The sequence below is a fragment of the Anomaloglossus baeobatrachus genome, chromosome 5 (assembly GCF_048569485.1).
Source record: "Anomaloglossus baeobatrachus isolate aAnoBae1 chromosome 5, aAnoBae1.hap1, whole genome shotgun sequence".
NCBI classification, from domain to species: domain Eukaryota; kingdom Metazoa; phylum Chordata; class Amphibia; order Anura; family Aromobatidae; genus Anomaloglossus; species Anomaloglossus baeobatrachus.
In genome coordinates this window covers 599,738,900-599,883,078 of record NC_134357.1, presented here as the reverse complement: position 1 = coordinate 599,883,078, position 144,179 = coordinate 599,738,900, and the positions used below count along the sequence as shown (strand labels likewise).

Sequence of the window (144,179 nt, the reverse complement as noted above, 5' to 3'; positions counted from 1 at the left end):
CGGCTTAGCCTGGCTGAATTACGTTGAGTCGTTCAGGCAGAAATTGGCTGTTCACCCTGCGGTCAAGTGGGGTGTAAAGGATGTCGGATTATGGCTGAATTTAATGCTGCCTCAGCGACAGATCCCTCACAAACAGCAAGTGAATGTCAATTCTAAAAAAGGGGTGTGCTTTGCATTCAATGAGTCCTCATGCAGGTGGCAGGGTAACTGTCGCTTTCGCCATGAGTGCTCATTCTGTGGTGGGGCCCACCCCCTGTTTAAATGCTTTAAAAAGCATGGTCAGTCCACGGTACAGCCATCTGGTGTTAGGGACCAGTTTTTCAAAGACTCAGACTCCAGTGAGCCTGGAAAGAATGGTCCCATGGCTAGACCGTTTTCCAGACAGGCCGAAAGCAGCTCTGGTTCATAGTGGGTTTCAGTCAGGTTTGCCTGTACCTTCTTTTGAGGGTATTGGTTGTAATGTGACTAAGAATTTAAAATATGTTGATAGTTATGAAGAAGTGGTCAGGACGCATATTAAAAAGGAGATGTTGTTAGGCAGGGTGGTCCTTTTGAATTTCCTCCATTTACGAATTTTAGAATTTCACCTTTGGGGGTTGTCCCCAAGAAGGAGGTTAATTCTTTTAGGATCATACATCACCTGTCTTATCCAACAGGTAGCTCACTGAATGATGCTATTGACCCTAATGCATCTTCGGTGAGTTACACATCTTTTGATGAGGCTGTGGATTTGCTACGGACGATTGGCCCGGATTGTTTCCTGGCCAAATCAGACATTAAGTCTGCTTTCCGGCTTCTGCCAATTAACCCCTTGGGTTTTAATTCTTTGGGTTTTTGTTTTGAGGGTTCTTTTTATTTTGACAGGTGCCTCCCTTTGGGTTTTTCGTTATCTGTTAAAAATATACTCTATATATTTTTCTTCAAATACGTAAAAGCGCATGAAAGAAAGGACTTCAAAAATGTAAAAAATAAATGTATTTTATCTATTTAAAAATGGTTGCCAGGGTTCAGTTACAGAAAGGAAAAATAATATACTTCATTAGCTTACGGAAAAGAGTTAATTTAGTCCATACTGATCAATAGAAAATCTTCATCCATCTCTCCTTGGATTCTGAATGGCAAGGCAGGGGTGATATACCCTAGGCTGGACAGCATGTGTTCATTTTGCAGCCTGTAAGCATTCTGGCAGTAGGCGACGTGCCGGAGCCGAAGTAGCCCCCTCCATCGTGTGTTATATGACAACTGTTCAGTCCATATAGGGTGTTTCAGTTGAACACAGTTCCATATGACATAATCACTAAAAGCTTCCAGAAGAATATATATATCCTTCCATGTCAGCACTTATGTATATTCAATATGGATATTTTAATATTTATTCCTTATAAGAACTTTATTAATAAACTATGCCCTCCAACATAAACAGAACTGTGAACATATATGTCCTACTATATAATGTTTGATAACTAGATGTATTAATTTTAATGTTTTTACAATTCCCCTTGAAGCAGGTGAATTAACCCCGAAAATTAATTAATACATCATTAAAATAACAAATCTTCTTTCCTTATTTGGCGATAATGGATTAATATCAATAATAATGATGAATAATAATCAATTTGCATTATTCATGTTGTAAGTTCAATAATATAATAATGTGGATTCATGTTATGATAGGCCGTGACTGATTAATCATATAAAAATATATAATTATACTTCGCTAGACCTAAAAAGAAATGCAAAACAAATCCGGTCACCATATGATGTCCTCTGAGATGATGTCTTCTTATCTCCGATGTAATCCGGCATAAACACAGTCTCTTAGAAATAAATCCTTTGATAAAAGATGAATGGTTACCAATTTAATACAGTCCCGTATTGCGTTTATCATCGTTAGATCAAGTCCATAAACTTTATTCTTTATTACAAAGTCCATAGCCAATATTGATAAACCACAGTTCACGAGTGTAGAAGAATAGCATAAGTCTTTGATGTCTGTGCAGTGTAATTTACATTAGTCACCATTATCCTCCGCGCTGCCTGTTGTCAAATCCTGAAATAAAAAAAGAGAGAGAGGGCGCTCCTGTGTGGGATCTTAATGTACCGAGGTATGTACAATGTGAGGTGCACACTCACCTGATAGTGTTGTACGTCAGGTACAACACTGATAGTGGTATTGAAGGGGGATCGCAAGTTCACCGCTCCTTGTCAGCAGGGATCCAGTCCTCCTGACTCCGCAGGACTCTGCTCACACGATCGGGGTTTCCACGTGCAGTGTGCAGCCGCCGGACCGGCGTCTGATAGCAGCTCCTCCTCCGGGTCAGATGGTCCCGTGATCACAGATGCGGTGATTCCCCAGCCCCTGGTGTTAGATTCAAACGGATAGTACGATCCTGGTTCTGGCTGCAGCAGCCCCGTGAGCTCCCATAGGGAGATAAAGATGCAAGGAAAAAAAAATGCACGGTTTCGCTGCGCTGCTCAGAAAGGTAGTGATAAGGTTATTTGGGATGTAGATTTATTAATTATTTACATGCCACTACGCGTTTCGGGGGTACAACCTCCCCCTTCCTCAGGTAGCATCTAGATACATCTAGGGTGAAGAACAGGCAGTTGGGAGTTGCGGGGAGTGTTTTAAGAAGGCTGATTAAATGAGAAGAGTCCCTAAGATGGGAGTCTAGTCGGCCCACATATTTTTGTAAAAATAAATCAATGTAATGTGATAAGTATGGTCTACTTACACACAGTCTATCAAAACATTTTTTGTGTGAACACAATAAGGACAGTGACACCTTTAAAACAGTAATCATTGAAGAAATCATGACAGATAATATGGACAGATACTGGAAGCTAGTGGAGCGGGAATCCTTTTGGATATTTAAACTAGCCACCCTACATCCTGAAGGTCTAAATATAATGACGGAGCGAGTAAAATAGGTCTAAATAAGAGGGCTCAGAATACCATTACAGAAAAAACCTTAATTTGAAAACTCATATTTGAAAATCATTAATTCAATATTTAACCACCCAATCCCCACATTGTTGCATAGGGAATGAACTATTTATACCTCTTTTTTTTCCCTATTTTGGTTTCATTTTCCTCTTTTTCCCCCTTTTTTTTCCCTGTTTTGGTTTCAATTTGTTTTCATTTTCCTCTTTTTTTTTTCTTCCCTCTTTTGGTTTCATTTTTATATATTTTTTTTTGTCTCTTTTTGATATCATTTTTTTATCATTTTTTCTCATTTTTTTCCCTATTTTGGTTTCATTTTCCTCCTTTTTTTTTTTTTTCTTCCCCTCTTTTGGTTTCATATTTTTTTTTTTCTCTTTCCCTCTTTTGGATTCATCTTTCCTTCCTTTTCCAATCCTCCATTTTCCCCCTTTTATATTCTTATACTAACTAATTATAATTTTCTCCATATAATTTTCTCCATATGAATTTACCCTATTTTTAACGTATATTGGTATGTCAGCTCCAGTCAAATAATTTAATTTAGTCTCCGATGGGGAACAACATTTTTATCAAAAGTTCCTTTCCAATTTATTTTTACCTATATAGCTTTTTAATCTTTCCGAAAGAATTTTTTATCCAAAAGTCTTTTTTATGAAAATTCATATGGAAAATCAGTTGGGTCTCTATATTGATTTTATATCATCGCTTTTTTAACTAACAGTAACCTTCCTGTTTTTTAGTCACTCCCCATATTGCCAATATGGCATCACACATGCATTGCACCAAATGGAGGCAAAATACACATTTATTGTCTATTATCAATGTTTTTAATGCACATTTTATTTCATTATGTATTGGTGTTTTTTGTAAACCCGTATATACCATTGTTTTTTTATGAATGCAAAAGATCGGTATCTTCTAGGGGAGAGCCTTCCTAATCAACTAATTGTCTGAATGATCCCACCCCGATGGGGATTCAATCTGATTAAGGGAATAAGGATTCTCTTTTTTTTTTTTTCTCTTCATCCAGTTTGTGTATTTAAGATTTGATTTACCTGCATTTTACTGCTACCTGAGGAAGGGGGAGGTTGTACCCCCGAAACGCGTAGTGGCATGTAAATAATTAATAAATCTACATCCCAAATAACCTTATCACTACCTTTCTGAGCAGCGCAGCGAAACCGTGCATTTTTTTTTTTCCTTGTTGTCAAATCCTGGAACAGATGTTAAGACGTTCTTGGTCAGCACGACAGGGGTTAACTTTAACACGTCATTGCTCTTCTTAGTAACTGTAGTGAGGTCTTAAGGCACAGACCATGTGTCATTGTCCATCCTGGAACCATAGGATCACTGTCTTTCTGAGGTCCAGACGCGGTAAGTATTTTGTATGTTACACAGTCTTATTTGAGACGTTACCTTTTGGACCTTTTTGCAGAATCCCTTTTAACTTTAGAAAAATTATAAAGTCTTTTTATCTTCTGTAATCTTGATTGAAGACTGATTCATTCCCTAATCTAGATACCAAATCTAGCAATGACTATCACTAATAAATGTCACAGCGTATCCTAACTCTAATACTATAATACCATGTCATTATTATTATCGTAGAAGTATTAATATAATTGATACTTAGAATGATAAAATACTGTATAATGGTATAGACAATAGTATTCTCATGTAATAACCTTTTTTGTAATTGGTGTATTACCCTTCCAAACCCATAGGTGTAACCAAAATGTAATATAAAATATGAAATAATATAATGTGTACCTATAACATGTATCATATTATAAATATGAAAGGCAACAATGTAGCTTATTTAGTTAGATAATTTGTAAAATTATAAACCAAAACAAATAACCTTTTAGGAAAGACTGGATGATTCCATCAAAACACAATAATACCCATTATAAATTATTATTGATTAAAAATATAATATAAATATTATTTGTAAATATAGGAAGGTAAACCTTGAATGTACCTCGATCTTCCATCTTTATTACTCTAATTTAATTTATTTAATTTGTCTATTATTTATTAAATAACCTACTATATAAGAAAATGTGTAACTATAAGTAATATTTCATCCTTATTGTGTTAACATATTAATATAAAAATAATGTATTACTAGGAAGTAAACAATTGTATATATTGATGAAAGAAGTATCTTTTCATCCAAAAAAGTGGAACTTTTCCCTTTTAATATGATTCATATTTAATAAAGTAATATTCTTATATTAGATATTACTTAACTAAATATTGAAGTGTTTTCTCAATTGAGATATTTAAAATTTGAAGAAAAAATAAAAATTGTAGAATTAAAATTTTGATTAAAAATGTGAATATTAAATAATTAATATAAAAAATAGGAATAAAAGGAAAAATGAAAATCGGAATAAAAATAAAAATTTAAATAAAAATAGGTGTTATATACATAGGCCTTATGTCTTTAATAATACATAACCTTAATATTACCAGTATCTTATAGGATTTCCATACCGATCATATCAGTAACCTATAAAAATAATTAAGTCATGTAACCTTGCAAATAATACTCTTCTCTTAGTATATAAATGCATTATGATATACTTCAAATATATTTTTTTATTCCCAATTCTTCCTTTGTACTTGAAATATTAATTATTAAAGTATCCTGTAAACACATATATTTATCAAATATAAATGTGTGATTGAGACCAAACCTTTCCCTTTCAATATCATGAAATATGATATTATAAAAATTAATATGTCAAGATTAAATTAAAATTTATGTTGTTTATCTCCAAGACCATATTATAAATATCACTTCCATATTTGAAAAGGAAAATGATTACCAATCTATGTATCAGTAAAAGAAGTGACTAACACAAACCTATATAAAAATCAAAACGTCAAAACCTTATTCTAGAATGTAACTCTTCAGAATAAACCCTTAATAAAGTTCCTAACATCTCTATACTAAAGAAATATGTCTAAGAATAAGATATATTCGGTATAAATTCCTTCATTATGTATACTTATGTACTATAACTTATTTATTCTAATAATATAGATACATATTATAACCTCGAAGTTAAAACAAAAATTCCTTTTTTTTTGGAAGCTTCAAGGACCTCTTATCCAAGTACTTGACATCGGCAGCTGCTCAGACAATCAATCATTCATAGACACATCTATGCACATAAGACTGTCATGGTTCTTTAACATATATCCACATAGAAACTGACAGACACAAATCCCTGTTTTTGATTTTCAATTTCTCTATGCGCATCTCAAAACTTCTTGAAGTATACGAATAAATTTATTACATATACTCCTGAGAAATAGGTACCTTTGATGGTCACATACTGTACATTTGACCATAGAACAATCATTTAGTATTAGCTTTAGTAATTCAAAAGTCACATGCTCTGGTCACGTGCAAAGAACACCATTCCAAAACAGCAAGCCGTTTTACTTCACTCCAAAACCTTTTTTCATTTCTAATAACTCTAAGGAAGATATATATATATATATTCATAAAAGAAACGTTAAAGTAATGGTTCTCTGGCAATTGGTACCTGAGAAAATAATAATTATTATTAATCATGCTTTCGCGATTAACCTTACACAATAAGATATATGTTACCTGATTGAGGACAAGAACAAATGTATAAATAAAAAGTTAATACTTCATCAATCTGCTTTACTGATAAATTCTGAGGAAAATAAAATTATCATATTTATGATAAAAAATGAAACACTTAAAATCAGTTACTTCCTCTTATTATTACATTTTAAATATTATTATTCATATACAGAGATCAAATTATTAATTTATAACATTAAACTATCATTTAACTAAATGAAAATATGACCTTGATTTACTATCACTACTTTTATTATATATATATATATATGCATAGATTCACTGTATATGAATAATCATATTTATCAAATAATGAAATTAATTTACCCAGAAATCCACTTTATTTAGCTGAAGACTAAACCTAAATTTTTCTTCAAAGATTCGATCTATTAGATTCATTTTCAACTTGTAGGAATCTCTGAAATTATTTTGTAACTCAAGTTTTTCTCTTAAATGAGAAAGAATGTCTGTCTCTGAAAGACCACCCAGCTGTCGCTGGCTGTCAAATTCTAATCCGGGGAGAGAATCTGCACAAGACACCTGTTTCTGTCTTTCAAAGCTTTTACTCATCATTTGTCTGAGATCATCAATATCTGACCCTGTGACCAATTCCTTCACTGGAGACAAGGGAAACAAAGGTTTTTCCTGTGGAAAACGATTTTTTAGATGATAATAATTGGGATGGATTGTATGGTTTGTAACATGTATGCATTTTCCTGCGAATTTCATACATCCTGTCACAGAAATATCTGGATCTGGGAGACACTGTTTTTTTACAGAATCTCTCCCTTTTTCGTGTTGGTTTTTCAGAATTAATTAATTTCTGTTTTGATTGACTTTGGTGATTTCTAACAAAATCGATAAATGTCGTACATTCGAATAGGGACTTTTTATTTAATGCCACCGTACAGGCTGTATTATCAAGGAAATTAAATTTCTTGATGAATAAATGGATCATTCCATTCAGTCTGACATTTGGAATGACCGCCCTATACAAACGTTCAAAAACGGACATAAATGAGAACGTACTCTAATTCTGTTCAATTTGTAATTCCTTTAACATCTCATAATCTGGATTCGCTTCATTCCTTGCACAGAAGATGAGATTTTTCAGCCTTATGATATCGTTATCATTTGAACAATCAAATGTCTCATTGTCAGAAGACTTTTTTAATGCCAATTGTCTAAAGAAATGCTGAGGTATCCACATACGGAATAACTGATTCGTCTCACTATTGGTTAAATTTAACTTCTCAACGGAACTTTCAAATATCTCTGAATTTCTGCAAACATGTATTTTAGGATTATATGCGGGAATTAATTTGCATATGTCCAATAGATTCTAAGTTTAATTCCTAACTTAGTCTGTTATATTTTTAGAAACTGATCGTCGCCATTTTCTCTCTGCACGTGTCCTTCTCTGGCTCCTCCCCCTTCTGGCCTCTCTACGTCATTTCCTGCTTCTTTCCCAGTATTCTGAAAGTCACCTTGAATACACAGCACATGTCTGCCGCCATTATCAAGATTCTGATTTGCAAAATTACAGTCTAAATCTGACTTTTCATTTGCAACATTACAGTCAGAATTCACAATATTACTGACTGACATTCCAGGTTCTAAGCAGTCTTTGGATTTCTCTATCACTGACTTTACTGACAATTCAGGTTGTCTATTTCCACCATTTTTACATTTTTCTACAATTAATTTGTGAAATTCATAGACTAAATGACAGACATTTCTGATTTTCTGTTTCTCTCTATTAAAAGACCATGCACATTCTATACGTGAATTCTCAAGTTCACACTCGCCATAAAGGCCTACCCATAACTCTTCCACATTAGAAATATCTGAATAAGTGAATTGAAGTTTACTTTGCTTAACATATGAAGAGATAAAATCCATTTTCTTACCTGAAATGATCAGATGATCTCATGGATGATCCTCTAAGACTTGATTCACCTTGTTCAACACGTCCAATACTTCTTATGGACTGACTTTATCTTTCTTGCTCAAAAATACGTCAAAAGTTAACTTCTGTGGCTTTATAAAGTCTTTAAAGTTCATTTAAAAAAACATTCATGCAACTTGACTTATACGTATTTCCTAGGTTCTGCGTGATTTTATAAATTGTCGATTCCCTGTCACTTTGCAGGAGGCATATGTCTCTGTCTGTCCTCCCTTATGCAAAGTGAAGGAAGAAGCACAAAAATGAAAAAACACGAATGACTGAGCTCGCCAAATGTTAAAAATACTCTTAAATATTTTTCTTCAAATACGTAAAAGCGCATGAAAGAAAGGACTTCAAAAATGTAAAAAATAAATGTATTTTATCTATTTAAAAATGGTTGCCAGGGTTCAGTTACAGAAAGGAAAATAATATACTTCATTAGCTTACGGAAAAGAGTTCATTTAGTCCATACTGATCAATAGAAAATCTTCATCCATCTCTCCTTGGATTCTGAATGGCAAGGCAGGGGTGATATACCCTAGGCTGGACAGCGTGTGTTCATTTTGCAGCCTGTAAGCATTCTGGCAGTAGGCGTCGTGCCGGAGCCGAAGTAGCCCCCTCCATCGTGTGTTATATGACAACTGTTCAGTCCATATAGGGTGTTTCAGTTGAACACAGTTCCATATGACATAATCTCTAAAAGCTTCCAGAAGAATATATATATCCTTCCATGTCAGCACTTATGTATATTCAATATTGATATATTTTAATATTTATTCCTTATAAGAACTTTATTAATAAACTATGCCCTCCAACATAAACAGAACTGTGAACATATATGTCCTACTATAAAATGTTTGATAACTAGATGTATTAATTTTAATGTTTTTACATTATCATGTTATTATTTTGAGTCATTTTCCACATTTTTGCATTGGGCAGTTCAAGATGGGTTTTCTGAGGGGGGTATGTTACACTATTTGTACGATTTTTTATTTGTCGCTAGATCGGGTCGTTGTTTGCAACTATTGAATAAATTCTTGGGTTTGATGGAGTTTTTTGGGGTCCCATTAGCTCATGATAAAACAGTTTTTCCTTGCACAGAGCTCGAGTTTCTAGGGATTGTATTGGATTCACATAAAATGGAATTGAGACTCCCTAGCCAGAAAATTATGAAGTTAAAGGGCTGTATTGCGAGTTTTTTAGTGCAGAAAAAGTGTACTCTGCGAGAGCTCCAATCTCTGCTTGGGAGTTTGAACTTTGCATTAAGAATTTTACCAATGGGGAGAGTGTTTTCAAGGCGTTTGTACGACGCAACTAATGGTGTTAGGTGTTCAGGCTCACATATCAGAATTTCGCAGGAGATGAGGATGGATTTAAAAATTTGGTATGAATTTTTAGAAAGTTTTAACGGAATTAGTTGTGTCCAGCAGGAGTTTATCTTGTCTCAGGATTTACTTTGGTTTAAAGAGGTGTCTAAGGAAGTGGGGTTCGGTACGATTTTTCGTACACATTGGTGCTTTTCTTCATGGCCTTCATCTTGGTTGTCGGAAGGTTTGCTGGAGAAACAGGTGTTATTGGAGCTTTTTACGGTTTTTGTTTCAGTGCATATCTGGGGTAAGGAGCTAGCGAATAGGAGGATTATATTCGTATCACATTGTCAAGGTTTGGTTTTTGCTTTAAACACCTTGGCGGTGAAGTGTAAGTTTTTAGGTGGAGTGTTACATAAATTGGTCCTCTTGTGCTTGAGGTGGAATATTTGGTTAAGGGCTCGTTTTGTGCCAGAGTGCAATAATGCTTCAGTTCTTTACCTCTCTTCTCAGCGGTTAGAGGAATTCAGGAAGAGTGCGAGAGAGATGGATCACCTTCTGACTTCATGCCCGTCCCAGCTATGGGAGGCAATTTTAGATTAGTAGCAGCTTCCATTAAGAATTCTATTGCACCGGTGACATGGAAAGCTTACTCTGCTGCCTGGTTTGCATGGAATCAATTTTGTGGTTCTAGGAATTTGTTTCCCCACAAGTGTGATGTGTCTACAGCACTTGGTTTTTTGAATTTTTATATTGGTTTAGGTTATCGTTATGACTTTTTGTATAAAACGTTTTGTGGAGTATCTTTTTTCTTGAAATTGTATGGTGAGAAATCTCTATTAAGCTTATTTGCGGTTCGGCAGGTGCTAAAGGGCTGTAAAAAAGGTTTTGTTGTGCCTGATCGCCGCAGGCCTATATCCGTGAATCTGTTAGAAAAGTTATGGTTTATGTTGAATGAAGTTTGTTTTAATAATTTTGAGTTATGTTTATTTCGTGCAGCTTTTGTGATTTGTTTCTTCGCAGCACTTAGGATTAGCGAGTTGTTGTCCCATAGTCGGTGCAACACCTCGGGTTTATATAGGAAGGATGTTAATGTATCTGACTCTTGTGCTGTGTTATTTATTAGTAGGTCAAAAATGGACCAAATTGGTAAAGGGTGTTCTGTGAAATTGCGCCCTTTACGGGGTTCATGTATATGCCCCTTCACCAATTTATGTAAATGGCTCACTGTACGGGGGGGATACCCCGGGTTTGCTGTTTTTACATGAAGACGGTTCTCCTGCCAATAAGTTTCAATTTAATGCAATATTAAAAAAATGTATGGTTAAATTACAGCTGGATGGCTCCAACTTTTCATCACACTCTTTTCGGATCGGGGCTGCAACCGAGGCAGCAAGAGCTGGCCTCAAAGGAAAAAGAATTGGTAAAATTGGTAGATGGGCGTCAAAACGTTATCAGTTGTATATATGCCCTAATTTATTATAATTAATTTGTTCTGTTTCTCTCCAATTCTAGGCCCAAAGGTGATTTGGCTTGTAGGTCACTCGTTTATACATTGGGCGCAGAGGAGAGCAGCTAATAGAAGTTAAACAGAGGACTGATCTTTTCAGTATGAACTGATAAATGTTTTTTGGTACGGTATAAGGGGTCTAAAATTTGCTAATTTGGTTGGCACCCTAAAAAGTATGCTGTTGACTCACCCGTATCCTGATCTCATAATTTTACACATTGGAGGGAATGACCTAGGTAAAATAAAGACATTGGACTTGTTATCTAATTGCCGCAGAGATTTTGCGCTAATAAAGAACCTTTTTCCTTATTCAGCACTGATTTTTTTCTGAAATTGTACCGAGACTGGTCTGGAATAGTCAACTTGCATTTTTGGAAAAGAAGGGAATTTTGTTTACTTACCGTAAATTCCTTTTCTTCTAGCTCCAATTGGGAGACCCAGACAATTGGGTGTATAGCTACTGCCTCCGGAGGCCACACAAAGTATTACACTTAAAAGTGTAAGGCCCCTCCCCTTCTGGCTATACACCCTCCCGTGGAATCACGGGCTCCTCAGTTTTAGTGCAAAAGCAAGAAGGAGGAAAGCCAATAACAGGTTTAAAGACAAATTCAATCCGAAGAAACATCGGAGAACTGAAACCATTCAACATGAACAACATGTGTACTCGAAAAAACCAAAAATCCCTAAGAAACAGGGCGGGTGCTGGGTCTCCCAATTGGAGCTAGAAGAAAAGGAATTTACGGTAAGTAAACAAAATTCCCTTCTTCTTTGTCGCTCCTAATTGGGAGACCCAGACAATTGGGACGTCCAAAAGCAGTCCCTGGGTGGGTAAAAGAATACCTCGTGATAGGGCCGTCAAACAGCCCTGTCCTACAGGTGGGCAACCGCCGCCTGAAGGACTTGTCTACCTAAGCTGGCGTCTGCCGAAGCGTAGGTATGCACCTGATAATGCTTGGTAAAGGTGTGCAGACTCGACCAGGTAGCCGCCTGGCACACCTGCTGAGCCGTAGCCTGGTGCCGAAATGCCCAGGACGCACCCACGGCTCTGGTAGAATGGGCCTTCAGCCCTGAAGGAACCGGAAGCCCCGCAGAATGGTAGGTTTCAAGAATTGGTTCCTTGATCCACCGAGCCAGGGTGGATTTGGAAGCTTGCGACCCTTTACGCTGACCAGCGACAAGGACAAAGAGTGCATCCGCGCGGCGTAAGGGCGCCGTGCGGGAAATGTAGATCCTGAGTGCTCTGACCAGATCCAACAAATGCAAACCTTTCTCAAATTGATGAACTGGATGAGGACACAAGGAAGGTAATGTGACCTCCTGATTGAGATGAAAGGGGGATACCACCTTAGGGAGAAACTCAGGAACCGGACGTAGAACCACCTTGTCCTGGTGAAACTCCAGGAAGGGAGATTTGCATGAGAGCGCCGCTAGCTCGGACACTCTTCGAAGAGACGTGACCGCTACTAGAAAAGCCACTTTCTGTGAAAGACGAGAAAGGGAAACATCCTTCATAGGCTCGAAAGGCGGCTTCTGGAGAGCAATTAGAACCTTGTTCAGATCCCAGGGCTCTAACGGCCGCTTGTAAGGAGGGACGATATGACCAACTCCTTGCAGGAACGTGCGCACCTGAGTAAGTCGTGCTAGGCGTTTCTGAAAAAATACAGATAGCGCTGAGACTTGTCCTTTAAGGGAGCTGAGCGACAAACCTTTTTCCAACCCGGATTGCAGGAAGGAAAGAAAAGTAGGCAATGCAAAAGGCCAGGGAGGAACTCCCTGAGCCGCGCACCCAGATAAGAATATCTTCCACGTCCTGTGGTATATCTTGGCGGAGGATGGTTTTCTAGCCTGTCTCATGGTGGTAATAACCTCTCGAGATAATCCTGAAGACGCTAGGATCCAGGACTCAATGGCCACACAGTCAGGTTCAGGGCCGCAGAATTCAGGTGGAAAAACGGCCCTTGAGATAGCAAGTCTGGTCGTTCTGGTGGTGCCCATGGTTGGCCTACCGTGAGGTGCCACAGATCTGGGTACCACGATCTCCTCGGCCAGTCTGGAGCGACGAGGATGGCGCGACGGCAGTCGGCCCTGATCTTGCGCAGCACTCTGGGTAACAATGCCAGAGGTGGGAACACATAAGGTAGCCGGAATTGCGACCAATCTTGAACTAAGGCGTCTGCCGCCAGAGCTCGGTGATCGTGAGACCGTGCCATGAAAGCCGGGACTTTGTTGTTGTACCGTGACGCCATCAGGTCGACGTCCGGCATCCCCCAGCGGCGACAGATCTCCTGGAACACGTCCGGATGAAGGGACCATTCCCCTGCGTCCATACCCTGGCGACTGAGGAAGTCTGCTTCCCAGTTTTCCACGCCTGGGATGTGAACTGCGGATATGGTGGAAGCCGTGTCTTCCACCCACGTTAGAATCCGTCGGACTTCCTGGAAGGCTTGCCGACTGCGTGTGCCACCTTGGTGGTTGATGTATGCTACCGCTGTGGAGTTGTCCGACTGAATTCGGATCTGCATGCCTTCCAGCCACTGCTGGAAGGCTTGTAGGGCAAGATACACTGCTCTGATTTCTAGAACATTGATCTGAAGGGTGGACTCTTGCTGAGTCCACGTACCCTGAGCCCTGTGGTGGAGAAAAACCGCTCCCCACCCTGACAGGCTAGCGTCCGTCGTGACCACCGCCCAGGATGGGGGTAGGAAGGACTTTCCCTTTGACAATGAGGTGGGAAGAAGCCACCACTGAAGAGATTCCTTGGCCGCCTGAGAAAGGGAGACGTTCCTGTCGAGGGACGTCGACCTCCCGTCCCATTGGCGGAGAATGTCCCATTGTAATGGACGCAGATGAAACTGCGCGAAAGGGACTGCCTCCATTGCTGCTACCATCTTCCCTAGGAAGTGCATGAGGCGTCTCAAGGGGTGTGACTGGCCTTGAAGGAGAGATTGCACCCCTGTCTGTAGTGAACGCTGTTTGTCCAGCGGAAGCTTCACTATCGCTGAGAGAGTATGAAACTCCATGCCAAGATATGTTAGCGACTGGGTCGGAGTTAGATTTGACTTTGAAAAGTTGATGATCCACCCGAAACTCTGGAGAGTCTCCAGCGCAACGCTCAGGCTGTGTTGGCATGCCTCTTGAGAGGGTGCCTTGACAAGTAGATCGTCCAAATACGGGATCACAGAGTGACCTTGAGAGTGCAGGACTGCTACTACTGCTGCCATGACCTTGGTGAAGACACGTGGGGCTGTCGCCAGCCCGAAAGGCAGAGCTACGAACTGAAGGTGTTCGTCTCCTATAACAAAGCGTAGAAAACGCTGGTGCTCTGGGGCAATCGGCACGTGGAGATAAGCATCCTTGATGTCTATAGATGCTAGGAAATCTCCCTGGGACATTGAGGCGATGACGGAGCGAAGGGATTCCATTCGGAACCGCCTGGTTTTTACGTGCTTGTTGAGCAGTTTTAGATCCAGAACGGGACGGAATGACCCGTCCTTTTTTGGCACCACAAACAAGTTGGAGTAAAAACCATGACCTTGTTCCAGAAGAGGAACGGGGGTCACCACTCCTTCCGCTTTTAGAGTGGACACCGCTAGCCGCAGAGCATCGGCTCGGTCGGGAGGTGGAGAAGTTCTGAAGAAGCGAGTTGGAGGACGAGAGCTGAACTCTATCCTGTACCCGTGAGACAGAATGTCTCTCACCCAACGGTCTGAGACCTGTGGCAGCCAAATGTCGCCAAAGCGGGAGAGCCTGCCACCGACCGAGGATGCGGAGAGAGGAGGCCGAAAGTCATGAGGAAGCCGCCTTGGTAGCGGGTCTTCCGGCTGTCTTCTTTGGACGTGACTGAGTTCGCCAAGAATCTGAGCTCCTCTGATCCTTTTGAGTCCTTTTGGACGAGGAGAATTGGGACCTGCCTGAGCCTCGAAAGGACCGAAACCCTGACTGTCCTCTCCTCTGTTGGGGTTTATTTTGTCTGGGCTGAGGTAAAGATGAATCTTTACCCTTGGAGTGTTTAATGATTTCATCTAAGCGCTCCCCAAACAGTCGGTCACGAGAAAAAGGCAAACTGGTTAAACACTTTTTGGAAGCAGAATCTGCCTTCCATTCCCTTAACCACAAGGCTCTGCGTAAAACTACGGAATTGGCGGACGCCACTGCCGTACGGCTCGTAGAGTCTAGGACAGCATTAATCGCGTAAGACGCAAATGCAGACATTTGAGAGGTTAAGGGTGCCACCTGCGGAGCAGATGTACGTGTGACCGTGTCAATCTGTGTAAGACCAGCTGAAATAGCTTGGAGTGCCCATACGGCTGCGAATGCTGGAGCAAACGACGCGCCGATAGCTTCATAGATGGATTTCAACCAGAGCTCCATCTGCCTGTCAGTGGCAACTTTAAGTGCCGCCCCATCTTCCACTGCAACTAAGGATCTAGCTGCAAGCCTGGAGATTGGAGGATCCACCTTGGGACACTGGGTCCAGCCCTTGACCACGTCTGGGGGAAAAGGATAACGTGTATCCTTAAGCCGCTTGGAAAAACGCTTATCCGGATAAGCGTGGTGTTTCTGGATTGCCTCTCTAAAGTCAGAGTGGTCCAGAAATACGCTCAATTTACGCTTGGGATACCTGAAATGGAATTTCTCCTGCTGTGAAGCTGTCTCCTCCACCGGAAGAGCAGGGGGAGAAATGTCCAACATTTTATTGATGGACGCTATAAGATCATTCACTATGGCGTCACCATCTGGTGTATCCAAATTGAGAGCAGTCTCAGGATCAGAATCCTGATCAGCTACCTCCGCCTCATCATACAGAGAGTCCTGCTGGGACCCTGACCAGTGTGATGAAGTCGAGGGCCGCTCATAGCGAGCTCGTTTAGGCTGTCTGGGACTGTCGTCCGTGTCAGAGCCATCACCCTGGGATGCAAGAGACACCCCCGGATCCCGGAGCTGTTCCGACTGAGGGGGACCAGGGAGCAATGAGTTAACAGTGTCCATGGCCTGAGGTACTGGTCTAGACTGCAATGTTTCAAGAATTTTAGTCATAGTCACAGACAATCTGTCAGCAAAGACTGCAAACTCCGTCCCTGTCACCTGGACAGTATTTACAGGAGGTTCTGCCTGGGTCACCTCCAGCAGAGGCCCCGGCCGGGCAAGTGCCACAGGGGCCGAGCACTGCACACAGTGGGGGTCAGTGGAACCTGCCGGTAGAACAGCCCCACAAGCGGTACAAGCAGCATAGAAAGCCTGTGCCTTAGCACCTTTGCTTTTTGCGGTCGACATGCTGTTGTGTCCTCTGAGAATCTAGGAGGGTATATAGCAGAGGATCCCCAGCGACCGTACAGTGCAATGTAAAGCTGCAAGCATAAAATACAATATACACTTCGGCACCAGTGGGGGTCAGCCCTTGAGGGCAGCTTACCGCCCGCTGAAAAGCGGGTGTGTGGGCACCAGAATCCCGTGTCTGGGTCTCCCAGTCTCCTCTCTCCAGCTCAGACTGCACACAGGAATGGCTGCCGGCGTCCTGTGAAGAGAGGGATCGTGGGCGTGCCTCAAACAAAGTGCGGGAAACTGGCGTCCCACTGTGCCCAGTGTGAGGGCTGGAGTATGCAAAGCAGACTCCAGCCCTCTGCGCTGACGTTCTATACAGCGTCCCGCCCTTCCCCTGACTGGCAGGCCTGGGGGCGGGAACGAAACGAAACTAGGCCGCAAAAAGCCGGGGACTCGAGTAATAAGCGCGGCCGTGATATATGCACGGCCAGCGCGGAAGTCCCCGGCGCACCACAAGTCCCAGCCGCGCCGCAGCGAAAAAACTGACAACAGCGGCCGCGCGGCAGTTTCAAATACATGTCCCCTCTCAGCAAAGCTGTAGATAGGAATGGCACCAGCGCGCAGCGCTGTTGTCCCCGGCGCACTAACACACCCAGCAATGCTGCAGTGTGCGCGCGGTCTGTACGGGGACACAGAGTACCTTAGCGTAGCAGGGCCCTGTCCCTGACGATACTCCGCTCCATATCCAGCAGATTCCCCAGGGGCTGTGGACGGAGCACGGTCTCTGTGCCTGGAGACCGGTAAATCCCACTTCACCCAGAGCCCTAAGGGGGATGGGGAAGGATGCAGCATGTGGGCTCCAGCCTCTGTACCCGCAATGGGTACCTCAACCTTAACAAACACCGCCGACAAAAGTGGGGTGAGAAGGGAGCATGCTGGGGGCCCTAGTATGGGCCCTCTTTTCTTCCATCCGACATAGTCAGCAGCTGCTGCTGACTAAACAGTGGAGCTATGCGTGTATGTGTGCCTCCTTCGCACAAAGCATGAAAACTGAGGAGCCCGTGATTCCACGGGAGGGTGTATAGCCAGAAGGGGAGGGGCCTTACACTTTTAAGTGTAATACTTTGTGTGGCCTCCGGAGGCAGTAGCTATACACCCAATTGTCTGGGTCTCCCAATTAGGAGCGACAAAGAAAATAAGGAAGCGTATCAATCGTGACATGGCAAAATTTTTTGCTAGTTTGGGCGATTTTTCATATCGCCATAGTGATTTGGAAGGTTTCACGGCTGGCCTATACAGGTCAGATGGGGTACATCTCTCTGACGTTGGTCTGGACATATTTAATGTGGGTATTCAGAATATGATAGAAAAATGGCTGCGGTGTTTGGGGGGGGCCTCATATTGTTAATACTCGGCCGTGTGGGGAAGATCACCCAACTTTGTTGGGTGGATTGTGGATTTGGTATAAGTGGTTAATTTGGAATTTTATGGTTATTTATGAATTTTTATAGTTATTTATTGGTTTTAATTATATGGTGATTTTAATTATAAAGTTACCAATAATAAAACACCACGGCCATTTTTATCCAATTTTCATGTGTCTGAGTATTTATTAATGGTAAGGTAATGGGTTATAGTGAGCCTTATGCTACCATGAAACCTCTTCAATCTGCGCTCAGTAATCCTCGAAGCTCATCTCAGTTCTTTATTCTGTCTCATGTGACAAGGTTGCCTGTTGATCGTGCGGGTTTTGGTATGCATGAGAGGGGTGGCCGATTTGAGAGCAAAGATTGCAGAAGTAGTGTCAGGCTCCATCCACAACTGTGAACACCAGGGGGCATGGACAGTTCACAGCAGAGGCAGCCACAAGTACAGCAGATTGTTGCCAGCTCTGGTCTCCCCGCCCGGTTTCTGCTGTAGTTGCTGTGTATAAAGCTTGTTCTCTGACAACATCAAGTAAAATGGCTGCTCCCAGTGGCTGAAGTAACAAATATAGATGTTACAAAGGTTCATTTTAAATCAGACATTTTTTACATAAAATAAAAACAGAAATAAGTCATACATTTCCTCTAATACTTGTCCTGTATAATCACCAGCAGCGTATAGCCTGGTGATTACATGGTGGCATGGGCCCCCTGACAGTATGTTTATAGGTGTTTCAAGTTTAAGTTGTGGCATTGAGCGGTGCCAAATTCAGTATGGGGAATGAAGGGTTAATTCCCTTCATGTGGTAACACGAGCAGGCTGCTGTGATTGGTCAGCCTGCTGCGTGGTGGTAATGGAAGTTGTTATGATGGGAATTTATGGGGTTAATCTGCCCTCTGTGAGTAAGGCGAGCAGGCTGTGTGATTGGTCAGCCTGCTGCGCGCCAATTTTAAAGTCTGTCATTGGTGGACAGAGGTAAATATGCAGGAGACTTGCCTTTATAAGGAGCCAGCTGTGAGCCAGCTGTGTCAGTTTCCAGCTGTGAAGAAAGAAGAATCCAGATGGAGTCCCTCCTGGAGAAGATGATGGCTCGGGTCGGCGCAGCGGACGGCGAGGAGTGGCTGAAGAGGTGTCTGGCGCCGGTGAACGAAGCCGCCGAAGTGGTCCTGGATCCAGCTTCGGATCTCGCCGGCGTTCCTGCGCGGAGGGAAGAACTTCTGCGGCCCGGAGAAGGAGAAGACGTCCGGAGATCCCTGCGGAAGAAGAGGAAGAAGAGCGACGTCTACTCACCGCCTGCATCCTGTTCTCAGCGGTCCGGCGGAGGGAGGAAGAGGTCGGCATCTGCTCGCGGTCGGCGCGGCGATGGGAGGAAGACGCCGGAGACATCGCGAGAGGCGGGAGTTCCGGCGAGAGGAGGGTCCGGAGCATCGCGAGACCGCCCAAGAAGCCGACGAGATTTGGCCGCGTCATCAGGGCGCGACTCCCAGAAGGCTCGGCGGGCGATTATCCCGGAAGTCGCCGTCGGGAGTTCCGCTCCGGCTGTTGTGGCCGGGTATAGCGGAGATCCTGGGTCGCTCACGGGCCTGTACGCGCCGCCAGCCCCACTGCAAAAGAGCTCAGCTGGGGCTTTGGCGGCGGCGACGCAGGTCTGGAGCTCGACAGAAGAATCCGAAGAGGACGTCGCAGCGAGCGGAGGTCGTCAACCCCAGTACAGCGCGTTGGATGGACCCGGGAGCGGAGGACATGGTGAGAGCCCCCTTGCTGGAGCACCCAATGTTAATTGTGTAAAGGACATGGTCATTAGGACTTTGTCTGAACTGCTTGGGGGCCATGTAGTGCTACCCCAGGCACCTGTTGCTGAAGTTTCTATTCAGGACAGGTTCCCTGGGGTGGCAGAGTCTCATTTAAAGGAAGCACTGACATGTGATGTTTCCCCTTTGGGTTTTCATCTCAGTGCTTCCCTTAAGGAAAAGATTTGGAGACAAGAATATGTTGAGATCTTTTCTCTGTTACCGGTTGCTAGGGAACTGCAGCATAAAGTGGAGAAACCGGATGGAAAACAAGAGGTTGAGTCAGAACGAAAGAAAAATTTTAAATCATTTTATTCATGGTTACAGGCTTTCTCCATTTATGCTGCAGTTCTTGGGGAGAAGTTTCCTAAATTGTGTAGTGGTTTGTTTCAGCACCAAGATTGTATTCTGGAGGCTTATCGTAATTTTGGTGGCTTAGCGTGGCTGAATTACGATGAGTCTTTCAGGCAGAAGTTGGCGGTTCACCCTGCTGTCAGGTGGGGTGTTAAGGATGTCGGGTTATGGCTGAATTTAATGCTGCCTCAGCGACAGAACCCTCACAGACAGCAGGTGAATGTCAATTCAAAAAGGGGGGTGTGCTTTGCATTCAATGAGTCCTCGTGCAAGTGGCAGGGTACCTGTCGCTTTCGCCATGAGTGCTCGTTTTGTGGCGGGGCTCACCCCTTGTTTAAATGTTTTAAAAAGCATGGTCAGTCCACGGTACAGCCATCTGGTGTTAGGGAGCAGTTTTTCAAAGGCTCAGACTCCAGTGAGCCTGGAAGGAATGCTCCCGTGGCTAGACCGTTTTCCAGACAGGCCGAAGGCAGCTCTGGTTCGTAGTGGGTTTCAGGCAGGTTTTCCTGTACCTTCTTTTGAAGGTATAGGTTGTAATGTAACTAGGAATTTACAATCAGTTGATAGCCATAAGGAGGTAGTCAGGGCACATATTGAAAAAGAGCTGTTGTTAGGCAGGGTGTCTGGTCCTTTTGAATTTCCTCCGTTTACAAATTTTAGGATATCACCTTTGGGGGTTGTCCCCAAGAAGGAGGTTAATTCTTTTAGGATCATACATCACCTGTCTTATCCAGCAGGTAGCTCACTGAATGATGCTATTGATACTAATGCATCTTCGGTGAGTTACACATCCTTTGATGAGGCTGTGGATTTGCTACGGAAGTTTGGCCCGGATTGTTTCCTGGCCAAATCTGATATCAAGTCTGCCTTCCGGCTTCTGCCAATTAACCCCTTGGGTTTTAATTCTTTGGGTTTTTTGTTTTGAGGGCTCTTTTTATTTTGACAGGTGCCTCCCTATGGGTTTTTCTTTATCATGTTATTATTTTGAGTCCTTTTCCACGTTTTTGCATTGGTCAGTTCAAGAGGGGTTTCCAGAGGGGGGTATGTTACATTATTTGGACGATTTCCTTTTTGTTGGTAGGTCAGGACGTTGTTTGCAATTGTTAAATAAATTTTTGGGTTTGATGAAGTTTTTTGGGGTGCCGTTAGCTCAGGATAAAACAGTTTTCCCTTGTACGGAGCTTGAGTTTTTAGGGATTGTTCTGGATTCACAAAAAATGGAATTGAGGCTCCCTGGCCAGAAGATTACGAAGTTAAAAGGCTGTATTGCGAGTTTTTTAGTGAAGAAAAAGTGTACCCTGCGAGAGCTCCAATCTCTGCTGGGTGGTTTGAACTTTGCATTAAGAATTCTGCCAATGGGGAGAGTGTTTTCCAGACGTTTGTATGATGCAACTAAGGGTGTTAGGTGTTCAGGTTCACACATTAGAATTTCGTGTGAGATGAGGAAGGATTTAAGAATTTGGTATGAATTTTTAGAAAGTTTCAACGGGATTAGCTGCGTTCAACAGGATTTTATGTTGTCTCAGGATCTCCTTTGGTTTACAGGGGTGTCTAAGGAAGTGGGGTTCGGTACGATTTTTCGTACACACTGGTGCTTTTCTTCATGGCCTTCATCTTGGTTGTCGGAAGGTTTGCTGGAGAAGCAGGTGTTATTGGAGCTTTTTCCGGTTTTTGTTTCAGTGCATATTTGGGGTAAGGAACTAGCGAATAGGAGGATTATACTCATATCGCATTGTCAAGGTTTGGTTTTTGCTTTGAACACCTTGGTGGTGAAGTGTAGGTTTCTGGGTGGTGTGTTGCGCAGATTGGTTCTATTGTGTCTGAAGTGGAATATTTGGTTGAAGGCTCGTTTTGTTTGCTCCTGAGTGCAATAATGCTTCCGTTTTTTACCTCTCTTCTCAGCGGTTAGAGGAATTCAGGAAGAGTTCAGGAAAGATGGATCCCCTTTTGACTGCATGCCCGTCCCAGTTGTGGGAGGCAATTTTGGATTAGTAGCAGATTCCATTAAAAATTCTATTGCACCAGGGACTTGGAAGGCATACTCGGCTGCTTGGTTGGCATGGAATCAATTTTGTGATTCCAGGAATCTGGTTCCCCGCAAGTGTGATGTGTCGACAGCACTTGGTTTTTTGAATTTTTATGTTGGTTTAGGTTATCGTTATAATTTTTTGTATAAAACATTTTGTGGAATTTCTTTTTTCTTAAAATTATATGGTGAGGAGTCTCTATTAAGCTTATTTGTGGTTCGGCAGGCGCTAAAGGGTTGTAAAAAAGGTTGTGTTGTGCCTGATCGCCGCAGGCCTATATCCGTGAATCTCTTAGAAAGATTATGGTTTATGTTGAGTGAAGTTTGTTTTAACAATTTTGAGTTATGTTTATTTCGTGCAGCTTTTGTGCTTTGTTTCTTCGCAGCACTCAGAATTAGTGAGTTGTTGTCCCATAGTCGGTACAACACCTCGGGTTTATATAGAAAGGATGTTTATGTATCTGACTCTTGTGCGGTGTTATTTATTAGTAGGTCCAAAATGGATCAACTTGGTAAAGGGTGTTCTGTGAAGTTGCGTCCTTTATGGGATTCATGTATATGCCCCGTCACCAATTTATGTAAATGGCTTACTGTACGGGGGGATACCCCGGGTTTGTTGTTTTTACATGTAGACGGTTCGCCTGCCACTAAGTTTCAATTTAATGCAATATTAAAAAAATGTATGGTTAAGTTGCAGCTAGATAGCTCCAACTTCTCATCACATTCTTTTCGGATCGGGGCGGCAACCGAGGCAGCAAGAGCTGGCCTCTCGGGAAAAAGAATTGGTAAAATTGGCAGATGGGCGTCAAAACGCTATCAGTTGTATATACGCCCGAATTTATTATAATTAATTTATTCTGTCTCTCTCCAATTCTAGGCCCAATGGTGATTTGGCTTGTAGGCCATTCGTTTATACACTGGGCGCAGAGGAGAGCGGCTTGTAGAAGTTACACAGAAAACTTATCTTTTCAGTATGAACTGATAAATGTTTTTTGGTACGGTATAAGGGGTCTGAAATTTTCTAATTTACTTGGCACCTTAAAAGGTATGCTGTTGACTCATCCGTATCCTGACCTTATAATTTTACACATTGGAGGGAATGACTTGGGTAAAATAAAGACTTTGGACTTGTTATCTAATTTCCGCAGAGATTTTGCGTTATTAAAGAATCTTTTTCCTTATTCAGCATTGATTTTTTCTGAAATTGTTCCGAGACTGGTTTGGAATGGCCAGCTTGCCTTTTTGGAAAAAATAAGGAAACGTGTCAATCGCGACATGGCAAAATTTTTTGTTAGTTTGGGCGACTTCTCATATCGCCATAGTGATCTGGAAGGTTTTACGGTTGGCCTGTACAGGTCTGATGGGGTACATCTCTCTGACGTTGGTCTGGACATTTTTAATGTGGGTATCCAGAATATGATAGAAAAATGGCTGCGGTGTTTGGGGGGGGCCTCGTATTGTTAATACTCGGCCGTTTGGGAAAAAATCGCCCAACTATGTTGGGTGGATTGTGGTTTTATAAGTGGTTAATGGTACTTTATGGTGGTATTTATGGAATTTTATGGTTATTGAATTTCAATAATATGGTGAATTTAATTTATCAAGTTACCAATAATAAAACACCACGGCCATTTTTATCCAAATGTCATGTGTCTGAGTATTTATTCTTTATTAATGGTAAGTTAATTGGTTATAGTGGGCTTTATGCTACCATGTATAATCACCAGCAGCGTATAGCCTGGTGATTACATGGTGGCATGGGCCCCCTGACAGTATGTTTATAGGTGTTTCAAGTTTAAGTTGTGGCATTGAGCGGTGCCAAATTCAGTATGGGGAATGAAGGGTTAATTCCCTTCATGTGGTAACACGAGCAGGCTGCTGTGATTGGTCAGCCTGCTGCGTGGTGGTAATGGAAGTTGTTATGATGGGAATTTATGGGGTTAATCTGCCCTCTGTGAGTAAGGCGAGCAGGCTGTGTGATTGGTCAGCCTGCTGCGCGCCAATTTTAAAGTCTGTCATTGGTGGACAGAGGTAAATATGCAGGAGACTTGCCTTTATAAGGAGCCAGCTGTGAGCCAGCTGTGTCAGTTTCCAGCTGTGAAGAAAGAAGAATCCCCCGCCCGCCCTCCCAGTGTAAAGTCATGGTTTTTAACTGTTTATTATTTTTGTCGTGATGTTTTATTAGTTGGGAAAAAAATCGCCCAACTATGTTGGGTGGATTGTGGTTTTATAAGTGGTTAATGGTACTTTATGGTGGTATTTATGGAATTTTATGGTTATTGAATTTCAATAATATGGTGAATTTAATTTATCAAGTTACCAATAATAAAACACCACGGCCATTTTTATCCAAATGTCATGTGTCTGAGTATTTATTCTTTATTAATGGTAAGTTAATTGGTTATAGTGGGCTTTATGCTACCATGAGTGTAGTCCATACACATTGATACTGATTTAGATTTGGCGATAGACAATGAACGTATGCCCTAATAGAAAATAGCAATGAGCGACCACCATGACATATATTCAATAGGATTTATTGAATAAGACAAGCTACAGGTGACATTCAAGAAACATTCATTAGTTCAGTACAAGTAAATGAATACATTCAATATATGAAGCTTTGGTCAAAAAATATTGAGACGACATTAAAACCTGTGACATACGGCGAACAGTCAAAAAGGAATTGCATAGATGAATTTATAGGACATGTGCCGCAGTGCAGTCATCCATTATTACAGCACATGATGCATATCAGGACCGCCGTCCTATTCGGGCTTCACGATATGTATCAGGACCGCAGTCCTATTCGGGCTTCACGCTTTCCTGGTATGAAGCACTTTTATATTATGGATATTGATGGACCGTCTCGGAACTCAGTCTGTATATAAATTTCCCTCAAGCTTTAGACTTAAAACAAGCATATAATAATACAAGCATGTAATATCAGAGAGCAGACATGAAATCCAAGTCAATTAGTTATCCTCTATAGAAGCCGCTCAGTTTATGGCTAAAGGGCAATTTCTAAGCAGATCAGAACATAATAGAACCTTATACAAATGCTTTTTCTGTAGCTCATCTACAACAAACCTGTCCTCATCTTAAAAAAAAAAAAAAAAATTCTAAATATATATTATATATATATTTATTACAAAAGCCATTTTACACAGTCCATAGATAGATTCTCTGAGAGTGGTGAAACATCTGGCTTTCCAGAAATCACAGCATCGTCAGTAAAGGACCATGTGCCACCATTTTACAAGAGCTGAAGAATCACGGGTTGTGCCTCGCTGACACGTGGACCTCGCAGGACGGCTGCTGTAATCGAATGTAAAGTAGGTGTTAAATGTAGCATTGTTAGCGAGATTTAGCATTTTTTGGACCATATGCTGGGCAGCTCAGGCGTGTGGCCACAATAAAGCAGACCCTCCTTGGATCACCATGTATTCTAATAAAATATTCTACACCTCTAACACTCGGCAAACGCTTCACTATTGATTGTCAATTTTTGCTTAAAACAACTAAGTGCTAGGAAATAAAATATGAAAAAAAGCTTCAAATATTTTTTTTTTTTTTGTTAAAAGAAAAAAATATTTTTTTTCTGTCTTTTCAAGGGCTTTTAATGCATTTTAAGATCGGAGATTAAAGATAAGTCTTAGTAAATCTGAACAGCAGCTTTTAACACAGAATACGCTTCCACTTCACCTCAACCGTGGAAACATTACAACGTAACGGAATTCAATGTCTACTTACAGAACCCTGTGAAGGGGCAGCGATATGCAATATGCTCAGCATACGTCTTGTGTTTCCTTAGACTGAAGCTACAGGTATACAGATATATAGATTCCTGAGTGACAAGTCAATAAGTAAACTCCCAAAATACAAACCATGACTAGCAATATGGTCATCTAGAGGAAGCACAGAGTAAAGAAGCTTATCCCCTAATCCTTTCACATGAAGTATTGTAGGTGCAGTGCCACCTCCATCGTCATCTTCAATGGTTTCCAGCACCACGCCGCTCCTCTTCTGGATCATGTGATCAGACAAGCCAGATCCCACAGGGCTTTGTGTGTGGACCGAAAGCGGCTTTCAGTGGAAACCTATAGAGCCTTGTTCCAAGTCCTATCACCTTACATTAGGAGAAATTACTCCGCACCGGACAGCAGGTCCAGAAAAGATGTGGATCACTCAGAAGAGGGCTGGAGAGATGCTACAAACTGTGACTGGTCAATATATTATGGCACCTACACTTCATCACATCTAGATTTAGAAAGGATTAGTGGATAAGTTATACAGTTATTCTATTAATCTCCAATACGGTAGTAGTACAGAAATGTATTGTCAGATGCGAGAGTTTTGTTTTCCTAAACTGAGTGGTTATCCAATCACAGATGATGGTCTTCACTAGAGATGAGCGGACCCATGGAAGGTTGGTTTGGTGGGTTCAGCCGGACTTTAGATAAACTTTGGTTTGGGACCTGGACTTGACCTAAACCCAAATGGAAGACACTAATTGGGCAGTTTGGGTCTCTGCCCACATGCAGCCAGCCATAAACAGATCACTTCCGGGGAGGGTGGGCAGGGTTTTTCTATATATATTTTTTTTGTTTGGTGCACACTACATCCAATCACGCTGTTGTTACCCCCGGGCAAGCCATTCAAGCACTCCAATTAGCTCGCACTGGGCCGAGCACCGAGCGTACCAGAGCACAGTAATGCTCTTGTGAGTGTTCAGCATACTAGAAGCACCCGCACTCTGTTTTTTTATGTAAAGCCTGTTTGGTACAAACACCGAACCTTGGGTTTGCTCATCTCTAGCCTTCACTGAATGCCGATTTCCATCTGCAAAAATATTCCAAGATAAAAAGATGTAAAAGGGATAAAAAGGAGGCAATAAAACACTTGGCAGTTACAGTCAGCAAGAAGATACACAGCTCCATCTAGTCAACAGACAAATCCTTAGAAGGCTGGTTCGATTTTATTTCAAAACAATCACAGAAGATGCATACCCAACCAAATTAACTAGTGTGCAATATATATCCCTAAAATGTAGCCCTCCTAAAACCAACATGTTATTCCTCCCTCTTAAAAACCAGTGTCAAGAATTGGAGCCATGAAAGTTACCAATTAGTTTCCAGCTATCAGCTTCGATATAGGCAGGAACATGCAAGGTGACCAGATTGTTAGCGGTAGGAACATGGTGACCGGATTGTTAGAGGCAGGAACATGCAAGGTGACCGGATTCTTAGAGGCAGGAACATGCTGACCGGACTGATATAGACAGGAACATGAATCGTGACCATATTGCAGCTGCCTCATTTCTAAGAGCTAGTACAGAAGAAAGTTCAAGAGTTGTCGATAATAATATGGTCACGATTCATGTTCCTGTCTATATCAGTCCGGTCACCATGTTCCTGCCTCTAAGAATGCCGATTTCCATCTGCAAAAATATTCCAAGATAAAAAGATGTAAAAGGGATAAAAAGGAGGCAATAAAACACTTGGCAGTTACAGTCAGCAAGAAGATACACAGCTCTATCTAGTCAACAGACAAATCCTTAGAAGGCTGGTCTGCAGTCTGTGAGGTCAATAGCATCTAGTTTCTATACATATAAAAGTATTTACCTATTAGAAAAAAAATTCCACAGCTTGACAATAAAAGGGGCCAACGTTAAAGCCCAACATACATCTTTTTCTACATATTAAAATCGATGCAGGGAAGAAAGTTTCTGCCATAGGAACATGTGCGCTATCATCCATCTTGTGCAAAGACACATTTGGCACAACCCAAAATTACATTGGGCATTTAAAAAATATTATTCCCGTTACATTAGTTCTATAACTACAGAACTCGAGTGCAATTCATCATACAAACGCACGACCAATTATAAAATGTAATCACAAAATCAAATTTATAAAATGATTATCAGCAAAAGTATAGAAAAGTCTTCAATGGAAAACATTCTCGGTCTTCGATCATTACAGGTGATATTTAATGCCCTGAGATTACTATCCATGGTTTAGTGATCATATTGATATGCCAGTGAACACATCCACATTTCATCATTGTATACGCTTTGCCTTTCTGGTACTGGTCCGGAGTTACATTCAATTCTGTAGGATTCAGAGTAGAAACCTTCTGAAGTCTTAGGCTATTTGTGGCTACTGTGGGACGTAGGTCTGAGAGTGGCCACAATGGATGCGGAGACTAATTGGTCACTACTTTGGCCTCTATCTGGAGAATGAATGGGTTGGGTGGGAACGAGGTCTAGACAAACAAATTTAGCCTGATTCAATATGAACAGACCTTGCCCTGTTGACATTTATTCTTTATGGCCACATTTACTAACGTGCTTGGTGTAAACAGTCATTCAAGAAATTACCAATTCTCCAGATCCCATGGTAAAAATTTGGTGGAGATTAGAAAATAGCCAGACAACTCTTCAAGCAGCTTTGCTCATACAGGAGGAATGGTCTGGCCATGTGAAAATGTAAAGGGGTTTCCACACTATTAGAAAAGGTCATCCTACTGGACCATAAGGCGGTGCAGGAAAACACAAAAGCCTTGACTCCTCTTTGGGACTAGTGCGGTTCCTCCGCTGTACTGTGTATAGAAGTCATTATATCTAGTTATCGACATCTGTTGGGTAGTGTCACGCTGATCAGCTGCAGCCTACACAATCTGTCAGAACAGGAATAAACTGGGCAACCCCTTTAACTAGGCCTGATATTTAATTTAAACAAGACAACATCTTTAAACTAGAGGTTGGTAGGGCTCTTTACATTAGATAGTTGGAAAATCTAATATAATCTGTCAGGTCCAAAAGACTGAAATTCCCACACACTTTAGACTATTGACAGGCGAACCCTCCATATCGACAGGTTTGTCTGGTACCCCCGACATAGACAAAGTTAAGAATGCAGCAGGTCTGACCTTTGGACTACCGATCATTTTTTTCTCTTTAGAGAAGCCACCGCCAAGAATGTCTGGCAGGGTCTCAACTTAAAGAACACAGGCAGAGCGAAAGATTTGGGCGAGACAGCCACCGGCTGAAGGGCAGCCATTGAATGTGAAAGGGGGTGGGGGTCGGCTATGGAAAAGGTCAAAGACCAAATTCTACCTCTGCATTACAGCGGCATACAGTAGCTGATAAGGAGTTTGTGAAGAAGCAATGACTAAAGTTCTAGAGAATAAATATATCCCGTGTCTCAGGACCAGTACAAGATACATGATGATTCATTTACAATAGGTTTACAATTAAGCTTTTTGTGCATATTTATTAGCTACATAACTTCTAAAATGCTGATAATGAAGATCACACCCTTTAATAACCACCACCTGGAGCTTCCCGAAGAGGTTTCACACATGATACAATTAGTATGGTCATCTCCAGCCGTGAGATGAGAACAAAATGAGTGTATGAAAAATAGAACAAATAAGAGACAAAAAGGACAGCAGGACCTGCTGGAAATAATACAAATGCAAAGAAGCAGTGATCTGATCGTTTGCCATGAGCATCTGCCACCGTTGTCTCGTGGCCTCTTTACACCACACCTTCTGGTAAAATAGACCATCAAATTAGTCAATAAAAGGCGCTATATCACCCCGAACATAAAAAGCATATTATATATAAAAAAAATCATGAAAAATAACTACATAGATGGAAGATATTTGCCTGATGCAGCATCTACATCGTGTTTGGACGTCCGAACAGTCAGAACCTGGAGGCCGCCATTGACAATAAATAAAAACAGACCATACATCTGTCTGCTCAGAGGAGGCACAAACAAGATACAAAAATAACCAAAATGGCACTTGGCGTTTCTCTTCCTGGACATTGTGCAGCTTTAGTTGTAACACTGGATGTCGGCTTCTGACAAACAATAACATTATACAGCATTGAATCGGTGGAACAAGCAGATTTTCCTGAGGAAATACATTTTGGATTTTATAAAGAAACCCTTAATGAAAGCGGGAGAAGTGACTAATCCACGAGTACAATGGAGCGCAAAGTGTCTGTCACCACCAATCACAGGGAGGCTTTCATTTCATACTTTGCTCTTTTATAATGACAGCCATGTTGTGATTGATTGCTACGAGCAACATCATAGACAGTGAATGTGGTTAAAGGTGCTATATATATTCCTCGTTCCTCGTACTCCTGTGCAGTGTTTACAATGTCATCAAGCCGAGTCTCCGTATATCTGCACCAATATCAGTGTTCTGCTTGTTCTGGAGTTCTGCTCCATCGTGGGTGCAAAACAACCAAATTAATAGGAGAACCAAATCCCTGACACGTTGGACCCCACTGACTGACCGCAATAGGTTGTAGGGCAATATATAGAGCAGATATGTACAAAGCCATACCAATGCTTACCAAACACTACTACTCTGATAATAGGTTCCTGATAACAGGGAGAACTGTCACAGGGACCAGATTACAGCACTCCTCCTGAGCGAGATCTTGTATTACCTAGATTTTTGATATTTGAGGTTTTATATTCCCAGGAGATGGCTATCCTCTAGATAATTTTCAGGAGCTGCTGCTCAGGTTTTGGACAGAGTAACACTTTACAGACGGAAAGTATGAAGTGGTGTGTGGAGACGACTACTAACCTGTAAGAGGCTTGTTCTTTGACCTGCGTAGGGTACGGCCAGGATGCCAGCTGTGTCAATAGTAGATCATGAGTAATCCACTTTCTATTGATCAATGTCTAATGACATTGTGACATCACATGATCCCCATGTCCAGCCACCGGAAGCTTCTCTCTCTTCATGCATTTGGACCAAATGGCAGGGGCAGCGAAACTTCCTGTTGAGTAACTCATTTGGTCTGAAGGCGTAAAGAGAAAAGCTGGCGGTAACTGGACGTGGGGCTCGTGTGACGTCACAATGTCACGTGAGCCCCGAACCGCAGTTACAGACAATGCTGGAATAGCGCTAGAACGGGCAGGGGCTACAGGGTCATTTATTTCAACGGGAGAAATGAGTGAAATCAGAAGGGGGTGTCCTAGTACTGGACAACCCCCTTTAAAGAGCAGTTGGATGCTCAGTTGGGTGCAATTCGAGCATGCAAGGATAATGGAAGTCAATGAAAGACGCTCGCATTTTTCCAGATTTCCCAGAAAAAAAAGCTTGAGTACCTCATTGACTTCCATTATACTTAGTTCCTGAATAGCGCCCATCCGAGCATCCAACTGCTCGTTGCGGTAATGCTCGCTCTTCATTCGCTAGCTGCTATAATACATCTACTCAGTAGATGACGGCGGAGACACAATCTCAGTAGAAAAAGCCAGCCTGCTGCAAGGAGCAAAAACTGCTGGATTTCAGGGATTTCTCAGACATTAAAATCTCACTTTAAGCAATAGGTTGTACTCGCATTACCGTCCTAAAAAGGGTTAACTTGTCAAATGGATAAAAGTCTTTAATAAATAAAATTCTGACACAAATTCCTAGTTTGTAATAAAACGTATCCGCGTGAATTCTGAGGATTCAGAGATGGATTCCGCGAGTTTGATTCTCAGTTACCGTATTTCTCAGACATTGAGGCGCACTGGATGATCGGACACGTCCAGGGTTAGAGAAGAGAAAAAAAAAAAAACAAGAAAAATATATTTCATAGTAATTCATCTTCCATGATGATGTAATAAGTAAGTAGGAACAGGGCAGGTAACGGATCGGACACACATGGAACATGTGCAGAAGAGGTTTCGGATCAAATACCTGAATCTGGGGTGAAAAATGCTGCAAAAAAATGCTGCAAGAATTAACCTCCAGCAAACGGGGAAGTAATTATGGTTCAAGTCTGAGAGAACACAAAGAAGGTGCTAAGGCCGGAGATTTCAGAATCTCAACCTCTTTTCTGCTATCGGAAGACTTGTTTTTTCCCCCCTGGCAAAAATGCATCGTGTGAACAAGCCCTGATTAGGGTTAGAAAAACAGTCTGCTTTGTAATGCATTAATGGAGTGATAAATAGGAAGGGTAGGGGTTAATGTACCTGCACAATCATTAACTGGGGTCTCTGCTGCAGATAGCCTTCTAGAAAGATCTAGATTCTCTCACGGATACAAAATGAAGTGACCGCTGAATCATGTACTAGACAGATGTAGCAGAGCAGAGTAACAGTGACCTAAGCTCTTCTAAAGCTCGAGCACAGCTCCTACATGGCCCCCGGTCTATGTAGAAGCCCCAAGCGTTTGTCTACAGTGATAGTTACCCTTCAGCTCCACTGACATGAGAGCTGCTATGACGTGGTGGAGAACAGTGGATTTATCTGCTAGGCTGGATTCACTGAGTCTGGCAGGGATGTATTGTACAGCCATCTAGGACCTTCAGTGATCGGTGAAGGAGCTGCCGAGTTCCAGATCACAGAGGACACAGCAGGGAAGGTCCGGAGAGCTGCTATGACACGGTGGAGGAGGAGAACGGAGGAATAGTGGATTTATCTGGTAGACTGGAAGTCAAAGTCTGGCAGGGATGTATTGTATGGCCATCTATGACCTTCAGTGATCGGTGGAGGTGCAGCTGCTGAGTGCTCTCCCAGAGCACAGAGGACACAGCAGGGAAGATCCGGAGAGCGGATATGACATGGTGGAGGAGGAGAATGGAGGAACAGTGGATTCCATATATAGCCTTGATCAGTGGAGGAGCAGCTGCTGAGCACTCTCCCAGATCAGAGGACACAACATGGATGACCGGAAAGCTGCCTCCGGACTACAAGACACAGCCATTTCTCAGAAGTCACAGAAAACTGAGATCTTCATGACTTGATAGAATGCGCACATTGCAAACACATAGGAAGAGGGCTACTGTGTGTGTAATTATATATATATATATATACTGTAGCTGATATTTGGGGATGACATTGTCCCTGGCAGAGTCACTTTGGAGAGACACAGGTGTAATTATTAGTCTTCTCATAGGCTTTCAGCAGAACCCTGTGTATTAGAAGCTGACGAGCGGCTGGAAGCCACAGAACGCTGCAGGTTGTCACAAGCGGAGCCGAAAATCATCTGATCCAACATTCGCGCCTCAATGCATCAGCAAAGAGGTTTCTTTTCTGTTGTGAGCATCAAGGGCAAAATGGATCCATTCTCACTGCCTATAGGAGGATCCTGTAAATGAATACAAAAAATATTCTTAGATTAATGGGCACAAATAACTTCACACCAATGTATGCTCATAATCTGGCAATCCAGATATATTTCTATGTGCATATACAGTCATATGAAAAAGTTTGGGCCCCCATATTAATGTTAACCTTTTTTTCTTTATAACAATTTGGGTTTTTGCTATTTCAGTTTCATATATCTAATAACTGATGAACTGAGTAATATTTCGGGATTGAAATGAGGTTTATTGTACTAACAGAAAATGTGCAATCCGCATTTAAACAAAATTTGACCAGTGCAAAAGTATGGGCACCGCAACATAAAAGTGACATTAATATTTTGTAGATCCTCCTTTTGCAAAAATCACAGCCTCTAGTCGCTTCCTGTAGCTTTTAATGAGTTCCCCGATCCTGGATGAAGATATATTTGACCATTCCTGTTTACAAAACAATTCCAGTTCAGTTAAGTTTGATGGTCGCCGAGCATGGACCGCCGCTTCACATTATCCCACAGATTTTCAATGATATTCAGGTCTGGGGACTGGGATGGCCATTCCAGAACATTGTAATTGTTCCTCTGCATGAATGCCTGAGTAGATTGAGCGGTGTTTTGGATCATTGTCTTGCTGAAATATCCATCCCCTGCGTAACTTCACCTTCGTCACTGATTCTTGCACATTATTGTCAAGAATCTGCTAATACTGAGCTGAATCCATGCAACCCTCAACTTTAACAAGATTCCCGGTGCCGGTATTGGCCACACAGCCCCAAAGCATGATGGAACCTCCACCAAATTTTACTGTGGGTAGAAAGTGCTTTTCTTGGAATGCCGTGTTTTTTTGCCTCCATTCATAACGCCTTTTTGTATGAGCAAACAACGCAATCTTTGTTTCATCAGTCCACAGCACCTTCTTCCAAAATGTAACTGACTTGTCCAAAAGTGCTTTTGCATACCCCAGGCGACTCTGTTTGTAGCGTGCTTGCAGAAACGGCTTCTTTCGCATCACTCTCCCATACAGCTTCTCCTTGTGCAACGTGTGCTGTATTGTTGAGCGATGCACATTGACAACATCTACAGCAAGATGATGCTGCAGGTCTTTGGAGTTGGTCTGTGGATTGTCCTTGACTGTTCTCACCATTCTTCTTCTCTGCCTTTCTGATATTTTTCTTGGCCTGCCACTTCTGGGCTTAACAAGAACTGTACCTGTGTTCTTCCATTTCCTTACTATGTTTCTCACAGTGGAAACTGACAGTTTAAATCTCTGAGACAACTTTTTGTACCTTCCCCTGAACAACTATGCTGAATAATCTTTGTTTTCAGATCATTTGAGAGTTTTTTTGAGGAGCCCATGATGCCACTCTTCATAGGAGATTCAAATAGGAGAGCAACTTGCAAGTGGCCACCTTAAATACCTTTTCTCATGATTGGATACACCTGCCTATGAAGTTCAAAGCTCAATGAGGTTACAAAACCAATTTAGTGCTTTAGTAAGTCAGTAAAAAGTAGTTATGAGTGTTCAAATGAAGAAATTGATAAGGGTGCCCATACTTATGCACCGGTCAAATTTTGTTTAAATTCGGATTGCACATTTTCTGTTAGTACAATAAACCTCATTTCAATCCAGAAATATTCCTCAGTCCATCAGTTATTAGATATATGAAGCTGAAATAGCAAAAACCCAAATTGTTATAAAGAAAAAAGGTTACATTAATAGGGGTGCCCAAACTTTTTCATATGACTGTATTTAGGTATGTGTGTGACACACACACACACACACACACACACACACACACACACACACACCGCAAAGCTTTAATTTGCTCATCAGCTTGTAGTCAGCACTGGGCGTCATTTATCCCTCTACTAAAAAAGCATAGATGAATAATTTAATCCCTTTGGATGTCAAAGTTCCACTAATCAGGAGTTTGGCAGAGAGCGGCTCCTCTGTCAGTCTACGGCAGCACAATCACGTGGCGCTGATTACTAATGGCAATCCTACATCTGCCGGTCCCTATTCCACTAATAGACTTATGGGTGGCAGACATGATTACTGCACCGGTGTATTAGAAATCAGAGGACAGAATATTCGTGTCTCCTGATTGAGGAAAAATATTGATGAAGAAATACCTTTCTGGGAGGAATGAGACTTTGCGGTAGATCTCTGGGGGCTATTCAGGTTTGTATAATCATCACTGTGATCTTCATCTGGGGCTGGAGGGAGCGGCCTGTATAATAAAAACTAACATTAATATCACAGTGTGATGAATACAAAGAGAATCAACCTAACACCAACGAAGCCTACATCAGAACAGATAAGGAAAATGAAAATTACGTCTTCTGTGTGGTTCATAAACCAGGGAAGGAGGAAGAGGACGAGAACGTGGAGGAGGAGCAGGAGGAGGAGGAGGAGGAGGAGGAATATTGGCCTGTACACTGGTATTTTGGCTTCAACAATAAAAAGGTTATTTATTGGACAACACAATATTCTGCAATAATCTACCGCACGCCATCACATTGTCACAGATCTGTGTTCTTTATTTGTGAGCATCTTTACTTTTAGAGGATAAAATCTGTCCATGATCATAAGATCTACGTTGGGTCAGGACACTATGGGTATCACAGCCGGTATGGTGGAAGGTCACCGTGCACGGGAGATTTCTGTCATGAATAGCAAATGACTGCCAGGTGTCGGGCAGAAGTGATCACTTACAAGAAGAGGACACGTACCAAAAATAAAAGGTGAAATAAGAGAACAGTTGTTTGATCTAATTTACCTGTATGGTTTCTCACTCCGGGAACGGTGCTGCTCTTCTCTTGATCGTGGTCTACCATGCTCATGTGAAGTCAACTAAAGCATAAAATAGCTGCTCATCAATATACAAGAGGAGAGACCAAGAAAAGAAGAATCTACAGATAATGCCAATAAGGTGAAGTCCAAAATATTCCACCAGTGCTCAGTCACAACGGGCTGTTACTACATGGTTAAATATGCAGACAAAATGGACTGTAGGATAAAGCAAGGAACACCCCCACGAAGAAACAGTACGCCAAGCGCGCATCGGGATCCACAGACCTCAGGTTATCACTTGCTAAATGTCCTATTCCAGACTTGCTCTGACACTACTTAAGGGCGGTCTACTTTTATGCCTCTTTGGTATTCCTTGCTTTAACCTGCAATCATTTTTTCCTGTATATCTAGTTTCCACTATCTTGACACTATATTTGTGTTTCCTTGTTTAAGACCCTATTAATATTTTTCCATCCATCTTCACAATATTGTTTTCCTGAGCTTGTGTTCATGTGCACAGCAAATGTTTTTTCCTCTATTATGCATCTATGGTCTCTTCTTTGAACATCTGTCACCATCTTGTGAACTCTAAGACTATTCATTTGTATAGATAGATAGATAGATATCTCCTCTTTCTAGACCAATGTACACACACACACACACACACACACACACACACACACACACACACACACACACTCACGCCACCTGCTCATCTGACCTCTTTCTAGACCAACACACACACACACACACACACACCTGATCTGGCCTTTTTCTAGACCACTGTTCCCACATGACCACTGTTCACACATACCTCCCGCTCATATGGCCTCTTTCTAGACCACTGCTCACACATACCTCCCGCTCATCTGGCCTCTTTCTGTCGGACTTTTCTCTTCCTTTGGACTTTTTATACGATTGTTGCTCCTTCTCCATTAGCCACCGTGCCAGTTCCTAGAGGGTTAGAGTACAGAGTTACCATTAGAGGGTCTTCAGTGCAGGAAATTCTATAATATTAGCAGAGAATCCCTGGGACACCTCTGAGTAAGCCCCTGGGGACGTGTTCACATTGGGCAGATAAGCTGTGGATTCTGCATCTGGAATTATTGGAGAAACATCAGCAGCAGCAATTGCGAATTGTTTTAGAAAAGCTTTTGACCACACGTACGCTACAAAAAGAAAATCCGACGTGGAAATAAAACCCACAGTACAGAAAGTCTGAAATCCACTGCAATGGGAGAAATCCAGGGCAAATTCACGCATCATACAAAGCAGATTTGCCATGAATTGGGGCAGAATCTGCAGTAGAAATGTGTTAGGCAAAAAAGGCGCAAAATAATTGCCCATGAATTGAGGAAAACCAAGCGTGAAGCTGCCAAGATGCCATTTGCCACCAGTTTGGCCATATTTCAGAGCTGCAACGCTACTGGAGTATCAAAAAGTACAAGGTGTGCCATACTCCGGGACATGGCCAAGGTAAGGAAGGCTGAAAAACCACCACCTTTGAAAAAGAAACATAAGCTAAAATGTCAAGACTGGGCCAAGAAATATCTGAAGACAGATTTTTCAAAGGTTTTATGGACTGATGAAATGAGAGTGACTCTTGATGGGCCAGATGGATGGGCCAGAGGCTGATCAGTAAAGGGCAGAGAGCTCCTCTCCGACTCAAACACCAGCAAGGTGGAGGTGGGGTACTGGTATGGGCTGGTATCATCAAAGATCAACTTGTGGGACCTTTTTGGGTTGAGGATGGAGTGAAGCTCAACTACCAGACCTACTGCCAGTTTCTGGAAGACAACTTCTTCAAGCAGTGGCACATGAATAAGTCGGTATCGCTCAAGAAAACCATGATGTTCATGCAGGACAATGCTGCATCACATGCATCCAACTACTCTACAGCATGGCTGGCCAGTACAGTTCTAAAAGATGAAAAAATAATGACATGGCCCCCTTGTTCACCTGATCTGAACCCCATAGAGAACTTGTGGTCCCTCACAAAATGTGAGCTCTACAGGGAGGGAAAACAGTCCACCTCTGGGAGCAGTGTCTGGAGGCTGTGGTGGCTGCTGCATGCAATGTTGATCGTAAACAGATCAAGCAAAGACAGAATCTCGGCTGCGGAGTGTCATCATAAAGAAAAGGGGCTATATTGGTCACTAATTTGTTTGGGTTTGTTTTTGTATTTCAAATGTTTATTTCTAAATTTTGTGCAAAAAGGATGGAAAATGGGAGAATGGAACAAAAAACTCAAATTGTATAAATGTAACATGAACTGATCAGTGTCTGTACCAGTGTATAGAAAACAGTGTGTGAAAGGCCATCAGTCAGCGTATGAAGACCAAAGGCAGTCAGTCAGCGTGTGTAGAGGAAAGGCCGTCATTCAGCGTATGAAGACCAAAGGCCGTCATTCAGCGTGTGTAGAGGAAAGGCCGTCAGTCAGCGTGTGTAGATGAAAGGCCGTCATTCAGCGTGTGTAAAGGAAAGGCCGTCAGTCAGCGTGTGTAGAGGAAAGGCCGTCAGTCAGCGTGTGTAGAGGAAAGGCCGTCAGTCGGCGTGTGTAAAGGAAAGGCCGTCAGTCAGCGTGTGTAGGGGAAAGGCCGTCAGTCAGCGTGTGTAGAGGAAAGGCCGTCATTCAGCATGTGTAGAGGAAAGGCCGTCAGTCAGCGTGTGTAGAGGAAAGGCCGTCATTCAGCGTGTGTAGGGGAAAGGCCGACAGTCAGCGTGTGTAGAGGAAAGGCCGGCAGTCAGCGGGTGTAGAGGAAAGGCCGGCAGTCAGCGGGTGTAGAGGAAAGGCCGTCAGTCAGCGTGTGTAGGGGAAAGGCCGTCAGTCAGCGTGTGTAGAGGAAAGGCCGTCAGTCAGCGTGTGTAGAGGAAAGGCCGTCAGTCAGCGTGTGTAGAGGAAAGGCCGTCAGTCAGCGTGTGTAGAGGAAAGGCCGTCAGTCAGCGTGTGTAGAGGAAAGGCCGTCAGTCAGCGTGTGTAGAGGAAAGGCAGTCATTCAGCGTGTGTAGGGGAAAGGCCGTCATTCAGCGTGTGTAGAGGAAAGGCCGTCAGTCAGCGTGTGTAGAGGAAAGGCCGTCATTCAGCGTATGTAGGGGAAAGGCCGTCATTCAGCGTGTGTAGAGGAAAGGCCGTCAGTCAGCGTGTGTAGAGGAAAGGCCGTCAGTCAGCGTGTGTAGAGGAAAGGCCGTCAGTCAGCGTGTGTAGAGGAAAGGCCGTCAGTCAGCGTGTGTAGAGGAAAGGCAGTCATTCAGCGTGTGTAGAGGAAAGGCCGTCATTCAGCGTGTGTAGAGGAAAGGCCGTCAGTCAGCGTGTGTAGAGGAAAGGCCGTCATTCAGCGTGTGTAGAGGAAAGGCCGTCATTCAGCGTGTGTAGAGGAAAGGCCGTCATTCAGCGTGTGTAGGGGAAAGGCCGTCATTCAGCGTGTGTAGGGGAAAGGCCGTCATTCAGCGTGTGTAGGGGAAAGGCCGTCATTCAGCGTGTGTAGGGGAAAGGCCGTCAGTCAGCGTGTGTAGAGGAAAGGCCGTCATTCAGCGTGTGTAGAGGAAAGGCCGTCAGTCAGCGTGTGTAGAGGAAAGGCCGTCAGTCAGCGTGTGTAGAGGAAAGGCCGTCATTCAGCGTGTGTAGAGGAAAGGCCGTCAGTCAGCGCGTGTAGGGGAAAGGCCGTCAGTCAGCGTGTGTAGAGGAAAGGCCGTCAGTCAGCGTGTGTAGAGGAAAGGCCGTCAGTCAGCGTGTGTAGAGGAAAGGCCGTCAGTCAGCGTGTGTAGAGGAAAGGCAGTCATTCAGCGTGTGTAGGGGAAAGGCCGTCATTCAGCGTGTGTAGAGGAAAGGCCGTCAGTCAGCGTGTGTAGAGGAAAGGCCGTCAGTCAGCGTGTGTAGAGGAAAGGCCGTCAGTCAGCGTGTGTAGAGGAAAGGCAGTCATTCAGCGTGTGTAGGGGAAAGGCCGTCATTCAGCGTGTGTAGAGGAAAGGCCGTCAGTCAGCGTGTGTAGAGGAAAGGCCGTTATTCAGCGTGTGTAGAGGAAAGGCCGTCATTCAGCGTGTGTAGAGGAAAGGCCGTCAGTCAGCGTGTGTAGGGGAAAGGCCGTCAGTCAGCATGTGTAGGGGAAAGGCCGTCATTCAGCGTGTGTAGAGGAAAGGCCGTCATTCAGCGTGTGTAGAGGAAAGGCCGTCAGTCAGCGTGTGTAGGGGAAAGGCCGTCAGTCAGCATGTGTAGGGGAAAGGCCGTCAGTCAGCGTGTGTAGAGGAAAGGCCGTCATTCAGCGTGTGTAGAGGAAAGGCCGTCATTCAGCGTGTGTAGAGGAAAGGCCGTCATTCAGCGTGTGTAGAGGAAAGGCCGTCAGTCAGCGTGTGTAGAGGAAAGGCCGTCAGTCAGCGTGTGTAGAGGAAAGGCCGTCAGTCAGCGTGTGTAGAGGAAAGGCCGTCAGTCAGCGTGTGTAGAGGAAAGGCCGTCAGTCAGTGTGTGTAGGCCTCATGGTCTCTTATAGGAGTCCTGCCAGGAAATCCTGCTTTAAATCAAATTCATGTATTTAATCATGGAACTGAACATATATTCGTCCATATGAGGCCATCAGATGGGTTTTCTGTAAATTGGCTTCCACTAATGGAGAAACCATTGTTATTGTGTTCAGCATAAAATAAAGGGATTATGGACGGAATCAAGTGTAACACAACAGCAAATATTATGATATCAGTCCCCACCTCATCTTGTGCCAATTGTGCCGCCCTGTAGTCCTCCGTGCTCACCTAGTGAAAAAAGCGGAAGTCACAAGTTACATTTTAGTGAAGATAGAAGAAAAAGGAAAAAAAAAAAAAAAAAGATTCTCTTCAGGCAGGGAGTCTGAAGTCAAAAAGAGGGTAATTTACAATAATTTCTGTAATCCAATCTTATTGTGCCTAAAATAGATAAATATATATATACACATACAGTATATACACACAGCCAGGCCTCTATATATTATATATATATACACACACACACACATATATATACACACACATATACACACACACACATATATATATATACACACACACATATACACATGCATGCACACATAATATATATATATATATATATATATAATATGTGTGTATGCATGTGTGTATATATATATATATATATATATATATATGGGAGGAGGAGGAGTGAATTACTATGAAATTTTGACCTCCATGCAAAATACATATGAACATATTTGGCACTTTCTGCTTGTTGTATATTATGCATTACTGCCTATTTGTTACTGCTAAGATGGCTTACATTTTATTTAGTTTTTCAGTTTCGCTAGCCAGAACTGTTACTCTCCGCAGGTCCATCACAGGCCTTCATGTGACTTCAGCGCTGCAGCCAGTCAGTGAGTTCTAAGGCTCCCATTGTCTACACCAGGGGCTCTAACTCGGCTGGGTGTATGGGCCGCACACAGAAAAAAAAATAATTTGGGGGGGGGGCACATTCTTTGCAAATCAAAGTGACATTTTTAGCGGTACCATATTTTTTTTATACACCTTTGGATCACTAAGATTTTTGCTTATTATAAAAAAAGTGCACTTTTTTTAAAAAAAAACATTTCTAAAATGGTAAAAAAGTCATGCTTTATTTTGTTTTTTTTTTAATTTACATTTTATCCCCTGTAAGTTAGTTTTACAATTAGCACCATATAGTAATTTTGGCCAACATCTTGTAGTAATGTGCCCATCCTTGTGCCCATTCTGTAGTAATGTGCCTCAACCTGTTACCCATCCTGTAGTAATGTGCCCCATCCTTGTTCCCCATCCTGTAGTATTGTGCCTCATCCTTGTCCCCATCCTGTAGTAATGTGCCCCATCCTTGTCCCCATCCTGTAGTAATGTGCCTCTATTGTTCCCCATCCCGAATCAATTTGCCCATCCTGATCCCCATCCTGTAGTATTGTGCCTCATCCTGTAGTAATGTGCCCCATCCTTGTCCCCATCCTGTAGTATTGTGCCTCATTCTTGTCCCCATCCTGTAGTAATGTGCCCCATCCTTGTCCCCATCCTGTAGTATTGTGCCTCATTCTTGTCCCCATCCTGTAGTAATGTGCCCCATCCTTGTCCCCATCCTGTAGTAATGTGCCCCATCCTTCTTTCCCATCCTGTAGTATTGTGCCTCATCCTTGTCCCCATCCTGTAGTAATGTGCCCCATCCTTGTCCCCATCCTGTAGTAATGTGCCCCATCCTTGTCCCCATCCTGTAGTAATGTGCCCCATCCTTCTTTCCCATCCTGTAGTATTGTGCCTCATCCTTGTCCCCATCCTGTAGTAATGTGCCCCATCCTTGTCCCCATCCTGTAGTAATGTGCCTCTCTTGTTCCCCATCCCGAATCAATTTGCCCATCCTTGTTCCTCATCCTGTAGTATTGTGCCTCATCCTTGTCCCCATCCTGTAGTAATGTGGCCCATTCTTGTCCCCATCCTGTAGTAATGTGCCCCATCCTTGTCCCTATCCTGTAGTAATGTGCCCATCCTGTCCTGTGCTGCAGCACGGAGGGTAACACTGGTCTGTGACAACGTCCCATACAGAAGGGGTGAGGGTGAGGAGCAGATACTGTTTTATTGACTCACAAGTGATCTAAAGATATTAGAAATGCAGTGGCCACTCATCTTCATAGTGTGTGAGGGCAGGGACAGTGCAATCACTTTTTATCTCCCTGGAGCACCCCTTTAACAGTACACAAGGAAATAAATGAAAAAACAAATAAAAAAAAAACAAACCACAAATTAAATGGCTTCCCATTACCCTTATTTCTTCTTCCTGAAGTCTCCTAGCAATCTGAGCGTCCCGTATATCTCGATTTGTAACACCAGATCCAGGTTTTGCTGGAGGGCTCTCTCTGGGTCCTTTTGAGCGATGACCTGCGCCACAGCCAGACGTGATTACAATGCAATACAACAAAAACAGGTACAATATACAGAACATCTAACAAATGCTTTGCCCGATTTACCAGGATGACACCACAGAACATAGGCGGCCAGTAGACAAATCAGCTATTAAGAGAGTGGTTCCAGCGCGGTCAGTTTCTACTTCAATAGATAAAAAGGAACAGACCTCTGCAGTCACCGAGGCTACAGACCTCCAAATAATGGCAGCATGTGGGATGCGTGCAGTCACGATTCCTCTCAAGGCAGCATGCAGGGCACAGTCATAAGTCCTCCGTATTCCAGGTGATAGCGGGAGATCAGAAAACATCATACATGCAATTTTTGTATACTCATGGTCATCTACCAACTAGACTCATCTGGCTTCTCGTTGGCACTTGACCACAAGTATACAACAATCACATACATGTGGCCATGTAGCCACCCACTTTGTCACGATTCCCCAGTATTCCCAGTATGTGCACCACATGCGGTCACAGACTGACTGTAGCCTTTAATCTCAAGCTTGGACCACCTCTTTAATCATCTTAATTTGGTCCAGAAATTGGGGCAAAGCAATTGCTATTCAGTAGAATATAAAACCATGAAAGTCAAAACACATGCAAATCAAGTTTAGCTGATTGATATTTCCTAAGAGTTAAAATCTAGAAATGCCAAGATCGGAAAACTGAATTATAAAGCCCTGAACAAAATCAAATGTGCGCTGATGATTCGTGATATACACAGAGTCTGAACGAGATTGAGAGACATTGATGGGAAAGTGAATATGACTACTGGAAATTGCCACCACCACCACTACCACGTTACCGATACCTGATTCTCGGTAAGGCCGCTCATCTTGTGGAGAGGGGGTCCTGTGCCTCTCACACTCGTGGTCACCCCCAGAACCTCTCTTTGGAACTTTTGTATAAGAACTGTCCTCACGGTCTCTAATACCCGAATGTTTTGTGCTCATGTCGTGACTCTGAGATCTCCCACGTCGTGGCAAATTTTCAAAAGAATCAATATCCTTTGCATTTTCGTAATCAAGATCCCTATGTTTACTGGATCTGGGAGGTGGTGGCCTCTCCGGTTGGTCTTTTTTGGCTGGTGTCTTACTGATAGGATTGTCATGCCTTTGATTTGACCTTGGTTCAGCAGATCGTCCTCGTTTTCTATCATCGTCATAGTAGGAGGGCCTCTCAGAGTCAGGCAAAGCCCTTTCCTTTCGATTTCGCTTAGGCCTTTCATGCCTCTCGTGTCTATCATAGTCAGACAAATATTCTTTACGCCTACCTCTATGGTGGCCTGAGTAAGGGCACAAAGAAACAATTAGGTCAAATTAATCTTCGGACATTACTGTACTTAAAAGTGTAGATTTACTGAGACTTGGATAACCATCCACTAAAACAAGGCATCAAGATAACATGTAAGGGGCATCCAGAATAGACTCCCCGCTGACTATTAAGGTAGTCATAGGATTGTCTGAACTTCAGGCTGTCCTGCCATTGCAAACTGTAAAAAGACCTACAGGGACACATGAAGAAGCAGATCTGACAAACGATGAGTCAACCGGACAGCCAAAAAATGGTCAACTAAAGTCTAATAGTAATTGTAATACTAATAGCTGTCATAGGGGTCTGCTAGTGGGATCAAAAGCGCACCTCACAACCTGCGCACTTGACCCCATCCCATCCCATCCCACCTCCTCCCCAACCTCAACACTATCCTTATTCCCGCCTTAACCCATCTCTTCAACCTAATCTTTAACAACTGGTACCTTCCCTTCTGTCTTTAAACATGCAACAGTCACACCCATCCTAAAGAAACCTTCCCTCGACCCAACCTCTACTACCAGCTACCGCCCCATATCACTACTCCCATTTGCCTCAAAACTCCTGGAACAGCACGTCCATGCTGAACTTTCCTCCCACCTCTCCTCTAACTCGCACTTTGACAACCTACAGTCCGGCTTCCGTCCCCATCATTCCACTGAAACTGCCCTGACTAAAATCACAAATTACTTACTGCTAAAGCTAACAACCACTTCTCTATACTCCTACTTCTAGATCCATCCTCAGCCTTTGACACTGCCGACCACCCCCTCCTACTACAGATCCTGTCTTCTCTTGCTGTCAGATCTCGCCCTCTCTTGGATCTCTTCATACATCTCCAACCGCACTTTTAGCGTCTGCTACTCCCACACAACCTCTTCATCCCTCAAGGCTCTGCATTGGGCCCCTTACTCTTCTCCATCTATACATTTGGCCTGGGACAACTCAAAGTCCCATGGCTTCCAGTACCACCTATATGCCGATGACACTCAGATTTACTTCTCTGGTCCAGATGTCACTTCTCTGCTGTCCAGAATCCCAGAGTGCCTATCGGCTATATTTTACTTCTTTTCCTCTCACTTCCTAAAGCTCAATGTGGCCAAAACTGAACTGATAATCTTTCCTCCATCTCCCCTACACTCTCTACCTGATCTACCTATTACAATAAACAACATCACGCTCTCCCCAGCACCCAAAGTTCAGTGCCTCGGAGTAACCTTTGACTCTGCCTTGTCCTTCATACCACACATCCAATCCCTCACCACCTCCTGCCGTCTTCAACTCAAAAATATTTCCAGAATCCACCCTTTCCTCAATTCTCAATCTACAAAAATGCTAGTGTGTGGCGCGCCCCTGACCTGGTCAGGCACCACTGAGTACTGCGCCCATGCTGGGTCGGTAAAACACAGGTAATCCAGAAGGCTGACCGGGGTGTGGACACACAGGCACATAGTAACCAGGTCTCCCACATTGACCTTTGAAGGGACCCCTGGAGAATGCAGGAGGGGGCGTGGCCTCCATCTCCACTCAAGGGGTGTGGTTGAGAGGCTGGTTGCTAAGTTGCGGAGGCAGGCACAGAGGGGAGGGAGCAGTGAGCAGAGTCAGTTAGTGAAGCTCAGGGAGAGAGAGCAGTCGCAGAGAGTGAACCTGCAGGCTGTCACTAGTCGGACACCGCAGGTGTAGTGGTTGCTGGCGGGGGATAACGGTCACCTTGCAGTGCCGCTCGAAAAAACCACCTGAGGCCGGAGTGCAGAGAGGTGGCCGAGTACGGGGACTGCCAGGTGAACCAGGCCCGCATGGGGTTACAGGTCCCCAGAGCCGGGGCCAATTCAGTTGGCCTGCCAAACCTGCTGGTGAGGGTACTTTATGCCCTCCACCAAACCTACACAGAGTCCGGAGCCACGCAGCAACGAGAGGGCCCATAAGTGAGAAGAGGCAAGCAGCCAGAGTTACTTGGTCCAGGCTGCAAGCAAACGGGCTGAAAAGAGAACAGGCGGAAGCAACTTCCCTGGGTAACCCCGTAAGACTTCAAGTCTGAGTCACCACAAAAACAAGAGGGCTAGGAAGGAGAGTCAGCAGCCACCCCTAAGTCAGCCTGAAGGAGCCTGGTTCCCCTCTTGGAGCATCACAGCATCGCCCGAGTTAACTCACCCCTGCCACCTGAAGTGAGTAAAAACCCTGAAAGACATTGCTGTTTTGTGTGTGAGTTCTTCTGCGACCTGTGGTACTACACACCTACATCGGGCCCTAGGGCCAGCCACACTCTCGGGAGGCCACAACATCTGACTGCAACTAACATCAGCCCCAGGCGTCCCCTAATCTGCAGTTGCGGTCACCCTGACCGCAATTACTGAGAGTGGCGTCATGAATCCCATTAAAATTAACCTACCTGTGACCAGAAGATTCCCAAGCACGTGGAGACCCTGCGGCGTCCGGCATCAGAAGATAATGTGGGGCTCCACAAGTGCATGCTCTCATAATCTCCCGCCTCGACTACTGCAACATCCTCCTCTGTGGTCTCCCTGCTTACACGCTCGCCCCTCGCCAGTCCATCCTTAATTCTGCTGCCCGAATGATCCACCTCTCTCTTCAATACCACCCCGCTTCTCCTCTCTGCAAATCCCTCCATTGGCTTCCAATCTTCCATCGTATCCAATTCAAACTACTAACACTGACCTACAAAGCCATCCATAATCTGTCTCCTCCGTATATCTCTGAACTAATCTCTCGCTACACTCCAAAACGTAATTTCCGGTTCTCCCAAGATCTCCTTCTCTCCTCCTCTCTTATTCGCGCCTCTCGCAACTGACTCCAAGACTTCTCCCGAGCACCCCCAGTCTCCTGGATCTCGCTGGCTCAACACGTCAGACTATCTACTACACTTGCAAACTTCAAGACGGAACTTGAAAACTCATCTGTTCAGAAATGCCTATAATCTACAATGACCTCACTGCCCTATGACCGTGCGGAGCCCGCCGCCCCACCACCGCGCGGAGCCCGCCGCCCCACCACCGCGCAGAGCCCGCCGCCCCACCATCGCGCAGAGTCCACCGCCCCACCACCGCGCGGAGCCCGCCGCCCCACCACCGCGCAGAGCCCGCCGCCCCACCACCGCGCAGAGCCCACCGCCCCATCACCGTGCAGAGCCCACCGCCCCACCACCGTGCGGAGCCCACCGCCCCACCACCGTGCGGAGCCCACCGCCCCACCACCGTGCGGAGCTGCCGCCCCACCACCGTGCGGAGCTGCCGCCCGACCTACACCCCACCTACTGTCTTCTCCCCAAAAATCCTTTAGAATGTAAGTCCACAAGGGCAGGGCCCTCTTCCCTCTGTACAAGTCTGTCTACTGTAACTTGTATATATATTCTGTATGTAACCCCCTTCTCATGTACAGCACCATGGAATCAATGGCGCTCTATAAATAAATAATAATAATTGTTTCTGCAACTCCCCTAGTGCTGATCCCCCTGCCATTCTTCACTCATACACAGCAGTCATACGCTGTACTATGTACATCACGACTCCCATCGCTGAGCAGGGTTGCTATGGCCTGTGATCTCTGCAGCCACTGATTGGAGGCCGGGGTCATGTGAACAAAGACCAGGAGCACTGCAGGAGCATCAGTGCTCGATTTACATGGGTGAGGGGAGTGGTGGTTTTTATCATGCTTAATTACATTAGCAGCTGTTTTTTTATGTTGATCATTTGTTTGCTTGTGCTTTATACAACAATACCCGAGTATAGCAAAATTCACGGTCTCCTATGATTGCCGGGTACTGGATAGCCTTCACAGGAGTATCATAATGAGAGAGACCGAGACAGACAGAGCGGGAGACAGACAGAGCGGGAGACAGACAGAGCGGGAGACAGACAGAGCGGGAGACAGACAGAGCGGGAGACAGACAGAGCGGGAGACAGACAGAGCGGGAGACAGACAGAGCGGGAGACAGACAGAGCGGGAGACAGACAGAGCGGGAGACAGACAGAGCGGGAGACAGACAGAGCGGGAGACAGACAGAGCGGGAGACAGACAGAGCGGGAGACAGACAGAGCGGGAGACAGACAGAGCGGGAGACAGACAGGCTGTGACGGGGTATGCGACAGAGCAGTAAGGGACGCCAGACCTAGGAACAGTCCAAAGGGCTTTATTGGAACCACAAAGATAAAGCACCAAACATAAATATAAATCCTTAAAGTCTGCAAGGAGTCCACAACAAAACAAAAGATCCAGGGGCACCTCCTGGTATTCCGATGACCAAGGAAAATGCAACAGTCCTCAGATGCGTTCCCTAAATCCAGCAGCATGGCAGCTGATCAGTCTGTAACTGTCCATACACCGGCTCTAGGATCCAGCCTCAGCTATTCCCTCCCAGAGGATCAATCTTCTTTCTTCAAGTTTCACACAGACTGACTGAATCTCCCAGGTAAGCAGAGAGTTTACACTAGTTGGACTCTAGGCCCACCTCTCCCTACTCCCAGGGATGGAAGTGCCTCAAGAGGCTACAACCTTGCACTATAGGGGGTGATTACCTACAACAATAGAAATGTACACAGAAGTAGTTCAAATAAGACAATGAACCAAGCTTTAAATAGGAATCTGTACAGCAAGATACACCTCCCCCATATACCACCATCACAACCTGTCCCCCCTTTTTAATAAGTGAGTATGCCACGAGGTCTACACAGATCTCTGGCCATCTCACTTACGTCCATGTTGCTCAGCTGTGGATAGTCTATGGTTGTTCTTGCTGGGACAGTCCATCAGCATTCTGGTGTTGGCTTCCACGCTTGTATTGGATGGAGAAGCTGTAGATAGTCCCTTGTAGAGCAATAGGGTTGGAAGGACAAGCTTCCTTTTGTGTCCTCCTTCACTCAAACTCGGCTTCCTGCACCCACAAATCGGCATTGTATATCTCCCACATCATTGCCTAGGAGAATGTCTGCAGGAAGGCCGCTCATCAAACAGATTATGCATTGTTTTGCCCCAAAGCCATAATCCAGGGTCACACTTGCTCTTGGAATATATCTTTGAGTACCTCCTGCCAGTTCAATGGCAATTCCTGGTCCCTTTTGAATTGCTTCTGGTTGAATTACTCGGGGATCTGAGATGGTGAGAAAAGCCCCAGTGTCACGGAAGCCAACAACTTTTTGGCCATCCAGCACAACCTCCTGTAGATGTTTATGCTGAAGATCATAAGAACGCGTGGCTGTGAATCACACTCCATAGACTCCTGGTAGGGAAGTCAACATATCAGAGTCACTTGGCAAATCATCAGGGCCTGAATCCAGCTCTTCTTCTGCTGAGGGTGTCTGTAGATAATGGACAGGCAAAGGTGGTCTGCAGCTGTTCTGCCTCCGAACACCTGGACAGTGAGCTTGCAGATGACCAGGCTGCCCACATCGATAACATCTGCGCTGCGTCTCACTCCTTCCAGTTTGCCTTCTGGAGAAGGAGGTAGGAGACCTGGGTGACTGATAGGGAGGTGCAGGTGCTGGAGGTGGTTGTCGATTTGGAGGATGACTCCACGGGATAGATGGGCATGGGGCCCGCAGATGCCCGGGATGCCCACAGCTATAACATCTTCGCTCTTCTACTTTCTCTCCACGTCGCATTCCAGAAAATGTGGTAGAAACAACTGGAGGCACATACACATGGGTATCCATATGAGGTGGTGATCTAGGTCGAGGAACATTGGGCACTGAAGAACAAGGAACCTCTGGTGTTGGAGTGCTGGTCATTTTTGCTCCCTCTGCTAGCAGCTTCTTCCACTGCGGCTTGATAGTGAGCACCTCATCAGCTAGAGCAGCAGCTTGTTCCACTGTCTCTGGTCTCCTCTCACGCACCCATTCCCGGATCTCAGTAGGGCACTTGGCATAAAACTGTTCTTTTAGGATGACCTGGAAGAACGTCTCCCAAGTTAAGGCGCCCTCTCCCTCCAGCCAGCGATGGCATACTTGTTTCAGTCTATGGGCATACATTTTGAAAGACACTTCCCCATCACAGGCTAACGTACGGAACTGAGTCCTATAAGTATCTGGGGTCACGGCATAATGTTCCAGAATGGTCTGTTTTATCTCCCCATACTCACAATTCCACTGAGGGTCCATAGCTCTATAGGCTGCGGCAGCTCCACCCTCCAAGAGGCCCACCAGGTGTCTGACCCGCTCTCTTTCTGGGACTTCCATTAATCGGCACTGATGCTCAAAGTTCTGGAAGAAGCCCTCAATGTCACCAGCAGCCTCATTAAACTGCTTGAAGTCTTTGCGGGACACTCTGGGAAGTTCCCTTATGGTGGGTGCTGGGGTTACAGTCTGTCTGGAACCTCTAGCGGCTTCCACAGCAAGCTGCTTATCCAGCAATGCCATCTCCTCCATCCTGCGCTCCTTCTCTTTAGCTCCACGCATGACCTCCATCTTATATTCTATGGTGGTCTCCTCTCCCAGCAAGGCCATCTCCTCCTCGTACCACACAACCCACTGACTTTTTTGGGTATTTACCTCCGGCTGCCGTCTTTCTTCCGTTTGCTGGGAGGATCCTTCCTCAGCGTCATTTTGCGAGCAAACTCCTTCCAACGCCTCAATCAGCTGCTCCTTGGAGAGTCCCTTGTAGCTGACTCCCAGTTCACGGGCCTTTGTTTGTAGGTTCACTGCAGTCCACTTCTTGTACTCGAGGTTCTGGTTCCAGCTGTTGATGGGCCGTTGTCCTCCATTCCTTCTGCTCTGATCCCACCGCTGCCAACCAGTTTGTGACGGGTCTACGACAGAGCAGTAAGGGACGCCAGGCCTAGGAACAATCCAAAGGGCTTTATTGGAACCACAAAGATAAAGCACCAAACAAATATAAATCCTTAAAGTCTGCAAGGAGTCCACAACAAAACAAAAGATCCAGGGGCACCGCCTGGTATTCCGATGCCAGGGAAAATGCAACAGTCCTCAGATGCGTTCCCTAAATCCAGCAGCATGGCAGCTGATCTCCAGTCTGTAACTGTCCATACACTGGCTCTAGGATCCAGCTACAGCTATTCCCTCCCAGAGGATCAATCTTCTTTCTTCAAGTTTCACACAGACTGACTGAATCTCCCAGGTAAGCAGAGAGTTTACACTAGTTGGACTCTAGGCCCACCTCCCCCTACTCCCAGGGATGGAAGTGCCTTAAGAGGCTACAACCTTGCACTATAGGGGGTGATTACCTACAACAATAGAAATGTACACAGAAGTAGTTCAAATAAGACAATGAACCAAGCTTGAAATAGGAATCTGTACAGCAAGATACACCTCCCCCATGTCCCACCATCACACAGGCCGAGAGACAGACAGGCCGAGAGACAGACAGGCCGAGAGACAGACAGGCCGAGAGACAGACAGGCCGAGAGACAGACAGGCCGAGAGACAGACAGGCCGAGAGACAGACAGGCCGAGAGACAGACAGGCCGAGAGACAGACAGGCCGAGAGACAGATAGAGCAAAAGACACAGAAGAGTTTTCAGGCATTGTTATTCCTTTCTGCACAGTGAAGTTTCCTCCAGGTCATTAGTATTTGGTGGCATTGCCCTTACACTGTTTGACTTGGGGGAAACGTTTTGGATCCTTCCAGAAGCTTCTCACAATAGTTGGAGGAATTTGGGCAGATTCCTCCTGACAGAGCTGGTGTAGGTGAACCATGTTTGGAGGTCGCCGCTCGCACCGCCTTATCAGCTTTCCCATACATTTTCTACAGGATTGAGATCAGGGCTTTGTGATGGCCACTCCAAAATATTGACTGTTCTCCTTAAGCTACTTTGTAACCAGTTTGGGTCATTGTCCATTTGGAGGACCCATTTGCACTCAAGATTTAAAGTTCCTGGCTGATGTCTTGAGATGTTCTTCAGTATGGCCACATAATCATCTTTCCTCATGACGCATCTATTTTGTGAAGTGCACCAGTCCCTCCTGCAACAAAACAACCCCCCAACATGATGCTGCCGCCCCCATGTGTCACAGCTGGGATGGTGTTCTTAGTCTTCAAAGCTTCTTCCTTTTTCCTCCAAACGTAATGATAGGGATTATGGCCAAACAGTTTAGTTTTTGTTTCCTCAGACCACAGGACGTGTTCACATATTAATGTCTTTGTTCCTGTTGCATTTACAAACATTAATCTGGCGTTTTTCTGTCTCTTTTGGAGTAATGGCTTCTTCCTGGCAGAGTGGTCTTTTAGCCCATGGTGATGCAGGACTTGTGTCCCTGTGGATAATGACACAATCTTACCAGCTTCCTCCAGCATCTTCACAAGATCTTTTGCTTTTGTTCTTGGGTTGATCTGCACATGTCTGACCAAAGCACAGAACCCATCTCCTTCCTAAGCGGTATGATGGCTGGACATTCCCATCTTATGTGTACTTGCGTATAATTGTTTGTGCAGATGAACGAGGCACCTTCAGGAATCTGGAAATTGCACCCAAGGATGAACCAGACTTGTGCTAGTGTACAATTCTCTTCTGGCATTTGGCAACAACAAATAATTTTGGTTCCTAATTGACTTAAAAATGGGAAAGGTTTATTCTGATTTCAAGTCAGAAAGGGAGAAAAACCTGCAGATGTGTCTATATAGAGAGCGGAGGGAAAAACATGCAGATGTGCCTGTATAGAGAGCGGAGGAAAAAACCTGCAGATGTGTCTGTATAGGGAGCGGAGGGAAAAACCTGCAGATGTGCCTGTATAGAGAGCGGAGGAAAAAACCTGCAGATGTGTCTGTATAGGGAGCGGAGGGAAAAACCTGCAGAGGTGCCTGTATAGAGAGCGGAGGGAAAAACCTGCAGATGTGTCTGTATAGAGAGCGGAGCGAAAAACCTGCAGATGTGTCTGTATAGAGAGCGGAGGGGAAAACCTGCAGATGTGTCTGTAGAGAGAGCGGAAGGAAAAACCTGCAAATGTGTCTGTAGAGAGAGTGGAGGAAAAAAAAACATGCAGATGTGTCTGTATAGAGAGCGGAGGGAAACTTCGTTTGCACTGTGTATGTATTATATAGAATTTTTTCCCCTTTTTTTAACCTTAAACCAGATTTCTGTTTGTCAAATTGTACATTTTCATAGTGTAACATTCATTATAGCTTTTTAGGAAATATTTTATCCTATGTTGAAATACATTACATTTATTCTTGCAGCACTATGAGCTGGTAACTTTCTGCCGGAGCTCTCTCCATTGGTGGGACTTTACACCATTTAGTGCAGACATGCCCCCTATTCTAGGTTATAGGGGGCGACTGATAAACCATCTGGTGTTTTCACAGCATTTTCTAAGCTTGCAATGATTTATTCATACCCTTTTTTGGTTCTTTCCTTAAGTTTTGTTTCCCAGATGGAGATTTTGGTTACTGTGTTTTCCGGCATCTTCCAGGCATCTTTTAACCTTCCTGTTGACTTCTATTGTCTAGTATGGAAAGTCTTCCTAGTAGAAAATGCCTTAAGAATGCACAGGTCACTTCCTTTAATAGCTTGGCGTCTTTGAAAGCCTGAATCACTTAAAAAACAATAGAGCTGTGCTCACACTTTGCCTTTTTTATCACTTTTTTGAGGTTTTGAAAAAAAAACCTTAAAGGAATCCTGATCCTGAAAGTCCATGATAATCCTGAAGTCTCCTGCACACGTTGAGCATTATCTCCTTGCAGATTTGGTGCAGAAGTAAATCTGCGGCATATCAATTCTTTCATTGTTTTTTTGCAGTGTTTTTTTTTTTCACCCATTGACTTTAATGACGTCAGGCAAAAATGCTAACAAACGAAGGTGTAAAATGATTTTGCATAGATTAGATATCTGGCAGGTATATAACTGCACAACTCCCACAACATTTTATAAAATTGCATTGCATGAGGAACGTGTATAACTTGGAGATTGGGAAAATAAATAAATGAAAAAAAACAAACATGTGACCCTCCTGTTTTAGTTAACTAAAACAAAAGGTAAAGCAGACAGCTGGGGGCTGGTATTATCAGGCAGGGAAGGTCCATAGCTATTGAGCCCTTTAAAGCCTAAAAATACAAGACCACAGCCACCCCAGAAGTGGATACTCTTGAGTTGCTCCAATTCTTCGCGCTTTGCCTTGGCTTTTCCCACTTGCCCTGGTGCTTTGGCAACGGCATCATGGTTTTTAGGGTTGATGTCGGCTGTGTAGTGTCCAAAAACACAATGACATTAAGCACTTATGTCTGATATGCCCATTACTAACCCAGTAATAACAAAAAACACAAAATAATACTTTATTGAAAATCACTCCCCACCACCTTGCCTTGTTCAACACATTATTAAACAAAAAAAAAAAAAGAACAACAACATACAAGTCCAGCAAATCCGACGTAGTCCACCGAATTTGATGCAGTACTCGATGAGGTGAAGTCACTCAGTTCAATGGTGTCACCTGAGGTCTGGTTACCTACTATCAGAAGTGGTGGACCATGGAAACTTTCAGTTGTGACCGCAAATAGCGATTATCGGTGATGTCACTCAGGTTGAGTCTCAGTCTCTGCCAGAAGCCCACAGCAGGCGGTCATGTTCTATGCTCATGTCTTCAGAAATGTAGCCAGCTGGGGCACTGTGTAACTGCAACTAGAGATGCAGAGACTGCCGGTGGGCGGGGGAATCAGTGAATATGCATGAAGATAATGAGCAGCCCTGGAAGTACAGAGAGTGGCCTGGAAGCAGAGTTACAGCTGTGCGAAGACCGATAAGTATAATGCGCTTGCTCTAATCCTCCTATCCCTTTTACCACCATTTTTAAAGTGGATGATTTGAGTGCCAATAGACTTATATGGGCACCAGCATCCAGCCAGATATCCAGTATCAATTCCGGCCCCGTACCGGGCTTTTTTAATTATTTTTTAAACCCCGTTGGACCAACTGATCCCGGGTATCAGCTGGTCCGCCCCTCACTATTTATCACCCCTATCCAGTGACTAAAAAAAAATAAATTTACAAGCAGAGGATATACCTACCAGTATTTTAATAAAGGAGTAGAACTTGCAGTTTTGCCTGTCCCAGTGGAATGTCTCAATGTTAATAATTGTTTAACTCCATATCAACATGGATTTATGAAGGATCGCTCCTGTTAAACTAACCTGATCAGCTTCTATGAGGATGTAAGCTCTCACATGGACCGAGGAGAATCATTGGATGTCATTTATCTCCACTTTGGTAAAGCATTTGACACTGTCCCACATAAAAGATTGATAAGTAAAATGAGAAAGCTTGGGCTCGGGGAAAATGTGTGTAGATGGGTAGGTAGCTGGCTTAGTGGTAGAAAACAAAGAGTGGTTATTAATGGTGCATACTCAGATTGGGCCAGGGTTACTAGTGGGGTGCCACAGGGGTCTGTATTGGGCCCCCTACTATTTAATATATTTATTAATGATCTGGTGGATGGCTTACAGAGTAAAATATCAGTATTTGCAGATGATACAAAACTATGTAAGGTAGTTAACACAAAGGAGGACAGTTTGCAACTACAGATGGATTTGAGTAAATTGGAGAATTGGGCTGAAAAATGGCAGCTGAGGTGTAACACAGATAAGTGTAAGGTTATGCACATGGGAAGGAGAAACAGATGCTACGATTACTTACTAAATGGGAAACTGCTGGGGAAATCAGACATGGAAAAAGACTTAGGCATTTAGTCAATAAGAAGCTAAATTGGAGTGCCCAGTGTCAGGCAGCAGCCACCAAAGCAAATAGGGTGATGGGATGCATTAGAAGAGGTCTGGGGGCACGAGATGAAAACATCATTCTCCCTCTGTACAAATCACTCGTCAGACCACACTTGGAGTATTGTGTGCAATTTTGGGCGCCGGTGCTGAAGAAAGACATTACTGAACTTGAAAGGGTTCAGAGGCGGGCTACTAAAATAATAAATGGAGTGGGTGCATTACAATACACGGAAAGATTATCAAAATTAGGTCTATTTACTCTAGAAAAGAGAAGACTTAGGGGAGACCTAATAAACATGTACAAATATATCAGAGGGCCATATAGAGATCTCTCCCATGATCTGTTTGTACTAAGGACTATGACAAGAACAAGGGGGCATTCTCTTCGATTGGAGGAAAGAAAATTCCTACATCAGCATAGAAGAGTGTTCTTCACGGTAAGAGCAGTGAGGCTCTGGAACTCTCTTCCTGAGGAAGTGGTGATGGCCACTCACTGAATGAATTTAAGAGAGGAATGGAGGCTTTTCTTGATAGCAAAAGTATAGAAGGTTATAAATAGCATAATCTTACAGGTAGATAGAAGAGCCACCAAGATTATTAGAGGAATGGGTGGGCTGCAACACCAAGACAGGTTATTAAACTTGGGGTTATTTAGTTTGGAAAAACAAAGGCTTAGGGGGGATCTAATCACAAAGTATAAACATATGAGGGGACAGTACAGAGACCTTTCCAAAGATCTTTTTACACCTAGGCCTGCGACTGGAACACGGGGGCATCCGCTACGTCTTGAGGAAAGAAGGTTTAATCATAATCACAGACGAGGATTCTTTACTGTACGAGCAGTGAGACTATGGAGCTCTCTGCCGCATGATGTTGTAATGAGAGATTCACTACTAACATTAAGCAGAGCCTGGATGCCTTTCCTGAAAAATATAATATTACCAGTTATGTATATTAGATTTTATGACAAGGTGTTGATCCAGGGAACTAGTCTGATTGCCGTATGTGGAGTCAGGAAGGAATTTTTTTTCCCCATTCGAGCTGATTTGGCACATTGGTTTTTTTTTGCCTTCCTCTGGATCAACATGTTAGGCTACGGGTTGAACTAGATGGACTTAGAGTCTCCCTTCAACCTTAAAAACTATGAAACTATGAAAGAGGAGGTGTTATTCGCATATGGCATTGCTGCTTCAATGAAAGAGAGAGACACTGCTCTTAGAAAATACAATTCTTCTTGCAGCTGTGTTTATGGTCCCAAGTCATCGTATTTTGCTGGATGATCAACAGCTTAAAGGAAAATTAGCTCTTACAGCGGTAGCAGTTAAAAGGAGCAGCTATAGGATGGCCAAGAGCAAGAAGACTTGGATCCTGCCAGTGCTACTGCTGCCGTATCTTCAACCTCATCAGATGAGGAGTTGTATCATCCAGTGCTACTGCTGCCATATCTTCAGCCTCATCAGATGAGGAGTTTAATTTTGAAAAGTATTTGGATGACATGGAGCAGCAAAAGCGTTGCCACAGGGAAATTCCACTCCCATAGCAAACAGACTGACCAGATTTCAGCAAAAAATTTCACTTGCTCTCAAGGAAGTAGAGGAGTTCAACCGTTCATCAAATCTGACTGTGTGAGTCAATTCCTTTATAGCCAGAGATAGTTAGAGATGCTACCCGTGTGGTCACCACTTTGCCTCCCACCCAAGTTACTGTAGAGAGGTTGTTCTCTGGCCTTAAAATAATGAGGTCAGATTTGAAGTCGTCTATGAAGGAGGAGTAGATGGAGGCCATACTATTTCTCAGAACAAATTCATAGATGGCACAAACGTTATTCCGTATGGTTGTGTTGAAAACTGCTACAGGAAATTTATCACTTAAACATGAGAAGAGCATGAGGGAGTCAGAGTCAGGGAAATTGAGTCAGTCGGAGGTTTGGTTTACCGACTCCACCGGCCTGGTCACCGGTAATCAATGGCTGGGTCACGTAGAGCGCAGTGTGACCCCTTGTGCTTGCTGGAGTAGTCTACTGAGCATCAGAACGAGGCTCCAATGGCTTTGGATGTCTGATTCCATGGGCTACGTCAGATCTGCTGTGGAATTTTTTTTATGTATTAAATTGGTTAAGAGAAAGTTGGGGTTTTTTTTTCCATGTTTCCATTTGTGGATTACGGAAGATTCGGTGGATTACGGCAGATTCGATGGATTACGCCGGACCAAGTGGGATGGTTTTATTTTTATAAAGTGATGAATGAGAGAAAGTGTTGAGTGTTCATTTCAATTAAGTATTTTTTTGTATTTTTTTTTTTTTTTTATTACTGGGTTAGTAATAGGGATGTCTGATAGACACCTACCCATTACTAGCACCAGAGCTTTTAATCAACTGTGTAGTGTCCAAAAAGAAAGCTGGCATCAACCCTAAATACCATTACCAGATTTCTAAAGCACCAGGGCAAAATCGAGAAGAGCAGAAGGCAAAGTGCCAGAATTGGGGCATATTGCGATCCTCCACTTAGGAGGCAGCTGTGGGCTGGTATTTTGAGGCTTGGAAGAGCGCAATGACCATGGATCTTCCCAGTCTAATCACACCAGCCACCAGCTGTCTGCTTTACCTGTGCTGGCTACCAAAAAAGTAGGGGACCTCATGATGTCTTTTTTTCCATTTCATTAATTATTAGGTTCCCCATCATAGAAGGCTGTACAGTAAGCTGTGAAGGGTGCAATTTTATAAAATGTCAGGGGAAGGGGTTGGGGGGGGGGGGGGTAGGGAAGGTTGTGCAATGATATCGCTGACAGATATCTAACCATCTATCAATATCTCTACGTATCACATATCTAATCTAATCTCCCCATCTATATCAGCTTTGTAAGATTCAAATTGCATTCAGTGCTAAAAACACAGGTGAATGAAGGCATGATTTGGCTTCTGCATTTTTTCTGCCAACAGATTAAGAAATGGTGCAGAAATTTGTGCACAGTCCCCAACAGTCTGAACACATGAATAGCAGCTTGTTTTTCCATAAAAATGAGCAGGAAGTTGTGACTGCATTTTCTGGCAGTTAAAAAAAAAAAATAAATAAATGTGTGTCACAACTCCCCCCTCAATGATCCTGACCAGAAGGATTTCATCGCACAGCGCCGACACTCACAGGAGAGCAGCATTTCTGCTGATGAGAGATGTCATGGTACAGCGCCAACACTCACAGGAGAGCAGCATTTCTGCTGATCAGAGAGATGTCATGGTACAGTGCCAACACTCACAGGAGAGCATCATTTCTGCTGATCAGAGATGTCATGGTACAGCGCCAACACTCACAGGAGAGCAGCATTTCTGCTGATCAGAGAGATGTCATGGTACAGCGCCGACACTCACAGGACAGCAGCATTTCTGCAAAAATTTAAAAATTAACTTTCAAGAATTCCACTAAAAAGTGGTTAAAAAAACCACAGACAAACACATAAAGTAGGTTTGGCCGACGCATAAGGTAACTGCCTGTGTTTGTAACCATAACTTACCTGTATATGTATATATATATATATATATATATATATATATATATATATATATATATATATATATATATATATATATATATATATATATATATATATATATATATATATATATATATATACATATATACACACATATATTATATATATATACATACATACATACATACATATACACACATTACTCTCACCGGGAGCCCTTCAATCATCGGCATAGTAGAATAGCGGCCTCCTTGCTTATTGTCGGGCAATTCCATAATTGGCCTGACTATAAGAGGGGCACTAGAGAGCGCGTCACGTGCTCGGTCTGTCGGGTGGTGGAAAGGGGGCTGTAACGTCCACTTCCTACCCCCCGTTTCGTGACATACAGTATGTTAGAATGCTGCATTTAAGAGCCTACTGGTGGTGGCCGCAGCTTATATGTGGAAAAAAACGGTGATAGGTTCCCTTTAATGCTGTGTATATAGAACATTGTACCTTCATGGTCCGGATAAGAAGCTTCCTCTGGGCTCCGCGGAGGATAATGTTTCTTTTTCCTCTTTTCTTCTCTTTCCTGCAATATTCGTGCAATATCCTAAAAGTGGAAACCGGTCACATTAGCTGGTTTTCCAATATGTGTAAAATACCAATAATCCTGCATCATTAACATTAGCACAGACATCGCCCCAACGGTGATCAGAGCCGAGATTTCATGTTTTGCCATAACGGCAAAAGGGTGAGAATGCGTATGACAGCGCGCGCGCGTACGACAGTGACAGTGTGTGCGACAGTGTGAGTATGAGAGTGTGAGTGTGCGTATTTCTAATATGTAGAAGAAAAGTAAATTGTTGGCCTACAACAACTTTTTATAGGGAACTTAGATAGGACTTTCCCTTGACCCTGGACAGTGACCCAGTGACCTGACACTGTCACGCAATCACCCTTGTGTCTCACTGGTGACTGGGGATGACGACCTGACAGACCGGGCCGCTTGGCTTCTGCATTGCTAGAGGAGACTGTAGCTGTGTAAAGCGTCCATCAGGGTTTGCAGTGTTTTGGACGCTCCGTGTTTTCGCAGCGTTGTGCAGTACAAACCCAGTGGATGGATTTATAGAAATCTCTGTCCCCCTGAGCTTCTTTTCTATGCAGCGTAAATCAACATACGGCGCAGCAGCCGGAGCATGACAATTTATTCTTGTGGAGAGGTGAGCGTTCTCAGTGGGAGAATACAGCGAAAACACGCCATGTCCGTAATCCTTAAAGTAGACACGGACGCTGCAATTATTACAGTTACCGAGGGGCGGCAACCGTCCAGGGGTGGACCCTATGGACCGTGCATCGGACTGCCCCAAAAGGAGCAACCAGCAGTGAACCCCTACACCGGGATTATGAGGTGCTCCAAACGGAAGGCCTAAACGCATGGCAGCTAGGAACCTAAGGGTTATAGCCTAACAATCCTTAAGAGACTATGTTCACGCAGCAATTTTGCAGCAGCTTAGCCTAACCAAAACCTGACCTTGTGGCAGGATGTCTCCTGGGAGTCATCTTCGGTTTTGGTGCGGTTTTTGTGGATTTTTTTTACACTTCTGTGGTGACCAGACGACCAGGAGTTCAAAAGAACCCGAGTTCTGGGCAGGCCGGGATTGACCTGTTTCACACAGTCCCCATAGATGCCCTTTATTAAAATGCTTAAGAATTAGAACAAAATAAAGGCCCATCTGTCTGGCACAAAAAACCCCCAATCATACAGAAAACACCCCACCCCCATTACTAAAGGGGAGCAGCAGAAGTAAAATAGAAGCCACGTGACCTGTGACCACGTTTTCTTTAGGAAGCTTTGTAATGGGGTGTAGAAGGTGGTAAGGAGACCCCCACTGCTGTTAGGTGTTGTATTACAGTGTATTGCATAGTGTGCGTTAGGCTACATTACAGTGTGAGCTCTGCTGTGTGACACATGTATTAAGGCTATATGCATAGGAACAGATAGAGGGTTTGTCAGGGGCAGGAGCAGTAATGTGCAGGTGCTGGCAGCACAGAGCTGGGTACTTCTGGTAACTAAGGGAACAGTGCCCCCTGTTCCAGGTGCGAGTTGGACTGGCCGACTCCTCCCATCCTCTGGACTGTGTGTGGTTGAACCCAGCAGAAAGTGCGGGAAAGAGTCTGAGGAGACAGACTGGAGTGAGGGAGATAGGAGTGGTTGTGGCTCAGACATGGTGTAATCTTGCGGGACGCTGCCTGAGGAGAATCTGCTAAGCACAGAGTGGGAAGATATACGGTGCCAGCCGCGAGACTTCTGCGGGTCGGACTGTGAGAACCCAGACTAGCCAGGCCAGGACCTGTAGGAAGACATCGCCTGAAGGAGCCCAGCCACCAAGTGCCAGAAGAGAAGAAAAAGTTCCCTCTTACCTGGAGAAGTGCGCGCCAACGAACCCTGCTGTCAACAGTGAGACGGTTTCTCACATTACCGTGAGTTAGCATTCGTGCACCTTGGTTAGGGCGTAGCGTAGGCCGCAGTCATTAGAGCGCGGTAGCTGTGTGGCCCCAGTAGTGGTGGTCACTAAAGCTGTAGTGTAGGCCGCAGTCATTAGAGCACGGTAGCCGCGTGGCTCCAGTAGTGGAGGTCAGTAAGGCTGTAGTGTAGGCCGCAGTCATCAGAGCACGGTAGCTGTGTGGCCCCAGTAGTGGTGGTCACTAAAGCTGTAGTGTAGGCCGCAGACATCAGAGCACGGTAGCCGCGTGGCTCCAGTAGTGGAGGTCAGTAAGGCTGTAGTGTAGGCCGCAGTCATCAGAGCACGGTAGCTGTGTGGCCCCAGTAGTGGAGGTCAGTAAGGCTGTAGTGTAGGCCGCAGTCATCAGAGCACGGTAGCCGTGTAGCCCCAGTACTGGAGGTCAGACTGTAGCGTAGTGTAGGCCGCAGTCATTAGAGCGCGGTAGCTGTGTGGCCCCAGTAGTGGAGGTCACTAAAGCTGTAGTGTAGGCCGCAGACATTAGAGCACTGTAGCCGCGTGGCTCCAGTAGTGGAGGTCAGTAAGGCTGTAGTGTAGGCCGCAGTCAGAGCAAGGTAGCCGTGTAGCCCCAGTACTGGAGGTCAGACTGTAGCGTAGTGTAGGCTGCAGTCAGAGCGTGGTAGCAGAGTGGCTCCAGTAATGGAGGTCAGTCAAACTGTAGCGTACTGTACCTAAGTATTTTTGATGTTCTGTACGGTTTCCACTGTTTTGTGATCGTTGAGGCGACAGCAGGCTGAGGGTGAATCAGTGTCGGCGCGAACTATCAAACAACATTTAAATGTAATTATAAGCTATGGAGGGGACCCAGGAGGACCCCACTGCTGACACAAACAGAAAAAAGCTAGACTGCACTTTCACAAAATGTACATCTTGTGGACAGATGAGTCCAAGATGGAGCTTTTTGGTAAACCCATCATTCTACTGTATACCGAATGAGGCTTACAAAGCAAAGAACAGAACCTACAGTCACACATGGTGGAGGTCAGAGATCTTTGGAATTGTTTTGCTGCCTCTGGCACTAGGGGCCATGACAGTGTGCAAGACATCAATGAAATGTGAAGATTACCAAAAGGATTTTGGGTGGCAATGTAGCACTCCGTGTCAGAAAAAGCTTGGGGTGCGTCCTAGGTCATGGGTCTTCCAGCAGGACAATGACCCCAACACGTACATCAAAAACCACCCAGAAATGAATGGAAACAAAGCGCTGGAGAGTTCTGCAGTGGCAGCTACGAGCCCGGATCTAAATCCCATTGACACCTATGGAGAGATCTTAAAATTGCTGTTGAGAGAAGAAACCCTTCAAATATGAGAGACCTGGAACAGTTTGCAAAAGAAAAGTCCAAAATTCCAGTTAAGAGATGCAAGAAGCTTGTGGAGAGTTATAGGAAGCGATTGATTGCAGTCTAACCCCAACACTAAACCCCCTCCTACCCCCAGCTTTACCCAATGGTAGCGAGTTGTAATGGCCGCAGTCTGGTACTCTATATCTGCCTCTATCTGAATGAATGATGGGTGATGGAGCGGTGCAGCTCAGCAAGCGATCACAACCATCCTCCACCGGCTGCACCCCCACCGGATATTTATGACCTATTAAATAGGAAAGTAATGGACAACGTCTAAGCCTGAAACCAGTACCGTTCCTCATGGTCCATAAAATCCGGTAATTTAAATGGAATATTAGGCCCTGTGCGCACTTGCCGGTTTTTGCTGCGGATTTCCTGCGGTTTTGCTGCATGTTTCGCTGCAGAAAATGTTCATAACATCTCTGCAGTGAATCACCAGCAAAACCTATAAGAAAAAAAAAATGCTGTGCGAACTATGCGGATTTTGACAGCTGCATGTTTTGCTGCGGGATTCCCGCAGCAAAAACAATTGCATGTCAATTCTTTTCCGCAGGTCGCTGCGGGATTTCACTCCATTGACTGCAATGTAATCGTGAAATCCCGCAGGGAATAACGCAGGCAGCAAATTCTGTGCGGTTCACTGCGTTTTCCTGCGTTATTCCCTCCAGTATTTCGCGGTTTACCTGCGGTAATGTAAATCGCTGCCTGCGGATTGCAGGGAAGTGATGTCATTATGACAGGAAGAGGAAGCGGAGCAGAGCGTAAACACACACAGACATACACATATAGAATACACACATCACACACAGACATATAGAACACACATAGAAATCAAACGGAAATAGAAAAAAAAAAAAAAAAAAAAAACACGTGGGCTCCGCTGTAATTTTTACCGTCCAGCAGAGGTAAACACACAGCGGCGGTCCGGTATTCTCAGGCTGGGGAGGGCGAGGGACAGGGTTAATGTCCCCCGCCTCCCTCCCACCTCCTGCAGCCGAGAATATCAGCCGCAGCTGCCCCGGGACTGTTGCATGCATTATGCGGCAGTACCGGAGTGTCCCCAGCTCTTCCTGCTGCCGTGATGCAGTGGCGATCCAGGTAATAAGGAGTTAATGGCGGCAGATCGTGGCCATTAAGTCCAGGCAGCGTCTATGAGACAGCTGATATGATCAACCCATAAGTAAAGTGAAAAAACACACACACCAAAAAATCCTTTATTTTAAATAAAACACAAATAAGCCTCGTTCACCCGTTTATTAACCCCCCCGAAACACACCGCACCGGCGTAATCCACGTCCTGCGATGCTTCCATCCAGCCGCGACTGACACAGGCTGAATGCAGCCTCGCAGCGAGACACCAGAGGTAACCACAGGGAATTTCCCACGGCCGGTAATGTGAACTCACATTACCGCTCGGGAGAAATGCAGCGTGTGCTCACAGGGACTGTCTATCTATTCTTCTGTCTATTTCTCTATCTCAGAATGAAATGACTTTTTTTTTTTTTTTTTTCTTCAATGTGCTTTATTGCATTGAATGCAATAAAGCACATGTACCAACCCGCACGTGGCAAAACCGCAGCAATACCGCGGTAAAACCACAGCAAACCGCGGCAACCCGCATGTGGTTTTCGGGTGCGGTTTGCCACGGTTTTTTACCGCGGGTGCGGTAAGCTTTGAATGCCTGCGGAATTTTCTTGAGAAAATTCCATTTTCAAGTGCGCACAGGGCTAAAAACACACATTTTTCTCTGCAAATGTGGAAGAAATATTAGGGGTGCATCTTAAAATTCTGCAGGTGGCTTACACTGCTCGCTTTGGGATGCGGGGGACAGAATGGGGGCAGCGGCGATGCAGCAGGTTCACAGAAGGCAAAAGCAGGGTTGCCTCAGCAAGATGCTGTCAGTGACAGCAGGAGTGGGGCGATGCTGCGGGCCCTGGGCTGGGAGGAGAGGGTTTCCCACTGGTGTGGAGCAATGGAGGCAGGAGCTTCACCTTCCCCGGGTGTCAGGCTATAAGCTCTGGTAAATTCAGGGCTATGCTGTGGGCCCTGGGCTGGGAGGAGAGGGTTTCCCACTGGTGTGGAGCAATGGAGGCAGGAGCTTCACCTTCTCCGGATGTCATGCTATAAGCTCTGGTAAATTCAGGGCTATGCTGTGGGCCCTGGGCTGGGAGGAGAGGGTTTCCCACTGGTGTGGAGCAATGGAGGCAGGAGCTTCACCTTCCCCGTGTGTCATGCTATAACCGCTGGTAAATTCAGGGCTATGCTGCAGGCCCTGGGCTGGGAGGAGAGGGTTTCCCACTGGTGTGGAGCAATGGAGGCAGGAGCTTCACCTTCCCCGGGTGTCATGCTATAACCGCTGGTAAATTCAGGGCGATGCTGAGGGCCCTGGGCTGGGAGAAGAGGGTTTCCCACTGGTGTGGAGCAATGGAGGCAGGAGCTTCACTTTCCCCGGCTGCTAGGCTATAAGCTCTGGTAAATTCAGGGCTATGCTGCGGGCCCTGGGCTGGGAGAAGAGGGTTTCCCACTGGTGTGGAGCAATGGAGGCAGGAGCTTCACCTTCCCCGGGTGTCATGCTATAACCGCTGGTAAATTCAGGGCGATGCTGAGGGCCCTGGGCTGGGAGGAGAGGGTTTCCCACTGGTGTGGAGCAATGGAGGCAGGAGCTTCACCTTCCCCGGGTGTCATGCTATAACCGCTGGTAAATTCACGGCTATGCTGAGGGCCCTGGGCTGGGAGAAGAGGGTTTCCCACTGGTGTGGAGCAATGGAGGCAGGAGCTTCACCTTCCCCAGGTGTCATGCTATAACCGCTGGTAAATTCAGGGCTATGCTGCGGGCCCTGGGCTGGGAGGGGAGGGTTTCCCACTGGTGTGGAGCAATGGAGGCAGGAGCTTCACCTTCCCCGGGTGTCATGCTATAACCGCTGGTAAATTCAGGGCGATGCTGAGGGCCCTGGGCTGGGAGAAGAGGGTTTCCCACTGGTGTGGAGCAATGGAGGCAGGAGCTTCACTTTCCCCGGCTGTTAGGCTATAAGCTCTGGTAAATTCAGGGCTATGCTGCGGGCCCTGGGCTGGGAGAAGAGGGTTTCCCACTGGTGCAGAGCAATGCAGACAGGAGCTTCACCTTCCCCGGGTGTCATGCTATAACCGCTGGTAAATTCAGGGCTATGCTGAGGGCCCTGGGCTGGGAGAAGAGGGTTTCCCACTGGTGTGGAGCAATGGAGGCAGGAGCTTCACCTTCCCCGGGTGTCATGCTATAAGCTCTGGTAAATTCAGGGCTATGCTGAGGGCCCTGGGCCGGCAGAAGAGGGTTTCCCACTAGTGCAGAGCAATGGAGGCAGGAGCTTCACCTTCCCCGGGTGTCATGCTATAAGCTCTGGTACATTCAGGGCTATGCTGAGGGCTCTGGGCCGGTAGAAGAGGGTTTCATACTAGTGCAGAGCAATGGAGCCAGGAGCTTCACCTTCCCCGGGTGTCAGGCTATAAGCTCTGGTACATTCAGGGCTATGCTGAGGGCCCTGGGCTCCATGCCCGTAATCTCACCTACCTCTTGGCACCAAGATCAGTGACAGTAAATGACTGAAGATTTTTACCATCACTGACAGATTCTTTTTGGATTAATATCTGCTTCACAAGCCGGCGTGCGTCACGGAATTTACAGGAGCTTACAGCAGAAAACTGGGGACAATGGAGCAATAAAAGTAACATATCCTGAAAGAGCTGCCCAACAGCCCCAATTCAGGATACCATCAGTATGGTACTAAAATGATAATAATCCACTGCAGAGACGGCTGTCAACGCGGCCATGCAGGAGTGGTCATTGTGCAACAGCAGTCATGTCTGGACAGGTTGGGATAATGATGGGAGCTGCAGAACGACACAAGTTGTGCAAACCTGCTGTCATCCAAGTGTTGCACAAGCTGTGGCCTCCACGAGCAGATCTGCACTGTAAGGCTGCGTGCCCACCATCAGGGGTCACAGCGTTATGGGCGCAGCGTGTGGTTTCCCAAGCTGCAGCATGTCAACTTATTGCTGTGGTGCCGCAAGTGTTCTCCTCAGGGAGAACGTCGAGAAAGATGGCAGCGCCCTGAACCCTGATCACGAGGACATGTATGCAGGACGCAGCATGTCCGGATCGTGGGGACGTCGTGTAACACTGCATCAGCAGATCTCCCCAATAACAGGGTCAGCAATAAGATCTCCCCAAATACAGGAACAACAATAAGATCCCCCCAATAACAGGGTCAACAATAAGATCTCCCCAATAACCGGGTCAGCAATAAGATCTCCCCAAATACAGGAACAATAAGATCCCCCCAATAACCGGGTCAGCAATAAGATCCCCCCAATAACAGGGTCAGCAATAAGATCCCCCCCAATAACAGGGTCAGCAATAAGATCCCCCCAATAACAGGGTCAGCAATAAGATCTCCCCAATAACAGGGTCAGCAATAAGAAGATCTCCCCAATTACAGGATCAACAATAAGATCTCCCCAATAACAGGGTCAGCAATAATATCCCCCCAATAACAGGGTCGGCAATAAGATCGCCCCCAATAACCGGGTCAGCAATAAGATCTCCCCAATAACAGGGTCAGCAATAAGATCTCCCCAATAACAGGGTCGGCAATAAGATCCCCCCAATAACAGGGTCAGCAATAAGATCTCCCCAATAACAGGGTCAGCAATAAGATCCCCCCCAATAACAGGGTCAGCAATAAGATCTCCCCAATAACAGGGTCAGCAATAAGATCTCCCCAATAACAGGGTCATTACAGGTTTAAAAAGTTAGATTTGCTTAGAAAAAAAAAAAAAAGACGTCGCAGAGGAGAATATATATATGCACAGCGTGACTGGGGTATAGGGCATAGGGGTGCAATGTTAGCCCGCCTTCACGTGGTGCACCCTGGGTAACGCTAGAGGACTAACAATCTTGATGACCAAACAATCAAATTTTACCTACATTTCCTGGTCACTATATCTTACATCATACCTGATAATCAACAGAGGAACAAAGGAACAACTTTGACAATGCCTAAAAAATATAATGGTATTGTCACAAATGTCACTCCTCAAATGAAAGATCTTGGACCCATGGTGAATATCTGCCAAATTAAAGGGAACCTGTCATCAGAAATTTAGCTTTAAACCTAAAGGATTCCTGCGATGCAATCACAGCGCCGCCCATAATCTCGTGCATGAGACCACGTCACCAGCGGTCCTCGCGTGCACGGGACCTCGGGTGCAGTGGGCGGCGTCCTGAGATATGAAATGGAGCAATGGGGGACGGCGTCAATCTGCAGGAGGGACCGCAACGGACGCCAGAGAGCCGGCCCCCATGGAGAATTTACAAGAATGGCAGACAAAAAGGTACAGCTTTATAAAGTGTTTAATTTGGTTTCAAAGGGGGCACAAAAAGTACAGGAACCTTGCTAGAATGCAGCCCAGGAGCTGCAGAGGGGGAAACTTTTAGGTTTAAAGCTAAATTTCTGATGACAGGTTCCCTTTAATATTGAAGGTTTCAGCCGCCTAAAATGTGTTTTCCTCCACAAGTTCCTCACTGATAACAAAATAGATGTACTTGTTCTTCAGGAAACGCATGTTGAAAATGAAGATCAACTCCTAGTTCGTGGCTCCATCTATGGCTTTGATCTAATTGGTGCTACATATGAGTCTCATTACGGTGTAGCCACATATGTGAAAGGTAACAGTGAAAACGCAATGCTTGTATCTACATCTGTTGAAAATGACATCCATGAAGTTGTAAGCAAAGTTGGCGATCTCACAATTGTTAATATTTACAAGCCTCCTGCAATATAATGGTCATTCATGTTCACCCACACCCTACTGTACACATAGGAGATTTTAATAGCCACCACGAGCTTTGGCAAAATGCTAGCAACAATGACAACGGCGAGCATCTGGTAAACTGGTCTGAAGCGCATAATATATTCCTCGTTTTTGATGCAAAGGACTTTCCAACTTTCCAGTCAGCAGCCTGGCAGAGAGGATACAATCCTGACTTATGTTTTGTCTCACGCAATAGAAACAATCAACCTTTGTCTACATCTCGATGTGTTGTCAAACATTTCCCTCGTAGCCAGCATCGCCCTGTCATCATCACCATTGGAGTATCTATTCCTCTTGTAACGTCGTATCCACGTCCTCGATGGAACCTTGCCAAAGCCAACTGGAAGAAGTTTGCAGATCACCTTGATAAGTGTATCGGCTGGATACCTCCAATCAGTAAAAACTATGAACGGTTTTGTAAAGCAGTTATTACAGCTGCAAAGAAATCAATACCACGTGGCTTTCGCAAAGAATAGATCCCAGGATGGTCTGATGAATGTGAACAACTGTACAGACAATTTCTTGAGAGCAAAGATGGTGAAATCGGTGAGGAATTGTTGAAGAAACTGAATGCAGCACGTTGTATTAAATGGATGGAAACAATTGAGAATTTGGACTTTAAAAGGTCCAGTAGAAAAGTATGGTCTCTTAAGAAAACTAGAAGGAAATCGTAAAGTAAAAGAGAAGACGAATGCTATAACTTCAGATCAAATTGCAGCACACATCGTGAACATCTCAAGAAGCCCAAAAGACCGAGCTCACACCATAGAAGTTAAAAAGAAGTTTAAGCTACTAAAATCATCAGTGGCACCATCTGAAGAATACTCACGTGCTTTTACAACCTGTGACATTGATATTGCCCTTGCTGAAACTAAAATTAACAAAGCTCCCCGCTCTGATGGGATCCATCCTGAATTTCTCAAAAACTGTGGACCTTATGTGAAAAAATGGATGGCAAAGTTCTTCTCCGATATTAAGGAGAATGCTCAAGTCCCTAGTAAATTAAAACATGGAATAATAATTGCATTGTTAAAACCTGGGAAGCCTGAAGTAATCCATCAAGCTATAGACCCATTGCCTTGTTGAGTTGCTTAGATAAGCTCTTAGAACGCTTAATATATAACAAGAACACTTTAAAGATTTTCGACTCAATACCTATAGAGCAAGCCGGCTTCAGACCTGCTCGAAACTGTAGTGACCAAGTCTTAGCTTTGACAACTCTCATTGAAGCTGAATTCCAGAAGAACAAGAAAGTGTCAGTGGCGTTTATCGATCTCTCCGCCGCATATGATACTGTGTGGAGGGAAGGACTTTTATATACATTTCTGAAGGTGATTCCATGTAAGAAAATGATGTACCTCTTGAACAATATGATTGCAAATCGAACTTTTCATCTTATTATGGACGATTCAACCAGTTGTAAGAAATCTTTAAACAATGGACTGGCCCAGGGATCAGTGCTGGCACCTCTCCTGTTTGCCCTGTACCTAGCTGATATGCCTAAGACAGTGTCACGGAAAATTCGATATGCCGATGACTGGGCACTTGCTATGGTAATTAAAAACAATGGAGGAAGTAGAGGATGTTCTTACAAAAGATCTTCGTGTAATGGGAAAGTACTTCCGACAATGGAGATTAAAGCCCAACCCATCAAAAACGGAAGTTTGTTGCTTTCATTTACACTATGCAAGTGCCAAGACTGAACTTAAAGTACAATTTGAAGGCCAATCTGTTAAACACAATTTCAATCCTAAGTACTTAGGTGTAACCCTTGATAGGATTTAAAAGTTAGACTTCTATCTGGTTAAATTGGCGCAGAAACTGAAAGCAAGTAATAATATTATTCAGAAACTTTGTGGATTCTCCTGGGGTTCGGCAACATCTGTTCTGAGAACATCTACTCTTGCCCTGGTGTCCTCTGCTGCAGAATACTGGGCTCCAGCATGGTCATCTACTCTTGCCCTGGTGTCCTCTGCTGCAGAATACTGGGCTCCAGCATGGTCATCTACTCTTGCCCTGGTGTCCTCTGCTGCAGAATACTGGGCTCCAGCATGGTTATCTACTCTTGCCCTGGTGTACTCTGCTGCAGAATACTGGGCTCCAGCATGGTTATCTACTCTTGCCTTGGTGTCCTCTGCTGCAGAATACTGGGCTCCAGCATGGTCATCTACTCTTGCCCTGGTGTCCTCTGCTGCAGAATACTGGGCTCCAGCATGGTTATCTACTCTTGCCCTGGTGTACTCTGCTGCAGAATACTGGGCTCCAGCATGGTTATCTACTCTTGCCCTGGTGTACTCTGCTGCAGAATACTGGGCTCCAGCATGGTCATCTCCTCTTGCCCTGGTGTACTCTGCTGCAGAATACTGGGCTCCAGCATGGTTATCTACTCTTGCCTTGGTGTACTCTGCTGCAGAATACTGTGCTCCAGCATGGTCATCTACTCTTGCCCTGGTGTCCTCTGCTGCAGAATACTGGGCTCCAGCATGGTCATCTACTCTTGCCCTGGTGTCCTCTGCTGCAGAATACTGGGCTCCAGTATGGTCATCTACTCTTGCCCTGGTGTACTCTGCTGCAGAATACTGGGCTCCAGCATGGTTATCTACTCTTGCCCTGGTGTCCTCTGCTGCAGAATACTGGGCTCCAGCATGGTCATCTACTCTTGCCCTGGTGTCCTCTGCTGCAGAATACTGGGCTCCAGCATGGTCATCTCCTCTTGCCCTGGTGTCCTCTTCTGCAGAATACTGGGCTCCAGCATGGTCATCTACTCTTGCCCTGGTGTACTCTGCTGCAGAATACTGGGCTCCAGCATGGTCATCTACTCTTGCCCTGGTGTACTCTGCTGCAGAATACTGGGCTCCAGCATGGTCATCTCCTCTTGCCCTGGTGTACTCTGCTGCAGAATACTGGGCTCCAGCATGGTCATCTACTCTTGCCCTGGTGTACTCTGCTGCAGAATACCGTGCTCCAGCATGGTTATCTCCTCTTGCCCTGGTGTACTCTGCTGCAGAATACCGTGCTCCAGCATGGTCATCTACTCTTGCCCTGGTGTCCTCTGCTGCAGAATACTGCGCTCCAGCATGGTCATCTACTATTGCCCTGGTGTACTCTGCTGCAGAATACTGGGCTCCAGCATGGTTATCTACTCTTGCCCTGGTGTCCTCTGCTGCAGAATACTGGGCTCCAGCATGGTCATCTACTCTTGCCCTGGTGTCCTCTGCTGCAGAATACTGCGCTCCAGCATGGTCATCTACTCTTGCCCTGGTGTCCTCTGCTGCAGAATACTGGGCTCCAGCATGGTCATCTACTCTTGCCCTGGTGTCCTCTGCTGCAGAATACCGTGCTCCAGCATGGTCATCTACTCTTGCCCTGGTGTCCTCTTCTGCAGAATACTGGGCTCCAGCATGGTTATCTACTCTTGCCCTGGTGTCCTCTTCTGCAGAATACTGGGCTCCAGCATGGTCATCTACTCTTGCCCTGGTGTACTCTGCTGCAGAATACCGTGCTCCAGCATGGTTATCTCCTCTTGCCCTGGTGTACTCTGCTGCAGAATACCGTGCTCCAGCATGGTCATCTACTCTTGCCCTGGTGTCCTCTGCTGCAGAATACTGCGCTCCAGCATGGTCATCTACTCTTGCCCTGGTGTACTCTGCTGCAGAATACTGGGCTCCAGCATGGTTATCTACTCTTGCCCTGGTGTCCTCTGCTGCAGAATACTGGGCTCCAGCATGGTCATCTACTCTTGCCCTGGTGTCCTCTGCTGCAGAATACTGCGCTCCAGCATGGTCATCTACTCTTGCCCTGGTGTCCTCTTCTGCAGAATACTGGGCTCCAGCATGGTTATCTACTCTTGCCCTGGTGTCCTCTTCTGCAGAATACTGGGCTCCAGCATGGTCATCTACTCTTGCCCTGGTGTCCTCTGCTGCAGAATACTGGGCTCCAGCATGGTCATCTCCTCTTGCCCTGGTGTACTCTGCTGCAGAATACTGGGCTCCAGCATGGTCATCTCCTCTTGCCCTGGTGTACTCTGCTGCAGAATACTGGGCTCCAGCATGGTCATCTACTCTTGCCCTGGTGTACTCTGCTGCAGAATACCGTGCTCCAGCATGGTTATCTCCTCTTGCCCTGGTGTACTCTGCTGCAGAATACCGTGCTCCAGCATGGTCATCTACTCTTGCCCTGGTGTCCTCTGCTGCAGAATACTGCGCTCCAGCATGGTCATCTACTCTTGCCCTGGTGTACTCTGCTGCAGAATACTGGGCTCCAGCATGGTTATCTACTCTTGCCCTGGTGTCCTCTGCTGTAGAATACTGGGCTCCAGCATGGTCATCTACTCTTGCCATGGTGTCCTCTGCTGCAGAATACTGCGCTCCAGCATGGTCATCTACTCTTGCCCTGGTGTCCTCTGCTGCAGAATACTGGGCTCCAGCATGGTCATCTACTCTTGCCCTGGTGTCCTCTGCTGCAGAATACCGTGCTCCAGCATGGTTATCTACTCTTGCCCTGGTGTCCTCTTCTGCAGAATACTGGGCTCCAGCATGGTTATCTACTCTTGCCCTGGTGTCCTCTTCTGCAGAATACTGGGCTCCAGCATGGTCATCTACTCTTGCCCTGGTGTACTCTGCTGCAGAATACTGGGCTCCAGCATGGTCATCTACTCTTGCCCTGGTGTCCTCTGCTGCAGAATACCGTGCTCCAGCATGGTTATCTACTCTTGCCCTGGTGTCCTCTTCTGCAGAATACTGGGCTCCAGCATGGTCATCTACTCTTGCCCTGGTGTCCTCTGCTGCAGAATACCATGCTCCAGCATGGTCATCTACTCTTGCCCTGGTGTCCTCTTCTGCAGAATACTGGGCTCCAGCATGGTCATCTACTCTTGCCCTGGTGTACTCTGCTGCAGAATACTGGGCTCCAGCATGGTTAAATAGCTGTCATGTAAACTTAATTGACACTCAGCTGAACAACTCTTTGCGGATAATATCTGGTGCTACTAGACCTACACCTGTTCACTGGTTACCTGTGCTGGGTCATATCGCACCCGCAAACCTAAGAAGACAAAAGCTCCTACTTAAAGAGTACACTAAAGTAGTGAATAATGAAAAACTTCCAATACACCAAAATATCAGAGATGTTACAATACAACGATTGAAATCAAGACATCCACCCATCCGAACTGCAATCACCGGCACCCACCCATCCGAACTGCAATCACCGGCACCCGCCCATCCGAACTGCAATCACCGGCACCCGCCCATCCGAACTGCAATCACCGGCATGAACAAGACTTCAATTTAGAGGAGAAATGGAGAGAACTTTGGGTCAATGTAGTAGACGGTGATCCCCAAATGTTCCCTAATTTACAAACCCTCCCCCCCCAGGCTTCAATCTACCAAGGAAAACATGGGTTACTCTAAATCGTACCAGAACAAACTTTGGCGTCTGTGCAGATTTTATGTATAAGTGGGGAAAATCTGACTCCCCGACCTGTGACTGTGGAGCAGATGGTCACACTATCCAGCACATTGCGGAGGAGGCCCCCAGAGATCCTACCATTGCGGAGGAGCCCCCAGAGATCCTACCATGGTGACAAGAAGGATTTCTATATTGTAAATGATAACGCTATTGCATAAATAGAAAATCTTGACTTCGATTTTTATCCGTTTGATATTTTTCAATCACTGTCTATTGTCTGGTGTTTATTTTTATATGATGGTAAGGTATACATTCATACGATTAAATAAATAAATTTAATTAACATACATACATACATACATACATACATACATACATACATATAACAACTCTAAGGACCGGATGGCATACACTGCGAGTGGAATCAAAGAGATTCCGGAAGCTAAATAGGAAAGGGTTCTTTACAGTTAGAGCAGTCAGACTGTGGAATGCGACCACAAGAGGCAGTAATGGCCGACACTATACCAGCTTTATATCAGGGCTGGAGGATTCCACAGTACATAACATTGTTGGTTATAAACGGTAAATTGGTCTTTTTTCAGCCTATGTAACTATATATTAATATTTTACCAGTTTTTGCCTCAATTTGTTTCCTTTTTCCCTCTAACACCGAGGTGTCTTATAGTTTGAATAAAATGGTGTTGTAGTTTGCCATTCGTTGTGTAAGAGTGTGGAGCGCACGCACCTCGTCCTTCTCCTCCTGCAGACGCTGGCGTTCGGCCTCTATCACCAGCTTCTCCTGAATTTCCTGAGCAATTTCACCATCTAGAAGTTCACTGAAAAAAAATATGAAGGTCAATGTCTTCAGATCAGAAATCCCGTAATTACACAAAGCTTGGCTGAAGACTGATTAGAAGTCGTGATACAACCCCTGAGGAAGCTATGAGTTTGGTGATACGCATTTTTAACCCCCTCCCTCCTGACTGCTCTATCTTTCTAGGGTTACTTCTTTGGTCATTTGACAACCTCTATGATGGTAAATATCTTCATGGATGGAGCAATTTGCACGCTGTATATAGTATTTGTGAGGACTTAGTCATGATACAGCAATAGGGTTTCTGACATTGCAATACAATCAAATAGTGAGAAAGAAGTAATTTCAGTCCCAGAAAGTCAGAAAATACAAGAAACCGCAGATGTGTGGTATATTCCATAAAATGTCTGGTTCAGGATGTACCCGCGGGAGCTGCAGATATCAGCTGAGAATGGAGAACGTGACCCTTCATCTTCTGAGGGACGGTCGGGATATTGCTGAGGGCCTTTACTCTGCTCTTTTCTTGGTAACTCTCATAAAAGAGACTGTAGAGACCAAGTATGGGGCCCACCACTCCAGTCTAGTTGGTAAAGATTACACTGAGCCCCTTTTCTAGACCGGCGGGGGTCCCACATCTAACCCAGACAATATGGCCTATTCTGGGCTACAACACATCAGAAATGGACTCTGGACTTCCCTGGTCATTACTACACAGAAGCGTCAGGCTCTACCGTTCATCGTGGTGGTGTCTAATGAACACTTGTGTTCGGAGGTCCTCTATTTCCTGGAGCTGTCTGGCCACTTTGAGGTCGCGCTTCACCAGGCGGTTACGCTTTACGTTTGTAGCCAAATGATGTTCAACTGGGAAGAAAAATAAATAAATAAATATTAAAAATAGGCCGCCCTCCTACTCCTCCAAAAACCTTCATCCCTGGAGGCATTCTGTTATAAAATAAACCCTTCATGATTCCTGCACCGAGTCTCTGGCGCCACTTCCGAATTCTTCCGATATTGGTGGTGTAGCGGAGATCATATCGACAGCCAATCAGTGAGCTCTGCGGTTCACGCTTCGCGGCTGTTGTGATGTCTGCACCACAACTAATTCTGGACCCAGGATATGGCACCAGAGTCAGCGGACCCAGGGAGGGGGATTAAGGGGCAATTGTTTGCATAAACTGTATCCAGGGCTGAATATTCTCTGAAAGAGGACAACTCCTTTACCAAGGATCTCTCACCCAGGGTTTTTAATCTTGTATGATGTGAGGAGGAGAATCTAGCAGGTCTATGAATGCTGAGCTCTGTATAACCACACTCCATCCCTAGCTTTACTCAGTGCATAGGCAGAAAGCTGCCAATCAGTGGTGCAGAGCCCATGAATAAGGAGAACTGCATGGCAACAAGTTGACTGGTCCTGTAATGGATCTCCCGCTAGAAGCCTGGGAAGTGACAGCTGAATACAGGGTCTCTGCCGTTATATCCAGATGTGCACACGATAGGTGGCCAAACCCTGGTGACAGCTTCCGTTATCCTCCTGCATCTTAGGACATTACAGTCACTTATTGTCCTCCTTGTATAATGAGCTGCTCACTATCCGTGATATAACACCATGAAGCCCATCGAATCTCCTGGTGTTCTGCCCCTTGCAGATGCATCTACCTGGTCACCAGCATTATGATGTCTCAGGAGGAGAGTGCTGGGAAGGAGTAAGACCGTGAAGAACATGGAGGAAGACAAAGCAACTACAGATCTGCCTCAGGCCCTGTTCACATTAACCTGACTGAACACCATCGACTACAGGAGGTTTTCAGATGCAAAGATGCTCCTAACCATAAAGCAAACCCAATTTTTAGACAATTTTTAGCCTCCACCCCATTGCTGTGCCGCCAGCCCCCACCCCATTGCTGTGCCGCCAGCCCCCACCCCATTGCTGTGCCGCCAGCCCCCACCCCATTGCTGTGCCGCCAGCCCCCACCCCATTGCTGTGCCGCCAGCCTCCACCACCCCATTTACAATAATATATAATTATAATATATTATACATTATATATACACATATATATATATAAGTGTTAGTACACTTATCAATAGGATGCGGCTGCTAAAAATTCAGGTATTGAAAAGGACTTACTTTCTTGTTCTTGCAAGGAGTGAGCAAGACTATGATCTTCTAGAACCGCAAAATCTTTACATACTGTGGGAACAGGAAAAAAAAAGCAAGTCACAATAAAGAAATAAGAGATAAGATACTGTACATAAAAGGAACTTGGTGCCAGGACCACGCAGGCACCGCGCTGTAGAGCGGAGCATACTGAGGCACAGCCCTGTGAGAAGGGGTTCAGTATATCTGGATTTTCACTATTTCACCCTCTGCTCTGAGATTCTCAGTCAGCTCATAGTCCAGTGGGCGGTCCTATCAGTGACTGACAGCCATCAGTATGCACACTCCTGCAGGGGAAGCTGTCAGTCACTGATCAGACCGCCCACTGGACTACAAATCCAGAAAGAGCAGAGGATTAAAAGAACTAAGACTAACTATGACTAAGAACTCATTATACCGAATCATTTCTCACAAAGCTATAATCAGTCTACTCCGCTCCCCGCTCTATGGCGCCTGCAGATAGGACGGCATTCTTAAGGCGCCAGGTTCAGACCGATAACTCTTCATGATGGCTCCAGCATAAGCGGAGCGGCGGGGAGGTATATATTCTTCATAATTCTGGTCTTCATAATCTAGGAGTTATTTATCAAATAGTTTGAATAGAAATGTTATAAATTGATAACATGCCATAGGGAACACAATTACTGAACAGAGCACCTAGCCAAGATGACAGGTCCCCATGGATTGTAGATATTTTACACCAGGAGAAGCATGAAATTAGGCAAGGGTCCACCAAAGAAAGGTCACCCGGCCGCGGTAGATGGGCTCACATCAATTGGACAATTTATACGCTAAGTGCCTTCATTTTTCTAAGTATATTTCATATCGCATTAATAGAATAGATGAAATGTAAATTGTATGTTTGCATATATCTTAGCACCTACAGAGGCTGCTGTGTTCCCTCCAGTGTTTTGTGTAGTTTCAGCAGCTGGCTCCTGTTCACACTGGCTAGGTTCTATTTGGAGATACAGTTTTTGTGTTTGTTTTTTTAGTGTTGTATATGACATAAGCCCAATAAAATACATTTAAAGTTTGCTGGTGTAACATAAAAAAAATGTGGAAGAATTCAGGGGGCATGAATACTTTCTCAATGCACTGTAGTATAAGCAATTGGACAGCTACAGGTACAAGCCCTCTAAAAGCAGTAATATAAAAAAAAAAAACAACAACAAAAAAAAAAAACCACACGCAACAGCAAATATGATCGCAAAAGCAGATTTTGGGGACACACAAACCTGTGAGTACAGCAGTGCCAAAGGCATGAAGAGACGAGCCCTAAAGTGTCCTCCAGAATATGTGCCAATGGCATGAAGAGACGAGCCCTAAAGTGTCCTCCAGAATATGTGCCAATGGCATGAAGAGACGAACCCTAAAGTGTCCTCCAGAATATGTGCCAATGGCATGAAGAGACGAGTCCTAAAGTGTCCTCCAGAATATGTGCCAATGGCATGAAGAGACGAGCCCTAAAGTGTCCTCCAGAATATGTGCCAATGGCATGAAGAGACGAGCCCTAAAGTGTCCTCCAGAATATGTGCCAATGGCATGAAGAGACGAGCCCTAAAGTGTCCTCCAGAATATGTGCCAATGGCATGAAGAGACGAGCCCTAAAGTGTCCTCCAGAATATGTGCCAATGGCATGAAGAGACGAGCCCTAAAGTGTCCTCCAGAATATGTGCCAATGGCATGAAGAGACGAGCCCTAAAGTGTCCTCCAGAATATGTGCCAATGGCATGAAGAGACGAGCCCTAAAGTGTCCTCCAGAATATGTGCCAATGGCATGAAGAGACGAGCCCTAAAAAGTGTTCTCCAGAATATGTGCCAATGGCATGAAGAGACGAGCCCTAAAGTGTCCTCCAGAATATGTGCCAATGGCATGAAGAGACGAGCCCTAAAGTGTCCTCCAGAATATGTGCCAAAGGCATGAAGAAACGAGCCCTAAAGTGTTCTCCAGAATATGTGCCAATGGCATGAAGAGACGAGCCCTAAAGTGTTCTCCGGAATATGTGCCAATGGCATGAAGAGACGAGCCCTAAAGTGTCCTCCGGAATATGTGCCAATGGCATGAAGAGACGAACCCTAAAGTGTCCTCCAGAATATGTGCCAATGGCATGAAGAGACGAGCCCTAAAGTGTCCTCCAGAATATGTGCCAATGGCATGAAGAGACGAGCCCTAAAGTGTCCTCCAGAATATGTGCCAATGGCATGAAGAGACGAGCCCTAAAGTGTCCTCCAGAATATGTGCCAATGGCATGAAGAGACGAACCCTAAAGTGTCCTCCAGAATATGTGCCAATGGCATGAAGAGACAAGCCCTAAAGTGTCCTCCAGAATATGTGCCAATGGCATGAAGAGACGAGCCCTAAAGTGTCCTCCAGAATATGTGCCAATGGCATGAAGAGACGAGCCCTAAAGTGTCCTCCAGAATATGTGCCAATGGCATGAAGAGACGAGCCCTAAAGTGTCCTCCAGAATATGTGCCAATGGCATGAAGAGACGAGCCCTAAAGTGTCCTCCAGAATATGTGCCAATGGCATGAAGAGACGAGCCCTAAAAAGTGTTCTCCAGAATATGTGCCAATGGCATGAAGAGACGAGCCCTAAAGTGTCCTCCAGAATATGTGCCAATGGCATGAAGAGACGAACCCTAAAGTGTCCTCCAGAATATGTGCCAATGGCATGAAGAGACGAGCCCTAAAGTGTCCTCCAGAATATGTGCCAATGGCATGAAGAGACGAGCCCTAAAGTGTCCTCCAGAATATGTGCCAATGGCATGAAGAGACGAGCCCTAAAGTGTCCTCCAGAATATGTGCCAATGGCATGAAGAGACGAGCCCTAAAGTGTCCTCCAGAATATGTGCCAATGGCATGAAGAGACGAGCCCTAAAGTGTCCTCCAGAATATGTGCCAATGGCATGAAGAGACGAGCCCTAAAGTGTCCTCCAGAATATGTGCCAATGGCATGAAGAGACGAGCCCTAAAGTGTCCTCCAGAATATGTGCCAATGGCATGAAGAGACGAGCCCTAAAGTGTCCTCCAGAATATGTGCCAATGGCATGAAGAGACGAGCCCTAAAGTGTCCTCCAGAATATGTGCCAATGGCATGAAGAGACGAGCCCTAAAGTGTCCTCCAGAATATGTGCCAATGGCATGAAGAGACGAGCCCTAAAGTGTCCTCCAGAATATGTGCCAATGGCATGAAGAGACGAGCCCTAAAGTGTCCTCCAGAATATGTGCCAATGGCATGAAGAGACGAGCCCTAAAAAGTGTTCTCCAGAATATGTGCCAATGGCATGAAGAGACGAGCCCTAAAGTGTCCTCCAGAATATGTGCCAAAGGCATGAAGAAACGAGCCCTAAAGTGTCCTCCAGAATATGTGCCAATGGCATGAAGAGACGAGCCCTAAAGTGTCCTCCAGAATATGTGCCAATGGCATGAAGAGACGAGCCCTAAAGTGTCCTCCAGAATATGTGCCAATGGCATGAAGAGACGAGCCCTAAAGTGTCCTCCAGAATATATGCCAATGGCATGAAGAGACGAGCCCTAAAGTGTCCTCCAGAATATGTGCCAATGGCATGAAGAGACGAGCCCTAAAGTGTCCTCCAGAATATGTGCCAATGGCATGAAGAGACGAGCCCTAAAGTGTCCTCCAGAATATGTGCCAATGGCATGAAGAGACGAGCCCTAAAGTGTCCTCCAGAATATGTGCCAATGGCATGAAGAGATGAGCCCTAAAGTGTTCTCCAGAATCTGTGCCAATGGCATGAAGAGACGAGCCCTAAAGTGTTCTCCAGAACATGAATATGAAAGTGATGGAAGCAAAATGGAAGAGAACACGTGGCGATCAAGGCAAGACCTATCAACAGAAGCGCCCGAAAGCCGCCATAGAGGTCACAGAAAAGCCTCTACTGCCATTAGAAAAAAACAATAACTTTTTGCAAAACCTATAAACTACCACTTTTAAAAAAAAAAAAAAAAAAAAATATGTGAAGAGAAATCCTGTTCAAATATTCTTATCAGGATTACTGATATGGGTCATTAAAGAGAACCTAAGTTTACATGCGCACCTCGACCCAGAAATTTCCAGAACGTTGAGTAAGACAAACGGGATTTTCAGTAAAAATAATTAAAAAAAAAAATCCAAACTTAAAAAAAAAAAAAAAAAAAAAAAAAAAAAAAAAAATTATGGTTATTAGAAGATAAAGAAGATAAGGGGGGGGAAAAATGAGCATGTGAACACAGAAAATGAGCCAGTCAGGATGGGTTGATCTGCACCATCAGCATTGCAGAATCCAGCCCAGGGTGAGGTTCTGAGCAGGGAATATTGCAGAGACCTGGTGCGCTGGCCAGGAACCTTCCTCCTCGCTGTGCGCTGTAAAGGCCACGTCTCACTAAGCGACATCGCTGCTGAGTCCCGGTTTTTGTGACGCAACAGCGATCTTGCTAGCGATGTTGCTGTGTGTGACATCCAGCAACGACCTGGCCCCTGCTGTGAGGTCACCGGTCGTTGCTGAATGGCCTGGAACATTTTTTGGTTGTTGCTCTCCCGCTGTGAAGCACACATTGCTGTGTGTGACAGCGAGAGAGCAACTATTTAAATGTGCAGGGAGCCGGTAACCAAGGTACACATTGGGTAGCCAAGCAAAGAGCTTTGCTTGGTTACCCGATATTTACCTTGATTACCACCGTCCACAGCTTCTAGAACCCGGTTCCCTGCACAAGTAGCCAAGGTACACATCGAGTAACTATAAGCAAAGCGCTTTGCTTAGTAACCCGATGTGTACTATGGTTACGTAGCACAGCGTCGTTACACAGGTTGTTGGTGGCTGATGTCTGATCACTGTGAAGATCTGCCTGTATGACAGCTGACCAGTGACCATGTAGCGACACTCCAACGATCCCTACCAGGTCAGATCGCTGGTGGGATCGCTGGAGCTTCGCTTAGTGTGACGGTACCTTTAGTGCACTGCATTTACATATGCCTCTTCAGGGAGTATGTAGACGAGCTCTAGTGCCCCCTATTGGAGTCAGTCTACGTCCTCCCTGAAGACACAATTTGCGTATTTCCCAGAGAGTCACTACTGGCATGCCGGATTGGTGTGTCAGTCTCCGCAAGGACAATAGCTTCCCCGAGATTTCATTCACATAGATTCAAACTTCATGTTCTCAGCGATGGAATATCCATTTGCAAACGGTTAGGTAATGCCTGGTCTTACAAAACTACCTACATTGCGATTAGTTTGAAGACCTTTGAAGAGGGTCTCCCGTCCTCCAAGATTGTCCATCTTCCCCGAGTCTGGCACCCCTGCCGATCACACACGCCTCTGCATTTTTCATAATGGCTGAATCCCATTCATTTCAGTAGCTATGAGAAGGGCATAGAGTGGAGCCGCAATGAAAGGAGTGCGGCATTAGATGACACATGGCGGTCCCTTCTATAGGCAGAGTACTGGGGGTGTGGGAAGACTGGCAATGAAGGGAGTGTGGCATTATATGGCACATGGCGGGCCCTTCTATAGGCCGAGTACTGGGGGTGTGGGAAGACTGGAAATGAAGGGAGTACGGCATTATATGGCACATGGCAGTCTCTTCTTTAGGCTGAGTATCGGGGGTGTGGGAAGCCTGGCAATGAAGGGAGTACGGCATTATATGGCACATGGCGGTCCCTTCTATAGGCTGAGTATGGGGGGTGTGGGGAGCCTGGTAATGAAGGGAGTGTGGCATTATATGGCACATGGCGGTCCCTTCTATAGGCTGAGTATCGGGGGTGTGGGGAGCCTGGCAATGAAGGGAGTGCGGCATTATATGGCACATGGCGGTCCCTTCTATAGGCTGAGTATCGGGGGTGTGGGGAGCCTGGTAATGAAGGGAGTGTGGCATTATATGGCACATGGCGGTCCCTTCTATAGGCTGAGTATCGGGGGTGTGGGGAGCCTGGTAATGAAGGGAGTGTGGCATTATATGGCATATGGCGGTCCCTTCTATAGGCTGAGTATCGGGGGTGTGGGGAGCCTGGCAATGAAGGGAGTGTGGCATTATATGGCACATGGCGGTCCCTTCTATAGGCTGAGTATCGGGGGTACGGGGAGCCTGGCAATGTAAGCAGTACGGCATTATATGGCACATGGCGGTCCCTCCTATAGGCTGAGTATCGGGGGTGTGGGGAGCCTGGCAATGAAGGGAGTGCGGCATTATATGGCACATGGCGGTCCCTTCTATAGGCTGAGTATCGGGGGTGTGGGGAGCCTGGCAATGAAGGGAGTGCGGCATTATATGGCACATGGCGGTCCCTCCTATAGGCTGAGTATCGGGGGTGTGGGAAGCCTGGCAATGAAGGGAGTACGGCATTATATGGCACATGGCGGTCCCTTCTATAGGCTGAGTATTGGGGGTGTGGGGAGCCTGGCAATGAAGGGAGTGTGGCATTATATGGCACATGGCGGTCCCTTCTATAGGCTGAGTATCGGGGGTACGGGGAGCCTGGCAATGTAAGCAGTACGGCATTATATGGCACATGGCGGTCCCTCCTATAGGCTGAGTATCGGGGGTGTGGGGAGCCTGGCAATGAAGGGAGTGCGGCATTATATGGCACATGGCGGTCTCTCCTATAGGCTGAGTATCGGGGGTGTGGGGAGCCTGGCAATGAAGGGAGTGCGGCATTATATGGCACATGGCGGTCCCTCCTATAGGCTGAGTATCGGGGGTGTGGGAAGACTGGCAATGAAGGGAGTGCAGCATTATATGGCACATGGCGGTCCCTCCTATAGGCTGAGTATCGGGGGTGTGGGGAGCCTGGTAATGAAGGGAGTGCGGCATTATATGGCACATGGCGGTCCCTCCTATAGGCTAAGTATCGAGGGTGTGGGGAGCCTGGTAATGAAGGGAGTGCGGCATTATATGGCACATGGCGGTCCCTTCTATAGGCTGAGTATCGGGGGTACGGGGAACCTGGCAATGTAAGCAGTACGGCATTATATGGCACATGGCGGTCCCTCCTATAGGCTGAGTATCGGGGGTGTGGGGAGCCCACTGATCTCATAATTATGGCCTATTCTAAGACTTAGATAACCGGCTCACTCAACAAATACTCCGCAAAGTGTTAAAACCTCACTGGACTCTCACTTCTCACATTCTCCATGTGCAGATGAAAACTCGTATATTTTCTACCAACATTGTGCCAAGAACTTCAGTTTTGCGGTTAGTAGAGTAGAACATTGCTGTGGACGGCCATCTGCTCCACACGGGGAGGCATGGTAAGAGTTAATGGAAAGCAGACAAAACACGCGCCTCAATCTCAATTTAACTTTTAATTTCCATCTTAAACAAATATGTGCTGCAAGGACAGAACCTAAAATCTTCTATAAAGCCATCATTGACACATGGATGCAGCCCCCCCGCCCCATACACACTAGATGGGCGTCTCAGTCCCCTCCCCCCATACACACTAGATGGGCGTCTCAGCCATCCCCCCCCCCCATAAACACTATATGGGCGTCTCAGCCATCCCCCCCCCCATAAACACTATATGGGCGTCTCAGCCACCCCCCCCCATACACACTATATGGGCGTCTCAGCCACCCCCCCCCCCATACACACTATATGGGCGTCTCAGCCATCCCCCCCATACACACTATATGGGCTTCTCAGCCATCCCCCCCCCCATACACACTATATGGGTCTCAGCCATCCCCCCCCCATACACACTATATGGGTGTCTCAGCCATCCCCCCCCCCATACACACTATATGGGCGTCTCAGCCGTCCCCCCCATACACACTATATGGGTGTCTCAGCCACCCCCCCCCCCCATACACACACTCTATATGGGCGTCTCAGCCATCCCCCCCCATACACACTAGATGGGCGTCTCAGCCCCCTTCTCCCCCATACACACTAGATGGGCTTCTCAGCTGTCTCCCCCATACACACCGGATGGGCGTCTCAGCTTCCCCCCCCCATACGCCGGAGCACCAGATCTGCTGTGCGCTACATGCGAGAGCGACTGCCAAACATTAAAGGGGTAGGGAGGAGAAGGATTGGCTATCTCTAGGTAGAATGTCACGCTAGGTGCTAGGTATGGGGAACCACCAAGTGAACGGTGAAAGGGAAAGGAAACTGTCTAGGGAAGGGGGAGATCCCTGACCATACCTGTCGCTGCTCCCTGGGGTCCCTCACCACCCTACAAAGGTTCCACCCCTACAGTGGGTACGGAAACTATTCAGACTCCTTTAAATTTTTCAGTCTTCCTTTCATTGCAGCTATTTGGTAAATTCTCATTAATGTACACTCTGCCCCATCCTGACAGAAAAAAAAACCAAAAAAAAAAAAAAACAAATCTACAAACTTTTGCAAATTTATTAGACAAGAAAAACTGAAATATCACATGGTCATAAGTATTCATCCCCTTTGCTCAGTATAAACACATGGTCATAAGTATTCAGCCCCTTGCTCAGACACTCATATGTAAGTCACACGCTGTCCATTTCCTTGTGATCCTCCTTGAGATGGTTCTGCTCCTTCATTGGAGTCCAGCTGTGTGTAATTACACTGATAGGACGTGATTTGGAAAGGCGCACACCTGTCTATATAAGACCTCACAGCTCACACTGCATGTCACACCAAATGAGAATCATGAGGTCAAAGGAACGGCCCAAGGAGCTCAGAGACAGAATTGTGGAAAGGCACAGATCTGGCCAAGGTTACAAAAGAATTTCTGCAGTACTCAAGGTTCCTAAGAACACAGTGGCCTCCATAATCCTTAAATGGAAGAAGTTTGGGGCCATCAGAACTGTTCCTAGACCTGGCCGTCCAGCCAAACTGAGCAATCGTGGGAGAAGAGCCTTGGTGAGAGAGGTAAAGAAGAACCCCAAGATCACTGTGGCTGAGCTCTAGGGATGCAGATGGAGATGGGAGAAAGTTCCACAAAGTCACTATCATTGCAGCCTCCACCAGTCCGGCCTTTATGGCAGAGTGGCCCGACGGAAGCCTCTCCTCAGTGCAAGACACATGAAAGCCGCATAGAGTTTACAGAAAATACATGAAGGATCCCCAGACTATGAGAAATAAGATTCTCTGGTCTGATGAGACCAAGACAGAACTTTCTGGTGATAATTCTAAGCAGTATGTGTAGAGGAAACCAGGCCCTGCTCATCACCTGCCCAATACAATGCCCACAGTGAGACATGGTCATATGCTATTGGGGCAGGGACAGAACGACTGGTGGCAATTGAAGGAAAGATGAATCCAGCCAGGTACAGAGATAAGTTACGGTTAGCGTAACATCACCAGTGATGCAGCAGCCTCTGATTGGCCGTCGATGTCATCGGTGACGTTGTGGTTCCACATTGGCTGCTGATGACATCAGTGATGTGGCAGTCTTAAATTGGCCGCCGCCATTGCCATCTGGTGCTGGGCTTGGGGCAGGGCTTAGTCTTTAAAAGGTCCTGGACGACGCACATGGAAGCTCATGTGTCATTTTGGCTCGTTAGTGTGGCAAAGCAGTGCAGCCTCTGTGCTTATTGCAGTCTGTATCGGTAGGCAGGTTTAGGCATTGGAGGACAGGTCATTAACTGATTGTGTGGGCACCCTCAGTAAGCTGTTGGTGTCTAGGGGCACACCAGATACAGTTCTGTACCTCCTTAGGGCTAATCTCCTCGCTTCTCCTCCACCGTCTAAGTTCTTTAGTGGCAGCTCAGTGGAGTTACACGAGCTGTAGCTCCTGTCCTGGAATGCCCAGTTTGTGCACGGACAATCATCTAACAAAGAGAGGTCCTGTTTACCGGCGTGTGTGACGCTAACACCACCTAGTGTGTTCTCTGAAGCTGTGTCTTTCGTCCGCTTGTTCTTCTGTAGCTTTACCACCTGCTCAGGGGACCTTTTCTAGACGTTAGGAGCTTCTATTATTTTTGACTCTAACCGTCCTCCTGCATAACAGATATCCTGGAAGAAAACCTCTTCCAGAGTGCTCTGGACCTCAGACTTGGCCGAAGGTTCACCTTCCAACAAGACAATGACCTAAAATAAAAAGGAGTGACTTCATAACAACTCTATGACCATTCTTGACCGGCCCAGCCAAAGCTCTGACCTAAACCCAATTGAGCATCTCTGGAGAGACCCGAGAATGGCATCCACCAACGTTCACCATCCAACCTGGCGGAACTGGAGACGATCTGCAAGGAAGAATGGCCGAGGACTCATGGCTATACTAGCTCAAAAGGGAGGGTGCGTCTTCTCAATACTGAGCAAAGGGGCTGAGTACTTATCACCAGGTGATATTTCAGTTTTTCTTGTTTAATAAATTAGCAAAAATTTCTACATTTATTTTTTTTTCTGTCAAGATGGGGGAAGGGGTGCAGAGTAAATAACTCATTTTTTCTAAACATTTTTCATGTTTTCTGAGCAGCAATGCATATTCCCATTTCAATATGCACTAGACATTGAGGTTGTTAACCCAGATAGAGGCATTTGAGTTAAGCGGGCTTTACACGCTACAGCGATCTCGTTGGGGGGTCACGGATTTTGTGACGCACATCCGGCCGCTGTAGCGATGTCGTAGCGTGTGACTACTAGGAGAGATTTTGGATCATTGCAAAAACGTCCAAAATTGCTCCTCGTTGACATGGGGGTCCGCTCCCAAATATCGCTGCTGTCGCTGAGGCGAAGTTGATCCTCGTCCCTGCGGCAGCACACATCACTACGTGTGACGCCGCAGGAACGAGGATCATCTCCTTACCTGCCTCCGGCCACAACGCGGAAAGAAGGAGGTGGGCGGGATGTTACATCCCGCTCATCTCCGCCCTTCCACTATCATTGGGCGGCCACTTAGTGACGTTGCTGTGATGCCAAACGGACCGCCCCCATAGAAAGGAGGCGGGTCGCCGGTCACAGCGATGTCGAAGGCCATGTAAGGCTATGTGCGCACGTTGCGTAAATACATGCAGTTACGCTGCGCTTTGTAGCGCAGCGTAACTGCATGCGTCCTGCGTCCCCTGCACAGTCTATGGAGATTGTGCAGGGGCCGTGCGCACGTGGCGTTTAAGAGCGCAGCGCTTCGGCTACTGCTGAAGCGCTGCGCAAAAAGAAGTGACATGTCACTTCTTTCCTGCGCTTTGCCGGCAGCTCCTGCTCTGTCTATGGCAGGAGCTGCAGGCAGAGAGCATGGAATCGGCTTTTTTTTTTCTTCACTACGGACATTTCTGCAGCGATTTAAAGAGCACATGTGCTCTTCAGATCGCTGCAGAAATTTCTGCAGTGAAGTACGCAACGTGCGCACATAGCCTAAGTACGTGTGACGGAGGTGCGCGTTTGTGCGCGACGGACAGCGATATGCCCGTCGCGCACAAACGATGGGGGCGGGTCTCATGCTAGCGATATCGGGCCGGATATCGCAGCATGTAAAGCCACCCTTAGGGTCCAGATATAAGGAGATCACCTTGCCGTGGTGACCGGGCTCACATGCATTGGCCAATAAATAAGCTAAATATCTAATTTTCTTCAAATCTTCCTGTAGCAGTAATGCAATGCCAGAGCTGCCTTATTCATTGTTAGCATTTTAGAGTGCAGCTGTATGCGTTTTGTAGTCAGGGGATATAACACCCTTGTGACTAGTCCCTGCGCTCATTAGCAGCATATCATTAAGGATCTTCAAAAATACTTTTTGTAAAGATCTCTTTATCTATGCTACTAGATAGGGGTTAGCAATATGCACCCAGAACTGCTTGTGGCCCTGGTTGCATAGGGGAGCTGACAGGACCCACAGAACAATCAGTAATAGATGGATGTGTATGGGTAAGCATCCATTATTCTCATATGGAAGAAGTGAAGATTCCTCAGGCACTCTACCGGAAGCTGATGGTGCAGCTGGTAACAGCCAAAGGGGCGGAGAGAGGCTGAAGAGGGGGCGGGGCTCTACTAATACTAATGATGGCGCAGGCACTTTGTATTGAAGGTGGAGTAATCACCCGACATTAATTGGGTGAGCGGCTAATTGGTAACGGCAGGGAGTTTTTACATTTTGGTAAAAGCCTACATTTGCCGTGGGGTGAATAATTTGTATATTTATGGAGGCGGTCACCGTGCCTGGGTAACTTTTAAAGAAGCATTCTGGGAAGTTGTTTTTTTTTACTTTTGGCAGGATATTAAGAGAATTAATGGCCAATTTAGCAGATTTTGATTACGGGGCCTCATTCACACCGGTATTTTGTATCCAGGAACTTAGAGAAAAATTAGAAGATGGAAGATGGACTCCTGGCCTGCGTTTTGGAGATGCTCCTGGTTTTGGCAAATACTGATGAAAACGCCTGGTGTGTGAACAGCACTTTATTCCGGATTTGTGATCGGCACCTCTGGATCTCAGCTCTTCCCAGTGATGGCGTCACCGCATCCTCGGTGTAGACCCCGAGACCCCAATAGGAATTCACAAATGCATAGAGAAACTGGACTTTCTTACTACAGATGAGGACATGTTGGGGCCGCTACGTGCCATGTGTGATCTATGTGCGGTCACTAAACTCACTCAGGCAGAGAAGCTTCCGGAGCCAGATATTTGCCTACAGCTATTTATTGTGCAGGTTTCCTGTCCTGGTCAGGCCACAATCATATCCCCCTGAGTAAAGAATCAGATTACTGGCATGTCCTCATTTTAGTGGCTTTACTATTTGTGCCTTATCCTCTATTCATTTTACAGTATTCCGCTTTTTGAGTGGTCTCTTTAAATTCACTGAATAATAATAATAATAATAATCTTTATTTCTATAGCGCCAACATATTCCGTAGCGCTTTACAATTCAGGAGGATCATATACAAACAAGTAACAGTTATAGAAATACAATATTTAGAGGGGAAAAAAAAAATACAACCCTGCTCGTGAGAGCTTACAATCTACAATGAGATGGGGGGAGAGGCAAGGTTCAAGTGCTTATTTACAATGACAATCCAACCATCTCACGGAAATGGGGCTGGATAATGGTTTCCTGGACCAGTGGGCCCGAGCCTTGAGATGCCTTTGGGTGCCATGGAGTTTGATGTGGAGCTATGTTGTGAGAGGTTGTAGAGGGACTATGTGAATCGAATCTGATTAGGGAGTGTGATAGGCCGCCCTAAAAAGATGCGTCTTTAGGGTGCGTCTGAAGCTGAGTAAGTTGTGATTTGTCCTAACTTCTTGGGGTAGAGCGTTCCAGAGGGTTGGTGCAGCTCGGAAGAAGTCTTGGATCCGGGAGTGGGAGGTTCGAATTAGTGTGGATGTTAGTCGAAAGTCGCTTGCAGAGCGTAGAGAACGGGTGGACAGATAGACAGAGAGGAGGGTGGAGATGTAGGGGGGTGCTGCACTGTGGAGAGCTTTGTGGGCGAGAACAAGCAGTTTGAATTGGATCCTATGATATATGGGCAGCCAGTGCAATGACTGGCACAGAGCAGAGGCATCCGAGTAGCGGTTAGCCAGATAGGTGACCCTGGCTGCTGCATTAAGGATTGACTGTAGAGGAGAGAGTCTAGTTAGGGGGAGACCAATTAATAGAGAGTTACAGTAGTCCAAGCGAGAGTGGATCAGGGCCACGGTGAGGGTTTTTGTCGTTTCCATTGTGAGAAAGGGGCGGATTCTAGAGATGTTCTTGAGGTGCAAGCGGCAGGTGCGGGCAAGAGATTGTATGTGGGAGGTGAAGGAGAGATCAGTGTCAAGTATAACCCCCAGGCAGCGGGCTTGCGGCCTAGGACTTATCGTTGTGCCACACACAGAGAGGGAGATGTCAGGTTGAGGAAAGTTGGAAGATGGAGGGAAAAGAAGAAGTTCAGTTTTGGAAAGGTTAAGTTTCAGATAGAGAGCAGACATGACATTGCAAACTGCAGTCAGGCAGTCACTGGTGTTCTGTAGTACAGCGGGGGTGAGCTCAGGGGAGGAGGTGTATAGCTGTGTGTCATCAGCATAAAGATGGTACTGAAAGCCAAATCTGCTGATGGTCTGACCAATTGGGGCAGTGTAGAGGGAGAAAAGAAGAGGGCCAAGGACTGAGCCTTGAGGGACCCCAACAGTGAGAGGAAGAGGAGAAGATGTGGAGCCAGCAAATGATACACTGAACGAGCGGCCAGAAAGATAGGAAGAGAACCAGGAAAGAACAGTGTCCTTTAGGCCAATAGAATGGAGCAAAGAGAGAAGGAGATGGTGGTCAACAGTGTCAAAGGCAGCAGAAAGGTCAAGAAGAATAAGCAGAGAGTGGTCACCGTTACGTTTTGCTGTCAATAGGTCATTGGTCACTTTGACAAGGGCAGTTTCTGTTGAGTGTAAAGGGCGGAAGCCAGACTGTAAAGGATCTAGAAGAGAGTGAGAGGAGAGGTAGCGGGTGAGGCGAGAGTAGACCAGGCGCTCCAAGAGTTTAGAGATGAAGGAGAGATTGGAGACTGGTCTGTAGTTGCTTGTGCAGGACGGATCGAGAGAAGGTTTTTTTAATAATGGAGTAATGATAGAGTGTTTGAGGGAGGAGGGGAAGATACCCGAAGAGAGAGAGAGATTGAAGATTTTAGTTAGGTGAGTGGCGACAACCGGAGAGAGGGACTGGAGTAGAGGTGTGGGGAAGGGATCAGTAGGGCAAGTTGTAGGACGAGAGGAGGATAGGAGCCTGGAGACTTCCTCCTCTGTGACTGGGTCAAATGTGGAAAGTGAGCTGGATGGAATATGGGGAGGGATGGGATTCACAGGGCTTGGTGGCTGGGAGCTGATCTCTTGGCGGATGTTTTCTATTTTCTCTGTGAAATACGAGGCCAGGTCATCAGCATGAAGGGCTGTGACAGGGGTCTGTACTTTGGGACTGAGGAGGGAGTGAAAGGTGTCAAAGAGTTTTTTTGGATTGTTGGCAAGTGAGGAAACAAGGTTGGTGAAGTAGGTCTGTTTGGCGAGGTGAAGGGAATAGTTATAGGTCCTTAACATGAACTTGTAGTGGATGAAGTTTTCTGGTGTGCGGGTTTTCCTCCATAGGCGTTCGGCGCTCCTGGAGCATCGCTGGAGAAATCGAGTTTGTGATGTGAGCCAGGGCTGTTTTACTCTGTGTTTGGTCTTTCTGAGGGTGAGGGGCGCTACTTGGTCTAGCGTAGTCCTGAGTGTGTCATTGTAGTGCTTTACAGCCAGATCAGGACAGGAAAGTGAGGATATAGGGGACAGTGATGTGTGTGTATTCAGGGGTGCAATATGTAAAATGGGGTCACTTATGGGGGCTTTCTGGTGCGGTTGTGGGCCTTCAGGGTCTTTGGTACTGAGACACTGTATACATTTCTATGCAACACCTATGGGTTATGTATGTTGGTTGGATGGATGGATGGATGGATGGATGGATGGATGGAGAAGGCTTTTCTGGCATTTCAAGGGCTTGGTCAATGTGACATGGCATCCCCAAACCATGGAATAAAATCTGAATTCCAACACGGCACTGTGGCTCAAAAGTTGTTTTCGGCCCCACAGGCTTTTGGCATGAGGCCCCCACAGCAGGAGGCTCCCACCCCCCCACAGCATGAGGCCCCCACAGCATGAGGCCCCCCTCACAGTTTTTCATGTTGATCTTGACACACAACGTACCATGTGGGCGTTTTAAGTTCTTGTTCCTCTTGTAGGACGGACTTTCCCCCATTACCGTGCCCACCGTGAGATTAAATGAAAGCTGTTCGTCATCTGTGCTCTGCTCCAGCACTTTCTAATCACGCACAATGTTAGAGCAGGACATTAGGGCTGTCGGTCATTACGTCTCATACACCGAGAATCCTGCCCTGCGCTGGACTCTTTTTCTCCTGTAGGTTGCTGCCTGCTTAGTATTGGGCACCATCATACAGGGGGAAGAAGTACACCCCACCAGTGAAAACTCCCAGATACAGTCATCTTGGACTTAAAAATTAACTCATTAGGTGCCAAATACTTTGATTGCAAATATGTCTAAGACAGAGAGGCAAAAATAGATCTCTAGTATGCTGTGGAGTCAGTAAGCCAAACCTCGGACTCCCTCAGGCTCTGCTCATGTGTAAGTGATAAATTTCCTGTAGTAAAATGGAGACATCCGGCTTCTACTCATTACTATGATGCAATAATCCATTATGTTCTATTTATTGGATACAAAAAAACCTGTAATAAATTATAACTCTATAATACACTGTGCAGTAAGTGGGGAAAACACAGTTTTCAACAAAACCACACGGAACAACATTGTGCCGTCTATGCATTTGTTCTGAGAAATAGTAAGGCCTCCATCAGATCCTCCTCCATAGAGGACCTCAAATCTGACCTCATTATTTTAACAACCTCTCTACAGTAACTTGGGCTGAAGGCAAAACGGTGACCACACGGGCAACATCTCTAACATCAGGGTATAGAGGAATGGCCTCATGCACACTTAGATTTTATGAACGGTTGATCTTTTCCATTTTTTTGAGAGCAAGTGAAAATTTTTGCTGAAATCTGGTAAATCTGCTGCTATAGGAGTGGAATCATTTCCCTGCAACAACGCTTTGCTGCTCCATGTCATCCACGTACTTTTTAAAATTAAACTCCTCATCTGATGAGGCTGAAGATACGGCAGCAGTAGCACTGGCAGGATCAAACTCCTCATCTGAGGCTGAAGACACGGAAGTAGTAGCACTGGATGACAATTCTTCATCTGATGAGGCTGAAGATACAGCAGTAGTAGAACGGATGATCCAGCTCCTCATCTGATGAGGCTGAAGATACAACAGCAGTAGTACTGGCAGGATCCAAGTACTCTTGCTCTTGGCAGTCCTATAGGCCGCTCAACCTAACTGCTACTTCTGTCAGAGCTTTCTTCTTTACTAAACTGTTGATCATCCAACAATATACGATAACTTGGGTTTACATACACAGCTGCCAGAAGAACTGTATTTTCTAAGAGCAGTGTCTCTCTGAATTTCATCGAAGCAGCAACGCCATCTGCAATTAAATCTCCTCTTTGGGACAGACAAAGCAGCACGTTCTTCCCCCTCCTGTATGAAAATGCCGGGAGTTAAATCCTCAGTTTAACATTTTGTAGCCACTGTAAACGGGTGATGATGAAGCAATTCCTTCATTTCAGCCACCTGCGAAAATTGCTTGAGGTGAAACCCCCTCAGGGTAGTACTAAATGAAGGGCAATCACTTAAATCATAGGGGTTCTGGCTACAATAGAAGTGTTGTAGCAGTTCTGAGATGAGGGCAGGCGTTGCTTCCTTCCCTTATCTGTAGAGGAGCGTCACTATTTATGTACATAAAGTGCAGGACAAATTTAACCTAAAAGCCGAGATCCTCAGATTAGGAACAGAACAGACAATAAGACATTTCAGAACGTCCAAATTCTTAAGAAAAAAAAATATTCAGCACATTCTGCACTGATCAGCTGTATCCAATTATATACTTTAGGAGTCAGTCCCTTTTATACCGACTCCACAGCCCTGATACACACTGCATTGTGTTGTCCATTTGAGTCTTCCATCTGCTGACACATTCATGCTGCGCACATATACTGTACACTAGCTGCTCCATAGCCCTGATACACACTGCAATGTGTCTTCGTCCATTTGAGTCTTCCAGCTACCATAGACACATTCATGCTGTGCACATATACTGTACACTAGCTGCTCGACACATTCATGCTGCGCACATATACTGTACACTAGCTGCTCCACACATTCATGCGCACATATACTGTACACTAGCTGCTCGACACATTCATGCGCACATATACTGTACACTAGCTGCTCGACACATTCATGCTGCGCACATATACTGTACACTAGCTGCTCCACATCAACAGGAAAGGGACAAAATCGTCGCAGAGAAACAGGAATACAGAAATAGACACGTCTGGAGACCATCTGGTAGAAACAATAGCGGACAAAGCCGAGATTCCAGTTATTGTAATTATATCCAGATCTTCTATTGTTTATACCCACACAATAATTAAACCTGATGTGAATGCTGTAGGCTTAACCCCATACATGCCACCAATCACTGATCGCAGCAGTTCTACCATTGCAGTGGCACGTGTGTTTGGGCATCTACGGCTGCTCCTTCCTCACCCAATGATGCCGAATGGTGGTCACTGCAGCTGGAAATCCTTTGCTGCCATGTTCGTACTCCTGTGAAGGCCAGCCTATAGACTTCATAACAGGCAAGGATTTTTGCTATATACCTGAATACATCCTCATACAACGCCATCAAATTAAAAAAAAAGTTTAATTTCAAAAAATGGTTTACAATAATGGTCAGGAAGGGATTCCCGTAAAATGAAGGGCAGTACATGTCACTGCGATCGCGCAGGCACAGGAGAGCTCCGTGCAAGTCATAGCCGAGCTCCACTGTCACAGCCAGGGACCCTGCCCTCACCGCCCCTGAATACCATGATTAATAGTGATCGCAGCATTTAGGAGGCTGGGAGTGTGAGTGTATGACCCCCCCACAAGGTGATCACGAGGGCCCAATTGTTGCCATGGCAACCAGAGATCGTGAAGGCGACCTCCGGGTCAGCCAGCTGCAGCAAGCCTGTTAGACCATGCCAGGAGCATGGTCAAAATGGCTTCTGTCAGTGTCTTACTGACAGGTATAAATCAGCAATCCGACTAATAAAAGTTAAGGCCGCTTTACACGCTGCGATATTGTTACAGATATCGCTAGCGTGCGTGTCCGCCCCCATCGGTTGTGCGTCACGGGCAAATCGCTGCCCGTGGTGCACAACATCGCTCAGACCCGTCACACTACTTACCTGCCCTGCGACGTCGCTGTGACCTTTCTAAGGGGGCGGTTCGATCGGCGTCACAGCGACGTTACTAAGCAGGCGCCCAATAGAAGTGGAGGGGCGGAGATGAGCGGGACGTATCATCCCGCCCACCTCCTTCCTCCCGCATTGTGGGCGGCCGCAGGTAAGGTGAGGTTCCTCGTTCCTGCGGTGTCACACATAGCGATGTGTGCTGCCGCAGGAACGACGAACATCATACACGCAGCAACAACGATAATTAAGAATAGGGGGGCATGTCACCGATTAGCGATTTTGCACGTTTTTTGTGACGATGCAAAAATCGCTCATAGGTGTCACACGCAACAACGTCGCTAAAGCGGCCGGATGTGCGTCACAAACTCTGTGACCCCCAACGAGATCGCTCGAGTGATGTTGTAGCGTGTAAAGCGGCCTTTAATGTCAAATATAAGGACTAAGTGAAGAAAAAAAAACAAACAAAAAACACCAACAACAACAACGTTGAAAATATTTTCTATTAATAGTTTTTATGGCGTAAAAGCAGGTAAACATAAAAAACATTACATATGTAGCATCACTAATCCTACTGACGAAGAATAAAGCCATCTTTTATGACAGTGAACAGTATTATTAACACTACGAGTTTCTGAATTGCTGATTCTTCTGGATTCTGCCTCACAAAGAGGTCTAGGAAGGCAGCTCAACTTGCTGAAAATCCAGTCCTGACATGGCTGTCAGCAGAAAGCAAGTGTTTTTAGTGTGAAAGTGGCCAAAAACTATACTAGAAGTCTGGTATCACTAATGATACTGATCTGAGGAATAAAGCCACCTCATCACTCATACAGCAAGGTGAACAGCGTAAAGAAGGCAACGCTTCAACTGCTGTCGTTTATTTATTCTGCCTCCCACAGATCGCAGTAAAGCACGGATCACATTTATCCTGTGCTCTACACTGAGCGCTTACACTGGGAATTGTGTAAATCTCTGAAAAACGTCAGATAAAATTCCCACAGGATAAATGTTAACTGATACAAAATGTTATGTACCCCAACTTCCCACAGGAACATTATACTCAACCCACAAAAACAAGTCTCCACTCAGGTCCATCATCTGTTAACAGAAACACATGAGGTTTCCTCATAACTGACAGCGCAAAGGCTCTGGAAAAACACTATGGCTCCCCCCAAAAAAAGAAATCCAGAAACTCCTGCACTCCAATGCCCTCCTTCTTTCTTAATACCAGTGTGCCTAAACCACAGTTAGCATCCACATGTTTGGCATTATTGTAATGAGGAGATGAGGAGTGTCTTCAGAAACACGAACTGGGCACAATGCATGGGCACTACAATGCATGGGCACTACAATGTACTGCACAATGTTCTGGACACTACAAAGACTTTTGTAGTTTTTAATTCGGCCCCATTCACTGTGTGTGACTCCATTGCTGTCTTCTAGAGACAATCATCACTACACCTGTAGATGAGTTCCCAGATGGGGTATAATTTCCAAAATGTGGTCAGTTGAGGGGGTTTCTGTTGCTCTGGCCCGTAGGGGCTCTGCAAATGGAGTCCACAAACTATTCTAGGAAACTCTGTGCTCCAAAAGACAAAATTTGTTTCTTCCCTCTCAAGCTCTGCGATGGGGCCAAACAGTACTGTACGGTCACATGTGGGGCATTGTGTAACATATTATGGGGCCAGTGACTCTCATTCCTGCACGCTTCCTGCAGCTGCTGGGCGCTAATCAGTGACGCTCATTCCTGCACGCTTCCTGCAGCTGCTGGGCACTAATCAGTGACGCTCATTCCTGCACGCTTCCTGCAGCTGCTGGGCACTGACCAGTAACGCTCATTCCTGCACACTTCCTGCAGCTGCTGGGTGCTAATCAGTGACGCTCATTCCTGCACGCTTCCTGCAGCTGCTGGGCACTGACCAGTGACGCTCATTCCTGCACGCTTCCTGCAGCTGCTGGGTGCTAATCAGTGACGCTCATTCCTGCACGCTTCCTGCCGCTGCTGGGCACTGACCAGTAACGCTCATTCCTGCACACTTCCTGCAGCTGCTGGGCACTGACCAGTGACGCTCATTCCTGCACGCTTCCTGCAGCTGCTGGGCGCTAATCAGTGACGCTCATTCCTGCACGCTTCCTGCAGCTGCTGGGCACTAATCAGTGACGCTCATTCCTGCACGCTTCCTGCAGCTGCTGGGCACTGACCAGTAACGCTCATTCCTGCACACTTCCTGCAGCTGCTGGGTGCTAATCAGTGACGCTCATTCCTGCACGCTTCCTGCAGCTGCTGGGCACTGACCAGTGACGCTCATTCCTGCACGCTTCCTGCAGCTGCTGGGCGCTAATCAGTGACGCTCATTCCTGCACGCTTCCTGCAGCTGCTGGGCACTAATCAGTGACGCTCATTCCTGCACGCTTCCTGCAGCTGCTGGGCACTGACCAGTAACGCTCATTCCTGCACACTTCCTGCAGCTGCTGGGTGCTAATCAGTGACGCTCATTCCTGCACGCTTCCTGCAGCTGCTGGGCACTGACCAGTGACGCTCATTCCTGCACGCTTCCTGCAGCTGCTGGGTGCTAATCAGTGACGCTCATTCCTGCACGCTTCCTGCCGCTGCTGGGTGCTAATCAGTGACACCCATCACTGATCACCATCCGGGGGTTTTTTGGTTTGCTTTTTCCCTTCAACAAATAAAATATAATAGTAATTTAGATTAATGGCTAGGGCTAGATTAGGGTCAGTAAGAACATAGTGTAGTAAATCAGCGTCTGCTACAGTATTTTTTCTCTATAAAGTTAGGATTAGCGCAGGATACTTGCGGGGCTCAGTCATTTTTCTCTTTTACTGACGTCCGTTTGGTCGTTTTGGTGGAAAATTCCTGCAGTTCTTCTTCTACGGCTTTTTCCTACTGCATAGAATTAGGGTTCATGCTATTTGGTTGGGGTCGTCACCTAATTGTTTCCACTGTCGCCCACTTAGTAAATTTGTTCTATTTTACCAAATATGTAAATTCCCTTTTTATATTTTAATTTTTTTTCTTCCCTCCCCTCATTCTATTCTAATAAATAGTCCCAAAGCCGGTATTCAGCCGAGGCGGCGTATGTCTGCCCTACGCCCCATACGGATAGTGAGGAGAGGACCCTCTATTCCCCCCTCCAGCGATAAACCCCACCCCACAGTACATGAGCCAGCGCCAACTGTTACTGACCCCCAAGGACCTCCCCTCCTGATAACTAGGGGCCTCAGATTCCCGATTTTTTCACCCCTAACCCTAACTGGGCTCCCATAGACGCAATTCAAATGGTGACGTTTTGGGGCCTTGTTCTTCACATGGGGATAGTAAAGAAGTTCTGCAGCGTCGGAGAGCTGATACTTTAGCATTGCACACGGCTAGATCCTGGACATCCTATTGGCCAGGCACTAATCTCAAATTACAACAATCACCAACTGTTCAATATCATTGATTAATCCAGCAAAACCTTTGCTGAGGTGTAGACTCCCCAAAGGGACATCTGCATGTATGAGACCCCAATATCTCACCGGGAGGCTTAAACTCCAGCAATACCTGCCCACCCACAGAATAAACCTTGGGGTACACCACGGGTTCAGGGTTTATGAAGGGACAGACACCTGCATTTACCCCCTCAGTGCCCTGTCCTGGGAGGTAGTCGGGGATCCCACTGCTGGATCTCTTTAGTGATGGGTGGACACAGTCTGTAAAAGTCCGGATCCGCGCGGATTTATCTCAGAGAACTCCAGCAAATGATCAGGATCCGGACTCGAGAAATATAATTAGCTGTAGCACCCAGGCGTTGGCCGGGATAGTCTCTGGGTGTCCATTTCCCCCCCGTCAGCCTGTGTCTCTTTCCCTGTCTGCTTCTTACTCTGTGCCTCAGTCTGTCTCTTTCCCTGTCCGCTTCTTACTCTGTACCTCAGTCTGTCTGTCTCTTTCCCTGTCTGTCTCTTACTCTGTGCCTCAGTCTGTCTGTCTCTTTCCCTGTCTGTCTCTTACTCTGTGCCTCAGTCTGTCTGTCTCTTTCAGTCTCTCTCTATCAGTTTCCCCACGACATATTACCTCACACATAAGCTTCTTCTACTAACAATTTAGCAATTTATTTTATTCCTATAGCAACCACTCACAGCTCCTATTATTATTATTATTATTTATTATTATAGCGCCATTTATTCCATGGCGCTTTACAAGTGAAAGAGGGTATACGTACAACAATCATTAACAGTACAAGACAGACTGGTATAGGAGGAGAGAGGACCCTGCCCGCGAGGGCTCACAGTCTACAGGGAATGGGTGATGGTACAATAGGTGAGGACAGAGCTGGTTGCGCAGTGGTCTACTGGGCTGAGGGCTATTGTAGGTTGTAGGCTTGTTGGAAGAGGTGGGTCTTGAGGTTCCTCTTGAAGCTTTCCACGGTAGTGGAGAGTCTGATGTGCTGAGGTAGAGCGTTCCAGAGTATGGGGGATGCACGGGAGAAATCTTGTACACGATTGTGGGAAGAGGAGATAAGAGAGGAGCAGAGAAGGAGATCTTGTGAGGATCTAAGGTTGCGTGCAGGTAGGTACTGGTAGACTAGGTCACAGATGTAGGGAGGAGACAGGTTGTGCATGGCTTTGTATGTCATGGTTAATGTTTTGAACTGGAGTCGTTGGGCGATGGGAAGCCAGTGAAGGGATTGGCAGAGTGGCGAGGCTGGGGAATAGCGAGGGGAGAGGTGGATTAAGCGGGCTGCAGAGTTTAGGATAGATTGGAGGGGTGCAAGAGTGTTGGAAGGGAGGCCAGAGAGCAGGAGGTTGCAGTAGTCGAGGCGGGAGATGATGAGGGCATGCACTAATGTTTTTGCAGATTCTTGGTTAAGGAAAGCACGGATCCGGGAGATATTTTTGAGTTGTAGTCTGCATGAGTTGAAGAGGGCTTGGATGTGTGGCTTGAAGGATAGGAGCAGAGTCGAGGGTCACTCCAAGGCAACGAGCTTGTGAGACTGGGGAGAGTGAGCAACCATCAAGTTTGATGGAAAGGCTTGTTGGAGGAGATGAGTGAGGAGGAGGAAAGACAATGAACTCTGTTTTGTCCATGTTAAGTTTTAGGAATCGTGCAGAGAAGAAGGATGAAATAGCAGACAGACATTGTGGGATTCTGGTTAGTAGAGAGGTAATGTCAGGTCCAGAGAGGTAGATCTGTGTGTCATCGGCATAGAGATGATACTGGAAGCCGTGGGACTCTATGAGCTGTCCCAAGCCGAAGGTATAGATGGAGAACAACAGGGGTCCAAGAACTGAGCCTTGAGGGACACCAACAGATAGGGGGCGATTAATCTATAGTTCACAGCTCCATTGACTTTAAATGGAGGCCGGTTTGTTGGAGAGTAACTAAAGCGCAGGGTTACATTTTCCCATCAAAACAAAGTTTAAGATGTTCTGAGTCACATGGGGCATCTGTGTAAAGTTTCGTGATTGTAAATGCGACAGTGCAGATTCCTTTAGCGCGCACACACACACACACACACACACACACACACACACAGCTTTATATATTAGATTATATATACACACACCGTGCATTGCAAAAGTATTCGGCCACCTTGAATTTTTCAACCTTTTCCCACATTTCAGGCTTCAAACAAAACAAACATTTTAAATTAATGGTGAAGAATCAACAACAAGTGGACACAATTGTGAAGTTGAAGGAAATTTATTGCTCATTTTCAAACTTTTATAAAAAAAATAAATACCTGAAAATTGTGGCGTGCAATATTATTCATCCCCTGTAAGTGAATCCTTTGTAGCGCCCCCTTTTGCTGCGATTACAGCACAGTCTCTTGGGGGATGTGTCTATCAGTTTTGCACATGGAGAGGTGAAATTCTCGCCCATTCTTCTTTTGTAAACAGCTGGAGTTGAGTGAGGTTGGATGGAGGCGTTTGTGAACAGCAGTTTTCAGCTCTTTCCACAGATTCTCGATTGGGTTCAGGTCTGGACTGTGACTTGGCCATTCTAACACCTGGATACGGTTATTTGTGAACCATTCTATTGTAGATTTTGCTTTATGTTTGGGATCATTGTCTTGTTGGAAGACAAATCTCCGTCCCAGTCTCAGGTCTTTTGCAGACTCCAACAGGTTTTCTTCAAGAATGGTCCTGTATTTGGCTCCATCCATCTTCCCATCAATTTTATCCATCTTCCCTGTCCCTGCTGAAGAAAAGCAGGCCCAAACCACGATGCTGCCACCACTAGAGATGAGCCACCCCCGAAAGGCTCGAGTTCGGTTCATCGAACTAAGGCCATGTTAGAGTTCGGTGCGGCGAACTGTTCGAACCTCTTGAACCCCATTGAAAACAATGGGAGGCAAACACAAAAAAACATTATAAATGTACACACACAGTTAATAAACATTGCCATAACACTTACAGGTCCCCGCGCCGCGTCCCGCACTCTGTCTCCCGCTGCTTTTCCTTCTGATAATCGCTGCATCCTCCCAGTAACCACCATTGATGATAGGACCTTCTGTGACCTCAAAAAAAGCATGTGACCAGTCACGTGTCTATTATCTCATTGGCCACAGACTGGTCACATGGCTAGACGTCATTGCTAGGTCCTGTCAGTGCATCTCTCCAATACGCGGTGCTTGTTTGTGCATCCCCGTGTACCGGCGAGATGCTCTGGCACATGGTCGGCTCCTCGTTCTGCTTCCCCGTTCCGTTATTCACCGGCTGCCACAGCCGGTCAATAACGGAGATCACCGCTGCTATAGCAACGCGCCTGTCAGCGGTGACATCACCGCTTACAGCCTGCAGCCTCAGCTCACTGACTGAGTGATATAGACGGCACAGGAAGCAGCAGCGTCTTCCTCCCATGCTGTGCTGTCTGATGTAGCAGAGCTGCATGGGTTGAAGGAGAAAGAAGACAGAAGAGCCGGATCGTGGAGGGATGCGAGGGAGTAATGAACATGGAGTCTGTAAGTGTGTCTGTGTATTTATTTCTATTAAAGTATTTTTTCTCTGTTTGGTGTCTTTTTTAACCCTTTATTGGAGATTCTTAATGGCCGGGTCATACTTGCCTGATATTAAGAATCTGACTTCATACTAGCTAGTAAAACAAAGCTAGTATTAACTCATTATTACCCAGCAAGCCACCCGTCACCAGGGCAGCTGGAAGAGTTGGATACAGCGCCAGATGATAACGCTTCTATGAAAGCGCCATTTTCTGGGGCGGCAGCGGACTGCAATTCGCAGAAGAGGGGCCCAGAAAGCTCGGGCTAACCTGTGCTGCAGATTCCAATACCCAGCTGCCTAGTTGTACCTGGCTGGACACAAAAATGGGCCGAAGCTCATGTTTTTTTTTTTTCTTTAAATTATTTCATGAAATTCATGAAATAATTAAAAAAAGGGCTTCCCTATTTATTTTGTTCCCAGACGGGTACAAATAGGCAGCTGGGGGTTGGGGGCAGCCGTACCTGCCTGCTGCACCTGGCTAACATACAAAAATATGACGAAGGCTACGTAATTTTTTGGGTGGGCAAAAAACTCCTGGATGGAGTATGCGGAGCCTTGTAACCCTAACCGTGTATTCTCACTAAGCAGACACTGGAAATCTGTTTGCTGAATAATTTTCACTGAGCCCAATGCAAACATATTAAGACCACACGGCCAGAAACTCTGCACCTACGAGATGTGTGTAGCTCAGACAGGAGCCCACCACTGCTGGAACAGCGCCATCACAAGAGGAGAGCGCCAACAGTGGTGGAACAAGCGCCATCACAGGAGACCGCCACCACTGCTGGAACAAGCGCCGTCACAGGAGGAGAGCGCCACCACTGCTGGAACAAGCGCCGTCACAGGAGGAGAGCGCCACCACTGCTGGAACAAGCGCCGTCACAGGAGGAGAGCGCCACCACTGCTGGAACAAGCGCCGTCACAGGAGGAGAGCTTAGCTTAGTCATAATCTATTTCTATAGCGCCAACATATTCCACAGTGCTGGGTCAACATTCAGTCTCCAATAGGAGCAGGTTAATAATTAACAAGACATTTACTCAACAGCTCTGCTCTGAGTAATGGGAATGGAATCTTCACCGGCCACATTTCAGGAGGACACGGAGGAAACGTAACACAAGTATCTCACTCCACAAGACGCAGGAGGACGCCGCAGTGTCCCTATAACAGCACATCCCTGTCCTCAGCACCAGCCATGAAGGTCCACAAGACACAGGAGGACGCCGCAGTGTCCCTATAACAGCACATCCCTGTCCTCAGCACCAGCCATGAAGATCCACAAGACGCAGGAGGACGCCGCAGTGTCCCTATAACAGCACATCCCTGTCCTCAGCACCAGCCATGAAGGTCCACAAGACGCAGGAGGACGCCGCAGTGTCCCTATAACAGCACATCCCTGTCCTCAGCACCAGCCATGAAGATCCACAAGACGCAGGAGGACGCCGCAGTGTCCCTATAACAGCACATCCCTGTCCTCAGCACCAGCCATGAAGATCCACAAGACGCAGGACGACGCCGCAGTGTCCCTATAACAGCACATCCCTGTCCTCAGCACCAGCCATGAAGGTCCACAGGACGCCGCAGTGTCCCTATAACAGCACATCCCTGTCCTCAGCACCAGCCATGAAGGTCCACAAGACGCAGGAGGACGCCGCAGTGTCCCTATAACAGCACATCCCTGTCCTCAGCACCAGCCATGAAGATCCACAAGACGCAGGAGGACGCCGCAGTGTCCCTATAACAGCACATCCCTGTCCTCAGCACCAGCCATGAAGATCCACAAGACGCAGGACGACGCCGCAGTGTCCCTATAACAGCACATCCCTGTCCTCAGCACCAGCCATGAAAATCCACAAGACGCAGGAGGACGCCGCAGTGTCCCTATAACAGCACATCCCTGTCCTCAGCACCAGCCATGAAGATCCACAAGACGCAGGGGGACGCCGCAGTGTCCCTATAACAGCACATCCCTGTCCTCTGCACCAGCCATGAAGATCCACAAGACGCAGGAGGACGCCGCAGTGTCCCTATAACAGCACATCCCTGTCCTCAGCACCAGACATGAAGATCCACAAGACGCAGGACGACGCCGCAGTGTCCCTATAACAGCACATCCCTGTCCTAAGCACCAGCCATGAAGATCCACAAGACGCAGGAGGACGCCGCAGTGTCCCTATAACAGCACATCCCTGTCCTCAGCACCAGCCATGAAGATCCACAAGACGCAGGGGGACGCCGCAGTGTCCCTATAACAGCACATCCCTGTCCTCTGCACCAGCCATGAAGATCCACAAGACGCAGGACGACGCCGCAGTGTCCCTATAACAGCACATCCCTGTCCTCAGCACCAGCCATGAAGATCCACAAGACGCAGGAGGACGCCGCAGTGTCCCTATAACAGCACATCCCTGTCCTCAGCACCAGCCATGAAGATCCACAAGACGCAGGAGGACGCCGCAGTGTCCCTATAACAGCACATCCCTGTCCTCAGCACCAGCCATGAAGGTCCACAAGACGCAGGAGGACGCCGCAGTGTCCCTATAACAGCACATCCCTGTCCTCTGCACCAGCCATGAAGGTCCACAAGACGCAGGAGGACGCCGCAGTGTCCCTATAACACCACATCCCTGTCCTCAGCACCAGCCATGAAGATCCACAAGACGCAGGAGGACGCCGCAGTGTCCCTATAACACCACATCCCTGTCCTCAGCACCAGCCATGAAGGTCCACAAGACGCAGGAGGATGCCGCAGTGTCCCTATAACAGCACATCCCTGTCCTCAGCACCAGCCATGAAGGTCCACAAGACGAAGGAGGACGCCGCAGTGTCCCTATAACAGCACACCCCTGTCCTCAGCACCAGCCATGAAGATCCACAAGACGCAGGAGGACACCGCAGTGTCCCTATAACAGCACATCCCTGTCCTCAGCACCAGCCATGAAGATCCACAAGACGCAGGACGACGCCGCAGTGTCCCTATAACAGCACACCCCTGTCCTCAGCACCAGCCATGAAGATCCACAAGACGCAGGACGACGACGCAGTGTCCCTATAACAGCACATCCCTGTCCTCAGCACCAGCCATGAAGATCCACAAGACGCAGGAGGACGCCGCAGTGTCCCTATAACAGCACATCCCTGTCCTCTGCACCAGCCATGAAGATCCACAAGACGCAGGACGACGCCGCAGTGTCCCTATAACAGCACATTCCTGTCCTCAGCACCAGCCATGAAGATCCACAAGACGCAGGACGACGCCGCAGTGTCCCTATAACAGCACACCCCTGTCCTCTGCACCAGCCATGAAGATCCACAAGACGCAGGACGACGCCGCAGTGTCCCTATAACAGCACATCCCTGTCCTCAGCACCAGCCATGAAGATCCACAAGACGCAGGAGGACGCGGCAGTGTCCCTATAACAGCACATCCCTGTCCTCAGCACCAGCCATGAAGATCCACAAGACGCAGGACGCCGCAGTGTCCCTTTAACAGCACATCCCTGTCCTCAGCACCAGCCATGAAGATCCACAAGACGCAGGAGGACGCCGCAGTGTCCCTATAACAGCACACCCCTGTCCTCAGCACCAGCCATGAAGATCCACAAGACGCAGGACGACGCCGCAGTGTCCCTATAACAGCACATCCCTGTCCTCAGCACCAGCCATGAAGATCCACAAGACGCAGGAGGACGCCGCAGTGTCCCTATAACAGCACATCCCTGTCCTCAGCACCAGCCATGAAGATCCACAAGACGCAGGACGCCGCAGTGTCCCTATAACAGCACATCCCTGTCCTCAGCACCAGCCATGAAGATCCACAAGACGCAGGAGGACGCCGCAGTGTCCCTATAACACCACATCCCTGTCCTCAGCACCAGCCATGAAGGTCCACAAGACGCAGGAGGACGCCGCAGTGTCCCTATAACAGCACATCCCTGTCCTCAGCACCAGCCATGAAGGTCCACAAGACGCAGGAGGACGCCGCAGTGTCCCTATAACAGCACATCCCTGTCCTCAGCACCAGCCATGAAGGTCCACAAGACGAAGGAGGACGCCGCAGTGTCCCTATAACAGCACATCCCTGTCCTCAGCACCAGCCATGAAGATCCACAAGACGCAGGACGACGCCGCAGTGTCCCTATAACAGCACACCCCTGTCCTCAGCACCAGCCATGAAGATCCACAAGACGCAGGACGACGCCGCAGTGTCCCTATAACAGCACATCCCTGTCCTCAGCACCAGCCATGAAGATCCACAAGACGCAGGAGGACGCCGCAGTGTCCCTATAACAGCACATCCCTGTCCTCTGCACCAGCCATGAAGATCCACAAGACGCAGGACGACGCCGCAGTGTCCCTATAACAGCACACCCCTGTCCTCAGCACCAGCCATGAAGATCCACAAGACGCAGGACGACGACGCAGTGTCCCTATAACAGCACATCCCTGTCCTCAGCACCAGCCATGAAGATCCACAAGACGCAGGAGGACGGCGCAGTGTCCCTATAACAGCACATCCCTGTCCTCAGCACCAGCCATGAAGATCCACAAGACGCAGGAGGACGCCGCAGTGTCCCTATAACAGCACACCCCTGTCCTCAGCACCAGCCATGAAGATCCACAAGACGCAGGAGGACGCCGCAGTGTCCCTATAACAGCACATCCCTGTCCTCAGCACCAGCCATGAAGATCCACAAGACGCAGGAGGACGCCGCAGTGTCCCTATAACAGCACATCCCTGTCCTCTGCACCAGCCATGAAGATCCACAAGACGCAGGAGGACGCCGCAGTGTCCCTATAACAGCACATCCCTGTCCTCTGCACCAGCCATGAAGATCCACAAGACGCAGGAGGACGCCGCAGTGTCCCTATAACAGCACATCCCTGTCCTCAGCACCAGCCATGAAGATCCACAAGACGCAGGAGGACGCCGCAGTGTCCCTATAACAGCACATCCCTGTCCTCAGCACCAGCCATGAAGGTCCACAAGACGCAGGAGGACGCCGCAGTGTCCCTATAACAGCACATCCCTGTCCTAAGCACCAGCCATGAAGGTCCACAAGACGCAGGAGGACGCCGCAGTGTCCCTATAACAGCACATCCCTGTCCTCAGCACCAGCCATGAAGATCCACAAGACGCAGGAGGACGCCGCAGTGTCCCTATAACAGCACATCCCTGTCCTCAGCACCAGCCATGAAAATCCACAAGACGCAGGACGACGCCGCAGTGTCCCTATAACAGCACATCCCTGTCCTCAGCACCAGCCATGAAGATCCACAAGACGCAGGACGCCGCAGTGTCCCTATAACAGCACATCCCTGTCCTCAGCACCAGCCATGAAAATCCACAAGACGCAGGAGGACGCCGCAGTGTCCCTATAACATCACATCCCTGTCCTCAGCACCAGCCATGAAGATCCACAAGACGCAGGGGGACGCTGCAGTGTCCCTATAACAGCACATCCCTGTCCTAAGCACCAGCCATGAAGGTCCACAAGACGCAGGACGACGCCGCAGTGTCCCTATAACAGCACATCCCTGTCCTCAGCACCAGCCATGAAGATCCACAAGACGCAGGACGACGCCGCAGTGTCCCTATAACAGCACATCCCTGTCCTCTGCACCAGCCATGAAGATCCACAAGACGCAGGAGGACGCCGCAGTGTCCCTATAACAGCACATCCCTGTCCTCAGCACCAGCCATGAAGATCCACAAGACGCAGGAGGACGCCGCAGTGTCCCTATAACAGCACACCCCTGTCCTCAGCACCAGACATGAAGATCCACAAGACGCAGGACGACGCCGCAGTGTCCCTATAACAGCACATCCCTGTCCTCAGCACCAGCCATGAAGATCCACAAGACGCAGGACGCCGCAGTGTCCCTATAACAGCACATCCCTGTCCTCAGCACCAGCCATGAAGGTCCACAAGACGCAGGAGGACGCCGCAGTGTCCCTATAACAGCACATCCCTGTCCTCAGCACCAGCCATGAAGATCCACAAGACGCAGGAGGACGCCGCAGTGTCCCTATAACAGCACATCCCTGTCCTCAGCACCAGCCATGAAGGTCCACAAGACGCAGGAGGACGCCGCAGTGTCCCTATAACAGCACATCCCTGTCCTCAGCACCAGCCATGAAGATCCACAAGACGCAGGAGGACGCCGCAGTGTCCCTATAACAGCACACCCCTGTCCTCAGCACCAGACATGAAGATCCACAAGACGCAGGACGACGCCGCAGTGTCCCTATAACAGCACATCCCTGTCCTCAGCACCAGCCATGAAGATCCACAAGACGCAGGACGCCGCAGTGTCCCTATAACAGCACATCCCTGTCCTCAGCACCAGCCATGAAGGTCCACAAGACGCAGGAGGACGCCGCAGTGTCCCTATAACAGCACATCCCTGTCCTCAGCACCAGCCATGAAGATCCACAAGACGCAGGAGGACGCCGCAGTGTCCCTATAACAGCACATCCCTGTCCTCAGCACCAGCCATGAAGGTCCACAAGACGCAGGAGGACGCCGCAGTGTCCCTATAACAGCACATCCCTGTCCTAAGCACCAGCCATGAAGGTCCACAAGACGCAGGAGGACGCCGCAGTGTCCCTATAACAGCACATCCCTGTCCTCAGCACCAGCCATGAAGATCCACAAGACGCAGGAGGACGCCGCAGTGTCCCTATAACAGCACATCCCTGTCCTCAGCACCAGCCATGAAAATCCACAAGACGCAGGACGACGCCGCAGTGTCCCTATAACAGCACATCCCTGTCCTCAGCACCAGCCATGAAGATCCACAAGACGCAGGACGCCGCAGTGTCCCTATAACAGCACATCCCTGTCCTCAGCACCAGCCATGAAAATCCACAAGACGCAGGAGGACGCCGCAGTGTCCCTATAACATCACATCCCTGTCCTCAGCACCAGCCATGAAGATCCACAAGACGCAGGGGGACGCTGCAGTGTCCCTATAACAGCACATCCCTGTCCTAAGCACCAGCCATGAAGGTCCACAAGACGCAGGACGACGCCGCAGTGTCCCTATAACAGCACATCCCTGTCCTCAGCACCAGCCATGAAGATCCACAAGACGCAGGACGACGCCGCAGTGTCCCTATAACAGCACATCCCTGTCCTCTGCACCAGCCATGAAGATCCACAAGACGCAGGAGGACGCCGCAGTGTCCCTATAACAGCACATCCCTGTCCTAAGCACCAGCCATGAAGATCCACAAGACGCAGGAGGACGCCGCAGTGTCCCTATAACAGCACATCCCTGTCCTCAGCACCAGCCATGAAGATCCACAAGACGCAGGAGGACGCCGCAGTGTCCCTATAACAGCACACCCCTGTCCTCAGCACCAGACATGAAGATCCACAAGACGCAGGACGACGCCGCAGTGTCCCTATAACAGCACATCCCTGTCCTCAGCACCAGCCATGAAGATCCACAAGACGCAGGACGCCGCAGTGTCCCTATAACAGCACATCCCTGTCCTCAGCACCAGCCATGAAGGTCCACAAGACGCAGGACGCCGCAGTGTCCCTATAACAGCACATCCCTGTCCTCAGCACCAGCCATGAAAATCCACAAGACGCAGGACGACGCCGCAGTGTCCCTATAACAGCACATCCCTGTCCTCAGCACCAGCCATGAAAATCCACAAGACGCAGGAGGACGCCGCAGTGTCCCTATAACAGCACACCCCTGTCCTCAGCACCAGCCATGAAGATCCACAAGACGCAGGACGCCGCAGTGTCCCTATAACAGCACACCCCTGTCCTCAGCACCAGACATGAAGATCCACAAGACGCAGGAGGACGCCGCAGTGTCCCTATAACAGCACATCCCTGTCCTCAGCACCAGCCATGAAGATCCACAAGACGCAGGGGGACGCCGCAGTGTCCCTATAACAGCACATCCCTGTCCTCTGCACCAGCCATGAAGATCCACAAGACGCAGGAGGACGCCGCAGTGTCCCTATAACAGCACATCCCTGTCCTAAGCACCAGCCATGAAGATCCACAAGACGCAGGAGGACGCCGCAGTGTCCCTATAACAGCACATCCCTGTCCTCAGCACCAGCCATGAAGATCCACAAGACGCAGGACGCCGCCGCAGTGTCCCTATAACAGCACACCCCTGTCCTCAGCACCAGCCATGAAGGTCCACAAGACGCAGGAGGACGCCGCAGTGTCCCTATAACAGCACATCCCTGTCCTAAGCACCAGCCATGAAGGTCCACAAGACGCAGGAGGACGCCGCAGTGTCTCTATAACAGCACATCCCTGTCCTCAGCACCAGCCATGAAGATCCACAAGACGCAGGGGGACGCCGCAGTGTCCCTATAACAGCACATCACTGTCCTCAGCACCAGCCATGAAGATCCACAAGACGCAGGACGCCGCCGCAGTGTCCCTATAACAGCACATCCCTGTCCTCAGCACCAGCCATGAAGATCCACAAGACGCAGGACGACGCCGCAGTGTCCCTATAACAGCACACCCCTGTCCTCAGCACCAGCCATGAAGATCCACAAGACGCAGGAGGACGCCGCAGTGTCCCTATAACAGCACATCCCTGTCCTAAGCACCAGCCATGAAGATCCACAAGACGCAGGAGGACGCCGCAGTGTCCCTATAACAGCACATCCCTGTCCTAAGCACCAGCCATGAAGATCCACAAGACGCAGGAGGACGCCGCAGTGTCCCTATAACAGCACATCCCTGTCCTCAGCACCAGCCATGAAGATCCACAAGACGCAGGAGGACGCCGCAGTGTCCCTATAACAGCACATCCCTGTCCTAAGCACCAGCCATGAAGATCCACAAGACGCAGGAGGACGCCGCAGTGTCCCTATAACAGCACATCCCTGTCCTCAGCACCAGCCATGAAGATCCACAAGACGCAGGACGACGCCGCAGTGTCCCTATAACAGCACATCCCTGTCCTCAGCACCAGCCATGAAGGTCCACAAGACGCAGGAGGACGCCGCAGTGTCCCTATAACAGCACATCCCTGTCCTCAGCACCAGCCATGAAGATCCACAAGACGCAGGACGCCGCAGTGTCCCTATAACAGCACATCCCTGTCCTCAGCACCAGCCATGAAGGTCCACAAGACGCAGGAGGACGCCGCAGTGTCCCTATAACAGCACATCCCTGTCCTAAGCACCAGCCATGAAGGTCCCACCATGTTTCACCATCAGACGAAGGCACAAGTTTCCTTTCTAAAGGTCCCGTTAGACGCAATGACATTGCTAACGAGATGTCGCTGGGGTCACGGAATTCGTGACGCACATCCGGCCTCGTTAGCGACGTCGTTGCATGTGACACGTACGAGCAAGCGCTAACGATCCCAAATACTCAACAAATAGTTGATTGTTGACACGTCGTTCATTTTCAAAATATCGTTGCTCGTTTGGGACGCAGGTTGTTCGTTGTTCCTGAGGCAGCACACATCGCTACGTGTGACACCCCGGGAACGACGAACAGCGTACCTGCGTCCTCCGGCAACAAGGTGGGAGGGACGTTCATGCGGCTGCTCTCTGCCCCTCCGCTTCTATTGGTGACCTGCTGTGTGACGCCGCACAAACCGCCCCCTTAAAAAGAAAAAAAAAAAAAAAAAAGGGGAGGTTGTTCGCCGACAACAGCGACATTGTGTGACACGTACCTGCAATATTGTTCGCCACGGGCAACGATTTGCCCATGACGCACAAACGACGGTGGCGGGTGCAATCGCTAGCGATGTCGCAGCGTCTAAAGCGTCCTTTAGTTTACATTGCCAGATGGTGAAGCCGCACAACACATTCTTACAAGAGTCTATGGTCATCGGATCCATTTTTGCAGACCGACAGACGGCATGATCCAATCAGTCAGTAAATCCTTACCGATTGGTGGTTGTCCCTGCCCCGAGCGGTCTACACTAGATGACAGTGTGTAGGCGCCATAGCGCTCTGCGCGAGTCTTATTTACACAGAGCGACACTGCCGAGGACGAGCATTTTGCTTGTTTTTTGGGTGATCACAGGGCTGTGGAGTCGGTAAGCCAAACCTTCAACTCCGACACCTCAATTTCCCTTGCACCGACTCCGACATATAGTGCTTATAGTTAAGTGAGAAATGTATTGCAGTACAGTGTGAACATGTGTATGTGACCATCAGACATTTCATCATTTTTATGATACAATAATCAAGATATTTAGAACATAAAATACATTGGAATAAAACTTTAGAACACAAACTGTAATAAATTGTAAATATGTAATACAATATATAATATGCAATCCACTGTATTACATATTTACAATTTCTTACAGTTTGTGTTCTAAAGTTTTATTCCAATGTATTTTATGTTCTAAATATCTTGATTATTGTATCATAAAAATAATTAAATGTCTGATGATCACATTGTACTACAATAAATTGTTCACTTAAATATAAGCAATATACTAAATGTTATTATTTAGTATGTTTTTGTTGAAAACTGTTTTTTGCCACTTACATAGTGCATTACATAGCGATATAATATAAGTATATATATAATTATATTATATTATATTATAATATATATAATTATATTATAATATATATATATATATATATATATATATATATATATATATATATATATATATATATATATATATATATATATATATATATATATATATATATATATATATATATATATATATATATATATATATATATATTTTTATTTATTTACATACAAGTTCTTCCACTCCCTTAGGCTACTTTCACACTTGCGTTGAACGGTATCCGTTGCATTGCGTTGTGTAACGGATGCAACGGATGTGTTGCATATAGTGACACAACGGATGCAACGGATGCTGCAAAACAACGCAATTCGTTTTGATTTTTTTTTTTTTTTTTTCCCGGTTTTACCAGCGGCAGACTATAGTGAACGATCAGCTGATCGTTCCCTGCAGCCGGCCGCTGGGTGATCAGCTGATTGCTCCCAGTAGCCGGCCGCCGGGTGATCAGCTGATCGCTCCCGCCCGCCGGGTGATCAGCTGATCGCTCCCGGCTGCCGGGTGATCAGCTGATCGCTCCCTGCAGCCGGCTGCCGGGTGATCAGCTGATCGCTCCCGGCCGCCGGGTGATCAGCTGATCGCTCCCGGCCGCCGGGTGATCAGCTGATCGCTCCCTGCAGCCGGCCGCCGGGTGATCAGCTGATCGCTCCCTGCAGCCGGCCGCCGGGTGATCAGCTGATCGCTCCCTGCAGCCGGCCGCCGGGTGATCAGCTGATCGCTCCCTGCAGCCGGCCGCCGGGTGATCAGCTGATCGCTCCCTGCAGCCGGGTGATCAGCTGATCGCTCCCTGCAACCGGCCGCCGGGTGATCAGCTGATCGCTCCCTGCAGCCGGCCGCCGGGTGATCAGCTGATCGCTCCCTGCAACCGGCCGCCGGGTGATCAGCTGATCGCTGTCACTTGCCGGCGCCCGGGCATGCCGGCGGGCGGGCGCTCAGCTGAGCGCTGTGACTTGCCGGCGGCCGGGCATGCTGGTGGCCGGTCATTCAGCTGAGCGCTGTCGCTTGCCGACGGCCGGGCGCTCAGCTGAACGTTCGGCCACCGCGAGCCAAAATAAAGTTTGATTTAAAAAAAAAAAAAAAAAAAAAAAAAAAAAAAAAAGCATGCGCAGTGAAATCCAGAGGATTCCGCTGCTCAAAATAACGTTACATGCTGCGTTCCTCCCGCTGGGCGGAAGCAACGGAGCGTCGCCCAGCGGAAGCAACGCAGCTCCTTTTGGTACAATCCGTCAACCATACAAGTCTATGGGAAACAGCGGAATCCGTTAACGGATTCCGCTGTTTCCCAAAAGGGCGGATTGTAACGGAAGGAAAATAACGCAAGTGTGAAAGTACCCTTATGAAAATGCCAGGAGTTAAATCCTCAGCTTGTAATTTTTTAGTCACGGTAAATGGGTGATTAAGCAATTCCTTAAATTCAGCCACCTGTGTGCATTGACCGTCATTTAAGGTTACTTTAGGGTTCACCATATCTATAAGAAATCATTTTAGTTCAAGCAATCGCTCAGTCATTAAATAAGTGCTGCCCCACTGAGTGGCTTGATCAACAATTGCCCCTTTCCCAGCACGTCTCTTCAAGATGGAATCAATTTTAGGGGTTCTGGCGGCAATAACCAATTTCCTCACTTTTCCAATTAGATTTCCAGCATGTCCTCCCAGTTTCGCACATCCGGCTTTTCGCCGGTTTGGCAGATGTGGCGCACGCCAGTACAGTACGATACAGAACAGTGGCAGCACCACAACTTCCGGGTCACATGCTCCGCTCACATGACAGCATGTGACAGTCATTTGTCGCGCTGCCACTGTACTATATACACTGTACTGGAGTGCGCCACATCCGCCAAACTGGCGAAAAGCCGGATGTGTGAAACCGGGGTCCCTCTTGCATACTCTTATTGCCAGCTGCAGCGTGTGCACAACACAGCGCATGTGATGAATAGGAAAGTGTTCTGAAGCAGCTTCAACAAGATCATCTCATCCTAAAGTATCATTTTGCTGTTCTGTTGTAATATCTGCTTGTTCCTCAGTTACATGAGCAGCGCTGTGGCTCCAGCTCACACATACTAAACCCTACATGTTCTTCTAGCTGTTGTTCATTCCTCTCATTCATCAGTGTGATTGTACTTATCATGTGTGAAGCATTGTTCGTTACAATGGCAAGAACCTGTTCTTTTTTGCGTTCCTAATCTTGCAGAACTTTTTCCACTAAGGCCTGGAGAAACTGGCTGCTGTGATGAGCTTTACTATCTGTTACTGCCGGTGTCTTACTAACAATTTCTTTCTAGTCACAAACATATCGAACATTGATGGTAAAATAATTCAGTGAAATGCAGCGACTCCGGGATCCAGCAAAGGCAATGGGCGAAAGATAGGACATTCAGACACCGCGTGTTGTGAGGATCCGCACAGAATGAGCAGTCAGTTTGTGGTGTTTTCTAATCTGCTTTTGCTATTGAAAGCATTATTTGAGCTCAGAAACCTTTCAGGTGATGCGGTTTATAAAAAGCTGATCTGCTTTTGTAGCTGAAAAACGTATCCTCAAAAACCGCAGCAAAAACGCTGTGTGTGAATGTAGCCTTAGCTCAGGAATAGAACAGACATTTATAGGACATTTCATAACTTTCCCAAATTCCTATGAAAAAATATTCGGCACATTCTGCATTGCACTCTGGACCCAATTTATTATAGATTTTAGGAGTCGGAGTCGGTGCATTTTATACCGACTCCACCAAAATGAGCTCCGACTCCACAGCCCTGGGAAGAACCATAGAGAACTGGTGCAGAAGTTGTGTTCCTTGTAGTCCAAGAAGAAAAGACTGACAGTCAAAGAGCACCACTGCAGCCAATTATCACCAAGCAGCCATGAGAACTTGTAGCCATAGACCATGTCAAATTGACACCCAGCAGAAATGGCTATACATATGCTTTGACAATGGTGGAGCACTACTCCAGATTCCTAGTAGTAGCTCCAGTAAAAGACTTAACAGCACAGACAGCAGCAAGAACATTCCAAGCCTACTTTTGCAGACCACACTGTTATCCTGAACAGGTACTAGTGGATCAAGGCACTGCATTTGAAGCTGAAATCTTTCAAGAATTCTGTAACTTATATGGTTGTAAGAAAATCCGTACCACACCAAGTCACCCACAGACTAACGGCATGTGTGAAAGAATGAATCAAATAGTTATTGAACTGTTAAAAACCTTGCCATTGGAAGAGAGAAATATATGGCAAAAAAGTTACCCGACTTAGTGGGCATGTACAACAATATCCCTGTGAGTTCTACAAATTGTACCCCAGAGTACCTGATGAGAGCCAGACCAGGAAGACTACCAGTTGATTTTGAATCAGAATTGAGATCCCTGAAACCCATTCATCAGATGCTGTTTGGGACTCCCAAAGAGCAATACAAAAAAAATACAAGACTGTGTATAAAGGAGTCTGAACCAAAGCAGAGAAAAAACAAGAAAGGGATTATAACAAGAATGCTCAAGCAGTTTCCTTAACCCCTTGACAAATAGTCCTAAAAAGTAAAAGAAGAACCCATAAACTTGATGATCAGTGGGAAGCTGTACCTTACACGGTGTTCTCCTCCAATTTTGACAAGAAAACCTGTGTGATCAGTAAAGACAAAGGAAGAATAGCAACAGTCTCTAGAGAACACTTATGATTCCGGGACTGAGGAGGATCAAAAAAATGCGGAAACCCAAATGGTAACAGAGTGGCTGGAACCTTAACGGACTGCAGACTTAATCCTGACACACAACTAGAAGTAGCCGTGGGAAGAGCCTACGATGACCTAGTCGTCTTGACACAGCTGGAGAACTAAATACTCAGAGATTAGAAAGCTAATTTGCCTTGGAACAATCCCCAAAGATATAGATAGCCCCCCACATGTAAAGACTATGGTAATATAGGAAAACACCATACAAAGCTTAAAAAAAAAAAATATTCAGCAAAGGTGAGGCCCAAACTATCTTTATAGGAAAGGATAGGAAGGAGCACTGTCTGCAGCAGTAAAAACCTAATAAATACCAGCACGACTGATATGGAAAAAAACCCTGAGGCCAAACAGCCTCTCCCCCACTGTATCAGCACTCTGATGTTACTGGGATCCAAAAAATTAATATATGAGGGACTGAATTAACACCAAGCATAACAAAACACATTGCAGAATAATGGAGCTAAGTATACAGACACTCCCAGCAGGGAATGATCCAATTCCACCAAGAACTCGACACAGGCAAAATAGGAATCAAGCATTAGTATCAAAGCAGAGAAAGCAACAAGAAAGTGGAAACAATAAGCAGAAGCACAAGACCACTTATCTGAGAGGAGTCCTGGTAGTGAGCAGGGCTGGTTTCAGAATGTCCTTAACACACAGGAGACCATTGAGCACCGGCAAATAACAGGAGAAAACTGCTCAGTTATATCGTCCAATCAGAAATGCCTGATTGCCAGTCCTCCACAGGTGTGTGGCTTTCATTTGACAAATCAACTGCACGGCCAGCATTGACCACAAGAGGGAGCCCCAAACTGGAAAACGTATTCACAACAGATCACCTAAAGAAATGCCCAGAACAAATGAAATCATAAACATCTGATAGAGAAACAGAAAGAGAGAAAGATCCCCCCTGTACTTTGAGATTTCCCTGAAGATTGGCCTCAGTACAATGGAGCAATAATAGTACCAGTGATCACTTTTCCGCAGCTTGCAGAAATACCAGAAAGACAAGAAGAACTCATTCAAGTTCCAGAAGAATTACCTGAGATCCTACCAGAGGATCCTGCAATCAGTGAATTTGTCAATCCTGTGGTAAGATCTAGAAGTCGCAGACAATTACCCAAGCTACCCATCACACACAGGTCCTCCCACAATACAGGTACTAGTGAGACACTCGAAGTACGTCAGTCAGATCAGAGCAACTTTGGTCAACCCTCATCCAGGTATAGAGAATGGGTATAGAAAAAAAAAATAAAATTGTAAACTAGCCAAAATGAAAAATGTGTCCTTATGTAAATAGTATTGTACAGAAGGATGGAGGAACTGAGCTCAGCCCCATGAACATTAAGTTAGGAAAAGTAAGTTCCTGGGGTTGGTATGTGGAAACCAGGGCTCCTAAGCCAAGACGCCCATAGGGACCATAGAAAAATAAGAAAATATGAATGGTTATAAAATGTAGATGGTTATAGAATATTTATGTAATATATTTGGTGAACACGTCGACCCTACAGAGACTCTACTGTATGAACTTTTTGGGTCATTATTTGAGTTTATAGGTATAAAAAAACATGGACCTTTGGTCATTGGCCTGGCTATGACCCGAACAAATGTAAATATGTTGGGTTCTACGAAACGTTCAAGCAAAATACCTCCTTTGCATGGGAAGAATTGTTTACATGTTTGGATGTTGATGCATATTCAAAATTACAGTAAACTACCTTTTATCATCTTTGTAGCCCAAGGGCGTGCTGGAATTTACCAAGGGGGAATGTTGTACCCCTGAGGTATCAGGTGCCACAAAATAGGTACCCTGTGGACAACCCATACCCTGGAATACCAGTGCCGGTGACCTAATACACAAACACACAAACCCTTTCCCCTGCCTGGAGACAGCTTAGAGACGGGCCTGATGGAAGCCGTCTATTGGAAGGGGGCTCATCCAATCCATAAGCTAGAAACCCGGAAGGGGCTGAACTTAAACAGAGAGCGGGAACTGAAGTCAGTTAAGAGCGAGGAGGACGTCAGTAAGGAGTGAGGAGGACATGAGAGAAAGTGAGGAGAAAGGTGTTAAAACCTGAAGAAAAAAACTGGAGCTGAAAAGGAGGAGAGTTAATGTGGAGTAAGGATCCAGTGCTTAAGGAACGCAGGGTTGCCAGAGGAGTACGGGACCAGGACTTACAGCATCCAGCACTGGCGGGGAGCAGAACCCTTGACCGAAAGTACGCGTCAAGCTACCTGTTAAATCTGCCAGGTGAGGGGGAACGTCAGGGTCCCTCACCAACCCGAGTGTCCGGAGCAAAGCAGCAAAGAGGGGACCTGGGGATGGGGACAGGAGTCCAGCCCATAAAATTTTCCAGGCTGCCTGCTATACGGGCCAAGACTGTGAAACAGAGGGGATCCCAGGAAGTTTTAGACCACGGGGTCCCACCAAAAACCAACGGGTGCACTGAGCAGAGCTCACCAGGTCACTACCTGGCACTGGGAACAAAGGGTGAGGGAACACCTGAGAACCAGCACCACCAGGGCACTGGTACCAGAACAGTGAGTAAAAACCAGTCTAAACTGCAGTTCCTGTGCGGCTTGAATCCTTTCTACATCGGCGCTTCATCAGGTCACACTGCACACTACAACCACCATAATCATCTCTTCCGGGGCCTAGCCCTACTTGCGGAGGGCCAGATCACCCGAGCTGCATTATACTACCCGCCCCAGGAAGATCACGCAGCGGCGGCTCCTACAAAATAGCCGCAACCCGCAAGTGGCGTAGTCACTCATTCATTTTACTTTTGTTTTTCCACTTTTCACCCTTTTTTGGATCGACCCCCGGGGTCACGGAACTGGGCATGGGCCGCAACCACGACTCCCCTGTTCACCACACACCCGGGACCGGAGCATCCCACTGCCCTGGGGCATCACCATTGTGGAGTATAAGCGCCCCGTCCCTCAGACGTCTGGGTCACAGGTAACATGTTACAGTATATGGTGCAGATCACACGTCCGTGCCTCCTAGTATAAACCGGAAGGATCCCCCTGGCACCTCAGCAGCAGAGGACACCGCTTTCCTCAATGCTCGATCACCATTGTGAAGTATAAGCGCCCGTCCCTCAGACGTCTGGGTCACAGGTAACATGTTACAGTATATGGTGCAGATCACACGTCCGTGCCTCCTAGTATAAACCGGAAGGATCCCCCTGGCACCTCAGCAGCAGAGGACACCGCTTTCCTCAATGCTCGATCACCATTGTGAAGTATAAGCGCCCCGTCCCTCAGACGTCTGGGTCACAGGTAACATGTTACAGTATATGGTGCAGATCACACGCCCGTGCCTCCTAGTATAAACCGGAAGGATCCCCCTGGCACCTCAGCAGCAGAGGACACTGCTTTCATCAATGCTCGATCACCATTGTGAAGTATAAGCACCCGTCCCTCAGACGTCTGGGTCACAGGTAACATGTTACAGTATATGGTGCAGATCACACGCCCGTGCCTCCTAGTATAAACCGGAAGGATCCCCCTGGCACCTCAGCAGCAGAGGACACCGCTTTCCTCAATGCTCGATCACCATTGTGAAGTATAAGCGCCCGTCCCTCAGACGTCTGGGTCACAGGTAACATATATTACAGTATATGGTGCAGATCACACGCCCGTGCCTCCTAGTATAAACCGGAAGGGTCCCCCCGGCACCTCAGCAGCAGAGGACACCGCTTTCATCAATGCTCGATCACCATTGTGAAGTATAAGCGCCCGTCCCTCAGACGTCTGGGTCACAGGTAACATGTTACAGTATATGGTGCAGATCACACGCCCGTGCCTCCTAGTATAAACCGGAAGGATCCCCCTGGCACCTCAGCAGCAGAGGACACCGCTTTCATCAATGCTCGATCACCATTGTGAAGTATAAGCGCCCGTCCCTCAGACGTCTGGGTCACAGGTAACATGTTACAGTATATGGTGCAGATCACACGTCCGTGCCTCCTAGTATAAACCGGAAGGGTCCCCCTGGCACCTCAGCAGCAGAGGACACCGCTTTCATCAATGCTCGATCACCATTGTGAAGTATAAGCGCCCGTCCCTCAGACGTCTGGGTCACAGGTAACATGTTACAGTATATGGTGCAGATCACACGCCCGTGCCTCCTAGTATAAACCGGAAGGATCCCCCTGGCACCTCAGCAGCAGAGGACACCGCTTTCATCAATGCTCGATCCCCATTGTGAAGTATAAGCGCCCGTCCCTCAGACGTCTGGGTCACAGGTAACATGTTACAGTATATGGTGCAGATCACACGTCCGTGCCTCCTAGTATAAACCGGAAGGATCCCCCTGGCACCTCAGCAGCAGAGGACACCGCTTTCATCAATGCTCGATCCCCATTGTGAAGTATAAGCGCCCGTCCCTCAGACGTCTGGGTCACAGGTAACATGTTACAGTATATGGTGCAGATCACACGTCCGTGCCTCCTAGTATAAACCGGAAGGATCCCCCTGGCACCTCAGCAGCAGAGGACACCGCTTTCATCAATGCTCGATCACCATTGTGAAGTATAAGCGCCCGTCCCTCAGACGTCTGGGTCACAGGTAACATGTTACAGTATATGGTGCAGATCACACGCCCGTGCCTCCTAGTATAAACCGGAAGGGTCCCCCTGGCACCTCAGCAGCAGAGGACACCGCTTTCATCAATGCTCGATCACCATTGTGAAGTATAAGCGCCCGTCCCTCAGACGTCTGGGTCACAGGTAACATGTTACAGTATATGGTGCAGATCACACGTCCGTGCCTCCTAGTATAAACCGGAAGGATCCCCCTGGCACCTCAGCAGCAGAGGACACCGCTTTCATCAATGCTCGATCCCCATTGTGAAGTATAAGCGCCCGTCCCTCAGACGTCTGGGTCACAGGTAACATGTTACAGTATATGGTGCAGATCACACGCCCGTGCCTCCTAGTATAAACCGGAAGGGTCCCCCCGGCACCTCAGCAGCAGAGGACACCGCTTTCATCAATGCTCGATCACCATTGTGAAGTATAAGCGCCCGTTCCTCAGACGTCTGGGTCACAGGTAACACGTTACAGTATATGGTGCAGATCACACGCCCGTGCCTCCTAGTATAAACCGGAAGGATCCCCCTGGCACCTCAGCAGCAGAGGACACCGCTTTCCTCAATGCTCGATCACCATTGTGAAGTATAAGTGCCCGTCCCTCAGACGTCTGGGTCACAGGTAACACGTTACAGTATATGGTGCAGATCACACGCCCGTGCCTCCTAGTATAAACCGGAAGGATCCCCCTGGCACCTCAGCAGCAGAGGACACCGCTTTCATCAATGCTCGATCACCATTGTGAAGTATAAGCGCCCGTCCCTCAGACGTCTGGGTCACAGGTAACATGTTACAGTATATGGTGCAGATCACACGCCCGTGCCTCCTAGTATAAACCGGAAGGATCCCCCTGGCACCTCAGCAGCAGAGGACACCGCTTTCATCAATGCTCGATCACCATTGTGAAGTATAAGCGCCCGTCCCTCAGACGTCTGGGTCACAGGTAACATGTTACAGTATATGGTGCAGATCACACGCCCGTGCCTCCTAGTATAAACCGGAAGGGTCCCCCCGGCACCTCAGCAGCAGAGGACACCGCTTTCCTCAATGCTCGATCACCATTGTGAAGTATAAGTGCCCGTCCCTCAGACGTCTGGGTCACAGGTAACACGTTACAGTATATGGTGCAGATCACACGTCCGTGCCTCCTAGTATAAACCGGAAGAGTCCCCCTGGCACCTCAGCAGCAGAGGACACCGCTTTCATCAATGCTCGATCACCATTGTGAAGTATAAGCGCCCGTCCCTCAGACGTCTGGGTCACAGGTAACATGTTACAGTATATGGTGCAGATCACACGCCCGTGCCTCCTAGTATAAACCGGAAGGATCCCCCTGGCACCTCAGCAGCAGAGGACACTGCTTTCATCAATGCTCGATCACCATTGTGAAGTATAAGCGCCCGTCCCTCAGACGTCTGGGTCACAGGTAACATGTTACAGTATATGGTGCAGATCACACGCCCGTGCCTCCTAGTATAAACCGGAAGGATCCCCCTGGCACCTCAGCAGCAGAGGACACTGCTTTCATCAATGCTCGATCACCATTGTGAAGTATAAGCGCCCGTCCCTCAGACGTCTGGGTCACAGGTAACATGTTACAGTATATGGTGCAGATCACACGCCCGTGCCTCCTAGTATAAACCGGAAGGATCCCCCTGGCACCTCAGCAGCAGAGGACACTGCTTTCATCAATGCTCGATCACCATTGTGAAGTATAAGCGCCCGTCCCTCAGACGTCTGGGTCACAGGTAACATGTTACAGTATATGGTGCAGATCACACGCCCGTGCCTCCTAGTATAAACCGGAAGGGTCCCCCTGGCACCTCAGCAGCAGAGGACACCGCTTTCCTCAATGCTCGATCACCATTGTGAAGTATAAGCGCCCGTCCCTCAGACATCTGGGTCACAGGTAACATGTTACAGTATATGGTGCAGATCACACGCCCGTGCCTCCTAGTATAAACCGGAAGGGTCCCCCCGGCACCTCAGCAGCAGAGGACACCGCTTTCCTCAATGCTCGATCACCATTGTGAAGTATAAGCGCCCGTCCCTCAGACGTCTGGGTCACAAGTAACATGTTACAGTATATGGTGCAGATCACACGCCCGTGCCTCCTAGTATAAACCGGAAGGGTCCCCCCGGCACCTCAGCAGCAGAGGACACCGCTTTCCTCAATGCTCGATCACCATTGTGAAGTATAAGCGCCCATCCCTCAGACGTCTGGGTCACAGGTAACACGTTACAGTATATGGTGCAGATCACACGCCCGTGCCACCTAGTATAAACCGGAAGGATCCCCCTGGCACCTCAGCAGCAGAGGACACCGCTTTCCTCAATGCTCGATCACCATTGTGAAGTATAAGCGCCCGTCCCTCAGACGTCTGGGTCACAGGTAACATATATTACAGTATATGGTGCAGATCACACGTCCGTGCCTCCTAGTATAAACCGGAAGGGTCCCCCTGGCACCTCAGCAGCAGAGGACGCCGCTTTCCTCAATGCTCGATCACCATTGTGAAGTATAAGCGCCCGTCCCTCAGACGTCTGGGTCACAAGTAACATGTTACAGTATATGGTGCAGATCACACGTCCGTGCCACCTAGTATAAACCGGAAGGGTCCCCCCGGCACCTCAGCAGCAGAGGACACCGCTTTCCTCAATGCTCGATCACCATTGTGAAGTATAAGCGCCCGTCCCTCAGACGTCTGGGTCACAGGTAACATGTTACAGTATATGGTGCAGATCACACGTCCGTGCCTCCTAGTATAAACCGGAAGGATCCCCCTGGCACCTCACCAGCAGAGGACACCGCTTTCATCAATGCTCGATCACCATTGTGAAGTATAAGCGCCCGTCCCTCAGACGTCTGGGTCACAGGTAACATGTTACAGTATATGGTGCAGATCACACGCCCGTGCCTCCTAGTATAAACCGGAAGGATCCCCCTGGCACCTCAGCAGCAGAGGACACCGCTTTCCTCAATGCTCGATCACCATTGTGAAGTATAAGCGCCCGTCCCTCAGACGTCTGGGTCACAGGTAACATGTTACAGTATATGGTGCAGATCACACGTCCGTGCCTCCTAGTATAAACCGGAAGAGTCCCCCTGGCACCTCAGCAGCAGAGGACACCGCTTTCATCAATGCTCGATCACCATTGTGAAGTATAAGCGCCCGTCCCTCAGACGTCTGGGTCACAGGTAACATGTTACAGTATATGGTGCAGATCACACGCCCGTGCCTCCTAGTATAAACCGGAAGGATCCCCCTGGCACCTCAGCAGCAGAGGACACCGCTTTCCTCAATGCTCGATCACCATTGTGAAGTATAAGTGCCCGTCCCTCAGACGTCTGGGTCACAGGTAACATATATTACAGTATATGGTGCAGATCACACGCCCGTGCCTCCTAGTATAAACCGGAAGGATCCCCCTGGCACCTCAGCAGCAGAGGACACCGCTTTCCTCAATGCTCGATCACCATTGTGAAGTATAAGCGCCCGTCCCTCAGACGTCTGGGTCACAGGTAACACGTTACAGTATATGGTGCAGATCACACGTCCGTGCCTCCTAGTATAAACCGGAAGAGTCCCCCTGGCACCTCAGCAGCAGAGGACACCGCTTTCATCAATGCTCGATCACCATTGTGAAGTATAAGTGCCCGTCCCTCAGACGTCTAGGTCACAGGTAACATGTTACAGTATATGGTGCAGATCACACGCCCGTGCCTCCTAGTATAAACCGGAAGGATCCCCCTGGCACCTCAGCAGCAGAGGACACCGCTTTCCTCAATGCTCGATCACCATTGTGAAGTATAAGCGCCCATCCCTCAGACGTCTGGGTCACAGGTAACACGTTACAGTATATGGTGCAGATCACACGCCCGTGCCTCCTAATATAAACCGGAAGGGTCCCCCTGGCACCTCAGCAGCGCGGAGCGCCTGCTGTTACTTCTTATCTTCTGTTCAGCTAGTGACCTAAGACTGACATCCTGTATAATCCAAACCTCCTACTCTCGTCTCCAAGACTTCTCACGAGCTGCAGCAATTCTCTAGGATGCGCTACCCAGAACAAGTCAAATAATTCCCAATAGCCATAGTTTTAAGCATGCCCTAAAATACACCGTGTAAGGACAGGTCACACCGTGCGGTCACTACACCAGAACAGTAACACAATGTAAGTACGGGTCGCACTGTGCGGATTGTGCGGAGGGCCGCGTCACGCTGTGCGGATTGTGCGGGGGGCCGCGTCACGCTGTGCGGGGGGCCGCGTCACGCTGTGCGGGGGGCCGCGTCACGCTGTGCGGGGGGCCGCGTCACACTGTGCGGGGGGCCGCGTCACACTGTGCGGGGGGCCGCGTCACACTGTGCGGGGGGCCGCGTCACACTGTGCGGGGGGCCGCGTCACACTGTGCGGGGGGCCGCGTCACACTGTGCGGGGGGCCGCGTCACACTGTGCGGGGGGGCCGCGTCACACTGTGCGGGGGGCCGCGTCACACTGTGCGGGGGGCCGCGTCACACTGTGCGGGGGGCCGCGTCACACTGTGCGGGGGGCCGCGTCACACTGTGCGGGGGGCCGCGTCACACTGTGCGGGGGGCCGCGTCACACTGTGCGGATTGTGCGGGGGGCCGCGTCACACTGTGCGGATTGTGCGGGGGGCCGCGTCACACTGTGCGGATTGTGCGGGGGGCCGCGTCACACTGTGCGGATTGTGCGGGGGGCCGCGTCACACTGTGCGGATTGTGCGGGGGGCCGCGTCACACTGTGCGGATTGTGCGGGGGGCCGCGTCACACTGTGCGGATTGTGCGGGGGGCCGCGTCACACTGTGCGGATTGTGCGGGGGGCCGCGTCACACTGTGCGGATTGTGCGGGGGGCCGCGTCACACTGTGCGGATTGTGCGGGGGGCCGCGTCACACTGTGCGGATTGTGCGGGGGGCCGCGTCACACTGTGCGGATTGTGCGGGGGGCCGCGTCACACTGTGCGGATTGTGCGGGGGGCCGCGTCACACTGTGCGGATTGTGCGGGGGCACGTCACACTGTGCGGATTGTGCGGGGGGCCGCGTCACACTGTGCGGATTGTGCGGGGGCACGTCACACTGTGCGGATTGTGCGGGGGCACGTCACACTGTGCGGATTGTGCGGGGGGCCGCGTCACACTGTGCGGATTGTGCGGGGGCACGTCACACTGTGCGGATTGTGCGGGGGGCCGCGTCACACTGTGCGGATTGTGCGGGGGGCCGCGTCACACTGTGCGGATTGTGCGGGGGGCCGCGTCACACTGTGCGGATTGTGCGGAGGGCACGTCACACTGTGCGGATTGTGCGGGGGCACGTCACACTGTGCGGATTGTGCGGGGGCACGTCACACTGTGCGGATTGTGCGGGGGCACGTCACACTGTGCGGATTGTGCGGGGGCACGTCACACTGTGCGGATTGTGCGGAGGGCACGTCACACTGTGCGGATTGTGCGGGGGCACGTCACACTGTGCGGATTGTGCGGGGGCACGTCACACTGTGCGGATTGTGCGGGGGGCCGCGTCACACTGTGCGGATTGTGCGGGGGCACGTCACACTGTGCGGATTGTGCGGGGGCACGTCACACTGTGCGGATTGTGCGGAGGGCACGTCACACTGTGCGGATTGTGCGGCCCTGTCACCTTGCCCCGCATACCCTGGCACAGCAGACGCTATAGACGCAGGTGGTTAACCCCTTCCCGCCCGCACAGTACACACTGGCAATGAGCCACTCACCTTCCTTCACTCCGGGCAGTTTGGAGCTGTCGATGGTGAGCTCGGTCATGTCTGCCGCCGCCGTCACTCATTCAGCCCCGAGGCCGCTCACTGACCGGTGTAACAGCCGGGAAATGGCATCGGCCGACGGATCCCACACTGATCAGATCGCACGACGACCAGTACAGCTTCAATCTAATCAGAGCAGCCTCACTACTAGTATTGTACGGAGCAGGAGAGAGGACAAAATATGTGCAGGGCTGGGCCAGACAATCGCGTGACGTCATCAGCCGGGAGCTGGAGCTTTAACTCCTCCACTGCTGGATCTCACTGCAATGCACAGCGGAAAGGTGAATGCAGAAGAAACCACAAAGAAAGAAACCCGACAGCAAAGAAAAGAAGAACGCAGGAGAGAAGGAAGAGAAAAGAATGAGGAATCACTGGAGAGGATAAAGGAGAAAATCAGGAAAAATAGAGGATAATGAGTCACTGGAGAGGATAAAGGAGAGATTCAGGAAAAATGGAGGATAATGAATCACTGGAGAGGATAAAGGAGAAAATCAGGAAAAATAGAGAATAATGAGTCACTGGAGGAATTAAGGAGAGATTCACAAAAAATAGAGAATAATGAATCACTGGAGAGGATAAAGGAGAAAATCAGGAAAAATAGAGAATAATGAGTCACTGGAGGAATTAAGGAGAGATTCACAAAAAATAGAGAATAATGAATCACTGGAGAGGATAAAGGAGAAAATCAGGAAAAATAGAGGATAATGAGTCACTGGAGAGGATAAAGGAGAAAATCAGGAAAAATGGAGGATAATGAATCACTGGAGAGGATAAAGGAGAGATTCAGGAAAAATGGAGGATAATGAATCACTGGAGAGGATAAAGGAGAAAATCAGGAAAAATAGAGGATAATGAGTCACTGGAGGAATTAAGGAGAGATTCACAAAAAATAGAGAATAATGAATCACTGGAGAGGATAAAGGAGAAAATCAGGAAAAATAGAGAATAATGAGTCACTGGAGGAATTAAGGAGAGATTCACAAAAAATAGAGAATAATGAATCACTGGAGAGGATAAAGGAGAGATTCAGGAAAAATGGAGGATAATGAATCACTGGAGAGGATAAAGGAGAAAATCAGGAAAAATGGAGGATAATGAATCACTGGAGAGGATAAAGGAGAGATTCAGGAAAAATGGAGGATAATGAATCACTGGAGGAATAAAGGAGAGATTCAGGAAAAATGGAGGATAATGAATCACTGGAGGAATAAAGGAGAGATTCAGGAAAAATAGAGAATAATGAATCACTGGAGAGGATAAAGGAGAGATTCAGGAAAAATAGGAAATAATGAATCACTGGATGAATAAAGGAGAGATTCAGGAAAAATGGAGGATAATGAATCACTGGAGGAATAAAGGAGAGATTCAGGAAAAATGGAGGATAATGAATCACTGGAGGAATAAAGGAGAGATTCAGGAAAAATAGAGAATAATGAATGACTGGAAAGAATTAAGAAGAAAATCAGGAAAAATAGAGAATAATGAATGACTGGAGAGAATAAAGGAGAGATTCAGGAAAAATAGAGAATAATGAATCACTGGAGGGAATAAAGGAGAGATTCAGGAAAAATAGAGAATAATAAATCACTGCAGAGAATAAAAAAAATTGTTTAAAAGAACAGAGAGTCCTCAGTGGTTGATACCTTTTAATGGCTAACTGAAAAGATGGTAATAATTGCAAGCTTTCGAGACTACTCAGGTCTCTTCATCAGGCATGGTAGAGTAGTCTCGAAAGCTTGCAATTATTACCATCTTTTCAGTTAGCCATTAAAAGGTATCAACCACTGAGGACTCTCTGTTCTTTTAAACAATTTTTTTTATCTCTACTGGCTAACACGGTACAAAGATATATTTTACTTGGAGAGAATAAAGGAGAGATTCAGGAAAAATAGAGAATAATGAATCACTGGAGGGAATAAAGGAGAGATTCAGGAAACATAGAGAATAATGAATCACTGGAGAGAATAAAGGAAAGATTCAGGAAAAATAGAGGATAATTAACTACTGGAGCCATAAAGGAGAGATTCAGGAAAAATAGAGGATAATGAATCACTGGAGGAATAAAGGAAAGATTCAGGAAAAATAGAAAATAATGAATCACTGGATGAATAAAGGAGAGATTCAGGAAAAATAGAGAATAATGAACTACTGGAGGAATAATGGAAAGATTCAGGAAAAATAGAGGATAATGAATCACTGGAGAGAATAAAGGAAAGATTCAGGAAAAATAGAGGATAATTAACTACTGGAGCCATAAAGGAGAGATTCAGGAAAAATAGAGGATAATGAATCACTGGAGGAATAAAGGAGAAATTCAGGAAAAATAGAGAATAATGAATCACTGGAGAGAATAAAGGAAAGATTCAGGAAAAATAGAGGATAATTAACTACTGGAGCCATAAAGGAGAGATTCAGGAAAAATAGAGGATAATGAATCACTGGAGGAATAAAGGAAAGATTCAGGAAAAATAGAAAATAATGAATCACTGGAGGAATAAAGGAGAGATTCAGGAAAAATAGAGAATAATGAATCACTGGAGAGAATAAAGAAGAAAATCAGGAAAAATAGAGAATAATGAATCACTGGAGAGAATAAAGAAGAAAATCAGGAAAAATAGAGAATAATGAATCACTGGAGAAATAAAGGAGAGATTCAGGAAAAATAGAGAATAATGAATCACTGGAGAGAATAAAGGAAAGATTCAGGAAAAATAGAGAATAATGAATCACTGGAGGGAATAAAGGAGAGATTCAGGAAAAATAGAAAATAATGAATCACTGGATGAATAAAGGAGAGATTCAGGAAAAATAGAGAATAATGAACTACTGGAGGAATAAAGGAGAAATTCAGGAAAAATAGAGAATAATGAACTACTGGAGGAATAAAGGAGAGATTCAGGAAAAATAGAGAATAATGAACTACTGGAGAGAATAAAGGAAAGATTCAGGAAAAATAGAGAATAATGAATCACTGGAGGGAATAAAGGAGAGATTCAGGAAACATATAGGATAATGAATCACTGGAGGAATAAAGGAGAGATTCAGGAAAAATAGAGGATAATGAATCACTTGAGGAATAAAGGAGAGATTCAGGAAAAATAAAGGATAATGAATCACTGGAGGAATAAAGGAAACATTCAGGAAAAATAGAGAATAATGAATCACTGGAGGAATAAAGGAAAGATTCAGGAAAAATAGAGGATAATCATAGTATCATAGTATCATAGTTTTAAGGTTGAAGGGAGACTCTAAGTCCATCTAGTTCACCCCGTAGCCTAACATGTTGATCCAGAGGAAGGCAAAAAACCCCAATGTGGCAAATAAGTTCCAATGGGGAAAAAATGTCCTTCCTTCGTCCACATCCGGCAATCAGACTAGTTCCCTGGATCAATACCCTGTCATAAAATCTAATATACATAACTGGTAATATTACATTTTTCAGGAAAGGCATCCAGGCTCTGCTTAATGTTACTAGTGAATCACTCATTACAACATCATGCGGCAGAGAGTTCCATAGTCTCACTGCTCGTACAGTAAAGAATCCTCGTCTGTGATTATGATTAAACCTTCTTTCCTCAAGACGTAGCGGATGCCCCCGTGTTCCAGTCGCAGGCCTAGGTGTAAAAAGATCTTTGGAAAGGTCTCTGTACTGTCCCCTCATATATTTATACATTGTGATTAGATCCCCCCTAAGCCTTTGTTTTTCCTGTCTTGGTATTGCAGCCCCCCCATTCCTCTAATAATCTTGGTGGTCTTCTCTGCACCCTCTCCAGTTCAGCTATGTCCTTCTTATGTATCGGTGAGCAGAATTGTACACAGTATATAAGTGCGGTCGCACTAGTGACTTGTACAGAGGTAGAACTATATTTTTTTCATGAACACTTCTACCTCTTTTAATACATCCCATTATTTTATTAGCCCTGGCAGCAGCTGCCTGACACTGGCCACTAAAGTGAAGTTTACCATCCACCCATACACCCAAGTCTTTCTCTGTGTCTGTTTTACCCAGTGTTCTACAATTAAGTACATAATCATAAATGTTATTTCCTCTACCCAAGTGCATGACCTTACATTTATCTACATTAAACCTCAATTGCCACTTCTCAGCCCAATCCTCCAATTTACATAAATCTCCCTGTAATATAAAATTATCCTCCTCTGTATTGATTACCCTGCAGAGTTTAGTATCATCTGCAAATATTGAAATTCTACTCCGCATGCCCCCAACAAGGTCATTTATAAATATGTTGAAAAGAAGCGGGCCCAATACTGACCCCTGTGGTACCCCACTATGAACTGAGACCCAGTCCGAGTACGTACCATTAATAACCACCCTTTGTTTCCTATCACTGAGCCAGTTTTTAACCCAGTTACACATATTTTCCCCTATCCCCATTATTCTCATTTTATGTACCAGCCTTTTGTGTGGCACCGTATCAAAAGCTTTTGAAAAGTCCATATACACAACATCCACTGCATTTCCCTGGTCCAGGCTTGAACTTACCTCTTCATAGAAGCTGATCAGTTTGACAGGATCGATCCCTCATAAACCCATGTTGATCTCTGTCATAAGGTTATTTTTCTTGAGATACTCCAGTATAGCATCTCTCAAGAAACCCTCAAGGATTTTACCAACCGTAGAGGTTAAACTTACCGGCCTATAATTTCCCGGCTCAGTTTTTGTCCCCTTTTTGAATATTGGCACCACATTTGCTATGCGCCAGTCCTGCGGTACCGACCCTGTTATTAAGGAATCTGTGAAGATTAAAAATAATGGTCTATCTATCACAGAACTCAATTCCTGTAGTACCCTGGGGTGTAGCCATCCGGGCCCGGAGATTTGTCACCCTTAGTGATTTCGAGGCGGCGGCGTACTTCCTGCTGGGTTAAGCAGGTAATATTCAAGGGTGAATTTATGGTATCACTGGTCATGTCATCTGCCATGGCATTTTCTTGTATAAAAACCGTAGAAAAAAAAGTCATTCAGCAGGTTGGCTTTACCCTCATCCCCTTCCACCATTTCACCAAGACTATTTTTAAGGGGGCCAACCAGGGCCGGCTCCAGGTTTTTGTGGGCCCTGGGCGGAAGAGTCCCGGTGGGCCCCATCCACACGCAGACACACACATAAGTACACATACATATACATATTTAAAGACAAACTCACAAAAATACGTATAGAACTGACATATCTATACAGTCATATACACTGACATACATAGATACACATCATACATGCATACAGACACACAACACAACTCTGCTAGATACATACATACAGACACACACAGCTCTGCTGGATACATACACACATAGCTCTGCTACATACACACATAGCTCTGCTACATACATACACAGCTCTGCTGGATACATACACACATAGCTCTGCTACATACATACACACATAGCTCTGCTACATACATACACACATAGCTCTGCTACATACATAGCTCTGCTACATACATACACACATAGCTCTGCTACATACATACACACATAGCTCTGCTACATACATACACACATAGCTCTGCTACATACATACACACATAGCTCTGCTGCATACATACACACATAGCTCTGCTACATACATAGCTCTGCTACATACATACATACACATAGCTCTGCTACATACATACACACATAGCTCTGCTACATACATACACACATAGCTCTGCTACATACATACACACATAGCTCTGCTGCATACATACACACATAGCTCTGCTACATACATAGCTCTGCTACATACATACATACACATAGCTCTGCTACATACATACATGAATCTGCTACATACATACACACATAGCTCTGCTACATACATACACACATAGCTCTGCTGCATACATACACACCTAGCTCTGCTATATACATACACACATAGCTCTGCTACATACATACACACATAGCTCTGCTGCATACATACACACATAGCTCTGCTACATACATAGCTCTGCTACATACATACATACACATAGCTCTGCTACATACATACATGAATCTGCTACATACATACACACATAGCTCTGCTACATACATACACACATAGCTCTGCTACATACATACACACATAGCTCTGCTACATACATAGCTCTGCTACATACATACATGAATCTGCTACATACATACACACATAGCTCTGCTGCATACATACACACCTAGCTCTGCTATATACATACACACATAGCTCTGCTACATACATACACACATAGCTCTGCTGCATACATACACACATAGCTCTGCTACATACATAGCTCTGCTACATACATACATACACATAGCTCTGCTACATACATACATGAATCTGCTACATACATACACACATAGCTCTGCTACATACATACACACATAGCTCTGCTACATACATACACACATAGCTCTGCTACATACATACACACATAGCTCTGCTACATACATAGCTCTGCTACATACATACATGAATCTGCTACATACATACACACATAGCTCTGCTACATACATACATGAATCTGCTACATACATACACACATAGCTCTGCTACATACATACATGAATCTGCTACATACATACACATATAGCTCTGCTACATACATACACATATAGCTCTGCTACATACATACAGACATAGCTCTGCTACATACATACACACATAGCTCTGCTACATACATACAGACACACACGTAGCTCTGTGGGGCCCACACACACAGCTCCAGGGGCCAGCACATACAGCACCGGGGGGCAGGGCATACACCTAAGGGGGGAGAAGCCCATACAGCTCCCCAGGGCCCATAAATCGGGGGCGGGGAGGGCACATACCTCTCAGGTCACGGTGGAGAGGGGGCCCACAAAGCGCCGGAGAGGGGGCCCACACAGCGCCGGAGAGGGGGCCCACACAGCGCCGGAGAGGGGGCCCACACAGCGCCGGAGAGGGGGCCCACACAGCGCCGGAGAGGGGGCCCACACAGCGCCGGAGAGGGAGCCCACACAGCGCCGGAGAGGGGGCCCAAACAGCGCCGGAGAGGGGGCCCACACAGCGCCGGAGAGAAGAGCTGTGCTGGGGGTCGCTGGCTGGCACTGCAACTCCTTCATCTGTGGGACTGAGCAGGCCGGTCGGTAGCTCCGCCCACAGATGAAGTTCAAACCAGGAAATCTGCGCGCCTTAAAGGGACGGCGCTGCAGATTCCTGCCGAGGACTGCGGAACTCGGCCCGGGGGCAGCAGAACTAAGGCGAGGGGGCCCCGGCCAAGAGGCACCAGAACTGACGAGGCCGAGTGGGCCCCCCCGGCTCTCCAGGGCCCCGGCATTTGCCCAGGTATGCCGCGTGCTGACGCCGGCCCTGGGGCCAACACTATCGCTTTTCAGTTTTTTACTGTTTATGTAGTTAAAGAATATTTTAGGATTATTTTTACTTTCTCTCGCAATGAGTCTCTCTGTCTCAAACTTAGCTAACTTAATTTGCTTTTTACATATTTTATTTAATTTTCTATAATTATATAATGCCTCATCACTACCTACCCTCTTTAATTCTTTTAAGGCTTTCTGTTTTTCTTTTATTGCTTCCCTTGCAGCTCTATTTAGCCATAGGGGTTTCCTCCTATTTCTAGCATGTTTGTTCCCATAGGGTATATTTTCTGCACAAGCCCTATTCAGGATGCTCATAAAAGTCTCCCATTTGCTTTGTGTACTTTTATTACTTAGTACATCATCCCAGTTTATTGCACTAAGATCATCTCTCAACCGTTTAAAATTTGCTTTCCTGAAGTTTAGTGTCCTTGTAGCCCCTTTACTAGACATCTTACTAAAGAATACATGAAAACTTATTATTTTGTGATCACTATTCCCCAAGTAACCCCCAACTTGTATATTTGATATGCGGTCTGGCCTATTGGTTAGTACAAGGTCTAGTAGTGCTCCCCCTCTTGTGGGGTCCTGTACCATTTGTGAAAGGTCATTATCTTTCATTGTTATCAGAAATCTATTTCCTTTGCTGGAACTGCAAGTTTCTGTTCCCCAATTTATATCAGGATAGTTAAAGTCCCCCATAATAATTACCTCTCCGAGACTCGCTGCTTTATCAATTTGCTTTATGAGGAGATTCTCTACCTCTTCCATAATATTCGGCGTCTTATAACACACCCCTATCAGTATTTTATTATTCATTCTCCCCCCCCTTATCTCCACCCATAGGGACTCTACATTCTCAGTACCCTCACATATGTTGTCACGCAGGATGGGTTTTAAGGATGATTTTACATATAGACACACACCTCCCCCTCGCTTATTTGTACGGTCATTCCTGAATAGGCTATAACCCTGTAAATTAACAGCCCAGTCATAGCTCTCATCCAGCCATGTCTCTGATATCCCCACTATATCATCATTTTCTTCCAACAATATTAATTCTAATTCCTCCACCTTATTTGTGAGGCTTCGGGCATTAGTGTACATGCACGTTACGTATGACTCTGTACCTGTATTCCTGCTTACTGTATTAACTGTCCTAACCCTTCCCCCCGTACCACCCCCAATTTCATTACTTGTGCCCTGGTCACTATCTGCACTACATTCCCCTTCTATAAAGTGAATACCCTCGCCCCCCATTCCTAGTTTAAACACTCCTCCAACCTTTTAGCCATTTTCTGCCCCAGCAGAGCTGCACCTTCCCCATTAAGATGCAGCCCATCCCTAGCATAGAATCTGTAGCCAACTGAAAAGTCGGCCCAATTCTCCAGGAACCCAAAACCCTCTTTCCTACACCAATTCTTGAGCCACCTGTTAACCTCCCTGATCTCTCTTTGCCTCTCTGGTGTGGCTCGTGGCACAGGTAGTATTTCCGAAAATACCACCTTTGAGGTCCATGCTTTAAGCTTACAACCTAATTCCCTGAAATCATCTTTAAGGACCTTCCACCTACCTCTAACTTTGTCATTTGTGCCAATGTGTACAATGACCGCTGGGTCCTCCCCAGCCCCTCCCAGTAATCTGTCAACCCGATCAGCGATGTGCCGAACTCGAGCGCCAGGAAGACAACACACTGTTCGGCGATCCCTGTCTTTGTGACAGATTGCCCTATCTGTCCCCCTAATAATTGAGTCCCCCACTACCAGTACCTGTCTTGCCTGCCCTGCACTCCTATTCCCCCCCTTACTGGAGCAGACACTCCTCTGGCGTTCAGAGGTCATGCCTTGCTGCAGCAATGCTACCCCTGTAATGACATCCCCCTCATCTGCCACGTTTGCAAACCTATTGGGGTGTGTCAGTTCAGGACTAGCCTCCCTAGCACTTTTCCCTTTACCCCCCTTTCTAACTGTCACCCAGCTACCTACCTCACCGTCCTGCCGCTCCCTACTACGATCCTCCCCCACATCTGACCCAGCAAGCTGCAGCTCAGTGAGCGGCAAACTCCTTTCCATATTGCTAATGCATCTCAGAGTTGCCAGCTGCTCATTTACATCCAGTATCTGGGCTTCCAAACGTGCAACTTGCGCACATCTCGAACAACAGTATGCACCCTTGAACGGCTTTTCAAGGACTGCATACATGAGACAAAATGTACACTGGATCGCATTAGCAATAGTGGAGCACATTTTCTAATGGGGATAGCACTAAACAAATGGTAAGTAATTAAACAACTAAATACAAACAATTTAGTGAAATAACAATTTAATGAATCACTGGAGAGAATAAAGGAGAAAATCAGGAAAAATAGAGGATAATGAATCACTGGAGAGGATGAAGGAGAGATTAAGGAAAAATAGAGGACAATGAATCACTGGAGAGGATAAAGGAAAGATTCAGGAAAAAAGAGGATAATGACTCACTGGAGGAATAAAGGAGAGATTCAGGAAAAATAGAGGATAATGAATCACTGGAGGAATAAAGGAGAGATTCAGGAAAAATAGAGAATAATGAATCACTGGAGGAATAAAGGAAAGATTCAGGAAAAAATAGAGAATAATGAATCACTGGAGGAATAATGGAAAGATTCAGGAAAAATAGAGGATAATGAATCACTGGAGAGAATAAAGGAGAAAATCAGGAAAAATAGAGAATAATGAATCACTGGAGAGGATAAAGGAGAAAATTAGGAAAAATAGAGAATAATGAATCACTGGAGAGAATAAAGGAGAACATCAGGAAAAATAGAGAATAATGAATCACTGGAGAGGATAAAAGAGAAAATCAGGAAAAATAGAAAATAATGAATCACTGGAGGAATAAAGGAGAAAATCGGGAATAATAGAGAATAATGAATCACTGGAGGAATAAAGGAGAGATTCAGGAAAATAGAGAATAATGAATCACTGGAGAGGATAAAGGAGAGATTCAGGAAAAATAGAGGATAATGAATCACTGGAGGAATAAAGGAGAGATTCAGTAAAAGTAGAGGATAATGAATCACTGGAAGAATAAAGAAGAGATTCAGGAAACATAGAGAATAATGAATCACTGGAGAGAATAAAGGAGAGATTCAGGAAAAATAGAGAATAATTAATCACTGGAGAGAATAAAGGAGAGATTCAGGAAAAATAGAGAATAATGAATCACTGGAGAGAATAAAGGAGAGATTCAGGAAAAATAGAGGATAATGAATCACTGGAGAGAATAAAGGAGAGATTCAGAAAAAATAGGAAATAATGAATCACTGGAGGAATAAAGGAGAGATTCAGGAAAAATAGGAAATAATGAATCACTGGAGGAATAAAGGAGAGATTCAGGAAACAATGGGAATCACTGGAGGAATGAAGGAGAGATTCGAGAAAAATAGGCAATAAAGAGTCACTGGAGGAATAAAGGAAAGATTCAGGAAAAATAAGGAATAATGAGACACTGCAGGGAATAATAATTATTATTATTTAGGAGGCTGGGTGGTGGGGGGTCTATACTGTATGCAGATGGGCTATGTTGGGGCTCACCCTGTAATAAAGAGGCTATGTGAGGGCTCACACTGTATATAGAGGGGCTATGGACCGCATACTGTACGAGGGGCTGCTGATGAGTTTTTGCCTTTGTGATATTTTTTGTTTCTATGGTAACGAATGTTACATCACATGAAAGCCTTATGTTTCTAATACATGTTTTCAAAATGATGTGTTTGTTGTTTATGGCAACAGTGTTCTACGCACGCGGGAAACAAAATGGCGTAGTCTAATGCGATATTCACAGCAACTGATATCAGAGGAGGGATAAAATGATTGTTTCTGCAAGAAAAGTCTGTGAAGAATATTCATGGTGATATGTCTCAGACATTGAGGGATCAATGCCATCATATTCCACAGTTAAGAACTGGGTTGGTAAATTTAAAACTGGCCACTTCAGCCTCAGTGATGAGGAACGTCCTGGATGCCTGAGTGTGGTTGTTGTTCCGGAGATCGTCGATGCTGCGCACAACCTCATACTGGAGAAGCCACCAATTTCAGCTAAAGCAATAGCAGACATCATGGGGATTTCCCGTGAAAGTGTTTGTGTCATTATTCATGAACATTTGGACATGAGGAAACCTCTGCAAGGTGAATCCCCAAATGTCTGACAACAGATCAGAGAAGCAGCGAGAGAAAACTTCCCGTTCCATTTGTCAGTGTTTCCGGATTAATGAAAACTTCCTGGATCGACTGGTCACTGTGGATGAGACCTGGATTTATTTGCATGACCCTGAAAGCAAGGAGCAGTCAAAAGAGGAGGTGCAGTGGTTCTCCTCGTCCAAAGAAGTTCAGGGGGCAAAAATCAGCTCCGAAGTAGATGGCGTCTGTGTTCTGGGATAAGGAGGGCGTGCTGCTAGTGGACTACCTTCAAAAGTCTTCCACCACCAGTGCAAGGTATTACATTGAACTTTTGGACCAATTGAAGGCAGCTCTGAAGGCCAAAAGGCGTGGCAAGCTATCCAAAGGATTCTTGTTCCTGCACGACAACGCCTCCTGTTGTGAATTCATTTGAATTAGATTCCAGTTTGTGGCTCCATTTTGTGGTCAGTGCTGGTAAAGCAGTTGACTTGCTGAGTGGGAACTGGACAGCTGAGTAGGATTTGCAATCAGGCAACTTGGTTTGGGCCTATATAACTGTGTAGCTTCCTTTTGTTCCCTGACGGTGCTCAATTGTATTTCCTGTGTTCTAAGGACTTCCTGAAACCAGCCCTGTTCTCTGTGTCTACCAGAACTCCTCTCAGATAAGTTGGTCTTGTACCTTTGCTTATGGTTTTCACTTTCTTGTGATTTTGCCTGTGTGGAGTTCCTGATGGAATTTGATTATTCCCTGCTGGGAATGTCTGTGTTATTTGCTCCACATTCTGTTATGTATTGTGTTTTGTCATGCTTGGTACAATATTCAGTCCCCTCTCTATATCAATGTTTTTCTTGGATCCCAGTAACACCAGAGTACTGATATAGTGGGGAGAGCCTGTTTAGGCTCAGTATTGTTCCATGTCAGGCATGCTGGTATTTATTAGGGTTTTTACGGCTGCAGTCAGTGCTCTTTCCTATTTAGATAGTTTTGGCCTCATCTTTGCTGAATCTGTTCTCTAGCTACATATTGCATTTTCCTATATCACCGTAATCTTTACATGTGGGGGGCTATCTCTATCTTTGGGGACTACTCTGAGGCAGATTAGCTTTTTTACATTTCCCTCTGTTAGAGTATTTAGTTCTCTGGATGTGTCGAGACGACTAGGTCATCGTAGGCTCGTCTCACGGCTACTTCTAGTTGTGTGTCAGTATTAGATCTGCAGTTCGTTAAGGTTCCAGCCACTCTGGTTATTTTCTGGGTTTCTGAGTTATTGCTCTTTTTCTGATCCTCCTCAGTCACTGGATCATAACAGCCTCTGCTCACAATGCACAAGCGACCACGGCATAACTGGGAGAGCTGGGCTTCCAGCTGGTGACCACCCACCTTATTCACCAAATCCAGATCCCTCCAACTATCATCTTTTTCCAAACCTGAAGAATCACCTCAAGCTACCAAATTTCACACCATTTTTGATGCCATGGCTGCTACAGATGCCTGGTTTGAGGCACAACCGAAATCCTTCTTTTTGCTAGGCTTACAGAACTTGGGATACTGATGTAAGAAATGTGTTATCATCAGTGGAGAGTATGTGGAATAAATGTAACGTTTCATCTTCCTATCTCGTTTCTTTCTGTGTAAAGCCAAAGACTTATCAGCAGCCCCTCTTAAATAGGGGTCTGTGTGACGGCTCATCCTGTATTTGGAGAGCAAGGTGGGGGCTCATACTGTATATGGGGACTGTGTGTGGGCTCTTACTGTGTGCAGGGGGATGTTACCATACTTAATTCTGCTCTACATAAAGTGCCATCATTTAAAATAATTTCAAGTATTATGTTAATGAGCAGAATTAACTTCAGCCTATTGGTTTAACCTCCACAAATGTCACCGTCTCTTATGCGGCCCCTTGGGAAAATAAATTGCCCACCTCTGAGCTGAGGGGCCATCTCTTCAGGGAGATCTGGACGGCTCATGTGGACACCACCTCCTCCACCTCCACCTCCTCCACCACCACCTCCATGACCCTAGCATATCTCGGACCCACAAGATCAAACGCCTTCTAGTTGCAGAGCAAATACCTGCGCTCTTGTGTCTTCCAATGTATTCAGTGAGAAAGGGATTTTTATGGTAAATGCAGAAATACAATATTTACACCTAAAACGCAGGGGACGCGGATACAAAAGATTTCTTCTTTCACTGTCGCTAATGTCCAATATGGCTTAATTCTCTCGCCTCTGTACCCGTGTGTCAGTGTTATACATTTGTATCCCTGACCTACTGTCTCCTCCTCATTACCCTGTAGACTGTAAGCCCCCGAGGGTCCTCACCTCTGTACCCGTCTGTCAGTGTTATACATTTGTATCCCTGACCTACTGTCCCCTCCCCATTACTCTGTAGAATGTAAGTCCCCGGGGGTCTGCTCCTCTCTGTACCCGTCTGTCAGTGTTATACATTTGTATCCCTGACCTACTGTCTCCTCCTCATTACCCTGTAGACTGTAAGCCCCCGGGAGTCCTCACCTCTCTGTACCCGTCTGTCAATGTTATACATTTGTATCCCTGACCTACTGTCCCCTCCCCATTACTCTGTAGAATGTAAGTCCCCGGGGGTCTGCTCCTCTCTGTACCCGTCTGTCAGTGTTATACATTTGTATCCCTGACCAACTGTCTCCTCCCCATTACCCTGTAGACTGTAAGCTCCCGAGGGTCCTCACCTCTGTACCCATCTGTCAGTGTTATACATTTGTATCCCTGACCTACTGTCCCCTCCCCATTACCCTGTAGACTGTAAGCCCCCGGGGGTCCTCTCCTCTCTGTACCCGTCTGTCAGTGTTATACATTTGTATCCCTGACCTACTGTCCCCTCCCCATTACCCTGTAGACTGTAAGCCCCCGGGGGTCCTCTCCTTTCTGTACCGATCAGTGTTATACATTTGTATGCCTGACCTACTGTTTCCTCCTCATTATCCTGTAGAATGTAAGCCCCCGGAAGTCCACTCCTCTCTGTACCCATCTGTCAGTGTTATACATTTGTATCTCTGAGCTACTGTCCCCTCCCCATTACCCTGTAGACTGTAAGCCCCCGAGGGTCCTCACCTCTGTACCCATCTGTCAGTGTTATACATTTGTATCCCTGACCTACTGTCCCCTCCCCATTACTCTGTAGAATGTAAGTCCCCGGGGGTCTTCTCCTCTCTGAACCCGTCTGTCAGTGTTATACATTTGTCTCCCTGACCTACTGTGTCCTCACCATTACCCTGTAGATTGTAATTCCCCGGGGGTCCTCTCCTCTCTTTACCCGTCTGTCAGTGTTATATATTTGTATCCCTGACCTACTGTCTCCTCCTCATTATCCTGTAGACTGTAAGCCCCCGGGAGTCCGCTCCTCTCTGTACACATCTGTCAGTGTTACACATTTGTATCCCTGACCTACTGTCTCCTCCCCATTAACCTGTAGACTGTAAGCCCCCGAGGGCAGGGTCCTCTCCTTTCTGTACCCGTCTGTCAGTGTTATACATTTGTATCCCTGACCTACTGTCTCCTCCTCATTATCCTGTAGACTGTAAGCCCCCGGGGGTCCTCTCCCCTCTGTACCCGTCTGTCAGTGTTATATATATTTGTATCCCGGACCTACTGTGTCCTCACCATTACCTGTAGACTGTAAGCCCCCAGGGGTCCTCTCCTTTCTGTACCGATCAGTGTTATACATTTGTATCCCTGACCTACTGTCTCCTCCTTTTTACTGTAGACTATAAGCCTCTGAGGGTCCTCTTCCCCTTCTGTACCCGTCTGTCAGTGTTATACATTTGTATCCCTGACCTACTGTCTCCTCCCCATTACCCTGTAGACTGTAAGCCCCCGAGGGCAGGGTCCTCTCCTCTCTGTACCCGTCTGTCAGTGTTATATATTTGTATCCCTGACCTACTGTCTCCTCCTTATTAACCTGTAGACTGTAAGCCCCCGGGGGTCCTCTCCTCTCTGTACCCATCTGTCAGTGTTATACATTTGTATCCCTGACCTACCATCTCCTCCTTTTTACTCTGTAGACTATAAGCCTCTGAGGGTCCTCTTCCCCTTCTGTACCCGTCTGTCAGTGTTATATATTTGTATCCCTGACCTACTGTGTCCTCACCATTACCTGTAGACTGTAAGCCCCCATGGGGTCCTCTCCTTTCTGTACCGATCAGTGTTATACATTTGTATCCCTGACCTACTGTCTCCTCCTTTTTACTGTAGACTATAAGCCTCTGAGGGTCCTCTTCCCCTTCTGTACCCGTCTGTCAGTGTTATACATTTGTATCCCTGACCTAATGTCTCTGTGAAGCCCCGAGAACGCTGTGCCGGTGCATTACCTTCAGGGACTCCACTGGCTCAGTCTGGTCACAGGTAGGAAACCTTCTTGTAGGATTGTCGTGACGCCACTCTCAGAATTGCGGTCAGTGGGGACCGCCACTGCAGGTTGAGGGACGCCTGGGGCTGATGGTGGGTGCAGTCAGTTGTAATAGCCTCCTGAGAGTGAGGCAAGCCCCAGGGCCCTGTGTGGGTGTGTGGAACCACAAGGCGCAGAATAACTCCACACAAGCAGGATGTCTTTCAGGGGTTTTACTCACAGTTGATGGCAGGGTGAGTAACCCGGGCGTAGCTGGGATGAACCAGGCTGGAACCAGGTATCCTTCAGGCTGACTTATGATGGTGACTACCGACTCGCCTTCCTTAGCCCTTAGTGGTTTGGGGTAACCCCGACTTTTAGTCCCTATGGGGGTCACCCAGGG

At 46.6% G+C, this 144,179-nt stretch overlaps 1 protein-coding gene across 3 annotated transcripts; it reads right to left on the bottom strand.

Moving 5' to 3' along the window:
• Positions 1 to 24,676: 24,676 nt before the first annotated feature.
• CCDC50 (coiled-coil domain containing 50) lies at positions 24,677 to 128,109 on the bottom strand. Of its 3 annotated transcripts, XM_075351548.1 has the most exons (12): positions 127,888 to 128,109; positions 77,511 to 77,573; positions 76,115 to 76,244; positions 75,315 to 75,405; positions 59,962 to 60,058; positions 43,808 to 44,281; positions 42,855 to 42,970; positions 40,796 to 40,840; positions 36,956 to 37,051; positions 36,084 to 36,157; positions 35,437 to 35,534; positions 24,677 to 33,312 (listed from the first exon to the last, which is right to left on the bottom strand). In XM_075351548.1, exons 1-12 carry the CDS (start codon positions 127,934 to 127,936, stop codon positions 33,293 to 33,295), a joined length of 1,353 nt encoding a protein of 450 aa, XP_075207663.1. In that variant the 5' UTR covers positions 127,937 to 128,109; the 3' UTR covers positions 24,677 to 33,292. The 3 variants fall into 3 exon arrangements, with proteins under 3 accessions (XP_075207663.1, XP_075207664.1, XP_075207665.1); XM_075351550.1 differs by lacking the exon at positions 43,808 to 44,281 and having other exon boundaries at positions 24,679 to 33,312; XM_075351549.1 differs by lacking the exons at positions 35,437 to 35,534; positions 36,084 to 36,157.
• Between the last annotated feature and the right edge of the window lie 16,070 nt (positions 128,110 to 144,179).

Bases quoted from the DNA above. Each gene is read 5' to 3' on its own strand.
- CCDC50 (XM_075351548.1), bottom strand. From the start codon at position 127,936: ATGACCGAGCTCACCATCGACAGCTCCAAACTGCCCGGAGTGAAGGAA. The intron at 75,406-76,114 runs GTAGAGCCTGAC...ATTTTTTTTCAG, and splicing joins AGACACCACCACGATGAACG to TGAACTTCTAGATGGTGAAA. The intron at 33,313-35,436 runs GTATTTCTTCAT...ATTCATTTACAG, and splicing joins GTCTCATTCCTCCCAGAAAG to GATCCTCCTATAGGCAGTGA.